Genomic DNA, 144,179 nt, shown 5'->3' on the forward strand with positions numbered 1-144,179 from the left:
ACCCTACAGTGTGTTTTCCCACAAAACTGGCTCCTTACATCTCAACTAAGGTGTGGACAAATTGTAAATTATATAGGAGAAGGACAATTATATACAGAGAGTGTTTAATAATCCCCACTATTTGTATATAATCAGATATTTGAGTCTTCCATTTTAAGGCCCATCAGTATCTTGGGGGTGGAGGGGGCTCAGTTTTGTTATTCTTCATGCACATTCAGACCAAATATATCCTGTTGTTTCAAAAGAAGGAAGATCTTGTGCACTAAGTAAAACATCAGACAAATGAAATCCATAAAAAGAAATTCTCAAAGAATATATTGAGTGTTCCACAACAAATTTACAAATAAAATGTATGGTACAAATCACACAAAGACTCTTAAAAAATGTTTTGTAGGTCTACAGATGAGCCTGAATCAGACCTAGATCCAAACTTTGCCATTCGTGCCAGTCTCTAAAATAAGGCAAACCCAAATACCAACTTCGCACATCATCCAGTGTAGTAGTTTAGATTCAGGTAAGATTCCAGAACTGAAATTCAGTACTCAACCCTATCTTTGTTTTCTTATTTATGCTTTTCTGTGCGTCTCAGTAAAAGAATGTGTTGTGTCCATGAGTGAAGTTCTTACTGATATACAGTTAAATTAAAGAAATGATTTTGCCAAATCCTATGACCCTGTGCTTGGATCTCAAGTTTCCCAAAGATATCCTCCCATTTCTGTCTCCCAAGCAACCAATTAATAATTCTTCTCCACAAGCAGCTGTGCAAGGGGAGAGAGAAGATCAGCTGAAGTTAACCTTTGTTTCCAGGGGAGCAGATAATACTCATGCACCCTGCCACAAAGGGTATTGCACATTGTACACTAACCGGTATTTAAGCTTGACCTGGAAATATGTGAACAAAAATCTGACGTGTAGTATGTATAGTTTTGAACATTAACTTTTTTAAAATAATTAAAAATAATACTACAACTCATATTTTTAATACAAATCTCACAATATTTTATGGTTTTCTTAAAGCTCCACCTCCAAGAGTTTTGGAATTACATGAGAATCACACCTTTTTTTTTTTTAAGTTTGCCTTCATGGTTGCAATGAAAAGCTTGAAAATGTGATCAATTGTAATCTAAAGGCTAAAAAGACAGAGAGTAAATTAAAAGAACCGCACATAATTTTTCTTTTAATCCCATGATTTTGGAAGAACCGACTCTTGATTTTCAAACACTTGAGGCTGGTCATACTATACCTAGTACTTATTAGTAGTGATTTTAAGATAAAAAGCGCTATGGTACGCACTATATATTAGCACAATAACCATCACATGAGATGGTAAAACTGAGTTAGAAGTTAAATTGCTTGCCCAAGGCCAAAAGTGAGTTAGAATTAAAGAGTTCCTAAATTTGAAAAATGGTTACTTACCTATATAGTAACTGTTGTTCTAGGTGGCCCATGAACCCTTGTTCTCCTCATGCTCCCAGATGGGGGAATACAAGGTCATGTGTTGGGGGGCGGGGGGGTTAGCTCAGGTACTGGCAGCACTGCCTGGCGGTATACTCTGGGTTATGCTGCCCAGTGGCAAGGGTCTTTGGCTGCCTCGCCCAGCATCGAGAGCCGACGGCTAAATCACCCATTGCTGTATTGCCCAATGACGAGAGTCAATGGCCGTCTTTCCCAGCGGCTAACATCAATGGCCAGAGGTAGGGGAACCCCTTCTCCGCTGGGTTCCAACCCATGGCCCAATGAAACAATAATTCAAAATGTGCAGCCTACGGAGGTGGGCGCCCCATGCCTGCTCCCTGCGCCACTTCCACCCCAGCTTCTGTTCCTCTGTTGGTGTCACAGTTTTACTTCTGGGCTGTCCTGGAGACCTCTCTGTTCGTGCAAAGGGTCTTCCTCTCACAGTCACATCTCACTGTCCTTGACTTGTGCAACTGAAAGGCCTGGGATGGTTTGACAGCGAGACCTGGGCCATGACACATGGTGCCTTAGCGGCTTCTCAGCAGGAGCCTGCTCCATCCACCCTGACTGACCTAAGCTGCTCCTTTTTGAGCTCAGCCTCCACTGTGAGCATGCCTAGTAGGGTTGGCTGGGCACACAGTTGCTCCTTAACCTTTCTTCACCAGTATGGGGTTTGTATACCCCATCACGGCATGTCTGCCACCTCCCTCTCTGTTCCTTCAGACTGCTGTATGTAATGTCTGAAGTAGCAGGGAAGGTGGGAGAGTCATGGAATGTATATGTGCACAAGACATCTGGAAGAAAAAACAGTAAAGGTACAGCTAAGTCCTGCTTTTTTCTCCTTTGTGATTGTGTACATATATATTCCACTGCAAGTGACTCATCAGCAGTTTCCTTATTGATAGAGGGACTTCAGATCATCTGAAGAGGCATTGTAAAGGCTCACCTGAAAACTCAAAAACAGCAGGGACGCATGCGCTGCCCCGTGGTACTGCTGGTAAAAGTCTTCAACTTGAGTGTGTTGGGAACACATAGACCTGCTGTGGAAAAGATACATACGCAATCACTCAAAGGAGAATATTTTTTTAAAAAATTCCTCACCTCTACACAACATTTAATAACAAAAGTTATCTCTAAATTTTTATGAATTCCTCTCTGTAATTGTGATCATTGTGATTTTGTATTGGTAATTTTTCTCCAGTCTATCACCTCTTCTTTCAGTGCAGCCACACCAACGGTCTTTCCTCTTTTATGCCTCTGTTTTTTGTATCTTAGTACTTAATAGTATCATTATTATTTTTCCTCACTTTGTCTGCTGTCCTGTGTCATCTATTGATGAATCAGGTCAGCAAGAGGGAAATGAATTTGCCATGGGCATTGATGGTGTGAATCCTTTTACGCCATCTTCCTTCTCTGCTTACAAATTGAAAAGCATTTTTTCCTTTGGAGTTCTGGGATTCAAGGATTTTACCCAAAAAAACAGCTTCTAAAAATCACACAGGAGTAATTCAGTGGTGGCTGCATTGTGTATAATTGTCTCACACTCAAAGATTTTTTTTAAATTATCTGGATAGCCCAAAGCCTGCTGAAATTACTGCAGGATAAACACCATTCAATCCTAAATGTGACTGCCCTTATAGTTATTATTTTGTAGTAACTCTATAGTACTCATCCCTATAGTATTTATATTAGTAGGTTAGATTTACTGAAAATAAGAGGAAGACATAAATAGGGGTCATCAGGCCAAGAATGGCAAAGCTTTAAGTTTTTAAGCTTATGGGCTGTTTTCATATAAATAAATGGCAGGTAGAACGCAACAATAGAGAAGTCCTATATCCCAGCCACTGCAAATGAGAAATCAAAGGGAATACATAAACAACTGTATGACTTTTTTTTAACTAGCTTATATCATTTCATTATTTACGTTTGTCTGTGGTAGATTTTCAAGTTCTTCAACTCTCCTCCATATTTAAGGATATTTTAAACCTTAGATCTATCCAAGTAACATTTAAATAATATTTCACCATATACTGTTTTGATTCATTCATAAACTCCTGCATATACTACTGGGAATTCTGCATGCAGTTTGAGGGTAGAAAATAACCTAGTCTAATTTATCTACTAGTTCATTTAAGCAAAAAAAAAAAAATTAGTTCACAAAATGTCTTAAGTTGTAAATACCTACAGGTATAATGTATGAGTAAACATAAATCTACATTATATATAGATCTGTTTATAGTATGTTTGTGAAAAGCTAATATAATTCCATAGAAAAGAATTATGAATGTATTTTAAACTGCATTTTTTGACCTGTTTCTCAGAGGAGCTTTGCTATGTACTAGGAGAGTGCTCACACAAGACATAGGGTCAAATGTACAATTATACTAAGTTTGGAAAACATTCTTAGTGTAAATGAAAATAAGACCCTCCAACTAGTATTTTAGTAGATTCATGATATCACCCGCTATAAGTGAAGTTACATCAGGATTTTCATTACAACACACAGCTTTCTGAAATTGTCAACCCATATTCTGCCAACCATTTTCAGCAGATTCCCTTTGGCCCCTTTGGCCTCTGCTTAAATATGGTTGAACAATATGGCTCTTCATCATTTGGACTGAAATTTTCCATGCTTGATTTCAGTCTAGAGGTGAGTTTTTTAAACATTCACTGATACCTATTCAGTTGGTTTTGAATTATGTAAAATGAAGAATGAATGCTTTCCCATTACAAAGTACATTTGTAAAATGTTTTCTGCTCATTCAACTTTACAATTTGAAACTTTAAAGCTGGCAAATTTTTACAAGGCCCTTTCCTTGTTGGCAAAGAATAAAAAATATCTATGTCAGAAGTATTTATTGTCTTATTTTTGTGAATGCATGAAAGTAACTTTTCCTGAGGTTGGGAGCTCTGAAACGTTAGTATCGTACCCAGTTAGCATGATTGCTAATGCCCACAAAGAACTTTTTCAATGCAGAAACATTTTTGTAGAGAAAAAAATTTTTGATTCAGAAACAAAATGTGTACTGAAGCTTTATCTTTGAGGTAGTCAGTTTCCTGCATAACTTTAAGAGTTCTGAATGGACTTACAATGAGCTTTGTACATCTGCTCACACAACCTTAATATCTCTGGATTTTCTCTGCTTGTTTCCCCCTTGAAAAAAAAGTTACATTAGCATACAAAAATTATTTTTACACAGTTGTAAATTTACAAATATAGGCCCCAATCCTGCAAACTACTCCTTGTGGGTGGACCTTTGTGACTGCATTGGGTGGCATTGGTCCAGTGGGGTTCTCTCATTGGGAAAAGCCTGCATGATCACAACTGTGAATGCTCAAAAGTCAGTAAAAAAAAATTAGACTGAACATGCAATTCTACAGTAACTTTTCCCCTTTGTGCTTATGCTTTATCACAGTCTTTAATTACATGATCACAGTACTATTTCTCAAATAATCCAATATAGTATCATGCAATTTTCGCTAGAACTAATTCAGAATCCAGCATGTACAAGTGATTTACATTTTCATTACCATGCACTTGTCTAAACTGAAGTTAATCTGACATTTTATTATCTAGTTCTATTACCCTCTCCTAGAGTTCCTCATAGTCGTTCCTAATTATGCCTAACCTAAATAATTTTGTGTCATGAAAAAATGTTGACATCCTGCTATTCACCCCCTTCCAGATAGTTAACATAATGACATATCAGTCACAGTACAGAACTCTGAGTCACCCGACTCTTGACCTCTTTCTAAACGGAGAATTAGTCCTCTCTACTTCCAAAATCTTAATCAACTGTGAATCCATGACAGAAGTCTCACACTGACTCAGTGGCTATCTAGTTTCCTAATAGCTTTATATGGGGGACTTTATCAAATGGTTTTTGAAAGTCTAAGTAAATTATACCAACCAGTTCCCCTTTATCCTCTAGTTTGTTAAACCTCTTAACAATTCTTAGAGGTTAAACAGACATGATTTACCTGTAGAGAAGCCATGCTGATTTGTCCGTCATTATTATACATATAGGTGCCTTTTTGTTATCTCTTATGGTTTTCTCAACTATTTTCCTGGTACTGAACTAAGGCTCACTGTTCTATAATTCCTGGGATCACATTATTATCTTTTTAAAAGATGACTACAAAGTTCTCCCCCCTTCAGCCCTTTGGTACAGTAGCAATTTTAATGATAAAATATATTTTTTGCTAGTTCAAGTACTTTGGTAGCTCATTTCTTTAAAACTCCCCAAAAACACCAACTGCTTTTGGGGATTTATTGCAATTTAATTTCTTCACTTAGTTTCTCACTTCTGTTGTCTCAATCTCACTACCTGAAGAGTAACCCTCCGTGTAACTATTATTCTCTCTAGAGAAAGCAGATTGGGAAAGGGGGCATTTAGCTCTTCTGCCATCGTTTTATCTTCTTTGATTGTGGACTTCCAACTCTCCTAAAGGTCTTCTGCTTCTTATGTGCATACAAAGATAATTTGTTAACAAATTGCTCCTAACTTCTTGTTAGCTCTCCTAATTTCCATTGGATATTTTATCAAAGTTTACAATCCATTCAGTTAGAAGTGCTTGGGCTGGATTTCCATTTTTTTAAAGGTACTTTTTGGTGTGAATAAGCTCTTCTACCATGCCATTTACCTTAATCTTTCCGACGTTTTGTTTCGGGGTGTTGGGGACACTGGGGCATGGCCACTAGGTAACTCGAGGGGATGGAAGACCATGAGTGTCGATGAAGCCCCCTCGCACTAGGCCCAGGTGTCCTTGCCCCCCCCGTCCTGCCTGGAGGCACACGCAGCAGCTCTGCGTACTAGGCCCAAGTGTCCTTGGCCCCCCCGCCTGGAGGCATTCACAGCAGTTATGCTAAGGATCTGCAACAATATGTTGCAGAGTCAGACTGCCTGAAACTAAGCAAGGCCGAACAGGGCAGATATGGAAGAAAAATGCTGAATAAAGCAGCTTTATGTATGGTTTAACAAATGATACAGAGAACAAGGGAACGAGCTGGGAACTGGATTGGCTGGCTATATGGATACTTAGGGCAGCTTGCTATTGGATAAGTATGCTGGGGGAAAGGATGTATAAAAGCCTGTGTAACTTCCTGCTCTGCATACAGGATTTGAGATTCTATTCTCCCTGTACCTTTTTGCAGCTGCAAATAAACTTTTCTGCTTCTCCACCCCGTTGTGATTATTGGGTGTAGCACACCGGGTAGCAAACCAACTGCAGCTGTTGTTTAGCCTCTCGGCACTGGGTGCCAGCAACAGCAGTATGTATGCTTTCCAGTAAGGTAATAATCTCCATGATGCTTCCATAGGCCCAGATTGTGCCCCTGAAATCTGTGTCTTTCCACACACTGGTCTGCCCTGCCCTACATGAAAAGGGAGATCAGCTACCTCTGTAGATTTTCTCCTGCTATGGACCCCACAGATGGCCCTCTACAGCTCTCAGATCAGTACCAGGAGATGGGGTGGATACTGGACAGGCTATGGGGAAAAAGTGTTTGGGCAGAGATCAGGATTAGACTGAAGGGAGTACACATTGGCCCCCTCTAGCCCTGTTGAGAGCTGATTCCCTGGAATGGATAAGTCAGCCTATAGCTATATATTATTATCTTTACCAGTGAGTCCTCTGTCCCCTCCATTGTCCCAGCCACTGAATCAGAACTGCCAGGGAACTGGGAGGGAAGAGTGAGTGCCAGAGGCAATATGGAGGCACACAACTTATGCACAGGTGGCTGTGGGGGTCTCATGAATCCCTGGTAATCTGCCAGGTTTTAGGGTGAGCCCTGTGGCCTTTTTCAGGAGGGAGAAGACCCCCTTAGTGCTCTATCCTCTTAGTGCAGAAGTCTCTGTGATAGGATCTTCATGAGGATTATTTCACCCCTCTTGATGGTTTAATGGGGGCAGGGAGTATGATCTAGGCCATTGTTTCTCAAATGTGGCCACTATGGCCTCATGCAGCCACCGGGGGGTTTCCTGCAACCACAACAGCCTCCTGAGCAGAGATGGGGGAGGGGCAAAGCAGCGGCTCCTCCCTGCAGAACCCAGGGGCTCTGGGGCAGGTTTAACCCCATTTCCCCACTTTGGCCTTGGGGCTCTTGTGGCAGACTCCGGGCTTCAGACCCCCACCCCCACCCCGGCTCCAGCCGTGGGGCTCTGGGCTTCAGCCCAGGGCAGCTGGGTTTCAACGATGCCAGCTTTACCCGGCGCTGTAGTCAAGAGGCAAGGAGCAGGGTAAGCCTGGGGTGTGAGGCTATGGAAGGGAGCTCAGGACAATGAGGGGGGAAGCAGCAGGGCTCAGGAGGCAGCGGGGACCAGGAGGACCAACATACAACTGTACATTATTTTTATAATTGAGTCTGCAAAAAAAACTTATATAAATAAATTACAGTGATTTGGATGTGCATATTTATTTGTTTTTCTTAAAGTTAATTAAGTATTTTAGGAAAATTTGTTAGAGCAGCCACCAGCAAGAGTTGGTGGCCGCACTCTGAGGCCACGAAAAATTTTGTTGTGAGAACCCCTAGGCCATGCATTTTAAGTTCTTACTTTTTTCCCTTCAAGTTGCCGCCAACTAAAATATCTATTTAAAATGTGTCTTTTAGTGCTTATTTAAGAAAATATGGACTGTCAACAATTCTGTTTCTTTAGTAAAATTAGAATTAATCAAAAAAAGGGAAACACTGTTCTGAAAATTTTCAACCATTTCATACCAGCTCTAAGTAAATAAAATTAGTAACTAAACTCTCCTTCTCTCTCTACCTGCAATAAGCCAAGAACCACAAATGTAATTCTGTACAAATTGTGATTCATGCTTGTCAAAACAAGTGCTACATGCAGTGTAGGAGAATGATATGTGTGTCTTAGGGTACCACACTGGCTAACGAGTAGAACCCACAAAGACCTACTCATGTGCTCAGCTTTACACATGGTGAGTAGCTCCAATGAAATAGAATGGATAAGTAGGGAATTAACTCCCTGCACATTGGTTGTGGGGAAGTCAGTAGGACTACTCACGGTGCAGAAAGTTAAGAACATGCATAGGTGTTGTCAGTGTCAGATCCTAAATGTGTTATGTCCCCCTCTAGTGGCTGATCTATATAATAGGTAATATCGCTCTCTGAATGGAGTAACTCCTTTAAGTTTCTGTTTTTGATGCTGAATGTTATAAATTCAATCTCTGATGACAACCCATGGTGGGGTTGTTATATAAGCAACCAAAAAACTATAAGGCAAAGACACATATTTCAATTAATCAATTCCCTGCCACTGCAGTCTTCGGTGACCCTAAGTCCTTCCTTTTATCTGTCTGTGGCACATAATAGTTTTGTCTCTCTCAAATAAATCATTCATTTAGATATTTCATCTGACATGGGACTAAATTCTTCTTTTAGCCTATGCATGAAGGTCAACAGAGCTACAGATTTTATTTTTTTTATTATTATTATTATTATTATTATTATTTTTTGGTACAGCTACCATCTACTGACTGCAGAGGAAACTCCTTTATAAAGCTTCCGGATTCAGATCATACCATTATCTAATAATTGTACACAGGTGGGGGCTCTTTCACTCAATCAGGAGGCCTAGAAAAGTATCCAAATAGGTCTTTATGTTCATGTGTGGGGAAAAGACTGGATTAGTAGTGAGTTAACTACCTACACGCTGGTTGTGGTGCAGAACCTTTGCATCTTATCAAAGGAAGAATATACATTTCAGAATTTATAAAAAATAATGAACCATTAAATCATCTCTTCTGTACATGGGTAGCACATTTTAAAACATGTTTACTGAAGCTTCCAATAGCTATGGTGATACAAAATACCATTTTCCTAGACAAAATATGCCCCACAGAATAGGTAATATTCTTTCATGATGTGGCACAGATGCCTACACTCTGGTCAACAACAATGAAAAGCATTAACCCAGCAAAAACCCATAAACATTACAGGAGCCTGTTTAGAAAGTGATTCATCCGGATATCAGGTTGACAGATGCTATATAAGCTATCTAGTATTATGTAATTAGAATATGTAAAAAAGAGAACTTGTATAGTTCTGCTCTGTGCTAAAGGTTATATTCTTAAATTCCTGATATCCAGTAACTGGAGCTGGATAAAATATTCACACTGAACTTCAGACCCACTTAAACTGAGTGTAGGGTTCTTCATGGTTGAGTAGATTTCTGAAGTTCAGCCCATTCTAGAGGAAGACTGGTAAAGCTGGCCTGAGGTTGTTCAGTTCAAAGCCAGCTTCCCTTGTGTCATCCAAGGTTGGAGGGGGTGCTTGGCCTTAATGTGAGGAAGGAGAGGTTTTCCATTGTCTTTCAAGCCTTTAAATCTCCAAGGGTGTGCTCATTTCCAATTCCACCCCACCAACTTGTAGGTTCAGTTTGTAAACCCCTTCCCAAATCTAGCCCTGCTTAATCTAGCCCTGCTTAATTCACACAACCAGAGTAATAATAATACATATTCACACAGGTTGCTGCTTATAGAATAAAAAAAGTGCAATGATGAGAGCAAGAAGAAGACCTGAAGAAGCAGAGCAAGAAAATAATCATACAAATAAACATTTACAGTGGAAATAAACATATTGTACATATTCTTGTTACTATCTACTGCACACTTCATTTATTCTTAGGGTGACCAGACAGCAAATGTGAAAAATCGGGACAGGGGGTGGTGGGTAATAGGAGCTTATATAAGAAAAAGACCCCAAAACTGGGACTGTCCCTATAAAATCGGGACATCTGGTCACCCTATTTATTCTTTATTTTTCTTGTGCTGCTTACACTTTGATTTGCTGCCTCTCATTGTTGGTCTGAACTTTGCATTTTGTCCCAAATCCTGCAAATGTATATGTATGTGCTTAAATTTACTACCTTAAATAGTCAGTAGTAAAGCGGAATGTGTATGTAAGTGTTTTCAGGATCTGAGCGTGACAGAACATACCCGTGTAGTCACACCCTGCACACTACTGTAATAATCTTTGTACAAAGTATGCCTTGTAAAGTATCTTTTGAAAACTCATAATTTGATGATCAGTATCTCCCTGATAAAGATTCCACTGTATGGTGTTATTAACACATGTTCGAAACTGAGGTTGGCAAACAGGTCTGTCCTAAACAAAGGAATATGTGCTCTGCTTAATTTGCATTTAAGCAGTAAACAGAGTCATCAAGCAGGAAGAGGAGACAAAGGAAGCTCAAAGAGGTGAGAAAACAGAAGCAGATAGATAACTTCCACATAGATAACAGATGTCATATAAACTTGTACTATCCAGGAAAGGGCTGGGCAATACAGGACATTTATTTCTGGGGAGAAAATCTAAGAGTGGGAGTATATTGGGATCAACCTACAGTATAACCAAAGCTGGTAAGAGCCAAGGTATGGCTGGCTGGCTGCTGCACACACACAGACATAGCTGGGAGTGAGTGACTTGCATGCTAGAAGTTGTTTGTGAGCAGTCTGGTTGGAGGCTATAGCAGCAAAGCATTGTAAAGGCTACCCTTTATAATTAGGGCAGAGGTGACACAGCTGATCATTAGTCTGGATTGTACCCTTTGCCCATACTTTAAGTAGCCATCTGTGTCCTTGTATTTGCGCTGACTTTATAGCTACCCTCAGCTGACTACTGCACAGAATTCACACTATGCTCCATCCGTCTAATCCTGGAATACAACCATAGCAATAAAAAGACTATGTCTGCAAGAATAAATAAGTAACTAAACAAAATATGTTAGTAGTCTTGGAATATTTTTTCCAGATTAAAGAAATACTTGTTTAAGAAATTTCAAAGATCTTATTACATTTTTCCCCTGTAAAAAAAGAGGAAACAAAAACTATACTTAAATAATGTGAAGAGTAGGAGATAATGTAGTCTAGAGCTTGACATTCTACCACTCTCTATCACTCTGCCTGATTTTGCATAAGTTCTGTGCAGGTATTCTCCTGAACACATCCTGAGGAGCATTACATTAAGTATGTGCATAAGTCAAAGCTCCTCACAGTTAGATGGAATGTAATCTGTCTATTGTTTTCATCTTGGGAAAGGGCTGGGAAATCATTCCTTTCGCCACTTTTTATTATTACAACACATCTTTAGTTATATGAAAATATTACCAACCTACAACAAGTATTGAAATACATTTTTCAATTTATGTTCAAATTATATCCATTGTTATTTCCTTTATTATACACTTAAAAATAAAGATTATCTTTTCTGGGTGCCAAAAGGTCCATTTATTTTACTTCTAGGTTAAATCAAAGGATTTCCTCTTTCTGAAGGAAAAGATATCCTTCATATAGGCCTTTATCTTTTATATTTTAGATCAATGTTGGCATATCAATTTTCTTCAGTACTAAAGTTACATTTGCACAATTCACCATGACCACAAATGTTAATTAACATTAGATTTCTCTAACCTAAAACCCATTGTTTGCGTCAAGGTGAGAAATTTTTTGGGTGGGAAATGGACAGAATGATGCAAAAGCTACTTTAAAGATGAAAAAAGCTTATTAGTTTCTCACACTTTGTGTGGATCTGCTAAACTGATTCTAGCTGTGAAACTGAAGGAGTGTAGAATCTGTTCAAAATCTCTATTATATAGAGAACTGGTATAAGAGGAAGTGTGAATCAACAATGTGCTGTAGCTTAATCTATTTATCATTTTCCTCTTTGAGACAAAGCATAAAAATCCAGCTTGTCAGAATAGATATAAACATTATGTTAACTCGGTCACATTTTTAAATTTTTCTCTGACTCCCACCACCACAGTATATGAATGCCTCCTAACAATTAGAAAGATATAACAATCTCTCTCCCTTCCTTCCCAGTTAGCAGTAGTAAGATACATGATTTGTGTGTATTTTATGTTTTGGTTGGTTGTGTTCATAAAGGAAAGTTAATTCAAAGAGATAAGTTTTGCATTTAGGTCCTGATCCAGCCCTCGGTCTCCCTGCTTTTGTGGACAGTGTTGCAATTCCAGTTGGACACAGCTGTCACCATAGATTTTCATCATAGTTGGTGATCTCTCAGTCATGGCCAGTTCCAGGGAGAACTTTGAATATTAGGACAATGAGGACCCCAGAATCCTTTGACTTATTCTATTATATATAGAAAAAATGTATTTATTTAAATAATATTAAGGTTGTGACAGATTCAAACTGATGCTTCAAAAACCATCTTCAGTACAAAGTTGTAGGCTTAAGAAAGGAGTCCCAGTTTTCTCTTTGAATTTCTTGGCATCAGAATAATCTTTTACTCTTATGTAGCACCTCTTATTAGAGGATATCAAAGCACTTCACATTTAATAATTAATGAACCTCGCAGCACCCAGCCAACTACGTAATAAATATTACTGTACCCATTTTTATATGGTTAAATTTAGGCACAGAGAGGTTAAGGAGCATATTTTCAAAATGTCACCATTAGGTTTTTGAGAAGTGGGAGGAAGGGACACAAAGAGGCATATGGGTCTGAAGAGGTGGGTACCACATAGGGTGACCAGATGTACCATTTTTATAGGGGCAGTCCTGTTTTTGGAGACTTTTTCTTATCTAGGCTCCTATTACCCCCCACCCCCTGTCCCGTTTTTTCACAGTTGCTATCTGGTCACCCCAGTACCACAATGCCATATGCCTCTGGGGCTTAGGTCTTTTGGCATCTTTTGGCATCTCATTCTCAAGCCGGTTCCTTCTGTTAGAGCAGGGGTTCTCAAACTTCATTGCATCGCGACCACCTTCTAACAATAAAAATTACTACATGACCCCAGGAGCGGGGACCGAAGCCTGAGCCTGCCAGAATCCTACCACCTGGGGGGGGGGGAGGGACAAAGCCAAAGCCCAAGCCCAAGAGATTCAGCTCCAGGCAGGGGGTCTGTAACCTGAGCCCTGTCAGCCTGGGCTGAAGCCCAAGGGCTTCGGCTTTGGTCCCCAGCAGTGGGGCTTTGGCCCAAGACCCCAGCAAGTCTAATGCCAGCCCTGACGACCCCATTAAAATGAAGCCATGTCCCACTTTGGGGTCCCAACCCACAGTTTGAGAATCACTGTGTTAGAGGAAAGAAAAACAGTTTTCAGTCCCACAATAGCTGTCATATTCATATAGAATAGGAAAAGTGTATGAATTGCTTCACAACTGCTTGTACTTGGCTATTAGCTCATCTCCTTCTTTGCCAACAAGTGTACTTATGCTGGGTTGTCATAGCTACATCTTTCAATAAGTTTTTGCTCTGATACCTGGTCAGCCAATAATTTAAAGATCCTATCCTACTGCAGATACCTTATAAAAAGGCAGTACAATTTCTACAGAAAGGTGTGCATGCCACAACAGTGCTACTTCACTGACCAGGGTAATTATTAGTAATTTTATAAGGATAACACCTTCTCTCAACTACAGGGGCATGTTCAGAAACCTAGTGGACATTGCAGCATCCCAGACAGTAGCATTAATACTGCATTGGTATCTTCTCTTCAGTGCAATTGCTCTTAATGGCAATGAAAATCAGAGCAGCCTGACTAAGAGGATTCTGAATCCTTATTTTGGGCTGATGAAAATTACGTTGTCATATATAGCTGCATCAAATGGAATATTTAAGCATTTTAACTTGGGCATTTTATGCTTTAGTGATTCATTTAATTATTTTCTCTAGAGTGCACGTATTTTATTCTCATGTTGATGCATGTGGAACTAGTTATATGAATAATCTGCAGGCATCAAAATGAGACTAGTACCATAAGAGCCTGACTTAAATAAATAAAAACAAGAGATAGTAGTGGGAAAGATGCCACCTCAGGCTTATTTCACCCCATTGTAAGTATCATAGGTGTGTTAAGCGTTGTGGAGACCTAACTGCCCTATTCTGCTGTTCATGCAGCTTGAAACGCACATTTTCACACAATTTAAGAAAAGTAAGAGCTACACAATGATGTGCTCTATTTTTGAATCTAGATTATCATGTATAATTGAATTTGAGTTATTCAGGTCATGTTACATTTCTGCAAGGTCACTGCAATCCCAGAAAAGAGGTGAAAATGATTTTGGAGGAGTCACAAGTTTTAGGAGGTGTTAATTTTGCAGGGGGAGGGTGCCCTCCAGTAGGTTGATCAAAAGAAACTCTGTACATTGGGGACATTACATTTTCACTCCCTCTGTTGGTCTTCTCACCAAGGGGAAGCCCTGGACCTTCATTTTTATATTCAGTGGATAAATATGGTAACACTTTGTTCCATTTACAGCATTCTCTGTTTTGAGTGTTGCTTTATTCTGTGAATGTTTTAGACAGAGTACCCACAATTTGTAGTTGGCTCTGTTAGTAAAATAATGTGAGAAGAGATGACTCTGAAACCAAAAATTTCACATCCAAACAACCCTGAACTCTGGGAAAATTCAGATCCAAATTCAAACCTGAATTTAGCAGCTCAGGCCCAACTCTTCCCTATAAGATGCTTTTTTACTTTTAGTTGCTAGGTAGCACTATAATAGTAAAGATGTGGGCAGGGAACAATTCCTATGACTTTATGTCAGGTTTCAGAGTAGCAGCCGTGTTAGTCTGTATTCACAAAAAGAACAGGAGTACTTGTGGCACCTTAGAGACTAACAAATTTATTTGAGCATAAGCTTTTGTGAGCTACAGCTCACTTCATCGGATGCGTGCCTGAATGCATCCTATGAAGTGAGCTGTAGCTCACAAAAGCTTATGCTCAAATAAATTTGTTAGTCTCTAAGGTGCCACAAGTACTCCTGTTCTTTTTAAGACTTTATGTATGATCTAAGCTGGAAAAATATGTACCTTGTTTGATGCTAATGGAAAATGACTTTACAAAAACATCCCATCTATCCACACAGTATACTCAACTGACTGATGTTCAGTAGGTAATGAAAATGTGGAATGTTCCATACCTGCCTGTTGACATTTCAGAATGAGTGGAGGCGAACATATATGTCAATTGATGTTCTCTGAATACTGTTCCATTAGTGTAGCAGAGAGTTCTGGATACTTGTTTTCCCTTAAAATAGCTTTTGATGTTATTGAAAGCTCAAGACAAATTAAAAGAATAAGGCACTCACTGAGTTTCCCTTGAATGTACAGAACAGCCCTGACTTTCATGTATAATGATATTTAAACGAAAATCCACCATTATGGATGCTATGTTCTACCCCAGTTGTGGTGGATGATATGAATCTTATACAGTACATGTAAAAGAGTTTCAGTATTTATAGTATCATCCAGAAGATCCACATATAGGGTCTATTCCAAAGCCCATTGCAGTCTTCCTATTCACTTCAGTGAGCTTTGGGGATCAGAGCCCTAGTAAATTGCATGGAAGTCAACATACCTCCGGCAGTTGGATCCAAAAGCTGGATTTGAACATAGAGTTCCAGGGTGTCTAGTTATTTTGAATAGCCCTCTAAGCCATCCCTTTAACTGAAATGGTAGTATAGATCATTGTCTCTATATGCATCCGATGAAGTGAGCTGTAGCTCACGAAAGCTTATGCTCAAATAAATTGGTTAGTCTCTAAGGTGCCACAAGTACTCCTTTTCTTTTTGCGAATACAGACTAACACGGCTGTTACTCTGAAACCTGTCTCTATATGGACAACACGGGAAAACAGTAAGTTGGGTCTCCTCAAAACACAGAGGGACAATTTCATCCACGATGTAACTCTCACGATTTCAGGTAAGTTATGCAAGGGAAGAATTCAGCTCCTAGGATTTACAGAATTAATCTTCATTCTCTTCTGATAGGCTTGACCACAGTATCCTTCAGAGAGCTGATCAGTTTCAAAGGGAAAAGCAAAAAACATGGTGCACTAGGCCCAAATTTTTTTAGTAATGCTCCTGTAAATCCAAGGGAACTCAAAGTGACTTGAGTGGAATTGTTCCTGATTAGCACTGATGTAACTGAGAGCAGAATTAGCCCTAACACTTTGTGTTTCTTACTCTCCAACATTTTGTGTTAAGAGAGAAATAACAGGAACAAAAGATAAATGTGGGACCTGGCTATCTGCTGTCCTCTGAAGACTGAAGCAAAACAAGTTTCAGTGTATTGTTTGTAGAAACCTGTTCCATTGCTTTCCACATGCAGAAGGAGATCATAACATTTTCAGTAAGTAGTTTCACTGGGTATTGTGTAATGCAACAAGAACCTGGCTAGTAGAGCTCAACAACAAAATATGTTCTCAGAAAAAGCCTTTTGGGGTGTTCTGTCTGGGGCTTACCAAGGGTCCATCTGCTGTTTCTAAAACATTTCTGAATAAATCAGAAGCAAGTGGTAGCATCTGATCAGGATTTAAGGAATACAAAAAGTAAAAATGTACAGATCGTGTGGGATCATTGTGTACTCCATAGTCAAATTTGAGCCAGTTCTTATTTAAGTAGCCTTATTGTTTGATTTAGTAGGTAAAAATCAGGTGAAGTTTTGACAGGGACTTCTCATAGACACTCAGAAAAGCCACGTTCATCTTGAGGGAGCACAGGATGGAAGTTATCCACCCGGATCCTGGTACCACTAAAACCCAGGGACAACCTTGCTCAGGAACACCTTTCCATGACTACAGTGTGCAGTCCTGGGGGCCTGTGGAGTGGGTCACGTAATTACAGACTGTATCATAATATACATGGCCAAGGGAGACAAAGTAAAGTTGTATGATTGACCTTCATTCTGGCATTTGCTAACTTTTGGGTGCTTGTCTTTCCAACTTAAATGGTCTTTTTAAAGTAATACTTATTCACATCACAGGAGGGGGTGTTGTGATGATTAATTAGTTCATGTTTGAAAAGTGATAGTTAATGGTTAATATACAGAATAAGTCCTATTAAAAAATTAAGGGTTAAATTCTGCCCTCGGTTATTGCCACTGACTTCAATGAGGTTGCAAGGATGTAGCAGTGGGCAGAGTGTAGCCTAAAAGTTCACCAAGAGCTAAAGCATTCACTTTTTTCACAGGGCCAAATCCTGTATCTTGATGAACATGTGTAGCCCCAGTTAAGGCAATGGGAACTGTTGCCTGAACATTGATGGCAAAATTTGGTCCAGAGTATTTTAACACTAAACACACTTGCAGAGTAGATGTTAAATCCATCTAGTCACTGGAATTCATACCTTGTACTGGTAGATATTTATCAGAACTCAATTTATATTTCCCTTTTGAAACACACATGTAACTCCCATAAACGTTAATGGGAGTAAGGTGAGTAAGTTAGGAGATTTATCAAAGTTGCTAAATGTACATTTAGGTTTAAAAATTTAGTGGGCACTGCCCAAACAAAATACCTATCATAATATAATATGTTCAGTCTATCCAGTGTTCATATATTATATTCTGTGTTATGAGATGTAATTTGTTTAGGCAGTGTCTGGGATAGTCTGGTGGGCTCCAGAGGGACCTGGATGCTCCACAGCATGCTCCACAGCCATTCCTGCTACTTTGTTCAGCCCCTTCTCTTGGCACAGAGGAGAGGTTCCTAGAAGAGCTGGAGCTGCAGCATCTCCCTGTAGGCTGTGGCCAAACCCTCTGGGTAACCACATCCTGTTGAGTTGGCCCCACTACCGAGGGGTTTGCATGCCCAAGGCACCTTGGGATCCCTCTTACTAAAGGCTGCAAAGCACTGGGCCCCAGTATTGGTCCTGAGCAGGCTTCACTTAGCTGTGCTGTCTGTGGAGCTGAAGCTCCCATGTCCCTACTCCAGGGTTCCTCTGGCTGGGGACACCGGTGCCAGTGTAGCTGTTTGAAGTGTGTGCACATCAGCATCCTATGTTGTGCCTGCATGTTTTCGGATGAGGGTAGTCCTTGCTTTTATCTTTTCACATGGCTTTTCTGAATGAACTTTAAAACTCAAACTTCTGTCCACCGAAGTACTTCGGATAGGGCTTATTTCAGACCCATTGATTGCAAAAAGTGACATTGAATGGTTCCTTGAGGCTTTGTTATTGAAGTGAAACTAAGGTGATACATTTACTGTGAAATGTATTTAATAACCCCCCCCCCCAAAAAAAAAAAGATTTTACAGGATTTGCTACTTTTATAAGTAGAAAATGCTAAAACAAATACCTTGATATTCATTGTTTCTTTGATACCACTTTAAAATAAGAGTTAAGATTAATACAGCCCAAATGTATGTGGAGTCCTTTGAAGATAACTACAAGGTACTGTCTTTTCAGTGAGTATGTGTACAGTGCTTAGAATAATAGGGGAATCAATCCCTAATTGGAGCCTATAACATACTACATTTCAAAACAATTAATAAATTAATAATAATATCTCTAATTTAATAGCCAAACAGTTAGAAGTAGTAAGAGCAGCATAATGTGTATCCTACCTTTATCTGTAATACTCTACATTTTCCTTCAGGCAACAACAGTTAATCCCTTTGAAACAAAGAACATGTTGTTGGATAGCTAATCCTCCATCTGATAGATTACAAAAGGGAAAAATGAATATATACTTACTCTAAATAGTATATTATTGGCATGGCCTATACGGCAGCATTCACAATGTCAATAGACTAGAAGTCTGGAAGGTCAAGTCCCTAACCAGAACTTGGACTTGCTTTCCAAGATTGACCTCCAGGGGAAAGTTAAAAATCCCAAGGCACTTTTTAGACACAAGTGATAACATCAGCATCCTAACAAGGTTTCCTCTCTCAAGGAAAAAAGTCCAAGGCTGTGTGTGAGCAACATAATGGCTGCTCCATTTGCTTACTACAAGTATCTACCTTCTTATTTTGTAAAGCACTTTGAACATTATATAAAAATCGTATTTGGTTCTGTTATGTATAGCATGCTTGCCATCTAGTGGTTACAGCTGATAAAATAAAAGAAGCAAAAATCTATCCATCTATTGATAAGAAATCAGTGCTTGTATAAGGTATTGGTTTAACACTTCTGGAAAAGTAAGACTTTCAGTTACCAGCAGATCTGCTCAGGATCTGCAGTGCTAGTGGCAGCAGCCACCAGTTTGGCCTGTCAACGTTCCTCAATCCTGGGCAAGTTAAATTACTTGAAGTGTCTTGTGCAAGTACAACAAATATCTCTTAGAGAAAAACTCACACTCAATGTTCAGGATAACACATTTCCAATCTGAAAAAAAAAGATGATATAATGGAGAAATCAGTAGGTTACCATTCCTCTTTATATTGCCATAGTAATTTGCTATGGAAGACCACTAAGATATCAACAACACAGGTATCCAAAAACTGACTAAAAATATACCAAAGAGTCTTACCTGAACAAAAATGTAGCTTTCTAGGCTACAAAGTCATGACAGCATGTCCCCATTTAAAGGGTATGTGGGAAGAAGAAGCACTATTACCTGTGATTATAAAAAGCATTCTGCAGCTGCTTGAAATTTTCCTTTTCCCAAGAAGCCAATGAAACTACCTATATGCTTGAAGTTAAGCCTGTGTTTAAATGCTTTACTGGATCAGGGCCATGTTGCTCAACACCTTGCAGGCTTGAGCTGTAGGATCACAGTTAGACTGCCCCATGTTCCACTCACCATGAAAATCCCACTCATGGGAATGACATCAGGGGACATATGGGGGCTAATTTTGCCCACATCTGTATCAGTTTAAAAATGGAGTAACTCCTCTGAACTAAGGTATAAAACTAATGTGAGAGTAGAATAAGACTCATTATGCTCAGTCAGTCCTACAAAAAGTGTATTTACTTTGTTCATTTAACAGCAGTTTGAACATAGTCAGTTTCATTGTTTCCCTGTACAGCCAGTAGAGGAGAAACTATCTGAAAAGATTCTTGTAAGCGTCAACAGAGGAGGAGAAAACCTTTTAAAGCTTTTTTTAAAATTCAAAATATAATGTTCAAAAGGGTGGAAAGAGAACTTTTTTTTTAAAGTAGTCAGTATTTAAAACAGAGGTTGACAGAGTCCCTTTACATTCTAGATTGGAAAATGTTATTCTGGTTGTAGACTTTGAATATCACTTCATATTACAAATTAAAGTGCTGTGTACATTTTTTCTTAATTAAGCTAAATGCCTGCTAATGACCATAGGGAATGAAATAAGCCACAGCTGGCTCTACCATGCATATGCCACTACTGCTTAACAGCAATTTGTGTAATCACTAACAGTTGTATTTATCTGTGTAAAACACATGTTGAAGATTTAATGATGAGTGGAAATGAATAGATCACAATATGCTTAAATAGTTTTTAAAGGTATATTTGTTTGTCAATGACGTAGGGCATTTTCAGAAAACATAAGTATTAAATTCAATTAATTTTTAGGAATTCCATTATACATTTTATTTTTTCCTTATTAGGATACATTTTATTTTTTTCAATAGACATGAATTCTAAGACTTCCCCCTTTCACTTAAAAACCGTGACAAGCTGACAAATTCACAACAAAGCTTTCACAATTGCTGCTCAAGCTATACCTGTTCTGTGGATACAGTATTTCAGTAGCAAGTCTGTTCAAATTTACAATTTCCATGGGAATTCTCTAAATGTATTTAAAATAATAAAAAGAGGGATTGGGCTTGTGAGCGGAGTGAATATCCCAGTTCATTTTGGTTCAGTCCTTTGGTCCCAATTCTACAGTTGGATCTGTGTGTGTGTCCTCTTTGCCCACACTGAACCAATCAGAGATTCTGGACCATACTTTGCATTCATCAAATATTAGGCACATTATGGAGGAGACTTCATTCAAACAAATAAAATAATGTCTCTGAGATATCTTTCAGATAATGTAATTTAAAAAGAGGCTGAAGGTACAAGATTGAAATGAAGTGTTCTTTTGGTTAGTGATGCCACCTGTCCTCATCTCTAGAGTAGACAGGCACCTGCATTAGACATTGTTAGATTTTTAAGACAGTGAGGTGTAGCTTCTTTCCTTCTAATACCTCTGATGTTATAACTGTATAGTAAAAACATATTGTAAGTATATTCATGACATAACACAAAGATTCTGAATACTGCATTTCAGCAAAACAATTTTTTCAAAAAGTCTTCTGATTTTGGATGTCATCTTTTTCTGTTTCTAGGTGACACCTTGGGCCTGAGTTTCAAAATGGCTTAATTCCCCTAACTCAAAGTCAATAGGAGTTATGTGTACTCCAAACATCTAAAAATTAGACCCAAGATGTGTGTGGAGTTGCTAGATCAAAAACGGTAGCACCCAAAATCAGAGACCACTTTTGAAAAATGTTCCCTAAATCAGTGGCTCTCAACCTTTCTAGACAACTGTACCCCTTTCAGGAGTCTGATTTGTCTTGCGTAACCTCACTTAAAAACTACTTCCTTACAAAATCAGACATAAAAATACAGAAGTGTCACAGCACACTCTTACTGAAAAATTGCTTACTTTCTCATTTTTACCACATGTAATTATAAAATAAATCAATTGGAATATAAATATTGTATTTACATTTCACTGTATAGTATATAGAGCAGTATAAACAAGTCATTGTGTGACATTTTAGTTTGTACTGACTTTCCTAGTGCTTTTTATATAGCCTCTTGTAAAACTAAGCAACTATCTACATGAGTTGGCATACCCCCCAGAAGACCTCTGCGTACTCCCAGGGGTATGTGTACTCCAGGTTGAGAACCACGACCCTAAATAAACAAAGATATGGGACAGAATGTTCAAAACAGTATGATGGATTTTGATATTTGTATATAGGCAACAGAGTACAAAGCAAAATGTAGACATTAAGAGCTTGAATCTGCAAGGCAATGAGCATTCTGCTTGATTTGGCAAAAACACTTAAGCACATGCCTAATTTTAAGTCCCATGGGACTACTCAGGTGCTTAAATTTAAGAGCATGCTTAAGTAACTTGCTGAAGGAGACTTATTTCACCAATTCTGATCTCACCCACTCAAGTTAAAATCAGGAGTAACTCAATTAGTCAATGGAGTTACAATGATGTAAAACCAGTATGAGATCAAAGACTCTATATCTCTATACAGAAGTTTGTACTATAATGAAACTTTGCTGTCAAGTTCAGCTGATACTGTTATTTCTATCAGGAGCCTTCCATGTGAATGTGGGACTTTCTGACCCAGCAATGTTCGGGAATTTGCAAATATCCAATTAGACCATACTTCCACATTTCAAGTACGGGTTTTTATGTTGTTTGCTAAAACACAATTATGGTAAACTAAATCTGAACAATACTACCATTTATTATGCAGGGCAGTAGATATTTAAAAATCTCAAATAACAGAACAAGAGGTATATTGTAACCTTTTCCAAATGCTGCACGTACAAATAATGTTAACTAGATTTGAAGTAGTAATATTCACCACCATGAAAAACAAAATTCCATAAAAGAAACAAAATATTTTTCCACATTTGCCATTTTTATTTGAATATCTGATGTCAAAATGTACACACCTTTTTTTCCCCAATAAAAGGTAACATTTCAACATATTGATTCTGTAAATTACTATGCCTTCGACAAAGGTTCCAAGACATTGGAGGAAACATTTTGTGTTTCTATCTTTGAAGTATAAGTCAGACTTGCAAAATTTAACTTTCAGTATATTTTATATTTTTATCTGTTTCAACTGTTTATTTTCATTCTTTCATTATGTTGTATAATTATTTGATGGATGAATACCAACATTGTTTTCCCCAATTAAAGGATTCTCCCTTGCCATCTACAATTCCCTTTGTGGCATTCCTTATCTCTAAAATGTTTTTGATCCTTTTTGACCTGTTCACCCTGCAATGTGATTTGCTAATACATTTAAGTCTTTAGTTACCTCCTTCTGTACATTTCTGAAATATTTAATAAAGAAAATACGTAAAATTTTGCACCTTCTCTTACTATAAATTCAAGTGCAAAAATATGTTATCTGAAGACTGGAGAAGCTAAAAATAGAGTACTGTCCATGTTGACAGAAGAAAATGAGAAAGATGGTCTTCAACAAAACCTTGAAAAAATTTACAACTTTTTAAAATGCAAAGGGATCTTTTAGAAGTACGCATATAAACATCTGAAGTTTGGGTGCAGCTCCCCAAAACTATCCCTTTAATCTCTGTGACATGCAGAGACATTTTTATCAGTGGACAACAATGCAACCTACTGATGAATGTTGAGGGTAAGCACAACAAGGACCACAAGAGAAGCCTTTCCAGAATTGATTGCTCTGGTCCTAGATAGCAATGCCTTCATCCTCCAGTGAATTTAATGAGGTCGTGCTGAGAATCATAAACTTTTAAAATCCCATACTGAATGTAAACATATATAAATAAATTAATGTTATTATTCTAATACTTCCCATCTAAATCCCTCCTACAGGGTTTTGTGGGGAGTGGGGGGTTGAACATAGTATTCTATACTTCATGCCTTAAGTTGTTGTGTAATGTGGCTGTATGTTATTGCTGTCTATCACCCTAAGGGTACATCTACACTGCAGCCCCAGCTGTGATTTGCAGCTAGATGTACTTTCGCTAGCTGTAATCTGCTACCTCGCTAAAAATAGACATTAGTTTGGGCTTCAACAAGGGCTTCAGAAGTCTGCTTGCTTGACCCCCCTGGTATTTGCTCACTTGTGCAACCAATGCTGAAGCCCACACCTGCCCATCCTCACTTCTATTTTTAGCAAGCTCGCTAGATTACAGCTAGTATGGGTATATCTATATGACCTGAAAATCATATCTGCTTCTGGAATGTAGATGTAACCTAAAAGTGGTTGCACTTGAGTGGTACGTGAAGTAAACCCTGCGAGCCAGATTCTCATTTGCACAAAAGGTTTCAAGTCCCCTTTACACTGCCAGAGTGGTATAAAGGGGCCTTAAGTGTAAATGAGAATCAGGACCTATGTGTACAGCTAATTTATATACCAGGGCTCTCTCCTGCTATGATGCTAATTAGGTACAGACTCACATTGACTGTAGAGAGCCTCCTGGAGCTCACCAATGTACCAGGATAGTGGAATCACTGGTACACACTTTTAGGGGATACAGCATATTTCCTCCCACGTACATACCAGTTCCAATGGCTGATGCAATATAAGGAAAGGGAACCATGACCTCTTCTCCATCTCCTTTGCAGTGACTTGCACCCCCTGGCTGCTGTGTCAGGATGCAAGATGAGGGGTTTCTCTGCACCCTTTCATCCGTGCACCTGCTTTGAACACCCCTGGAGCAGTTAGGCAGAATGTGGTTCTCCAGTTGCAAAGCATTTTGAAATCCAGCAGGCTGAAAGATGCTATAAAAAGGTATAGAAATAAATGGTCTGATTCTTCACCCTTATTCACACAGATTCACATAAATTAAAGGTTACTTTAATTGAACGTCTTGAATGTACTGCTTGTACCACTCAGTGTGAGTAAAGGTTGCAGAATTGGACCCAAAATTATTAAGAACAGTTAACAGGACAGTATTGTAAACTGTATGTTACAGAAATGCTATCAATACAATAAATTCCAGAGGCTTGAGAAGACTTTGCTTGGAAGGGTGGGAAATGCCCCATAAACCTTCCTCTGTTCCTGCTATGTTAGTTGTAGTCATGATAATGCTCTCACAGCTCACTCTTTCCCAGCAGGAAGAATTAAAGGCATAAACACCTTGAGAACAATTTGTTTTACAACTCCTGAAAGCTAACAGTCTCCTCCCACATCAGAGTCCATTTGTCTTTCTGTTCTAAGTCCAAGTCTTGTTGTTTGCCTCTTGTGATCTCACCACAGCAACAAGGTGGCATGAAAAAGTAGGAGACAATACCAGATGGGGAAGCCCAACATTTAAAGAGATAGAGGTGTGTGTGTTTGTGTGGGGGGGAATTAACAAGTTTTCCTTAATTAAAACAAGCTGTTAAGCTTGAAGACAAACTCTTTCTAATTGAGAATATCATTTTCAGAAAGTCATTTGTAGGAAGAGAGGCTCGTAATGGGACTGAGTCTGCAGTCTAGACTATAGAAGGGTCAGAGCAAGTTTCAGGGACATGAAAATCACTCTTGAGACCAATGAGCCCCACCACCCCCAATTCATATGACCTCTAATATACAAGAATCCTGAATACAAGTAGAACTGAGGAGTCTGCCATTGTGTTAATGTAATGATAAGAAGAAGGAAAAAGAGAACAATAGTGTCAGCTTTTCCACTGGTGTAAATTGGCATATCTTGTTTGACTTCAGTGGAGCTATGCTGATTGGAACCAGCTGACCAGAAATTCTAGAAATAGGAGTATTAAGTTATTCAGTCCAATGTCTTGCCAATGCTGCCTTGTTCCCTATTGTACATTTACTACAGTTTCATATAGTCTAGTTTTAAATGTCCAAGGTTATGGGGTTTATGTCACTTCTCTTTTGAGACAGTTTATATTGCTCTATCAGGAAGATTTTCCTGGTACTGCCCTAATCTTAATTTCATCTCAAACCTGCCAATTACTTTTTATGAGTCTAATATTCTTCTCCATCCTTGATGTTTACACACTGCAAATATTTGTAGACTGTTCTAAACCTTCCTCCCTCAAGTTAGCCCTCAAGAATAACCTCAGGGTGGAGAGTGAAGCTTAACCGTTTAAAGAAGAAATGTGCCTAAAGTGGATGCCAGTGTCTTAATCCCATTCACTCTGCAGAAAGCTTCCGCAATGAACCCCCAACCCTCTCACCCCTTTCTGTTTTGAAAAAGCTCCCTTTATTGCTGCCACTCCAGAGCCCTTTACCTTAGCTATGGGTGGAGGAGGGTATTATGTACCATTGCAGTCTTTGCACAGCCCTAAACTTAACTCCGGTCTCAGGGACGTGCGGGGCGTGGCCCTGCTGGACTGGGTAAGGTACTGGACAGGGACTCAGGAGATCTGGGTTTGATGCCCAGCCTGAGTGACTATGAGCCAGCAACTCACTCTCGTTGTGCCTCAGTACCACGGGCAGAACTGGCAGGGGCTATAACCCTTCCCTACCGCCCAAGTGCTGTGAGGATAAGCCCATTAACCTTCCTGAGGTGCTCAATTACTGCAGCGACGCGGGAGAGTGGCCCTGCCGTGTCGTGTCCCCCCGAGGGGAGCTCGCCTGGCAGAGTTGTTCGTAGCCCTTCGCTGGCGTGGTGCCCGTCGTGCCCTGGGGCGACTTTCCCTTTTTCTCACGGCACCACACAGCAGCTCAAAGCTCGCCCAGCACGAGGGGATGGGCTGCGGCTCAGGTGAGAGCGCGGAGCCGCCCACCCCACCCTACCCAACCCACCGCCGCTCCCGGAAGGCCCCGCCCCGCCAGCGGGCCCTGCCGCGTCAGACGGCCCCACCTCGCTGGCTCCGCCCCGGGAGCGCTGCCGGGCTGGGCTGGCTGGTTCTGCAAGTTTGACAGTTTGGGCGAAGGTGGCAGCGGAGCTGTCTCTGGCGGGACTTTTCTGGGGCGGCGGCCGGGCGGAGAGCGCTGCCCCCCCCCCGGCCCGAGTGAGGGGCAGCGGAGCAGCTCCCTGAGGAGAAAGTTTTTCCCGCCGGCCCCCTCGGCCTCTCTGCCGGATTCTCCGGGGCCGCAGCCGCCCCCTTCCCCTTCTCTGCTGCCTGAGGCGCTGCCGCCGCGTCCGGGGGCACGATGTCTCGGGATCCCGGTGAGGTGAACAAGCTGACAGAGAGCACCTACAAGGTGAGTAGGGCCGGGCCGGGCCGCGGCGAAAGGGGGCGCTCAGGGAGTCAGCGACATAACCCAGTCCAAGGGGCAGTCCCCTCCCAGGGCAGCTGGGGTATCCCTGCCTGGGCGCACACGTACTCCCCTCCCTCAGGGGAGAGAGCAGCTGGGGTATCCCTGCCTGGGCGCACACGTACTCCCCTCCCTCAGGGGAGAGGACAGCTGGGGTATCCCTGCCTGGGCGCACACGTACTCCCCTCCCTCAGGGGAGAGGACAGCTGGCACAGTAAAGGTCACCCTTCAGAAACACATCAGTATAAAACTGACTGGTTCTCAATCAGGGGTACACTTACCCCTGGGGGTACGTAGAAGTCTTCCAGGGGGTACATCCACTCATCTAGATATTTGCCTAGCTTTACAACAGGCTACATAAAAAGCACTAGCAGAGTCAGTACAAACTAAAATTGCATACAGACAATGATGGGTTTATAGTGCTCTATATACTATACACTGAAATGTGAGTACAATATTTATATTCCAATCAATGTATTTTATAATTCTATGATAAAAATGACAAAGTAAGCAATTTTTCAATAAGAGTGTGCTGTGACACTTTTGTATTTTTATGTCTGGTTTTGTAAGCAAGTAGTTTTTAAGTGAAGTGAAACTTAGGGATACACAAGACAAATCAGACTCCTGAAAGGGGTACAGTAGTCTGGAAAGGTTGAAAGCCACTGATGTACAGCATACTTGCATTATTCTTCCTTTCTAAACAATATAGGAGAACTCAGCATACCCAGGATAATGATTATAGTCCTTTCATATGCTACTCCCAAACTGTCAGGATCTTTTACCTTGATCAGGCTGCTACTAAGCAAGTTTTTTCCATGAGATGTTTACACATGCCACAAAAAGAAGAGTGTGGGGGGGGGGAGTTTAAATAAAACAAAAAATTTCAAAAAACTTTTATGGTAACACTAAGGATATTTGTTTGACTCCTTGTAGTTTCACGTGGAGAACAGTATAGCATTAATTAAAATATTTTGTGCCATAAGTGTTCACTTTTTTCAGCTAAGCTTATGACTCTTGCACTGTTTTGGGTTTTGCTTTTGTTATTAAATCTATGAAAACATTATGGTTGTGGGGTATACATACCCCAATATGACTACTGTTAACCCAGTTTATGGCAAGTGTGTTTATATGTATGCTTATACACATAACACTGGTTTCAGAGTAACAGCCGTGTTAGTCTGTATTCGCAAAAAGAAAAGGAGTACTTGTGGCACCTTAGAGACTAACCAATTTATTTGAGCATGAGCTTTCGTGAGCTACAGCTCACTTCATCAGATGCATGCCGTGGAAACTGCAGCAGACTTTATATATACACAGAGAATATGAAAAAATACCTCCTCCCACCCCACTGTCCTGCTGGTAATAGCTTATCTAAAGTGATCATCAGGTGGGCCATTTCCAGCACAAATCCAGGTTTTCTCACCCTCCACCCCCCCACACAAATTCACTCTCCTGCTGGTGATAGCCCATCCAAGGTGACAACTCTTTACACAATGTGCATGATAATAAAGTTGGGCCATTTCCTGCACAAATCCAGGTTCTCTCACCCCCTCACCCCCCTCCCAAAAACCACACACACAAACTCACTATCCTGCTGGTAATAGCTTATCCAAAGTGACCATTCTCCCTACAATGTGCATAATTAAGGTGGGCCATTTCCAGCACAAATCCAGGTTTTCTCACATCCCCCCCACCCCCATACACACACAAACTCACTCTCCTGCTGGTAATAGCTCATCCAAACTGACCACTCTCCAAGTTTAAATCCAAGTTAAACCAGAACATCGGAGGGGGGGGGGGGGTAGGAAAAAACAAGAGGAAATAGGCTACCTTGCATAATGACTTAGCCACTCCCAGTCTCTATTTAAGCCTAAATTAATAGTATCCAATTTGCAAATGAATTCCAATTCAGCAGTTTCTCGCTGGAGTCTGGATTTGAAGATTTTTTGTTTTAAGATAGCGACCTTCATGTCTGTGATTGCGTGACCAGAGAGATTGAAGTGTTCTCCGACTGGTTTATGAATGTTATAATTCTTGACATCTGATTTGTGTCCATTTATTCTTTTACGTAGAGACTGTCCAGTTTGACCAATGTACATGGCAGAGGGGCATTGCTGGCACATGATGGCATATATCACATTGGTGGATGTGCAGGTGAACGAGCCTCTGATAGTGTGGCTGATGTTATTAGGCCCTGTGATGGTGTCCCCTGAATAGATATGTGGGCACAGTTGGCAACGGGCTTTGTTGCAAGGATAAGTTCCTGGGTTAGTGGTTCTGTTGTGTGGTATGTGGTTGTTGGTGAGTATTTGCTTCAGGTTGCGGGGCTGTCTGTAGGCAAGGACTGGCCTGTCTCCCAAGATTTGTGAGAGTGTTGGGTCATCCTTTAGGATAGGTTGTAGATCCTTAATAATGCGTTGGAGGGGTTTTAGTTGGGGGCTGAAGGTGACGGCTAGTGGCGTTCTGTTATTTTCTTTGTTAGGCCTGTCCTGTAGTAGGTAACTTCTGGGAATTCTTCTGGCTCTATCAATCTGTTTCTTTACTTCTGCAGGTGGGTATTGTAGTTGTAAGAAAGCTTGACAGAGATCTTGTAGGTGTTTGTCTCTGTCTGAGGGGTTGGAGCAAATGCGGTTGTATCGCAGAGCTTGGCTGTAGACGATGGATCGTGTGGTGTGGTCAGGGTGAAAGCTGGAGGCATGCAGGTAGGAATAGCGGTCAGTAGGTTTCCGGTATAGGGTGGTGTTTATGTGACCATTGTTTATTAGCACTGTAGTGTCCAGGAAGTGGATCTCTTGTGTGGACTGGACCAGGCTGAGGTTGGTGGTGGGATGGAAATTGTTGAAATCATGGTGGAATTCCTCAAGGGCTTCTTTTCCATGGGTCCAGATGATGAAGAGGTCATCAATATAGCGCAAGTAGAGTAGGGGCTTTAGGGGACGAGAGCTGAGGAAGTGTTGTTCTAAATCAGCCATAAAAATGTTGGCATACTGTGGGGCCATGCGGGTACCCATAGCAGTGCCGCTGATCTGAAGGTATACATTGTCCCCAAATGTGAAGTAGTTATGGGTAAGGACAAAGTCACAAAGTTCAGCCACCAGGTTAGCCGTGACATTATCAGGGATAGTGTTCCTGACGGCTTGTAGTCCATCTTTGTGTGGAATGTTGGTGTAGAGGGCTTCTACATCCATAGTGGCCAGGATGGTGTTATCAGGAAGATCACCGATGGATTGAAGTTTCCTTAGGAAGTCAGTGGTGTCTCGAAGGTAGCTGGGAGTGCTGGTAGCGTAGGACCTGAGGAGGGAGTCTACGTAGCCAGACAATCCTGCTGTCAGGGTGCCAATGCCTGAGATGATGGGGTGCCCAGGATTTCCAGGTTTATGGATCTTGGGTAGTAGATAGAATATCCCAGGTCGGGGTTCCAGGGGTGTGTCTGTGCGGATTTGATCTTGTGCTTTTTCAGGAAGTTTCTTCAGCAAATGCTGTAGTTGCTTTTGGTAACTCTCAGTGGGATCATAGGGTAATGGCTTGTAGAAACTCGTGTTGGAGAGCTGCCGAGCAGCCTCTTGTTCATATTCCGACCTATTCATGATGACAACAGCACCTCCTTTGTCAGCCTTTTTGATTATGATGTCAGAGTTGTTTCTGAGGCTCTGGATGGCATTGTGTTCTGCATGGCTGAGGTTATGGGGCAAGTGATGCTGCTTTTCCACAATTTCAGCCCGTGCACGTCGGCTCAACTTTGTGACTTTGTCCTTACCCATAACTATTTCACATTTGGGGACAATGTATACCTTCAGATCAGCGGCACTGCTATGGGTACCCGCATGGCCCCACAGTATGCCAACATTTTTATGGCTGATTTAGAACAACGCTTCCTCAGCTCTCGTCCCCTAAAGCCCCTACTCTACTTGCGCTATATTGATGACCTCTTCATCATCTGGACCCATGGAAAAGAAGCCCTTGAGGAATTCCACCATGATTTCAACAATTTCCATCCCACCACCAACCTCAGCCTGGTCCAGTCCACACAAGAGATCCACTTCCTGGACACTACAGTGCTAATAAACAATGGTCACATAAACACCACCCTATACCGGAAACCTACTGACCGCTATTCCTACCTGCATGACTCCAGCTTTCACCCTGACCACACCACACGATCCATTGTCTACAGCCAAGCTGTGCGATACAACCGCATTTGCTCCAACCCCTCAGACAGAGACAAACACCTACAAGATCTCTGTCAAGCTTTCTTACAACTACAATACCCACCTGCAGAAGTAAAGAAACAGATTGATAGAGCCAGAAGAGTTCCCAGAAGTTACCTACTACAGGACAGGCCTAACAAAGAAAATAACAGAACGCCACTAGCCGTCACCTTCAGCCCCCAACTAAAACCCCTCCAACGCATTATTAAGGATCTACAACCTATCCTAAAGGATGACCCAACACTCTCACAAATCTTGGGAGATAGGCCAGTCCTTGCCTACAGACAGCCCCGCAACCTGAAGCAAATACTCACCAACAACCACATACCACACAACAGAACCACTAACCCAGGAACTTATCCTTGCAACAAAGCCCGTTGCCAATTGTGCCCACATATCTATTCAGGGGACACCATCACAGGGCCTAATAACATCAGCCACACTATCAGAGGCTCGTTCACCTGCACATCCACCAATGTGATATATGCCATCATGTGCCAGCAATGCCCCTCTGCCATGTACATTGGTCAAACTGGACAGTCTCTACGTAAAAGAATAAATGGACACAAATCAGATGTCAAGAATTATAACATTCATAAACCAGTCGGAGAACACTTCAATCTCTCTGGTCACGCAATCACAGACATGAAGGTCGCTATCTTAAAACAAAAAATCTTCAAATCCAGACTCCAGCGAGAAACTGCTGAATTGGAATTCATTTGCAAATTGGATACTATTAATTTAGGCTTAAATAGAGACTGGGAGTGGCTAAGTCATTATGCAAGGTAGCCTATTTCCTCTTGTTTTTTCCTACCCCCCCCCCTCCGATGTTCTGGTTTAACTTGGATTTAAACTTGGAGAGTGGTCAGTTTGGATGAGCTATTACCAGCAGGAGAGTGAGTTTGTGTGTGTATGGGGGTGGGGGGGATGTGAGAAAACCTGGATTTGTGCTGGAAATGGCCCACCTTAATTATGCACATTGTAGGGAGAATGGTCACTTTGGATAAGCTATTACCAGCAGGATAGTGAGTTTGTGTGTGTGGTTTTTGGGAGGGGGGTGAGAGAACCTGGATTTGTGCAGGAAATGGCCCAACTTTATTATCATGCACATTGTGTAAAGAGTTGTCACCTTGGATGGGCTATCACCAGCAGGAGAGTGAATTTGTGTGGGGGGGTGGAGGGTGAGAAAACCTGGATTTGTGCTGGAAATGGCCCACCTGATGATCACTTTAGATAAGCTATTACCAGCAGGACAGTGGGGTGGGAGGAGGTATTTTTTCATATTCTCTGTGTATATATAAAGTCTGCTGCAGTTTCCACGGCATGCATCTGATGAAGTGAGCTGTAGCTCACGAAAGCTCATGCTCAAATAAATTGGTTAGTCTCTAAGGTGCCACAAGTACTCCTTTTCTTTTTACACATAACACTGTATTGCAATATGATCCACAATGCCTTAAAGCTCTTTTGCCGTAAAGAGTTTAAGATTTATTTTTTCTTTAGCAGAATCAATAACTTTAAGTGACCAGTAATTCATATAGCTCATTTTGATAATAGGGTATTTTACTGCTGGTGTTTTATGAATAGTGATTCTCACTCTGGGCTGAAGCCAAAAATGTTTAAGCACTTGAGTAAAGTTATTGGCATGGGCCCCAGTCTGGCAATCGGATTCACACAGGTCCACACATGCGGTGATCCTGAGCCCCAGCTAGGCTACAAATCAGCAGAGGAGTCAGTCTTTGTGGATCTAATTTCATAAATGGGGCCATGCTTAATTGTAGGTCTGGATGCTGATTAGTTATGTATAAATTCATGTATGGGGTGTGAAATTTTTCTTCAAAAATTTTTTAAAATTTTACTTACATCATAAGTATATGCTAAAGCTTGTAATAAATCAACATCTATAAGATACAAAATCCATTTTGTGAAAATGTGTACACACAACCATAAATGAGCCTCATGCAGAAGTATATGAACTATGAGTGACAGTCCAACTCTTAATTTTTTAAAAAAAATCACACACACCTGTGTATTGCTAGTTGCAGAACGTTTTATTTCTCTACATTAGCTGTACATACTTATTTTGAAACTCTCTTCTCCAAACTCAGCAACTACCTATATTAAAAGTCTCTATACTTAGAATTTCTGCATGTGTCTTTATTTAAACACACTGAATTTAATCATACTGAGTCAAATCCTGTAATCCTTACTCAGGAAAAACTCTTTAAAATCAGAATTTTGGCTGAGAGATGAGTGCAGTATTTGGCCCATAATCTTAGTTTTGCATACTATATTTTACCAGACAAAGTGCTCAGACTTGCAAAAAACACTTGTTAATCAAGTTACATATGTGCATTTGCAGCTTTGAGCCCAAATGAAGGATTTCTAGGTTTCATACAAGATAATATATAATAATAATAATACATTGTCAAGGTATGTTTTCATAAAACAGTTTTAAAAATTGACTGTTTATAATCCCTCAAACTGTTTCTGTAAGGTTATTCCCCCGCCGCATTTGTTTTGTTACTCTCACACTTCAGGCTGATCCTACAACCTTTTTTTCTTGCAATTAGTCCAGTTGTGTTGGAATCATGTTGTGTTTTCTGTTTGATCACTAGGGGCAGGAGTGCTGGAACATTTGTATAGTGGGGGTGCTGGGAGCCACTGAACTAAACTGTAAACTCTTTTTATGAGGGAAACCGCTTCAAGTCAGACAGGGGGTACTACCGGACCCCCCAGCACCCCTAGTTCCAGCACCTGTGACTAGAGGGCTTAAAAATACCAAATTTGGGCAAAATTACCATTGACTTTATTGGAAGGAAGATCAGGTTCTTTGTGTATAAATAAAAGCTCTCTCCTCTACACTCTATCTTGTCCTGTCTCTTACATAATCTCTAATATTTGTGATATCACAGTTACCAATATGGGCCCTAAATCAGCAAACCCTTTACTCACACAAGTATGCCTATTGCTAATAGGATAATTTTCTTGAGTAAGTTTGCAGGAGGAAGCTCTGAAAGTTAATTATAATGTTACAAATGCTGGATTGTGACAGGATTACAGGAATTGAGGAATGGTAGGACATAGGGCTAGCAGGACCAGTTATCGGCTTTCATCCTTAAAAAAAAATCCTAGCTTGAAGGGGAACTGAAAGAGATTGGAAAAGAAAAGGAAAATTAAAGGTTCTCTTGCTTGTCTGTTTCCCACCTTGCCTCCCTTGTCGTGCATTAATAGTACTATCCATGCTATTGGATGCCCTTTAAATACATATTTATTCACTCTGTTTGAAGTTCTTACACATATTTACCCAAATAATCAGATTGGCTAAAAGAGGAGTTGACAAGGTAGACTGTAAATTCATGTTTCTTTGGGGTATTATTTGTGTGTTAATTTAGCAATATAAAAAGAAAAAGTGAACACCCCAAAACTAATCAATATTGTTATTACACCGCCACCCTAAAGCCACAAATCAACAAAAGCAAAGAATTTCAAAGTTAAGATTGACACTTAATCTTGCCCTCTTATTCTTTACATATTACATAGCTTTTGAGTATATGATACACTGGCACATGCAGGATGAAACTTGAGGGTGTGGAAGTTCGTGATTTAAAGGCAGTCACAACCTTCCTCAGAGCACACAACCCTAATAATTTACTGGAATGATGTTGTACCTATGAATCAAGAGGCTCTGCAGTGAGAGTAGATACTGTGTGACCCCAGGTAGACTGCTAGGCCATTCACTTGTTGGAAGGCCACTACAGTCAATGTGACTTCATGCTAGCAGCAATATAGAGAAAAACTGCCCGTGAATCATCTGATTGCATACTATGCAAAATGATAACGAAGAAAGCATTGAATTAGAAAGTTATAATTCCATTTCTATGTTCTTGTGACTGCACAAGACACTCACGATGTGCTCTTGTGGCTTACGAGGTTTCCAGAACTCTTGATGGGGTGATAGTTCCTATAGTTCAATGGTGTTTGTTATTAAGCCTTGATTTAAAACTGCATATAACTGTCCTGAACGCTATAGCAATAATTCTAAGTGCATATTAGGCAGTTTTTAAAATATCCTGTTTACTTAGGGAAGTGTTAGGTTCTTCTGGTAATGTATGGAATTACTAAATAATACTTTCTTGTAGACAGTCATGGTTTGTCATGTAAATATGTAATTATATATGCATAGTTAAGAATCTTGACAATAGTTACTTTAAATTCCTTTAAAAGAAAAAAGGACCAGTGACTAGATTATGGACTGCCTGCCATATTCATTTTAAAAACAAATTAAAATCAATTTAAGAACCTTAAATGTGTTTCATCAAACCAATTGTCTTGTACTACTGAAACCTAAAGTAAATTGGTTTTAAAAATGTGTTTAAAAAGGTAAAAGACACTCCCAGGTTGAGATCTGGAGTGCCAAGAGCCAAATTCCACCTAAATGTAAAATATGTATCTGTATTGACTACAATGGAGTTGTGCCTACTTAATGCTTCATTTGGACCTAGATTTCATCCTGGGTCACATGTTCATAACCTCCTGAAAAATAATTTATATTTGAAACATACTGATGGACAATCGCTTTAATGTGTTTCTCCTTTAAATGGTAAATGTTTGGCAAACTGACAATCAATCATAAGATCTTACCTGGTTTGAATAAACATTTGGATCTTAATTTTTTCACTTTGTTAATTTTGTTTTACACCACTGCAATTCTGTTCATTAGAGTGGAATTATACCAATATAAAATGGGTTTAGGACTTGATTCTGCACCCATTGACATCAGTGGTAAAGCTCCCATTGCCTTCAATGGAACAGGTTGAGACTCTTAATGAAGATGAGAACAGGCCTAATTTTATTTGTTTTAGAGATGTAGTATGATCACGAAAAAAAAAAAATGTTTTGAGCCCAGTACACTATGACTTGTTTTATGTATGTTTATATATGACTCCTATTTGAGTCAATTAAAGAAATCTCAAGGGGATTTCCAAACATAAAATTGTTATATTAAAGGATTCTTCTAAATGTAATTTGCAGTTATTTTAAATATGAAATAGCACATGTAATCAGCCCAATATAAATATTTAATAACTACTAAGGCATGGCTCAGTCTTGCTATGACTGAATATCTAACACTGTAATAATATGAATAGTAAGGTTTACTAAATATACAGCATGTGTGTTTGTGTATAATCTATTGATTTTTTTGTTGGTTAAAGTGTCAGCAGGATGTAAACCTGAAGCTACAGGGACTCTGAGTATTGTTTAGCTGTGTTGATACCTGCTGAGCTATTGTTTTGAATACGTGCATTACAAAATAAAAAGCAAAGCTGAGCATTTACAGGAAAGAACTCCCACAATGGGTCTCATTTGTTTTGAAGGTTAAAACTGTTTATAATAGTAGCAGGAATTGAGGAGTGAGTGAGTGAGTGTTTTATATTACAGAGAGAGAGAACACGTGTGGAAATGCAAGGTTAGTTCCCTTTTAATTCTGGAGAGTCCTAAGCACATTCAACTCCCATTAACTTCAATAGGAGTTGAAGGCGCCCAGCAGTGGACTCTATTACAACTCCATATAATTGTTTCATGAATGACCACAATATATTTCTCTCAAACTCTTTCATGGCAGGTCGTTTTGCCTTTTTGCTGTACTTTGCATAAAAAGATGTTTCCTGATGGCTGTTTTGAATAGGTGTTTCCTCTTAATTTCCATTCATCGTAAAGCTCAGAGAGCTGTATGAGATGGTTATATGCCTGTTGTTCTCTTCTATATGGTTATATGCCTGTTGTTCTCTTCTAGTTAAGTATTTTTATGAATAGATAAGAGGCATTGTGGTACCAGAGCATAGGGCACTAGACTAGCACGTAGGAGACTAGGGCCTGGTCTACACTGGGGGTGGGGATTGATCTAAGATACGCAACTTCAGCTATGAGAATAGCGTAGTTGAAGTAGATGTATCTTAGATAGACTTAGAATCACTTACTTTGCGTCCTTGCAGCACAGGATTGACGGCCACGGCTCCCCCGTCGACTCCGCTTCCGCCTCTTGTAGTGGTGGAGTTCCGGAGTCGACGGCAGAGCGATCGGGGATCGATTTATCGCGTCTACGCTAGATAAGATAAATCAGTCCCCAATAGATTGAGCACTACCCGCCGATCCAGCAGACGTGGCCTACATGGGTTTTTTCACTTCATTTGTTTCCTTTCCCATCCTTTGTGCATGTTGCACGCTAACTGGCCCATGGAGCAAGCACTAAAAGATCTATAGTGCACATTAAGGTAGTACTGTTTGCATGTTAAATGCAGTCCCATTTCATTGGGGGATTTTTAGTGCATGCCAGAGGGTCCACATAAGCCAGTTAGTGTGTGATGCGGTGGTGCACATTAGAATTTACACTCCCGCTGGTGCCAACAAAGGCCACATCGAGACTACAAACATATTGATATAACTACGTTGCTCAGGAGTGTGAAAAATCCACACCCCGAGCGATGTAGTTATACTGACCTAACTCCTGGTCTAGACAGCACTGTGTCAACAGGAGAGCTTCTCCCGTCGACATAGCTACTGCCTCTCACGGAGGTTGGTTAACTGTAGTAACAGGAGAAGTGCTCCTGTCAGCATAGTAGTGTCTTCACTAAAGCACTACAGTGGCACAGAATATCTTGGTCTGAAGGAAAATGCTGCTGTTCTCCTTCCACTTTTAGAAAAAGGAAAACAGAAGTGATGGTTGTACTTGAAACCAATTTTAACTCATTCTTCACTTTATAAATTAACTAGGTTTCATTGTTGATTGATGCTTTGTAAAAAAGGCTTCTTTTTTTTCTTTATGTTGTCTGAATAGCCTTAAGATGACAATCTGGGTTTTTTTCTTCCCACATTTTTTACATTTTAAAATGTTCTTATCACATTCTCTTGGTCCATGCATATACTAAACAGACATACGTTTGCTAGTATATTACCAGTACAGCACACAAAAGTTTAAGACTTTTTCATTGCCATCTGGTCTTTCTGTTAAACAGAAGGTGTTTATTTTGAACACCTTGATTTTCAAAGTAAATCTATTTGAATAACATCTAAAAAGATGCCAGTGCTTCAGGTCAAACTCCTTTATTCAATTACTATGCAAGTTCTCAAATATGTAATGATCCTTGTTTGTTTCTGGTGGTTTATAATGTAGCACTGTGGAATTTGTAGATTTACTTTGCAGATTTCAGAGTTTATTAGAAGGTCTTTTTTTCTAGGTTCTCTCAGAACCCGTAATACTTATTTTTGTAAAAGCCTCTATTATTTTTGTATTTGATGTACCATATACGGAAATATGTCAGAAAATGGAAAGGTTGATTATATACAGAAAAGAATGGACTTGCAGAACAGATTTCAGTAACATATGTATAAATTGAAGTTAAAACAATTAATAGAATTTGTTGCCAGTATAAGATCCCCCCTCCCCGCCCCCCGGCCCCTGCTTCCAGCTTCTGGGTTTCCTATACAAGCCATCACCGAACAAAAAATCTGAAAAAGATGGGAGATTTTACATTGAAACTGCTTACATTTTAAAACTGTTCAATTTAAATTTGATAGTGCAGAACTAATACAATATAATTTTATATTTCTCTCCATTTCATTTTCCTTCACCTTTGATATTTGAATTCTAGCATTGCTTTGGCATAATAAGTGCTTGTAGAGTGCTTGAGGTAATTTGAAATTATAAACATTGCAAAATCTCAGTGATTCACAAAATAATTTAGCACTATATATATATTCCAAATAAAAGTATATATTGTGAAGATTAATTGCTCAGTATTTGTGGATATCAAGAGATAAATCCTTTAAAAGGGGAATTGTATTTAACATACAAGGGGAAAACAGTCATAATATTGAAGCTACTTAGCTTAAAATGACCAGTAATATGATAAATGTAGCCAGTCCTGTGGTGTTTGCTCAGGCATAGTCCTGTTTACATCATTGGAAGTTTAGCAAGAGTAAGGAATGCAAGATCAACCCACTCCTCTTTTTGCTTCTTTACCTTTTCTTTTTAAACATAAATGGGGTAATTATCTGAATTACAGCTAAACCACAACCACATAAATCCATAAGACTATCGTTCAAGCAACCTACCAAGTAGCTAAACACCGTACCCAACTTTTTCAAAAGTAATTAGTAATATTGCATGCATTTTATTACCCAATTTGAGACACTTTTAAAAGGGCCAGATTTTCCAAGGATGGATGTTCTGAAAATCAGGCCTCTTCAAGGTGTCTCAGCTCTTGAAACTGAAAAATCAGTGGCCACTTTTGAATATCTTGGTCTGAAGGAAAATGCTGCTGTCTCCTTCCACTTTTCGACAGAGGGGAGGCATTTCTAAAATTTGGAGTGTTTAAAACTGGATCTCAATGGATGGTTACTTTTTCTAAATTGGACCAATGCAGCTATTTTCCTGAATTGTGAATGACAGTTTCACAATCTCTGCCACTTCACCTGTTATAGAATTTGGTGGTTATGAAGGCAGACATGTAATGTGATTTTTGGATTTCTAGTCTTAGTTGCTCCAGCCAAGATAATTGTAACAATATTCAAAAGCAGCTGTAGTGGGAGTTTTTTTGTTTCATTTTGCCTTGAAGGAAGCCAGTAATTCTCATTTTACTTTTTGGTGGAAGTACTAACGCTCAAATTGGGCTGACACCATACAGTATATTGAGCTTTCAAATTGAATGTGTCAACTGGTCTTTCAAAATACCATGCTGCAACACACGCACGCACGCACAAAAAACAACCTTTCAGCAGGCCCATCACTATATTGTTATTGATTGGAAGGTGTTAAGTCATCCAAGTCACTTGTCTAGTCAGAAAACTCAAAAGTATTTTTTGTTTTTGAAGGAATATCCAAATTCTGAATAGTAGCCAGTATTTTTTCCTTGTCTTAAAATATTTAGGTAGTAGTGGAGAAAAGGGATTTCCCTTCTCTCCTATTTCTCCCTCTCTCCCTCATTAAAGAAGGATCTGTGTAAACTTTAGTCTTGAATATATGAGCACTCTTACCAAGGTTAGAGAAAAGGTCAGATTCATCTCTGTTTTAAGTGAGCACAAATACATTGAAATTGGAAGTGTTACACTGCTTAGTCCAGAGGTTAATTTTGCACCGATATCCTAATCTAACATCCACAGTAGCAGATTTTCAATATCTGCCTTGCACCTGAAATTAAAATCTGGACCTGTATGTCTACACTGCAATTAAAAACCCACAACTGGCCTGCATCAGCTGTCTTGGGCTCACAGGGCCAGGGCGGTTGTTTCATTGCAGTGTAGCTGTTCAGGCTCTGGCTAACGCCCAAACTCTGCAACGCTCTTCTCTCTCAGGGTCCCAGAGTTTGGACTCCAGCCCAAGCCTGAATGTCTACACTGCAGTTGAATAGCCCCCTAGCCCAAGTCCCACAAGCTCAATTCAGCTGACACGGGCCAGCCACAGGTTTTTATTTGCAATGTAGACAAGTGCTGGCTTATGCTGTGGTGACTCAAATCAGCTTTTCTGTGTACTTATTGCCAGCACTGAGTTTTCTTTGTTATAATATGGCTTTTTTTCTGATCATCAGAATGTTATGGAACAGTTCAATCCTGGGCTACGGAATGTAATAAACCTGGGGAAAAATTATGAAAAAGCTGTTAATGGTAAGTCTTGCTCATTTTTAAATTCAATTATAAATTTAATAACTTTTTATTTAAATTTATATGATATTTCAAGATATTAGAAACTATATATAAGCCTAAATTCAATTTTGCATGTTAAAATCATAATTTCTATTAATTTTAGGTTTTGTATTTTTCTTTAAATCAATGAAAATAAGATTTAGGCTGCAGTGTTTGCATCCCAAACATTTTACCATAGTACTACTGCATGAAAAATAAAGTGAAACAGACTAATCAATTTTCATTATCCAGGCTTAGTGGAAATGTAAAAATAATATCAAGGTTAAAAAAATTAGATGTTTTTTGATATTTTAAGTATCTTTAGAAATACATGGAAAAACGACCTGTTCCTGCCAACTCTTATTCACATAAGTATTCATTTCCCATGCAAATAGCCCCATGAGTTCAGTGGAACTACTTGCATGAGTAAGGTTTGCAGGATTGGACTAGATTTTAAAAAATTAGACAGTGTCACTTTTAAAATCAGTTAAAATTGAAATAAGTGAATTAGTGTCCTCGGACCCTATCTCAAACTTTTTCTCAAGTGACATATATCCATTGACTTTAGTGGAACTATGTGTATAAGAATTGGTTTACAAGAGTGTTCTCTTGACCCTGCGAATTTGCTTAGAGGGACCCTTTGTGGTTTGCTCCACTTCTTTTACGTGGACCTATGGAACAATTTGATACCATATTAGAGAGCTGTGGACTCCCTCTATAATATGACCTGATTCAAGAGGCTGAAGGTGTCTGTTGCTTGTCCTTTTCATTTGTCACAGTGCTAGACTTCATGAACATGTCAACTAATGCTTTATGTCGGTTATGCAGTTTCTTGAATGGAGGCAGTACCATATATGACAACAATATTTAAACATTTTGAAAAGGTTTTCGTACTTGCTATTTTGATTCATTGTGTACTGCTCACTAACACTTTGAAAATGCAGCTCAAACTCTTACTGCTGCCAAATTCTACCAGTATCCATTTTAACAAAATATCTGTTTGTAACAGTGGTATAAAATGTACCTGGTTTGTACAGCAGAACTGGAGAAGTACATTGCTGTTATGTACTGTGTACCAGGAAATGTGTTCTTAAGAGCAGGTTGATGTACCAGGTCTTGTATGTATCCTCAATTTAATTTGAATGAATGTTTAATCACAACAGCTGATGAGCAACTAGCACATTATGGGAGCCAACAATAGAGATCTGATAATTGTTGTTTTATGTAAGCTGTAAATGGTTTAAATGGAGCTGTAACAAGGAGTAAATATTCTGTTCCTACGCAGTAAAATGTATCATGACTTCTCACATAAATCAGAATTAAACGGACAAAGAGTAAAACTTTAAATCGACACACAATGTTTCATTAACGTTTTTGTGGACACTGTGGGGTTACATAAGTCTCCCTTTCTTTTCTGAATTACAAGTTACCAGTCATTAAACAGGTGAAGAGATTATATAGTATGTTTTCCTCATTAAAAACAACCCAGCTGTACAAGCACAGAAAAACCTTACTTTTAAAAAGGAACATTAAATAATTTAGATTGCCTGTATTGCGATATAATTTAACAAAAGGCAAACTCCTGTTCACATGCTCAGTCTGCTCCAAATCATTCAATCATATCTGGAGAAAGTGGTGGAGAAATTTTAAGTTATTGCTCGAAAACAGAATTGTGGCTTCCAGTCTGAGAATATTGGATTTAGATCAAGCACCATACTGATCTCTTGGACTTCTGTATCCTGTAGTCCAGTCAGTGAGGCTAATTTGGCAGCATGTATTCAGAAAGTTTGAATACTAAACCCCTGTGAAAGATGGCCTAGAAAGGAGTGAGAGACTGCAGGGACCTGGACCACAGTGAGAAGTTTCTCATTTTCATGCAAGAAGCAGGAAGCTTTTGCCTCAGGGCTACTTCTGTAGCCCATGCCCTCAGGATGCTTGATGATCCAGTGCCTCACTAGTCCATGTGGTGAAAAGAAGTTGAATCTATAGCTGGTCAGAGCTTAGCACAGCTTGTAATGTGTCCAGTTGACTCAAATCTAGCCCTCAGGATAGTTTTGCTTTCATGGAAAGCCATAAATAAAGAGATTGGTAATGGGGCAAGAAAATTGGCTCAGACCCAGACTGTGAAAAGTACTGATCAACTCCATCAAGAGTTGGAAAGTAATGGGCATTACCTATCAAAAAATTAAGTTGTAGTGTAGGGGAGTGAGACCAGGAACTGAAGGGGATCCTGTAACCCCTTCAGGGCTTGGCTCAAGGACAACTAGCCAATGTAAGGACAACTTGATGTACTAGGGGATAGGCAATGACCTCACTTTTAGCTAGGGTTGCCACCCCTCCAGGATTGTCCTGGAGTATCCAGGAATTAAAGATTAATTAAATGTGATGTGATGAAACTTCCAGGAATACGTCCAACCAAAATTAGCAACCGTACCTTTTGGCAGTAAAATTATGATTGGCTGGCTGGCTCACTGCCCTGTGTCTTCTCCCTGGTGTCCCCAACAAGAGTATTCTGAGGTCAAAGGAGATGGCCTGCTTGGATCGTACTTGGGGGATGAAAAGCTTACTACAACAAAAAGATAAAAGGAAGACGACTTTCTGTCTCCTTCAAAAACAAACTGCTCCTCAAAGCACGTGCATCATTTCCACTTGTAAGAATATCTGACCAATTCTTGCCATTTCTTCTTAACCTCATGACATAAAAGTCTGATCCAGAAGCCCTGAAGGTGCAGCGAAATCAGATTTGTATGTTATAAACTACTTCTACATGTGTAAGCAGTTGTTCACTGCTAGCCCTTCTCCAGTCTGAATCTTGCTGCTTCAGTGTTCAATCCGTCAAAACTGGCCCTACCATTTAAATCAAATGCACATAGTAACATGGAAATCATTAACAGGAAATAATTGAAACCACTGTGACTTTATTATTATGCTTAATGTTTCCTGAAAAACCTGAACTCAGTTGTGTTGTTTCCAGCCAATATGCAATAAAAGTAATCAAAACATTGTCTTAAAATCAAGACAGTTAAAACTTTGTCACATCTTCTCAGAGAACAGGAGTTCTTTCTTGTACATTAGGTCAGTCCTTGTGTCTTACAGCAATGAAAGTTTTCCAGCTTCGCCTTTTAAATTTCTATAATGCCTGTTGCCTAACAAATGTGATCATGTCAAACATGCAGGATGCGGTTTGTTTTGGAGTTGTGAATTCACTGACCAAGAAAAGGTGAGAAATGTTAATTGACAGAATTTACTAAATATCAATAACAGCCCTCTAGCTGAATTGAAATGGTTTGAGTCCAGCTTTAGTGCACTGTAAGTACTGCAAACCTGGAAGAATTTATAGTATATGCTCACTTTCAGGTTGCTGTTGCATCCTGATATGCTTTGTCCTGGGAATCTACATTTTCCATAGCAAGTTGCAAAGGAGAGGAGTTTTCAAGGAGCTTGCCTTGTTTAGACTAGCAAATGAAGGGTCAGAGGGGATATGATTGCTCTTTATAAATACATAATAGGGGTAAAAATCAAGATAGGAGAAGACCTAATTAAGCTAAAGGACAATGACGGCACAAGAACACATGTAAAAACCAGCCATGAATAAATTTAGACCGGAAATTGGAAGAAAGATTTTAACTATCAGAGAAGTGAGGTTCTTGAACAGGCTTCTAATAGGACCGGTTTGGCAAACAAACTGATTAGTTTTAAAATGAAGCATGATAAGTTTGTGAACAGAATTATGTGATGGAGTTGCCTGCAATAGCAGGGGACTGGATTTGGGACTGGTAGGGACCTCCTGGCTCATCATATTCCTGTGTAGGAGAATTTACATATGAAGAAAGAAAGAGTCATTGTGGCATCTAGAGTCAATAATGGGACAGTATTGTAGTCACATAGATGTTCAAACAGGCCATCACTTGACACATTCTTCCATAGGATACCGTAGATTTGTAGAGTTTCCTGTTTTTAAAAAGGACCTAATTAGCAGCCAATAGCTGTTGGGTAACCTGTATGATATGAGTTGATAGTCTCAGTCTAGTTTCAAGTGAACCTTAGTTCCGACTAGTTTCTGTGTGTTCATGAGTAAAATAAGATCTAAACACATATAGATATAGGTATTTTTTTGGAGACTGAAACTAATTCTTTATTTGACAAAATCCTTGATTGACAAATTATACGCAGACAGTACTTCATACAAATCTTCCTCAGATCTGTCCAAGGAAGTGGAAATATTAACTTGAAATGTTGGTAGATATTATGCTGTATGGCTAATTCAGGCATCTTACTTATTGTCTCAGAAGTGTTAGTGTCACCAGTTGAAAATAAAGATGACAATGCCAAATCTGACTATCTAGCATTCCAACTCTAAGTAGCATAAATCTCCTTAACCTGAAAGATTAAGTTCTTGAAAGATTTTTCAAGTCCTATAATTTAAAGACTCCAGAATGCCTTACCAGTTAAAATGAAAAACATCAGTGGCATTATAGTTCTGGAACTATATTTGGTAACCTAATTATTATTCTGGCCATAGAGAATCCTTCAGACATTTTCTAAATGCTTAGTGACATTATATGAGCTGGAAGTATGTGATGATTGCAGGTTAATATTTGTAATATATTAATCTCTATGAGTACCAGTCCATGTGCTACAGAAAAATTAAGAGTAAAATATAAAGGTCTAGCAGATTGTTGTGACAGTCTGCACCCTTATGTTCATCCTTTCTACAAGAGGATGATAAATTTTGTACAAAGTATGCCTATGGGGTATCATTTGAAAACTCAGTCTGCTGAACACCATTGTCCTGGTAAAATGTGACAACATTGTACGTAAAGTTATAAGATTCTAATGTATGATATTGCTGAGATATGTTCCATGTCTAGAAAAGCAGGCACAAACCAGTTCCTTAGAGACAATAGGCAAACTGATGCCTTGGTATAATCAGCATAACCAAATGGAATGTTAGCATAATCAAATGGACCGGCACCTGGTTAAGTGGACACACTGGCAGGAAGAAGGATGTGAGCAAGAAATTTACAGCTTGGCAATGGAACAGCTGGAAGTTCCCATCTCCCCAGATCTGCTGAACCCCAGCTGGAGACGATTATCAAAGAGGAGAAAAAGATATAAAAAATGAGGAACAGGGGCCCCAAATCACCTCTCACCTTCCTTTCTCTCTGCCCACGACATCCACAATGCCTGAAGGACAAGGAAAGGAGCCCTGGACTGGGGGATGGGTTGTGGCTGGAAAGCATCCCACCAGGAAGTCTGCAAATGAACATGGGTTGAGAGAGACTTTTGCTTTGAATTCATTTAACTTGTCAAGTATTGGTTTGTGTTTTACCTTTATTTTTTTGTACCCAATTTGGACTTTTATGTTTCATTACTTGTAATCACTTAAAATCTTTCTGTAGTTAAACTTTTTATTTAAACTAGTGTGTGTTTGCATTGAAGTGTTTGGGAAACTTAATTTGAGATAAGATTTATGGATAACGTTTTCTGTAAACGAAATGACGGACTTTATATGAGCTTGTATTGTTCAGAAGGAAAAAGCTGGACAGTACAAGATACACATTTCTGGGGGAAGTCTGGGATTGGGAATTTGCTGGTGTCACTCTGCAGTATAATTCAAGGGTGGCTGGCTGGCTGAAGCACTCTTGCAGCATACCTGGGGGTAGTTCACATGTTGGAGGCTGTGTGAGCAGGCTAGGAGTGGTTGCTCTCGCAGCGAAACAGTGTAAAAGGCACCCCAGGTTGGAGAACTGAGGGGACACAGCTGTCCAACATTCCAGATTGTATCCTGGGGAATGGCACAACTACACTTGTCATTAATATTGGTAGTCAGTACTGTTGGAAGTTAAGGGTGCCATTGTATTGCCTGTTAATAGAACAATAACCTTGATGTAATTTCATAATAGTCCATATGTAAAACAATGGTTTTCCGTGAAAATCCTACTTAGAGAACTGGTTGAAGAAAGTCCTCTGAGCACAAATTACAAGAGATTATTTGATGGTGTTTCATTATTTGTGTATTAAAAATGTGCAGAATTGTATCTATGGAACCTCCCTTCAAATGAGTAAAATGTTTAGGATGGATGGTTTGGTTCATTCAGCTACTCTTGATAAACACATTATTAGTTGGATGCTTCAGACGTACTGAGTAGCAGTGAAATGGTAAACATTTTCCACTGGTAGTTTGTAATTCATGCTCACTTATCATAGGGCAATTACAGACCTCTCTTGGCACTGATTTAAATTATGTGGGATTAGTTCTTTTAAGAAGAGTGCCTTGCTTTTACTGTCATCTGTTTTTTGTGCTATTCTGTCACAGCAATTTAGGTGTCTGGAATAATTTACATAATAACTTTCTGTTTAAGGTAACTGCGTTTTATTCTCCATTCCTAAATAGCAACTCTGGGTAGCCAGGTTTAGTTATAGGGAGGTTCTGTGAGGGTAAGAGGAGAAGTAATCTTTCCATGTGCCTGGTCACGCTTGTGATGCCACTTCACAGGGCATCACTGGCTGTTGAAAACACACAGCAGCAGATCTATCAGCCTTTCCCCAACACTGGCACTCCGGGATTATAGCTTTCTTGTAGATTTCCCTAAAGCTTTCACAGCACATCTTCACTACATCTGGGAACTTCTGCAGCCATGGAGAGGGAGATGTGGGGGGGGGGCAGAATTTGTTCCTAGAAGACCAGTTGTGTCATCTTCAAAGTATTGCACCACATTGTGAGTTGTCAGTAAGAAAAGCTATTATTGGTCACCTTGTTTACTGATTTAATTCATGCTGATCTTTTGTTTCCCTATGAATTTTATGTATTTCCAGCTGATACAGTGTTTGATTTTTTTGATAGGTGATGGTTAAGCTTTTCTGTCGAATCTTAGGGTATGTCTACACTACGGAATAAGGTTGAATTTATAGAAGTCGGTTTTTTAGAAATCGGTTTTATATATTCGAGTGTGTGTGTCCCTACAGAAAATGCTCGAAGTGCATTAACTCGGCGGAGTGCTTCCACAGTACCAAGGCTAGAGTCGACTTCTGGAGCGTTGCACTGTGGATAGCTATCCCACAGTTCCCGCAGTCTCCGCTGCCCATTGGAATTCTGGGTTGAGATCCCAATGCCTGATGGGGCTAAAACATTGTCGCGGGTGGTTCTGAGTACATATCGTCAGGCCCCCCTTCCCTCCCTCCCTCCGTGAAAGCAAGGGCAGACAATCGTTTTGCACCTTTTTTCCTGAGTTACCTGTGCAGACACCATACCACGGCAAGCATGGAGCCCGCTCAGGTAACCGTCACCATATGTCTCCTGGGTGCTGGCAGACGCGGTACGGCATTGCTACACAGTAGCAGCAACCCATTGCCTTCTGGCAGCAGACAGTGCAGTACGACTGGTAGCCGTTCTCATCGTGTCCGAGGTGCTCCTGGCCACAGGGACTAAATTTGGAGTGACTTGACCAGGTCATTCTCTTTAGTCCTGCAGTCAGTCCTATTGAACCGTCTTATGGTGAGCAGGCAGGCGATACGGATTGCTAGCAGTCGTACTGTACCATCTTCTGCTGGACAGGCAAGAGATGAGGATGGCTAGCAGTCGTATTGTACCATCTTCTGCCGAGCAGACATGAGATGTGGATGGCATGCAGTCCTTCTGCACCGTCTGCTGCCAGCCAAAGATGTAAAAGATGGAGTGGATCAAAACAAGAAATAGACCAGATTTGTTTTGTACTCATTTGCTTCCCCCCCTCTCCTGTCTAGGGGACTCATTCCTCTAGGTCACACTGCAGTCACTCACAGAGAAGGTGCAGCGAGGTAAATCGAGTCATGTATCAATCAGAGGCCAGGCTAACCTCCTTGTTCCAATAAGAACAATAACTTAGGTGCACCATTTCTTATTGGAACCCTCCGTGAAGTCCTGCCTGAAATACTCCTTGATGTAAAGTCACCCCCTTTGTTGATTTTAGCTCCCTGAAGCCAACCCTGTAAGCCGTGTCATCAGTCGCCCCTCCCTCCGTCAGAGCAACGGCAGACAATCGTTCCGCACCTTTTTTCTGTGCGGATGCCATACCAAGGCAAGCATGGAGGCCGCTCAGCTCACTTTGCCAATTAGGAGCACATTAAACACCACATGCATTATCCAGCAGTATATGCAGCACCAGAACCTGGCAGAGCAATACCAGGCGAGGAGGTGACGTCAGCACGGTCACGTGAGTGATCAGGACATGGACACAGATTTCTCTGAAAGCATGGGCCCTGCCAATGCATGCATCATGGTGCTAATGGGGCAGGTTCATGCTGTGGAATGCTGATTCTGGGCTTGGAAACAAGCACAGACTGGTGGGACCACATAGTGTTGCGGGTCCGGGATGATTCCCGGTGGCTGTGAAACTTTTGCATGTGTAAGGTCACTTTCATGGAACTTTGACTTGCTTTCCCCTGCCCTGAGGCGCATGGATACCAAGATGAGAGCAGCCCTCACAGTTGAGAAGCGAGTGGCGATAGTCCTGTGGAAGCTTGCAACACCAGACAGCTACTGGTCAGTTGGGAATCAATTTGGAGTGGGCAAATCTACTGTTGGGGCTGCTGTGATGCAAGTAGCCCACGCAATCAAAGATCTGGTGATATCAAGGGTGGTGACCCTGGGAAATGTGCAGGTCATAGTGGATGGCTTTGCTGCAATGGGATTCCCCAACTGTGGTGGGGCTATAGACGGAACCCATATCCTTATCTTGGCACTGGAGCACCAAGCCACCAAGTACATAAACCGCAAGGGGTACTTTTCGATAGTGCTGCAAGCTCTGGTAGATCACAAGGGATGTTTCACCAACATCAACATGGGATGGCCGGGAAAGGTACATGACGCTCGCATCTTCAGGAACTCTGGTCTGTTTCAAAAGCTGCAGGAAGGGACTTTCTTCCCAGACCAGAAAATAACTGTTGGGGATGTTGAAATGCCTATATGTATCCTTGGGGACCCAGCCTACCCCTTAATGCCATAGCTCATGAAGCTGTACACAGGCAGCCTGGACAGTAGTCAGGAGCTGTTCAACTTCAGGTTGAGCAGAATAGTGGTAGAATGTGCATTTGGATGTTTAAAGGCACGCTGGCGCAGTTTACTGACTCGCTTAGACCTCAGTGAAACCAATATTCCCACTGTTATTACTGCTTGCTGTGTGCTCCACAATATCTGTGAGAGTAAGGGGGAAGACGTTTATGGCAGGGTGGGAGGTTGAGGCAAATCGCCTGGCTGCTGATTACGCGCAGCCAGACAACAGGGCGATTAGAAGAGCACGGTACGCATCAGAGAAGCTTTGAAAACCAGTTTCATGACTGGCCAGGCTACGGTGTGAAAGTTCTGTTTGTTTCTCCTTGATGAAACCCCCCGCCCTTTGGTTCACTCTACTTCCCTGTAACCTAACCACCTGCCCCTCCTCCCTTCGATCACCGCTTGCAGAGGCAGTAAAGTCATTGTTGCTTCACATTCATGCATTCTTTATTCATTCATCACACAAATAGGGGGATGACTACCAAGGTAGCCCAGGAGGGATGGTGGAGGAGGGAAGGAAAATGCCACACAGCACTTTAAGCACAGCACTTTAAAAGTTTACAACTTTAAAATTTATTGAATGCCAGCCTTCTGTTTTTTGGGCAATCCTCTGTGGCGGAGTGGCTGGTTGGCCAGAGGCCCCCCCCACAGTGTTCTTGGGCGTCTGGGTGTGGAGGCTATGGAACTTGGGGAGGAGGGTGGTTGGTTACACAGGGGCTGTAGTGGCAGTCTGTGCTCCAGCTGCCTTTGCTGCAGCTTAACCATACACTGGAGCATACTGGTTTGGTCCTCCAGCAGCCTCAGCATTGAATCCTGCCTCCTCTCATCACGCTGCCGCCACATTTGAGCTTCAGCCCTGTCTTCAGCCTGCCACTTACTCTCTTCAGCCCGCCACCTCTCCTCCCGGTCATTTTGTGCTTTCCTGCACTCTGACATTATTTGCCTCCACACATTTGTCTGTGCTCTGTCAGTGTGGGAGGACAGCATGAGCTCGGAGAACATTTCATCTCGAGTGCGTTTTTTTTTCTTTCTAAGCTTCACTAGCCTCTGGGAAGGAGACGATCCTGTGATCATTGAAACACATGCAGCTGGTGGAGAAAAAAAAAGGGACAGTGGTATTTAAAAAGACATTTTATAAAACAGTGGCTACACTCTTTCAGGGTAAACCTTGCTGTTAACATTACATACATAGCACATGTGCTTTTGTTACAAGGTCGCATTTTGCCTCCTCCCACTGCGTGGCTACCCCCTCAACCCTCCCTGTGGCTAACAGCAGGGAACATTTCTGTTTAGCCACAGGCAAACAGCCCAGCAGGAATGGGCTCCTCCGAGTGTCCCCTGAAGAAAAGCACTCTATTTCAACCAGGTGACCATGAATTATATCTCACTCTCCTGAGGATAACACAGAGATAAAGAACGGATGTTGTTTGAATGCCAGCAAACATACACTGCAATGCTTTGTTGTACAATGATTCCCGAGTACGTGTTACTGGCCTGGAGTGGTAAAGTGTCCTACCATGAAGGACGTAATAAGGCTGCCCTCCCCAGAAACCTTTTGCAAAGGCTTTGGGAGTACATCCAGGAGAGCCGCGAATGCCAGGGCAAAGTAATCCTTTCACATGCTTGCTTTTAAACCATGTATAGTATTTTAAAAGGTACACTCACCAGAGGTCCCTTCTCTGCCTGCTGGGTCCAGGAGGTACTGGCTCCAGGTCCAGGGTGAGAAACAGTTCCCGGCTGTCGGGAAAACCGGTTTCCCTGCTTGCTTGCTGTGAGCTATCTTCTTCATCCCCAAAACCTGCTTCTGTATTGCCTCCATCTCCACTGAAGGAGTCAAACAACATGGCAGGGGTAGTGGTGGCTGAACCCCCTAAAATGGCATGCAGCTCATCATAGAAGCAGCATGTTTGGGGCTCTGACCCAGAGCAGCCGTTCGCCTCTCTGGTTTTCTGGTAGGCTTGCCTCAGCTCCTTCAGTTTCACGTGGCACTGCTTCGGGTCCCTGTTATGGCCTTTGTCCTTCATGCCCTGGGAGATTTTGACAAAGGTTTTGGCATTTCGAAAACTGGAACGGAGTTCTGATAGCATGGATTCCTCTCCCCATACAGCGATCAGATCCCGTACCTCCTGTTCGGTCTATGCTGGAGCTCTTTTGTGATTCTGGGACTCCATCATGGTCACCTCTGCTGATGAGCTCTGCATGGTCACCTGCAGCTTGCCACATTGGCCAAACAGGAAATGAGATTTAAAAGTTCGCGGTTCTTTTCCTGTCTACCTGGCCAGTGCATCTGAGTTGAGATGCTGTCCAGAGCGGTCACAATGGAGCACTCTGGGATAGCTCCCAGAGGCCAATACCGTCGAATTGTGTCCACAGTACCCTAAATTTGAGCCAGCAAGGCCGATTTAAGCTCTAATCCACTTGTCAGGGGTGGAGTAAGGAAATCGATGTTAAGAGCCCTCTAAGTCAAAATAAAGGGCTTCATCATGTGGACGGGTGCAGGTGTACATCGATTTAATGCTGCTAAATTCGACCTAAAGTCCTAGTGTAGACCAGGGCTTAGAAGGGACAGGTATATCTGAATCTACGTAGCTGCTCTTCACTTAAGAAATGAAGAGAAGGCCTTTTTCTCCCTTTTGATACAATTTTTGGAAGTCTAAAAATTGAGAAGTTACAGAAAGATGTTTTCAAATTAGCTCATTCCATTCTCTCTCTCACTTGATAGGGTTGTCTAGTGAAGCTTTTTTTTTTTTTTTTAAATTTTACATAGAACTGGAAAGGCCAAATATAGTTATGTACTGGGAATTTGCCACACACTCACCTTTTAGCCAAACATATCCTATTAAAGTAAGATGGCACAACAAAGACAGTCTATGGCAATCTTTAGTATGTTGTAAACAATATCTAGTATAAAGTGTGGATATAGACTCTTTTCCTGCTTGATTCATAGAATGCCCATGACAAGAGATTTTCATTCTTGAACTTCTATCCTTTTAAAAACTACTTTGTGGCCAGTATGCCAGAATCAAAGACTTGAGAGGGGTTTACCATGATCTTAATATGCAAGAGTTTAATACAGAAATGGGGGGGGGGGAGGGAGAGAATATTTACTCTGTACTAAACTCACATCCACAAGAGTATTTCAAATTGTGGTCAGAGAACTTGCTGATCATGAGTTGCTGGTGGTTCTTATTTCTAGCTGTTAAAAATCACATTAAACATCTGAAAGTACTGTCTGAGGACTGGAGTTTGCTTCTATAGGATCTTTCACCCCACTCAATTTCATTTTGTGCTTCTTTAGAAGTACTTTACCTGAAATATCACAGGCCTTCTCCCATGTAGTTTCAAGTATTTTGTTATAGCTTTTGACCTCTAAAACTACTTCTTCATTAGGAGTTGCAAGGGAGTGGTTAAAAATTATCTTCACTCTTGATATTTGTCATATTTTCAAACCTTTATAATTCTTTCCTAGCCTGAAGTTCAAGAGCCCCATAACTGCTTTTAAATGCAGGTTTTCTGTGTGGTAACATGCTTTGCTATTTACTGAGTGATGAGGCCAGTCAGCTGCAATGCTCCATACTCATAAGACTTTAAAATCCATTTCAATTCAAGTTGAATAATCCAGTCAATGGAGTATAATTTTTCCATGTGTCCATTAATATTAATAAGAACTAAGAGGGCATATGAATCTAAAGAAAGACAGAAAGGACCTGTGTTTTTTGGTTGTACAGGTATGTTATGTCATTTAAAAACATGCTTTCTGGGAATTCTATATCCTATTAATAGATGTGAGTCATTTACTATTACTGGGGGCTGATCCCGCCCCTGTTGAAGTCAGAATTTTTCCATTGATGTCAACAGGCGCTGGACTGGACTCGGAGAATACCCTAGAATAATTCCCAAAAGTTAGAAAGCCAAGTTTGTGCAACCCGTTTGAACCCCAGGCAGGCACTGTGAAAATATCCACCCTTTCCTGGTGGATGGTAATTCATAATTTACTCAATTTTTTAAATGCCACACAAGCTGAGTACTCTTGTTTTCCCTATAGCTATGATACTGGCTGGAAGAGCATATTATGATGGTGTTGCAAAGATTGGAGAAATAGCAACTGCATCTCCAGTTTCTAAAGAATTGGGTAAGTAAAACTGTATATCACATTTCATTAAATTACAGCTTAGGATACTTTTCCTTCCCAACTGGGGGCTCACTGAACTAATTAGATTTTAACAGTTAGGCACTGGAAGGAGCTGCTGGGATGAGGGAGCTTGTAGAAGCCTCTTACTGAAGGGAGAGTTGGGGTGACTGCTCTGCCTAGAATCCTTCACCTTGATACTGCTAAATTACCCCTCTCAGAGACTTATCAGATGGGCTCACAAAAATACTTCTGAAGAGCAAAATGTATCTTTGGAATGCACTAGATCAGGGGTTCTCAAACTTCATTGCGCTGCAACCCCCTTCCGACAACAAAAATTACTACACAACTCCATGGGGGGGACACCAAAGCCTGAACTATCCTAAGCCCCACTGCTCGGGGTGGGGGTGCCAAAGCCTGAGCCCCACTGCTTCAGGTGGAGTCAAAGCTGAAGCCAAAGGGCTTCAGCCCCAGGCAGGGGGGCCTGTAACAGGAGCTTTATCCGTTGGCCCTGGACCCCAGCAAGTTAAGCCAGCCTTGGTGACCCTATTAAGATGGAGTCACGACCCACAGTTTGAAAACTGCTGCACTAGATTGTACCAGTGTCAGGTAGTTTCAGTCCTAGGAAAAATGCCCATCCACCTCAATGTCTTCACACAGTCCCATTTCAAATTTCACAAGCTGAACACTTTTCTGTGTTGCTAAATTCAGTATAACTCTTTGAAGGAAGTACACTTAAATTTTTTTGCCAACTCATGTTGCCTCCCTCCTTGGTAATGAGTTTAAATGGGAAAACAAAAAACTACCTTCTCTAGTTCTTCACTCTTGCTTTTTGCAGGCACATACACCTCTGAAAGAGTTGACATCAGGCTAACCAGGAAGCCTTTTGTAGGACCCTCTGATTTTTATTACAGAGGACTGAACAAATCCCAGAATTTTACTGTATTGTGATACATGAATTCCCTGTGAGTCACCTGATTATTCACCCAAACATTGTTGAAGATTTCAATGTTCCTCTCAAGTCTGTTTCTAGGCTAGGTCATGCTATTATCTGACTCTATATCTTATAGAGGAGCAACTTAAAAAAAGTTCAGAAGCAGGAGGAAATGAATTAGGGATGACGGACAAAGATTACCAGTAAGGAAAAATTAAATTTAAAAAAAAAAAAAGAGGAAATCCCCAAGAGTATTCACTTATTTTATAAGGGAAATCAAGACTAACTAAAGGGTTAGCCACAATACATTAATCTTATTGTATATGGTGGGTAGAAGGAAGGGTCTACATAAACTTGAGACTTGTATTTAAATTTTAGATGTACTATTTTTTTTTACTTCGTACCTTAGCAAAATGGTATTTGTTTAAAGAGGTGTTAAATTTTAAACTCCAAAGATAAGATGATGTTTTTATAAATGTCACAGTTCTTCCTGGTCTTGTGTACCTATAGTTGTGCATAAATGTATTTTTCAAAGTTTGTAGTACTCTGTTACATAGCAATGGGAAAAAAAATTTCATATTAGATATGAATGTTGGATTTTGGATAACAAGATTGGGGGTGTGTTAGCACATGATACATTAAGAACAAGATTTGATAGTCATCTGAGCAACATATATTTGAAAATCTAAACCCTACTTTAAGCTTTCTTCCATAATCTTATATAGGTATTAACAATATTCTTTTTGAAGTTCAGCCTTTGAAAGAGACCTAAAACTCCAGGAAATATTAAAATCTGTGGTAGTATTATTATAAGTTTCATAAGATTCCTGCCATTTGAGCTAAAATTCCAAACACCCTATCAGTGTTCTCCTTGTTCTGCTAGCAGTGAAGTCAATACTAATTCTACGAATACATCACCACAAATATTTCCATGACAACTGTTTGTTTTCAACAAAGGATTATGACTTCATTGCAGAATCAAGCCAGAGAAGGTGTGTGGTAAGAGAAGCACTATGATACCTCAATATCCTTTAAGCAATACAGAAAACTAGTGACAGAATTGGTCTGTTTTTTTAAACTATGCTGTAATAAGAGTCTCCTTCTCTAAAGTTCTATATATAGAAGACAAACAGGGAACTCATAGCTCTTTCTCCTGTGATTTTACTTGTTAGTACAAGGATCCAACTGGTGAGAGGAACTGAATTTTTTTTTGTAATATTTCTATGGTCTAAGATGGTAAGAGTTAAGCTGTTCTTGAGAAGTGAATGTTGGTTTCTTTGTGTTTGTTCATATTTTCTTGATTTGTTCTGAAGCCACCATTGTGTGACTCTTCACATTGTATGTTCAAACTGAGGGAGTGGCAGAACAGCAAACAGTAAAAAGCAAACAGTTCCTGATATAGTAGTTTTCTTTTATTTGCTTTGTAAGTAAGTCTAGTTGTTATAGTTTCTGTGCTATAGTACAAAACCACAAGAATTTAAAAATGCTATTAATTGTGTAAAAAAGCATATAAAAAGACAGTAGCTAATAAAAAAACTTAGTTATGCCTTTGCTAACTTTATTCCTTTTAAAGAACTGATTAGAAGGTACAGAAAGTGTGCCTCTACAGAACTTCAAATGGCTTTTCCTCCTTTTAAAAATATCATTGCTAGGTATTCTAGGGCTAACTACAAAATTTATTTGCAGTCCTTTCTTTAGTGGAGGAGAGTCTACAAAAGATCTGAGTTTTGAGCGCTCCTTATTGACACTGAAATTATGTTAATCGTTGGACTAATAGCCTATTCCAACCAAGTAATTATGAAACGTGTGTATTGGAAGTAGGGTTTAAGAAGTTCATTCTGACAGTCACCAGATTCAAACCCCGAACACTGCACACAAACACTTTATAGTTGGTATACAACATCATCTTTATTTTCATTGAGAAGATAGAAGTCAAACTGGAAAAAATTCAAGTCTGATAAAGTACATGTTGTAGAATACAAAAGGTCAGAACACTGGAAGAAGTACTGTAATACTTTTAGGAAGTCTGAAAAATAAGTTCTCACATTATTAAAAAGCCCTATAAACAACACTGAACCCTTTCAGAGACAAAGGAGTATACTTTTTTTAAGCTGGTCTCAGGTGATGTGGTTTCTTCAATAATTGCAAATATGAGAACATGTATAAAAAAGTGAGGTCAAATTCTGCTGTAATCTACCCTTTTGTAAAAAAATGTTGTGCAATTCCACAATTTTAGTAGCTACTCTGGGCTTACACTGATGTAATACAGAGAAGAACCAGGCCTCTTGTGAGCTTCCTCACAGATTTGCCAATACACTCTATTCTTGACCTGCAGGACCTCTACCATACAACTTTTGTTGTCTTCCACGGGCAAGGAAAGCCAATTGTGACTAATTGTGTTGTGGTTTGGTAACGTGCGTGTCTGTTTGTGAACTGGTTTCTCAGAATTTGTTTCACTTGATTAGAGGTGAACTGGCGTGGTTTATTAAACAAATAAAGCTGTTCTAAAGGTGACCTGCAAAGGTAAAGGAAAAAATTCCAGTAACTTTATCAGCATGTGCTGGCTACATCCAAATGTCAGCCTGAGAGGTATTCAGCACATTTTACTTTCAAGTGTTAAAGGAAATACTGTAGGGCCTTCTCTGTCTTAGAGAATGGCAAAATTCCCACTTATTTCTGTTTGAGCTGGTCTTCAACATAAACAACATTTATCAAAATATGCCTCATTCACCACCAATAGATAGGATAAAAATAACTTTAGTCACTTCTAAAATTTTGGTTTTAGGTGCCTCTGTACAGAAGCCCAACTTGGCACCTTAAAGGGGCCAGATTTTCAGAGGGTAGGTGCTCAGGGCTTTCTAAACAAAAATATCAGAAACTTATAAAAGTGTCTTCAGTAGGGCACCCAAATATTGAAACACCCAAAATTAGTCACTACTAAAAATCTTGGCCAAAACTACTGAAATTTTGTATTTGAATGTAAAAGGATGTTTTTACGATCCCATGTCATAAAGAAACAGCCCTGGTCCTACTACCAACTCTTAGTAAATGGAAGTTTGCTTCCAGAGGGGGAGGAGGTGGTTTTGCTTTTCTTCTGTGGTTATGGCATCACCTAGCATCTAAAGGGATAGTAATGTCATCAGATGATGTAGGAATAAAATAGAATTCTAAACTCAAGCACTGGCAGATAAAGCCTTTCAGATAATGTTTTAAATGGTTATAAAATGGGCTTTTCTAGTTCTGCTATATCCATTTTGATATGGGGCAACCAGAACTGGATACTCTATTTTAGGTGTGGGTGGACCATGGATTTACATAATGGTATTATGATATTTGCTGTCTTAGTATCTGTCCCTTTTCCAATAGTTCCTGTTAACCTTTTTGACCACTACTGCACATTGAGCTGAAAAATGTTAGGCTCCCTGGAATGGTGCAGAAGACTGGACTTACAGTAAAGGGTATACAGTAAAGAAATTTAGTGACAGAGTATAACCAAAACTACAGAAGATTTAGGGAGGACAAAATACACAGAGAAATGAGAACAAAAGACAGAATGTAAGTGAAATCAAACTTGGAGGTAGAAAACAGCTGTTTTCTTGAGATGAGAGAACAAAACGATACAGAATCTGGGGAAAAGCTGGACAGAAGGTATAGAGGCTTCATACTGAATATTTTAGCACTTCTCAAGTCAATATGAAGCTCTCAGATTCATTTGCTTCAGAACAGTTGAAGTGAAACACCACAATAGTATGCACTGCCTTCTTACTTTACAGTTTAATTACCAAGGCCTTAAAGGTGATCAGTACGGACCAGATCCTGCAGTTTTTGCAAATTTAACCTGAATTTGTACCTATATCCAGTATACCTCGAGGTATACTGTAAGACGAAGAAAGGAACCAACTCTTGAAAGCAATGTTGAATTAAAAAAAGAAGTCACATGAACTCTTCAAATTGTGACTTTACAAGTACTTAGAGAAGCTTTGAGAATTGAAACCTGTATTTAAAAAAAAAGACACAGCAGCATTTGTTCATTCTGTTCCTGAAACATAACAGCTGTTTCTCTGACAGGTCTCTTGTTCAGACCATGAAATTATCCTTTACACAACTGTGCTGCATTTTAGTTTTTTAAAACCAAATACTTCAGTATTAAGCTTGGTATAGTAAATATTTGGGCTGGTCAATAAAGAATATTGCCTGGAATTGACAGTTTTATATAGTAATTTGTATTAGTGTTAAGTGTGTGGATATACTGAGGGACACATTTAATATTTTACTAACAACAAACTCTTTGCATATCTTATATGTGCTAAAACTGTTTCCTGGGGGTAATTGTGCAAAGTACTATAAGAAGCAATGAATGATTCTGGAACTGTGTTATTAAATTACATACTTGTTTACACTTATGATTTAAATGAACATTCCTCAGACTCCTTGGCCTTCTACAATCTCCAAGTTGTAGTTCCCTCAGAGTTTGGCTGCTCGCACTAAGGGCCATAACCTTCCATTGTTACATGACTAGAACCCACATTGAGCCAATGAAAGTTTTGTATGAAGATTGATGAAAAGATATGGTGCTTTTATATTTAGAGTGAAGCTTAGTTTGATTCAAGTGAGTTTTTTAAAAAAATAGAACTATTTGATCCTCTGGCTTATTATAACTATTGCAATAATTTTCAGTTGAAATAGAAGCAATAATATTTTTAGTAAGATAGTTTAAAAAAGTGTGAGTTGGATACTTCTGTGAAATCCAGATTACAATCTTTTTTAAAAATCTCTTCTCAGATCTAACTAATCTGGGATGTTAAACAGCACAACAAGTGTTTATCATTAGCGAATGAAGATTGTGTGATTCTGATAGTTTCACTAATCTTTCAAAAGTGAATAGGATTGTATTTGCTAATATTGTAAATTCAAACTTTTATTGTAGTCTGTTGTGATGTCAGACATGAAAATGATACACTGAAAGGAAAGTTCTTGAAAATCCAAATACATGTCAGTTCTAATAGGCTTTGTTCTGCCTCATCGCTTGTAGCGATCAGGAACTTTACTTACAAGGAATCTTGAGCATGTAGAGAAGCAATTCCTATCCAACAATTTTAGAAATAGTACAAACTAGAAAATAAGTTGTCAGGTTTTTTTTGTTTGTAAAAAAAACACACACTAAAGGGGGTATCCTTAGTTAAAACAAAGGATGAAGTTTATCCTTGAAAAATTCCCATTTTACACCTTTAATGGAGGGCATTAGCTTCTTGAAACATTTACCCAAAATGTTATCTTGCCATTATTTCCATCATACAGATTACTACATTTTTCCTTTCCTGAGTAATAAGCAAGACAGTTACTTGAGCTCTAACCTAAAAAGCTGGAGAGTTAACTATCTCCACACCTACCAGAATACACTGCTTAGGTATCACTCATTAGTGAGAGAGCCAAGCAGAAAAAGAACAGTTTGCTTACACAATTTGGGCCAAATTCAGCCCTGGCTTAAGTAGGTGCTTCTTCATTGATTTTACTGGAGTTGTGCCTCATTAAGCCAGGGTATAATTAGACCCTTTGAACTGTAATCCTGTTTCACCTGCCTTAGAAAGCCAAGCACGGAGTGCCCTTTTCTTTATTAGCTCATTGACTCTAAAGAAAAGCCTATAGGTTATCTGGCCTCATCTCCCTGCTAGCACAGGACTTCTCTTCTGTTGTATAATGACAAGCATTTTACTATTTGAAATAAAATGAGTTGTGGACAGACAGGCAAATGAAGTGATGCCAACAAAAACTGAACCACTCCGGCACCTCAGTCAACTGAAATTTCTGGAAAAAAAAAAATCAAAAGTCTACCTGCTGCTGTAGCACGAGTTACTATATAGGACCAGCTCTTTTTAAAAAAGGATTAGTAAAACAGAGATTAAGGAACACTCCTAACTCAAGTTAAATTTAAACTAGCCACTAACATTTTTCTTAATTAAAAAAAAATTAAGGAAGCTATCTTGAAAACGAGATACAAAGTGGGTCTGAAAGAATAAGTTTTACTGTCAAAGTGTTTGAAATTGGAGTTTCAAAGTGGTTGTACAGCAAGTTTAAAATTTTTTTATTAAGTTAAACCAACTGTGTTTATACATTTGCACTCATCTTAAAGTCCAAAAATTGTGTCATTTTGTATTAAATTGTGACAAATAATTGTCAATAAATTCCCTATTGGTGACTCATTAATATGAGTCACCCAATATTTGTACTGTGTTCTCTGTTTTTTCAAAAAACAAACAGTGCTATGGATAATTATTTTCTTTAGAAAGAAAAATGTGTTGATGTAAGTGGCATATTATGGAGAATGAATTACTGGGTTTTCGAGAGACTTTTATTCCTCTATGGTTATTTGGCTCAAATGTTGTCAGATTTTTGGCCAAACAATAGTGTGCAGGTGTAGGGAGAGAGAGAAAATACTTCATCCAGACAAGTATGTGTCCATACACCACCTACCAGTTAGATATCCCATCATCATCGCATGGCTGACCTCTGTTTCTGTAAGGATAAGCTCTTCATTTTGTACTTAAAACACTCTTGTCATGACTGATCTGGTATCATACTGTATCCGCTTATAACTTCCAATCCACAGTAGATAATGCAAGGGGTGGGAGGGGAAGAGATGCAGGCTTCCTAGATCTTGTCTTCCAAACATGGAAGCACAGCTTGGTTTTTTCTCTTTTCCTTTTGAGGGTTCTACTTTACTTGGTCATTCAGAATGTAAAAACATTTTTTTTTTTTATAAATAGGGCTGTCAAGCAATTAAAAAATGAATCTTATGATTAATCGCACTGTTAAACAATAGAATACCATTATTTAAAATTTTGGGATGTTTTCTAAATTTTCAAATATATTGATTTCAATTACAACACAGAACACAAAGTGTACAGTGCTCACTTTATATTTATTTTTGATTACAAATATTTGCTATGAAAATAGTATTTTTCAATTCAGCTCATACAAGTACTGTAATACAATCTCTTTATCACTGAAAGTTGAATTTACAAATGTAGAATTTATGTACAAGTAGTAACTCCATTCAAAAACAAAATGATGTAAAACTTTAGAGCCTACAAGTCCACTCAGTCCTACTTCTTGTTCAGTCAGTCCCCGAGACAAACAAGTTTGTTTACATTTGCAGGAGATAATGCTGCCCACTTATTGTTTACAATGTCACCTGAAAGTGAGAACAGGTGTTCACATGGCACTGTTGTAGCCAATGTTGCAAGATATTTAGGTGCCAGATGTCTTAGATTCATATGTCCCTTCATGCTTCAACCACCATTCTAGAGGACATGCTTCCATGCAGATGATGCACGTTAAAAAATGTGTTAAATTTGTGACTGAATTCCTTGGAAGAGAAATAGCATGTCTCCTGCTGTTTTATCTGCATTCTGCTGTATATTTCATGTTATAGCAGTCTCAGATGATGACCCAGCACATGTTGTTCATTTTTAGAACACTTTCACTGCAGATTTGACAAAATGCAGAGAAGGTACCAATGTGAAATTTCTAAAGATAGCTACAGCACTCGACTGAAGGTTTAAGAATCTGAAGTGCCTTCCAAACTTAGAGGGATGAGGTGTGGAGCATGCTTTCAGAAGTCTTAAGACCAATACTCTGATGTGAAACCTACAGAACCTGAACCACCAAAAGAGAAAATCAACCTTTTGTTTTTGAGTGCAGTTATGTAACAAAAATCTACATTTGTAAGTTACACTTTCATGATAAAGAGATTGCATGAGGTGAATTGAAAAATACTATTTCTTTTGTTTCTCATTTTTATAGTGCAACTATTTGTAATAAAATATAAAGTGGGCATTGTACACTTTGTATTCTGTGTTGTAATTGAAATAAAAATATTTGAAAATGTAGAAAAACCTCCAAAAATATTCAATACATTTCAATTGGTATTCTGTTGAACAGTGTGATTAAAACTGATTATTTTTTTAAAATCACGATTAATTTGAGTTAATCATGTAAATTAACGGTGATTAATTGACAGCCCTAATAAATACACCAATTCTGGCAAAAAAGTAGTATAGGTATTTTTGCTTGGAGCCTTTCCCTTCCTCCTTTTTTATTTTGTATATAACAAATTGATGGAAGTTTGTGTAGCCGTAGGGGTTATGTGCAGAATTTTCAAACCTGCATCTTTAAATGTAAGCAAATAAGTCCATATTTAGTCACCTAATCATTGCCCTGAGTTTTAGAGATGCTGAGCACCTAGTGGGAGCTACACATATTCAGGAACTGTGGGAAAAAAAAAAAAATCAGACATTGTATTTCAGCAACTAACCAGATTTATGTACTTAAATTAAATTCATGAACAGGGTTGAGAGAAAGTTATTTAAGATTAGCTGTCTAGAGGAGCTGAAGCTTTGCATTGCTCACATGAGGCATGTGCTTTGTAAGAACCTTAACAGGTCCCTACATTATATGCCACCGCAGAACTGGAATGTTTCTCTTTAGATAGAGGTAGCTGTGTACATTTCTGTCAACTAAAGGTAGCACACCCAAAAGGAGCCTGCAGATGGTGCCCATGTATATCCTCCAATGATGGCCCAAGGAGCCTACTGTTCAAATCCTAGCAGCCAATTTCTCAGATTTCAGAAGTTTTCTCCAAAATTGCTGCATAGATAGACTAGGAACGTTTCAACCAAATAATGACCAGAAAGCAAGAGAAATGCATGATCCCTCATTGCATACAATCATTGCTAGCAGGATGAGATCACAAGTAATAGAATACAGCCAGTGAATAGTCAGCGAATCATACACTGCAGTTAGCACTGGAAGCTAGGAAATAGCGTCAGCCCTCATGTTCCAGGCTAACATCCGCAGCGAAGCAGGACAAACCACCACTAATTTAAGCCTAAAGTACCCCTCTTCTTCCTTCAGATTATGTAATCCTTCCCTTCCTAAAACACAGAGCACAAGAAGTTCTGCAATATGGGCACCACAAGTGATAGTGGGGAGGGCACTTCAAGGGGTGCACATGCTTAGAAGCTTCTGCTACTACAGCTGGTTCTTTTAAGGTTACAGGAGAATTATGTTTGTTCCATACACAGCTGCATTGTTTTAACTTCAGTTTTAAAACTTCCATTATGAAACTTGAATTTTATAATGTTGGTAACTCCTACAGCCATGAGAAAAAAAAACAAAAAGCCAAGGGATAGACTGTGTCCTTCAAGACAGCCCACTGAGACCAACTCCAGGGACACTGATGTTAGGGAAGAGAGTATTAATAGCAGAGAACACAAAAAGAAATTGGCACTGCTACTCAATATGAGAAGGCATGTAATGGACTGCTAAAGATTTTATTCTATAATGTTAAACAGATAACTGGAAAAATGTGCTAGCTTGAACAACTTCTTAAGAGCCCCTACAATCCACACTCTAAAGTGGGCTTTCCTGGCCCCAGTGAGAGTGCTGTGGGGTAACGAGTAGCCTCACCGTATACTGTCCTTTGTTTAGTGTCAGGGTGGTTAATTTAAAGATATGCAGATTTCTTAGGCTGTACTAGTTAGCATATTCACCCCTTTCTGACTCATTTCTATACACACCACATCCAAGCACTTACTGTACATGCACTCATGTATGAACCCTGACTGTACAGACCACAGTACAATGCATCTGTAACCATATGTGTGAAAAGAAAAGGAGTACTTGTGGCACCTTAGAGACTGACCAATTTATTTGAGCATAAGCTTTCGTGAGCTACGCTGTAGCTACGCTGTAGCTCACGAAAGCTTATGCTCAAATAAATTGGTCAGTCTCTAAGGTGCCACAAGTACTCCTTTTCTTTTTGCGAATACAGACTAACACGGCTGTTACTTTGAAACCTGTCATGTGTGACGACTCCTTGAAGGTAAAACAACAAAAAACCTTAACACACCTGCAATGGTGTATATTAATCTGATGCCTTGGGCATGATTTGTGGGTAACAGCAAAGACACTGAACGGGTGCTGTCTTGTAGTGTGTCTGGCTGTGCTGGATAATTGTGTTATATATGTTAGTCTTGTAGGCATCTTGTTTGCTTGGCATGTAAACCATAGGAGCCAAACAAACCTTTGGTGTGTTCCTTGCTTGCATATATGTACAACACACTGACTGGCCAGTGCCCAGGTCTAGTATATTTAGATGCAGGTTTTCACATTGTGGCTTCTGTTCCCTCTCGCAGCTCTTTGAACTGTGAGGCTTGTCCAAACGGGGTGTGGTCACATATTTAGATTGGGGTATTGAGTGTCATATGCAGCGGGCCACTCCCACAGATCTGTACATATGTCCATTGTTGGCCACATCTGATAGTATGCGTTTCCTTCCAACATTATTCTGCTAATGCATAAGGGAGTAAGTAACTAATTACATATACATATAGAATGACATTTGAGCTTTCATTATATTTGTGTGCTATTGAAGCTTCTCTTGCAGGGGAGAGTAATAGGGTAAAAATAGGAGACCTAGATGACACCAACTAGGGTGCCAATTTTGGCTGGATGTATTCCTGGAGGTTTCATCACATTACATAATCTTTAATTAAAGGGTAATCTTTAATTCCTGGAGACTCCAGGACAATCCTGAAGGGTGGGCAACCCTAACACCAGCCCTGGAGAAGGTCACTGAATATATGTATGTGATTGTCCATATGTTTTATTAATAAAGAGATGACAATATTTTAAGGCCTATACAAGACACAAAATATAGACTGTTCTTGCCTGAGGAATATATGATCTAATCAAGAAATTGTGGATGTCGGCCATTACTAATGGAAGGCAACTTCTTTAGGACTCTACCAGTTGAGATTTTACAATATCATTTGTGTTTCATTAATTTCTTCATTTTAGAGTTAAGAGGTTTCTGACAATGCTGGGACTGAGAAACTGATAAGATAGGCAGAGAGCTCCAATATTAAAAATTGGACCAGACCACCCAGAACAGAACCACATTATAGCTTATAGGTACCATTTCTGTTTTATTTTTTAAGCACCGGAAACCTTCAGTTCCAGCTATTAACTATGCTTTGCCTGTTCTAGTCTTCTTGCAAGAGTAAAGACCAACTCACATGTTTAGTATTCCTTTACTATCTGCCTAAAGAACAGCATGGCTTCATGCAGGCATGTTCAGACCTATAGTGGTGTTGTAACTTTATTTTCTATTTGTGCCTGATTTGTGTAATCATTACAGCCACAACAAGATTAGAACTCAGACATTGCTCAACAAAGCCATTACATATAATGTTTTCAGGGCCTTATAAAAGGTCAGTCTTTTATATACACATGTATTAATGTAAACTATTTCCTGTACACTTTAAAGACTGCTACAGGCATATTTTTGATCAAAGTTATTAGCAATGGTGTGACAGGTGGAAAACAAGTTTGCCATTTTTCATCCATTATTTATAGTGCACCTGCTTTGTTTGTTTTTTTTAAACATTAAAATTAATGCAAACTTACCAATTGTTTAAAACAAGTTTAATGTTCATTTACATCTGGTTGATTAACATTAGATAAAAAAAATATTAGTGTAAAACTGATTTTTTCTTTTAAAAGACATACTGTGGAAACTAACATAGGCCTGGTCTTGCTGCGTGGTTAGTCCATCAAGCAGTTTGTCTGAATAATGATTGAGAGATCAAACCATAGTGGCAAAAAGCTGAGTTAACAGAAAATTGACAGAAGGAAATAAAAACATTTCCTTTTCAGAATGTTGTACACATTGTTGTGTACACAATGTTGTACAGAATGTTGAATGTTAACAAGTATCTTTCACTGATATTTAAAAGTAGTAAGATTGGTTTGGGGACAGTGTTCTTAAATTGGATAAATGGAAAGTTTAGTAAAGTCTTCATTATAAATATTTTATTTCTCTTGCGAGTAGTTGTGTGGGAGTGACTATTTGTAAGCAGTTCATCATGATTATATTGTATGTAAAGCATATTAGTTAAGAACTTTCATTTTCTTTATTTAAACCACTTAGTAGGTCAGGCCTAATGAAGTTAGACAGAAAAATCCATAAAATGCACATTCAACCCTTTCTTCAGCATTGATTTTCATCTGTAACTTATGTAAAATATTCTGATTGATCTGTCATGTAGTACCAACTGAGTTTTATTAGTTACATGTAGCTGTATTAAGCCCCCTATAAGCTTCCCCAGGTGGTAAGTCATGAGCAACTCCTTGGGCCATTTAGAGTATGTCAACACAGCTGCTGGGAGTGAGTTTCGCAGCCCAGGTAGATGGACTTATGTTAGCAGATTTCAGGCTAGCGTGTTAGAAATAACTTTGCAGAGGTAGTTTCAATGTTCAGGCTCAGGCTGGAACTTGGACTCTGAACCCCACATTCCTCCCTATGCTTTACAGCCTGAGTCAGAACATCTACATTGTTATTTTTAGCATGCTAGTGTAACCCACACACTTCCTGGGTGTGGTGTTCTGTCACATCTAGTGGCACCGAGACCACATAAAGAAAGAGATTAATGAGTCTGCTCTACAACCTAAGGTAACAGCCAGTTGGCTTTTAGCTCATGCAGTAGAGGCTCATGTACTAAGCTCCGGAGGTCCCAGATTCAATCCTGCCCACTGATGACCAGGGTCTGTCCGTGTTACACAAGCATAAACCCTGCAAACAAAAGCTTGTCAACCCAGGCTGCAGGACTTGCTCCCAGCAGCTGTGTAGTCATACTCTTAAATGTTGAGAGCATTAAAGTTACAAAGTCAAAGCACGCAGAACTAAAGAAAAGCCAGAATTAAGGTTAGTTATGCAACTTTAATTCTGCCCTTTTAGGCAGATACATTAGGATACTCTGTCATTGTATACTGTTCCCCAGCCACCACCACATGGTCATCAGGGTTTGTACACAGGACCTTCAAATCTACAGCCACTTCCACTTGAACTATAGGAGTAACTGGTAGAAGAAGTAGGTTGTAGTCCCCTGTTGGGATCAGGCTTTAGAGTAGATGTATAGCCCACTGGTAAAGTGTGTGTCACAACAATTTGAGAGACAGCAGAAGAATTTGGGGTATCAGGAATCCTTGGCTGCATTCATAACTCTTAGAGCAATGTGTAATCTAATTCCTAGGAGTAGTGGTTAGAATCAGTATAGTCAATCAGACCTGTGTGGTATGAGTGAATTCACAGCAACTCCAGTGTTATTTGGCTGTGTGGCCACTCTTACTCAAGCTAGGCTACCTCAAGAGAAGTAACTAGAGTGTAGGTAAGTCAATTTTGCAGTGAAGACATTATCCTTAGTCTAGTCCCCTTCAGTCTTTTAAGGTAGGTCTACACTGCCATTAGACACTCCTGGCTGGCCTATGTCAGCTGCATCAGGCTTGCAGGGCTCAGGCTAAGGGGCTGTTTAATTGTGGTGTAGATGTTCAGGCTCTAGGACCCTGTGCAGTGGGAGGATCCCAGAGCTGAGGCTGGAGCTCAAGCCTGAATGTCTACATCTCAATTAAACAGCCTGTTAGCCCAAGCTTCATGAGCTTGACCCAAATGGCACAAGCCAGCTGTGGGTTGTTAATTGCAATGTAGACCTACTCTTAGAGGTGTAGAAATTCCTCAAGACAGCAAAAATAATAAAAATTAAGAATTGTAAAAACAGTTGTACTTCTGTTTTTTGTACAAGATATTGAGAGTTTGGTCAAATCGGGCATATGAAAAGGGGTGTATGTGTGCACAAAGAGATTACTACTCCCTTTTGCTAGAAGAATTTATTGGTGGGGGGAGGGGTTTAATGTGGAGGATCAGCCTTTTACTCATCTCAATCAAGAATGAAACTCTGTAGAAAGAAAAAAAGAATAGCAGCAGGAGCTTGTCACCTCCAAATAACACTGGAGCCCTACCCACAAAACTAGTAACAGTAGCTGTTACAATTCTGTTTGACTTGCTGTTGAATACTGTAGCTTTGTCTGGACATTGAGCCAATATGCTTAGTCCCAGGCAGCTTCCAGGGCCTTATGGATTTAAGAAGGTTGTGGATCTTGTCTTCTGAACCAAATTCAATGAGATTTCCAAATATTTTAAATGTTTTAGATTTTTTTGTAATAAAATAATTACCTTACTAAAGCAACCCACAGCTGATTAAAATAATTCAAAAATCAGAGAGTGTATATGAAATTAAAAATGTCTGAATTTATCCCTAGTTCAAAGGAGATGAATTGTCTGAGAGTTAATAACTTGTTAAACAATTCAATTTAGAAATACTTATTTGAAACATGGTGCCTAATGTAACTTGAGAGCAAATTTTGAGAAAATTATTTGTGAACCAGCTCAATACAAAGCTCTTCTACAGTTAAAGGGATGCTTTCAGGATTTTGAGATTTATATTTTAAACCAATAATTATTGCAGCATTCTTTAAAAAATGAAGGCCACCTACTTGTATTATGTGTTCAACTGCAAACAAACCAGACAACCTATGCTACAATACAATAGGATTTTTATACCAGTTTGCATTGAATGAAAAGGATAGTAAGGCTTGTGTATTTGACTCCATTTTAATTTACTGTAATTTTGCCAACATTGAAGAGACTTAAAGGGCAATTCCTGAAAGTGCTTCAGCACATTATTAAGTTTACTTTGATAAAAATCAAAACTTTGTTGATTATGAGAATGACACTGTAAGAGAGTCGGTCATTTCTAGAGTGCCCCCCTGCCTCAACCCCATGGCTCTGCAGAAACCTCCCTTCCTCTGCTCTCTTGGATTCATCAAGAGCTCACAAAAAGCTTTCATAAGTCTAGTAAGTACTTTCCTTCTTGGGGTCTGATTTATTAAAGTTGAAAACAATTCAGACCATTCTCAGAGTCTCAAAATAATTCAAGCAGCCATTCCTAGACACTCCTACCTGGAATTCTTCCACCAGCCTTTGCCTACCTTTCCAACTCTCTGTGGTTCAAAGAGGTCACGGGGCAAACCTTGTCTTCAGGCGCTCTCTTGGTTTTTCAGGGTCTCTGCAAGAGCCTTGCTGTTCCCTGGAGCTTTCTTTGTACCAGTTTCCAACTAGGGTTAGCCTGGACTAGCCCCTCCTTCATAAGGGGTCACTCCTCTGTTCTAGCTCTCTGCCTGTCTTGCTTTTGATCATCCACAGCCTCAGGCCTCTCTTTTTCTCACTCCTAGAGGCCTGGTTTTGTCACATGACCATATGTCACATGATTAATTCATTTCCTCCACCTGTGGAGGCAAATAGGTTGGGGGGAGGGGGATGACAAGGGCCCATTTCCCCTTAAGGAGCCATCTCCCTTGTGACAGGCACCATTATAAACTAAACTATGGCCCTCATTCTGCAGTAGAGTCTGTTAACATGTACTCTATTGCTTCAGTGGGTTTCCCCTTGGGCATATGGGATTTAGGGTTGCCAATTTTGGTTGGAAGTATTTCTGGAGATTTCATCACAAAATATAATCTTTAAATAAAGCGAAAAAAACAAGGAGTCCTTGTGGCACCTTAGAGACTTAACAAATTATTTGGGCATAAGCTTTCGTGGGCTAGAACCCACTTCATCAGATGTATGAAGTAAAAGATACAGGAGCAGGTATAAATACATGGAAGGATGTGGGTTGCTTTACCAAGTGTTAGGTCAGTCTAACGAGATAAATCAATTAACAGCAGGATACCAAGGGAGGAGAAATAACTTTTGAAGTGGTAAGAGAGTGGTCCATTATAGACAGTTGACAAGAAGATGTGAGTAACAGTAGGGAGAAATTAGTATGAGGAAATGAAGTTTAGATTTTGTAATGACCCAACCACTCCCGGTCTTTATTCAGGCCTAATCTGATGGTATCTAGTTTGCAAATTAATTATAGTTGAGTCTATTATACTATTATATACTATATACTCTATACTATACTAGTGTGTGTGCGTGTGGCTATACTAGTGTGTGGGATGTGAATACAGTGGTCCTTTTGGTCACACCATCTTCATGCAATAAATCTTTCCTTTGAAAGGGTGACAAACTTAACACAGTTAGTAATAACATTTGTTTGTTTAGTTATATTTCTTTGATGCACCCTTTATCCTATCCACATTTTGGGGGACTAATGGCTTCAAAGGACTTTACTTTCAACTTTCTTTCACAATAAAATTCTTCCTCTTGGACAAAGAGTAATTTATAGAAGGGACTGATCCTAATATAAATGGGACCTAAAAATACTTGTTAACTTTGTTGTCTCCCATTGTAGCCTATGACTTAGATACAGCCTCTTCTTCACATGTCTAATGAAATAAAAATGGTGAGGTGCTTCATATTTAAGGCACTAGAACTACCATGGATGAAACAACAGGAGATGGATGAATGAAATAATTTAGGTACTTGAAGACCACTCCCAACATATTGGAAAATATGTGTTTCCAGAATGGTGTTTCCAGAACAATCTGCCTTTAATAGAAATAATACTTAAGTGTTCTCCTCAGCAAGTAACATATATAATGTGTTTATTAATTCTGGTGTAGGCATTGGACATTTTCAAAGCGTGTTCAAGTGGCTTACATAGTTTGCATAATATGAGTATTTGTTTATAGGTAGGCTCTTTAGTATTAAAAATGTTCCATTTTTGTCTTTCAGTCAAACTAATTCTCATATTAAGAACAATTAACATAAGCTAATATCATATACAAACTTTTAAATCAATATGTGTGACCACACCAGGGGATTGCATTTTAACTAAATCAGCTTGTTTAATGGTACAAAAACAGTGTGTAGACCAGCCCTAAAGAGGAGTGTGTTTATCCATAGGCTCTTAAGGTGAGGCTCCATTTGTCTCTTCTAAGAAAGTTTCTTTAAAGTGCAGGTCTACTCTGAAAACGAAGTACAAATGATTCAGATTTTTTTTCTTTTTGTGCATAGAGTCATATCTGTTTGCTTTACTGAAATAAATAAGTGTTTTTCATGCTAGCTTTGCAGAACCAACACAGCTAAGATTAAGTTAATGGGATTCTATTCCATTTTGTGTTTCATCAAGAGAATTGTTTACTGAGTTCCGATTCACTGCACTTCTGTAAACCCATGTGATGGGAATGGGATTGCACAGGTGTTACTAAGGGAATGAGATGGAAAGAGGCCAGCTTGATTCTCAAAAGCCAAGATGAGTTATCAGAAGTAATTGTACATCAAGCACATACAATTCACAAATTAGCACGGTAGTGCCATTCTGACTTGTCAATTTTCAGAGTACAACTACATTTGGTGGCTCGGTTCCCCCACCTATAAAATGGGGAAAAGATTGTTTCCTTTTTGTGAAACAGTTTGAAATACTCTGGTAAAAGGTACTGTTGTACATTTTTTGAGGTAGGGATTATGTCTTCCTCTGTCTCCTGTAGAGCACTCGGCACATGCTCTGTAAATATAATGGCTTTTAACTTTACCAATTTTCATCTGCAATACTAAGAAAATGGGGCAACTACATGTGAGCAGTTTGAGTCCATATTTTTTCCCCATGTAAATATCCATAAATCCTAAATTTTTAAAGGTATTGAGGTGCTGCTTTGCTCAAAGTCATCAAAAGTTACTTAGGCACTTAGGAACCTAATTCCCATTGACTTTCAAATTATTTTAATCGATATTGTTTTTAATCTAAAAGTATGCCAAATTCTTTTTAAAGTACCCTTTAAAAACACAGGGCCAAGTTCTGAAGTTAGTGGAAGTACTCCAGATTTATATCTGAGGTAGATTTTGGCCTATAATTTGGCCACGCATCTTCTTAGATCACAGTGCACTTACTATGGGTTTTTGCTCCAAATGTTGACTCAAAACATGAAACAGGAAATGAAATGGGTGAGCCAATACATATGAGTGATGCTGGATTACTGGAAGCAATGAGGGGATTCTAGCATGAAAACTGGTTTTATATCTGGAGTGAAGAATACAAGGATTTGCTTTGGTTGAATTTGCTTAAAAGAGGAAAAAATGTTATACAACAGATGGTCACTAATCTTTAAAAATATTAATTTAAAAATGTACTCGTGTATTTTGTAACCAATACAAATATGAAGAAAATAAATTTGTAAACTAAACTAGTGCAAGCTTTTAAATTAACATGTAATTTTTAAAATATTTTTTATTTCAAGATAAATTTTGGCAAGATACATGTTGTAATAAGGGTGAAAAAATGTGTTTCTAACTAAGTATTCAGACCCTAAAACTGAGGGCTTACAGTCAGCCTGAGTGCTGTTTCAGACAAGAAAAACAACATTCACATGTCAGGTTTTCCATTCTTGACACACCAGGTGAAAGGGTTGTTTTACTAAGCATTTACACTGTGGTGGGAGGGGAAACCCAGAGGATGGGAGTGTAAAAGGGTGATGAGAGAGTGAGCCAGCACCTAGTGTTGTTGGATAGCTGTCAGTACTTGGAGCTCCAAGGTCTACTGCATTAATCTTTACAACGCCACCAGCCATTAGCTGTGGCAGCAAATTCACATGCTGTCCGAGAGAGTGGAAGTAAGTTCTTAAAAGAAGTTAGCACAGGCAAGTTTAAATGCCCTTTAAAGTAAATGTACTGTCAGTTCTTTTTTTCCCCCACCCCTTTCATTTATATGTTTTCAAACATTTAGTTTTAAGTGTAACCTTAAATTTGAATTTCTTGTTTTTAAGTTTCTTTTAGCAATATTCTTTTCCCTTTAAGTTATTGATAAATGTCTCCAGGCTTTCTCCAGTTTAATCTAGTTTTTTGTTTGGGATTACCAGTCTAACATGTACAATATCTTTGTGATGATGGAGTTCTGTTAACAGGAATACTACAGGAGAGTGCATCCACTCCTGAAGTCCTAAAATAACAGGCTCACTTGCTCATGCCATCTACTTACCAGACGTGCTTTTATGCAACTGCACTGTATTTACTTTTTCTATTGCATATAAATAACCAGTTACTATAGCAACTCTCACTTCACATGGTATTTACCCCTGCATGCTGTATTAACTACAAACAGAGAATACCCAGAGAAACAATCACAGCATTCTGTCAGGTGGATGTAATGACCCAGAAAAACAGATACATGAAAATCCCCTTAACGATAGCCCAGCTCTCCCACCCACAAGATCTGGGCACAAAGGGGATCCTCCAACTGGGGATCTCTTTCCTTCCAGGAGGATTGGAGCTCAGCTATCTCCATAGCATTCTTCTCTCTCCTTTTTCCAAATCCCATGAAGCAATCCGTGCAGCGGATGGAGACTGGGTGGGATGGGGCAGACATGGGCAGTCCAAGAAATAGGGGGAGATGCACATCTTTCCCCCTGAAAAGATTGTACACCCCATATTTTACATTATTTAGCACCGGTTCCATTGTGCTCCGTGTGCGAGGTGTTTTACAAACCCAAAAGACATGGTTTCTACTTCAGCCTGATTTAAGACAGACGTAAATTGAGCATGGCAAACAATAAGGAAGGGAGGATAGGGAGATAGGGATATGAACAATACATTCACACACTTACATAGGCTAGCTATGTCTGCAGCTTGATGGTTCCAGATCCCTTAAATGTAGTCTGGGGAGAAAGGTTTGTTTTGTTTTGGAGGTTGTTGTGGGAGGGGGTTGTTTGTATTTTTGTTCTCTTTTGAGAGGGATTGTTTTCTCTTGAATGCCTTTGTGGATTTTGCCCTGGTTGGCTGATTTCATGTAGTTACAGCAGTTATAGAAGTGGGTCTAAAGGAGGAAGGACGAAAGGACAGTGGCTTTGCTGACTAGTCCAAGGAGGGAGTTCCATGCATATAGGGCAGTAGGCAAGAAAACATGAAGACAGGTTCAGTGTTGCTTTCACATAGATAATTGATTGTTCAAGTCGTGTGTGTAAGCTGCTTGGTAAAACTGTGGCCAGATAAAATTATTTTGTTCAGGATAAGATTGCTATGATTAACAATTGCAAGAAGGTGCCCTGCTTAAATTCTTAGTTCACTTTATAATCTTAGTTATAAAAGTATCATCCCACGTCTACTGTGTGTTGACAACTTCAAACATCTGTAAAGAAACAAGAAAAAGGGGTGTTTGTTTATCCACAGGACATGTTCTTATAGAGATTTCAAGCACAAACAAGATACTTAATGACAGCCTAGAGGAAAGTGTAAGTATTTTTTTACTCTATCTAACCTTTTTGAAATAAAAAAACAGTTTTACTTTAATTTTAAATAACCCTATTATCACTTGCTTACTTTTAAAGTTCAAAAAATTTCATAAAGAGATTATATCTGAACTGGAGAAGAAAACAGAACTGGATGTAAAATATATGAATGTAAGTACACTGAATTAAATACCAGAAAAGATCATATATTTATTTGCATTGTGTGTAGCCATAGCAACTGTTTGTGTCTTTTTAAAATGATAATTTACAAAAGGAGCATACATAGAATTTGATCTTTAACTACTGAGGGACGTTTTCAACTTCTTTGGTTTATTTTATAAGTTATTTTGTAATGTACAACTATATATTAGAGAATATTATCTACATCCTAAATTTAAAAAAAAAATCTGTAACATTTTTCATTTATTTTAATTGTAAATGAAAAACCTGAGAGTGAATTAACAGTGGAATTTTGTTTTGAACTAGATTCTCCAACATGAAGAAAAATAGTTGTTACATTTGTAGCTTTAATGTTAATCATCATAACAATACAGTGGATTTCTTAGCTGCCCGCATAAGTGCTCTGATAGTTGTATTGTTGCATGCACTGCAAGATACTTCAATGCTTTGATTGCAGGCAACTTTAAAGCGATACCAAACAGAACACAGAAGCAAGTTAGATTCATTGGAAAAATCTCAGGCTGAGCTGAAAAAAATCAAAAGGAAAAGTCAAGGTGGAAGAAACGCAATGAAATATGAGAATAAAGAATTTGAGGTTAGTGTACTCACTTCTCTTACTTATTGGCTTTTCTCTTCTATCCAGTTTAGGGAAACTGGTCAACAATAGAAAACTTACAGCTGTTAGTTCAAGTTTTCCTGAATCCACTTTAGTGCAAACTGACCTCGATTGCTAAGCCTGCAATATATTTAGTTATCATATAGCAGGGGTGGGCAAGCATTTTGGCCTGAGGGCCACATTGGGTTTCCGAAACTGTATGGAGGGCCGGTTGGTGCCTCCCCAAACAGCCAGGCCCGACCCCCACCCCCTATCCAACCCCCCCTGCTTCTCGCCCCCTGACGGCCCCCCCCGGGACTCCTGCCCCATCCAACCCCCACTGTTCCCTGACCGCCCCCAGAACCCCCGCCCGTGACTGCCCCCTGTCGCCCCATCCAACAACTCCTCTCCTTCCTGACTGCCCCACCGGGACCCCTGCCCCCATTCAACCCCCCTGTTGCCCACTCTCTGACCGTCCCAACCCCTATCCACACCCCCACCCCCTGACCACCACCCCAAACTCCCCTGCCCTCTATTCAACCCCCCACCGCTCCCTGCCCCCTTACTGCACTTCCTGGAGCACCGGTGGCTGGCGGCGCTCCAGCCCGGCACTCCAGCCCGGCACTCCACCGCACAGCACAGAGCACCAGGTCAGGCCGAGGCTCTGCAGCTGCACTGCCCGGCAAGAGCTCGCCGCCCCGCCGCCCAGAGCTTTGCGCCGGCGGCACAGTGAACTGAGGCTGTGGGGGAGGGAGGAACAGCAGGGGAGGGACCGGCGACTAACCTCCCTGGCCAGGAGCTATGGGGCTAGGCAGGAGGGTCCCGTGGGCCGGATGTGGCCCATAGACCGTAGTTTGCCCACCTCTGTCATATAGAATAATTCCTATATTAGTTATTTGGCAGCAGTTAGACAGAAGAACTTCAAAGCAGTGATTGTTGCTTTTGATTTTTCCCAAGTTATTTTGGGTTAAGGAGATTACTAGCATATGTAATAAAAAAAAATGACATTGAGGTTTATGGTCCAATCCTATACTCCTTACATGGAGTCCCACTGATTGCATTACGCTTTTGTAGAATCAAGCCCCGGATTTTGTTTTTAACGTAGCAGCTTCTGTTTTTGTACTAGCAATTAATTATGGGTTGTAGTAATGGCATTTGGATTTCTGACTACTGGATTTATAATCAGCCTCAAATAGTAGGACATCTGAATACTATTACCTGTAGCCACAATTAATTGTGACTTATTATGTATTCCAGTACATACAAGGGTGAATTCTTCACTCTGCCAAAGCAAGTTCAGACACAGTGAGGGGCTGGGTGGGTGGGTGCGGGGAGGGTTGACAGAGGGCCAGTCACAGCTCCCTGATTCTGTTCCAGAAGCTGTGAAAGGCGACAGGATGGATCACTTGGTGATCACCTGTTCATTCCCTCTGGGGCATCTGGCATTGACCACTGTCGAAAGACAGGATACTGGGCTAAATGGACCGTTGATCTGATCCAGAATGGCCGTTCTTCTGTTTTGCCTGGCCTTGGCATAACATAAAGCTGCAGGGGGACAGCTTTAAGTGATGCTGTTGGCAGAAGACCATCTACCAGCAGAAAATCAGGACTAGTGGCGCCTCACTTCATCGCACACCCCTCCCCTTCCTTCCACTGACAAACTCCCTCTCTGCCATTCTATCTCCAACCCCCACCCCCTTTACACAAATTCCAATGGAGCAGGTGGTGTCAGCAAGTGGCAGAGTAGGTGCAGGAGGTTCCAGTATGCTACTGGGGGACATCGTGCTGCCATCTTCGAGGGGAGATGTAAAACTTAGGACTGACTATTTGTGTTCATTAAAGATCACCTGGTAATCTTTGTAAAAGATAAACTTTGTAACTCCTTTGTGTACCAAAACAGTTGCCTGTAGTAACAGTAGTGGGTGAAGTTAGACCTGTGTGTAGTTGGTCTATCAGTTGGAGTTTTTGAAGTGCTTTGGAAACCTTTATTCTGAAAGGTGTTACGCTAAACATAATATATTATCACTTAGTAGTACCTGTCCTAGGATCCTATAAAAAGCCTTGCCATTTTGATGCAAAATAAAAAATAGTAACATTGTTAAAGTAAACACGTAGATTGTGCTGTTGCTTCAAATAATGGTACAAATTTTAATGTAAATGTTTTGTATGTAAAAGATATACACAAATACTTGTTTATTTGCAGTTTTCTTTGCACTTACTTCAGTCTTCATTTCATGTTACTTATTCTTTTAATTTTTTTCTTTATCTCCTATTTTCAATGTTTTTTCTTTATAAAATAGTTGAAATTTTAGCCAAGTATATTGAACATAATGTTTAGCTACAGCTTCTAGTTATTTGTACAATAACCTACATTCAGTAGAGGAAGGATTGTCTTGTGGTTAAGGTACTAGACTGGGATTCAGAAGATCAAAGTTTAATTCCCGCCTCCAACATAGACTTCCTTGATTACCTTGGTGAGGTCTCAATCTGTCTGTGACTCAGTTCCCCAGCCATAAATTGAGGTAGTGATAGTTCCATACTTCACAGTGGTTTTATGAGGATAAGTTTGTTAATATTTGTGAATCACTGATGGACTATATTGATGGGAGCCCAAAGACAGGACCTGTGGGATTTAAAAAAAAAAAAAAAAAAGTCAGATAATAGATAACATCTGAAGTTTAAAAAAAAATACACAAATTGATTTGTTCTGCTCACTTTCTGCTACTCTGAAGTAATCTTATGACCTATTTCAGTTCTGTGTAGAGGCTAGAAGTTCTTTCCCTTTGCTACTGCACTGTATGGATTTTGGTTTTTTTGCCTTCTAATACGTGGAGGATTACTGGCAAACAGTCAATTTTGTCTACTTTGGTGGGCATACTAAGGATAAATAATTATCTGAAATGTAAAAGATGTTTAAAGCAAAAGTTTCATGTTCCTTTACATACAGGAATTTAGGTTACTAGATTTCTTAAAATAATTCCACAAAGGAACAAGATATGCTTAGATAAGTAGAGTTGTGTAAGAAAAGTCAAGCTCATGAGTAGCCTATGCATAATTCATTATTAATTTATTAATTATTATTATTTAGTATTTGAAAACTGTGAGTTCTCGACAGAGTGATATTCAAAGATTTATTGCTGAAGGTTGCAGAGAAGCTCTACTTGAAGAAAAAAGAAGATTCTGTTTTCTGGTTGACAAGCACTGCAGTTTAACTCAGCACATGCACTTCTATCATAAACAGGTCAGTGTGGCTGGAAATCTAGGTAGCATGAATGCAAACAGTCATAGGGCCTAATCAGATGAGGTAAAACTCATAGAGCATAATGAGGTGAGACAAAACTCATTTCCTTAGTGTATGATGAGGTCCATAAATGATAAAGATAATATAAAATACATTATGTAGCTCATGAAAATTTTATTTATTTAATAGAAAAATGTTTTCAATGTAGTATTTTCGGTTAGTAATCCATTACCTCTTGTTGTAATAAATTATGACCAGAAACCAAATATTATTGAAAGATCTATGGATTGACAGAATAAATATTCCAATATCTCAGTCTTGAAGTAGGGCAGTTATTTCTATCACATAGCATTACTTTAAATTTGTATCTAAAGACTCCCTAACAAGAGTATTTATATTAGGCTAAGAGGCTATTTATATTAGGCTGAGACACGTACAACCCCATATACTTCAAATGAGTTTGCACTAATGTAATTAAAGGCAGAATGTGCCCCTTTACAATTCAAACGTTTTAACCAAAAAAGACATACATATTATGTAACTTTTTTTATTGGTTACAGTGTGCAGATTTACTTAACTCCAAGTTGCCTGGATGGCAGGAAATGTGTAGTGATGCCACAAAAGTGCCAGAAAAAGTTATGAATATGATAGAAGATATGAAGACGCCTGGTTCCACTCCAATCTCAGGAACTCCACAACCTTCACCAGTGACGGAGAGAAATAGTATGGTATGCATTGGTTACAAGTTCTCAAGGTTGGATTGATTTCCCTGATCTCTTCATGTACAAAAATATTTGGACTCAAAAGCCATAACAAACAACCAGAATTATGATTCTGGAATGAGTTACAAATTGGAACCTCAGTCCAGTAAATAGATGCATCAGGTAGATTCTTGTATCTTCACAAAGCCCCATTGACTCCAGTGAATTCTGGGTTGCCAGGAAAAAGAAGCCATAGGCTCTCATGTTCAGACCCCTATTTGTGGGGAAAATAATTTTTGGAAACACTTGAGTTCTCAACTAAATTGGTAGCATACAACGGTCATAATATACTTGGAACAGAGGACACCTATGTGTACTATAATTTACTTTGAGAGTATTTTTTCTGAATTAAAAAGAAACCTAAGTTTCTATTTTCAAATGATTGAAAAGATAATGGTGATTATATATCTGATGAAATATATAGCAACCAGAATGTAACTGAATGGAATACTTACGTTAGAAACTAGGCCCCAGTCCTGCAACTGGTTCTGTGGGGGAAGGTCCTTGCACCCATGTGGGTCCAGTGGTAGAGGACTCTTTCAAATTTATTTTTTTCCAATCAAAGAAGTTGGGCAGCTAAGGACCTTCCAAAATTTGAAGCTTGTATAATTTAAGAATATTTGGCTATTACCTTTTAGAATTCAGTGCTGCAAGTAATCTAAGAGGTCCTTGTCATTTTGTTACTATGATAACATTATCTTAATAAAACTTTGTGTCTGTAGGTTGGAAGAGTGCCCCCTGCTCCTACAGTTAGAGCATTTACTAGTCCTTTAGTTGACATGTTTAACGATCCACCAGCAGTTCCAAAGGTTCCTTCGGAAAGATTAAGTAATTCAGCAGGTGAGTTTTTACTTGTTGAAATGTTATTTTAATATAGAAAATGGGCTTCACTTTTGTTTTGCTACTGATATACAATAAATACAAATGACATACTGTGCTATCTAGCAAAAATTAGTGTTGCTGTCTTGCTGTCCAAAGTAGTCACTATACGATATATCTTTGGAGTTCCAGCAGGAAAATCCTAGGGGAAGGAAAAATTGTCTTTCCAAAATTTTAGTGATATTCTTGGTAAAAAGATATTGCAGTAGGTAGCTGTCTAATAAGAAAAATTAAAATACTGAAGGGGGAAGAATGTTTTGTGGTAAAAGCACAAGTCAAGAGATCTAGATTCTGTTGTACTCTCTAGAGCCATGTACAGATACAAAATTTGTATCCACATCCGATCCATGATCCACAAACATGGTCTGGATACAGATATCTGCAGATATAAAGTGGATATCCGCAGATTTGTAGGGCTCTATCAATCTCTGCCAATTACTTCCTGATTTATTGTGATCAAGACTCAAAGTGGGATTTTCAAAAGCACTTAATGTTTCACTTCAGTGGGAGTAGATTTAGGCTAACAGAGTCTTTGGAAATCCCACCTTTAACCTTCCTTTGCCTTAACTTCCCCAACTATAAAATGGTGAAAAATAGTAGTGCAGTGCTGTAAAACTCTTGAGATTCTCTGATGAAAGTGTTTTAATATCATCCTCATGAACTACAGTATTTGGTCAGTCACATGACTGTCACTTTGCATTTTTGGCATATTGGTGTGCCATTTTGTAAAGCCAAATGAAAATTGCTAGCATTCTAATTTAGCTTGTTCTCTCTTAATCTGAGTGATTATTTCAGTGCATCCAAGTAGTAAAAATGAACAAATATTGCATTGTTTAAAAAGGGTTCCAAAAGTAGTTTTGAAAAACAAGTGTGAGGGGAAAATGGGTCTACTATTTCATTGTTTCTCACTGCTCAAATGGAAAGTCCCATTAAGATTTGGGAAATCCCATCAAGATTAGGGTATGTTGTAGTGGTGTTAAAACATTACCTCCAGATTATATTCTGCTTGTTAGAAAAAAACCTAGGGCAAGAGCTTAAGTTAAGGAATGCACAAAATTCTCCAAGATAATCAAAATAATGCTTGGCTCTTCTGCTTTGGTCAAACACACACAAACCATTTACTATGTATGGTAGTTATGTCATTGACAAAGATTTGAGACATCCCTGTCATCACATTAATGGCCTGATTTTTCAGTGGTGTCAAACACCTGCAACTTTCACTGACTTCAACTGAAGCTGAGTTCTTGTTACATCTGAAAAGTCAGATTTTATAGGCCTTTAATTTCTGAACACAGTTAAAATCTTCTGGAACCGGAAATGATAGCATGTAAGGTTTCTTATCAATGTATACTTTAGCTACATCCAGTCACTAGAGGAAACCAGTCATGGTCATTATATTCTGTACATGTTTTACATTTACTAATTTAGAGTTATTGCACTAGCCATAGTATTTCCTATACTTAGCAGAAGGAATATTGTGGTAATGTTAATTATTTGCAAATGGCAGTTGTGAAGATTTTACTGTAACAGGACAATAGACAGTTTGGAAGTGCTGTTTGGTGGAAATTTTGGTGCTGCTGCTTTTCTCTTTTTAGGTACCTGTTTCACTCGGTTACCCTGTGGTTATTGTTATATTGATTTTTTTAACAGATAATTCAGACGATGCCAGTTTATCACATTCAACTTCTGTTGCCACAGGACTGAACATAATGAAAAGGCAGAAAGTAAAAACTATCTTTCCGCATACTGCTGGAACTAACAAGACATTACTTAGCTTTGCACAGGGAGATGTCATCACACTTCTTATAGCTGAAGAAAAGGATGGATGGCTTTATGGGGAACATGACTTTACTAAAGTGTAAGTCAGTCAATGTATTACCTGATTCCAGCATTAGAGGGACACATGCATTTTATTCTATTTTGTCTATTTAAATTGTCAAGTCGTTTTTTGCTTCCCTGCTCACTGTCATTGATTGGGAATTCTGAGAGAAGTGTTCAGCAACCAGGAAAGTGTTACTGTGGAGGCAAATTTGTCATACAAAAAGTAGTATATATACAAAATCCCCTGAAAACAATATCACCAAAAGCCACACATAAAAGCTAAGTCTTCATCCAGCCTTGTTGAGCCTGCTCTTCCATACAGTGCTATCAATTTAAAAGTATAAATACTCAAGTAAATATATCAGGTTGTCCATTTTTTCCCTTTTTACAGGAAAGGATGGTTTCCATCATCATACACAAAGCTACTAGAAGAACCAAGTGATGAAACAGTACATGTTCCAGTGCGAAGGTAATATTATGGGGTTTGTTGAACTGCTTAAAGATCTTTAAACTTTACAGAAACTCTTTGTCCTAGTGATGCACACAGCCAGTTACCTAGTCCTGCTCTGTTCCCAGAGGTGGAAGGGTGGGTGCTGCTTGTCGGCGACTGATGAAAGAGAGAGAAATCCTTCCAGAATGCACTCGGTGTAAATCCTCCTGTCTTCCCCACTCTCTCCTCCCTGGTGCACATGATGGGTTGGTCTACTCTGGTCACTTCCTGTTCTCCCCCTGGGCTCCACTCAGTTAAATCCATCCCCCTTTCTCCTCTCTCATAATCCAAATGCAGTAGGAACCTGCTTTTTTCTGCTGGCTAGACAAAGACCCACCACATTCTGTTGAGGTGTTCAGTTTCTAATAAACTTTTTTTCTTCTTAAATTAATTTCTCCTAGAGTTTTATTGTTCAGTAATATGATCTATACTATACATATTTTCGAACATTATATGTTCTTTCTCATATGCCTTGATTACACACCATCTTCTTTCACCAAAGACCCATATCTATTAAAACACTTTAAGCGCAAGTAGTCCCACCGAAGTTAATGGAACGACTCGTGTATTAAAAACTAGGCACATGTTTTTATGTTCTTTGCTGGACTGGGGTCCAAACCAGTATCAGTTGTTGTTTTAATTAAGCTATTATGTGCTTTTTTTTTCCTTTTAGCGCTGCACCAATCAGAAGTATCAGTTCTATAAATATAGCAGAGAAAGGTGGTGTTGTACTCCCCCCACCAGATTATCTGGGATCATTGCAAACAGGCACAACTTCAGATATGAGAGTAGATTCTTCCAAAGGTACTACTGTGGCCAGACCAGAAAGCACAACTCCTGTGAGTAAAATGGCACTACATTTAATCAATTATATGGGTCCAACTGTTCTTTTCCATCCTTATCATTTGTCTGGCCATCTGACTGAACTCCTCAGAGGCTCAGTGTACTGTTTACTCTTGTTCACTCTTGAACACCATGTATACATGTGCCTCATCAGCCAGCAAACCTTTTTTGTCCGGGCATGGTGTAGCAAGCACTCCTCCTTTAGCACCCCCTGCTGACAGCCATTGCAGTCCCATGGTGGGGTACTTCTTGCAACTCAGCCCTCCAGCCAGATCACAGACATTTCCACGCCTTATGGGATAAACCAATAGTCCAACAAGTAATAGTCCATCAGCCTTACACTGGGCCTTCAGTCCAACTCTGGACTCACTAGCCCTGACCACTGGTATCCAGAAGTTTCAGTAGTCCTGACCTGTGCACCTTCTTCAGTAGGCTAGTAGTGGGGACAACAGTCCCACTCCCTCCCTCCCTCCTTCTCCCCTGGGTTCCAGTCCTGTGCCTTTTAATAAACAGTCACAGCCTGACTACACAGACCCCTTGCTCCATCCCTAGACCACTTCCTACCCTCTTCCCCTGTTGAGAGCCTTTGCCATAGCTTCTTCCCAGGATTAAAGTGTATCAGCTTCTCCCTCTCCAAATCTCTTCCACAGGCTCACTGCAGAGCTTGTTAGAACTGTCTGTCATCCAACTGGTTCTGTTGCAGGAGAGTTTGCTCTACCCCCCTGACAGGGCAATCCCTATCCCAGCAGGAGTCTTCCTGCTCCCCGCAGGCCTCTTCACCAGTACCAAGAATCCTGGGCAGACTTCCTTCCTTTCACTTTCCTTCCAAAGAGCCTTGGACTCCCAGCAGCAGCTCTACCTTCCTTCACGGAGGCTCTGTCTGTCAGCAGTCCCACTCACCTCCCTGACTCCAGCCAGGCTTCTCTTGTTGAGAAAGCCAGAGATCTGCCAGGTTCAGCTTTTTTAATTTCCCCCCACCCCACACGCACACTGCAGGTGTAGCCGGGTGAGGCTGATTGAGCCCACAGCTTACATTAACAACATCTGCCCCCATCACACACCCCTGGTGTCAAAGTCTCAGCAATTGCTCTCAACAAATATTTTTTTTTTTTTTTTTTTGCCAAACTGTCCCCACTGTAAGAATTATTTTTCCTGAAGTCTAATTTAAACCTTTTCCTTTGGAAGCTCAGGCTACTTCTTATTAAACTACCTTTAACCACCTGAAGTAATTTTTACTTTTCACTGTTGTTATACAATACATCCTCTAATCTACATTTACAAGTTCATCTACTTTTCTCTAAAACAGACATACCCAGTTTCTCTTTGTCATGCATCCCTGTCATTTTATCAAATTGGTTACTCTTTATTTAGATTCTTGCTAATACAAAATAAGCATTTAATGTAAACAATTCTGTGTTGTTATTTCAGTTCAGAAAGTGGAGATGCTTCTTAGCATGTGTAAAAAGGATAGATAGATTAGACAGACAGACAGACCCATTGTTTTTAATACATTCAAAAAATAACAATGTAATAAACGTTAAAAACTGACATCTTATTTTAATTGCTAATCAATAGCAGACAGGCCTAAAAATAACAATGCCAAAGTTAATGTGTGTCCTTGGAGGCCTGATCCAATGGCCACTGAAGTCAGTTGGAGGCTTTCTATTTAGTTCTGTTGACACTGGATCAAGCCTTTTTAGGAAACACCACTTTTTTTCCATTTCAGTCCTTGTCTTTCAGCTAACGTTAAGAAGGGAGAGGAATTGTTTAGGCGCATACCTAGGAATAATATGATGATTTTTTGGAAGTGAAATTGAGGCTGAATGTTGAAAAAACTTCCCAGCACTGGAAGATATTAAACACTTGAATAAAATCTCAAGGAAGGTGATGGAAAACTCATCACTTACGCCATTTTAAAATTATAATAGTCCAAGCAATTGAGAGTAATGAGCCACATTCTGCCTTCAGAAAGATCTGTGCAACCCCATATAAGTAAATGGTATTGGGTGGGTATAACTGACAGCAGAATATAGCTCATAGTCTATAAAATAATGCTACACTGGCCAGGGGGAGTATTTAGACACACACATTAAGTCCCATACCCTGCAAACACGCACGACTGAATGGACTGCATTTTTTACCTATTCATTTGTAAGCCTGGTAGTTTAGCCATTAAATCTGAATACAAACGATGCATGCTGATTGCTGTATACCTAACTCTGATAAATGATTTTGCGCAGATTGTTTCCAAAATTCCTGAAACAGAATACATGCTTTGGGGAGAAAAAATCTGCTTTAATATAACAGTCCATAAGGCAGTAGTTGAAACTCTGCTAAAACTGAGATGCTGTACCACAGTAAGATGCCAGACTTGATAAGTGTATAATTCCAGAGTGAGTTTCTTTAAATTCCATATTGCATACCATTCTGTCACAAATGACTAACTAAACAGAATTCACATGTAGTTACTGCACCAGAAATAAACAAAAAACTAGTAGGACTGAATTAAATATTTTATAACTATAGTAAATTTAATTAGCACTTTAGGTGTCATGTTTGTGCTTGCTAAGTGATCTGTTGGCATATATAGTAGTAATGAGAATGCCCTTGTAAATCTCATACTGTGGCAATGTGAAATATGGAAGTCTCAGAACATCCTGCTGGGAAAGTGAAAAGCAGAAACTGAAAGTTTGTTACATCTTTTTGATTAATATTAAAATATTCAGTTAGTGATCAATAATATGTACATGATAGTACTTGAGAGCGGTGACTTTCAGGTGGCATCAGAAAACTATAATCTTTATCAAAGAGGTCTCTCTCTCTCTCTCTCTCTCCTTTTTTAATTAATCTGTTAATATAATTAGATATGTGCAAGTCCTTAGATATAATGGTGGTAGGCACCTTTTTAGATTGGACAAAATAGATTAGCCTATATATTTGTGTCTGCATATATATATTTGTGGTTCTCTGTCCACGTGTATCTCAAAAAGTGGAGAATGAGCAATATTTCTGGAGATTTATGAACTAGTAAATGCTAGTTTTAATAATGATTTAATAAACACTAAGTAAATGTTATAGTGTTATTTTGAAGATATGAACTCAGGCAAAAAGATTTAAATAAAACACGTTAACCAGTTATAAATACAAGTTATGATGACGTATCTGAAAGTTGGGTTATTTCCTTTAAAAATAAAATAAAGGAGGGAGCATTTACATATGAAATAATGAAGTTTGACAAGCCCAGAAGGGGAAAAATTTATCTGAATTCTCCTTGAGGAAGAAACAATATTTCTTTGAAGAATTAATTGTCATAACATGCTAATCCAAATTTTGATAATTTTTTTTTTAAATAAAACACATGACCTACAGTATATGACTGATTCCTTTAAAGAATCTAAAGATTTGCCAGAAGTTCAGCTAGCTAGGTCTCCTGGAAATGTCCTCTCTTACTGCATATAGTTTCCAATGCAGTGAGCTTCCCTTTGATCCTCTGTTGTCTTGCTTTGGAGTTCCACAAGAATATCCATACATGCACAAGAAGAATTACTTGTAGTGACAAGCCAAAATATATATCACTTGCAGATGCAGAAACTCAAAGATTTACTACCAAATGAGAATGTTTGATAAATAATTCAATACTTCCCATGAAAAGTAAATGTCTGACTCTTGCAAAGGCTATGCTATGAGCTGGGGAGTGATTCCCCCGGTTGCGTATGCATTCTTGCGCTAGCTCTCAGCGAGATAGCAGTATAGTCACGGCAGCAACAGCGGAGTCTTTGGTCTAAAATAGTGCTTTTTTTGAGAGTATGGATTTTTTTTTTAATTGCTGTTAAAGGGCTAACTGATTATTGCCAGTACATGGTGGCATTTGCTGCTGGTTTTGTTTTTCTGATGTGGTTTGTGTTTTATGTATCAAAGATGCCTAGACCTTGGAATAAGCACCTTTATATGGTATTTATGGATTTATAAAGGGAAAAATTTAAAACAAATGGTGCCTCATTACAGTACACATACTGAAACTGATCTTGACATTAAAATACTGACCTATGATATGCAATTAATAAAAGGGAATTTTAAAGCCTATATATTTAAAATATTTTAAAATGTGATATATATCCACTTGTGCATGACTCTCCTACCTATGTATTTATTGATTTTCAAATGTTAATTTGTTATGTGGGTATAAAATAGGGGACAGATCCTAGTCTATCCACCAGAACTACAACCTTAAATAGAAAACAGTAATTGAACATATTATCTGTTTGCTTATATGTCACTTCTCACAAGGCATTTAAGTGTAATCTTAATGTTTACATTTCAAAAATATTTTCAGACTGGGAAACAGAATTAGTTATTTAAAAAAAAAAATCCAAATATTACTTCTCCTTTCTCCTGGCTTACATGTTCCTTTAGGGCTGAACATTGCTTTTTTGGGGGTGCATGACCATTCCTTCAATGCAGGAGTGATGGTGGTGCTACAGCACCCCCCAGGCTTGAAGTGGTTTCCATCATCTACAGGGTTTAGTTTTCTTCAGTGGCTTTCAGTACTCCCACTATCAATTGTTCCAATGCCACTGCTTCAATGAGCAAAACAACAATTTATACACTTAAGCATGGCTACAGCTCCGAACATTGTACATGTAAATGTTCTTCCAATAGCCATAGTGCATTTGTTGTTAAACTCTGTAGACAGTTATGCTATTTCTTTGTTTGCTTCTGGATTTATTATTAGATGTGGTAAACAGCTGTTGCCAGTGGTGCAAGTAAAATCCATTTCTTACTGGTATGGGGTGGGGTCACCAACTAAGGAGGGCGTGTGACCTCTGCACGTGACCCTCTGTGTGACTCACCGGCCCACCCCCAGCCCAGGGCCCCCATGCTTTCCCCGTCCCCTCCCCATGATCCATCCCATGTTACCTGTCCTCCTGCTGCACTGGGGCAGGGCTCTCCCAGGAACCACAGCGGGGAAAGGAGCAGAACCCCTAACCCCACCCCCTGCCCTTCCACGGAGCTGTCTCTCCATCTGTGTACTACAGGCTCAGCAGCAGCCCCGCCAGAGGATAGTGCTGGGGAGGCGAGGCTGGGGGCGGGCGGTATAGCCGCCGGAGCAGTGCCGGGCTGCCACTGCTGCCCCTCCCAGCGGGGAAAGGAGCAGAACTCCCAGCCCTGTCCCCCAGCCCTCTTCTCCAGCGGGGCTGCTGCTGTGTCTTTCCAATACTCCATACCAGCTATAAACAGCTTGCTGGTACGGTGTACCAGAGCATACCGGCATACTTGCACTGCTGGTTGTTGCTGACCTGCCAGATGTTTTCTTTATTTGGAACAGAAGATGTGACTAGCTGCTATATATTTCAAGGAGGAAAAGTCATTCATAAATTCTATGGCCCATACATACTTGACGCCTTCTTACTAAAAGAGTACATCCAGATTGTTCATTGAGTGCTCTGAGCAAACCATTTTCTAAGCTACGTTTGAAGCCAAACTTCAATAAGTGGTTTTACTTACTTACAATGATAAGTAATTAGTTCTATTGCATAGAACTGTATGACCTCACTACCATGCAGGGTTTCTAGGGTAACTTGCTCCCGTGAGAATAAAACTTCTTACACTCCATAAAATTAATTTCCAAAATAATAAGATTTATATTCTAGCTTTGGGTGAATTTGTAAATCAACTACAGTAGAACCTCAAAATTATGAATTGATCAATCAACACACACCTCATTTGGAACTGGAAATATGCAATCAGGAAGCACCAGAGACCCAAAAAAAAGCAAATATGGTACAGTACTGTGTTAAAAAAAATACTGGGAAAGTTTTGAAAAAAGATTTGACAAAGTATCTAGGAACTTCCAAAATGATGATGTGAACAAAGCATTGACATTATGAAACATTTGCAGTTTTCATTTTTGGATAAAGAATAAATGAGCCTTAACAATTATATAATGTCAGAATTATATATTGGTTCATTTATTCTGTGGCTAACTGGTGAGTCCTACTAGATCAACGTGTCCTTTGACGATAATCACGTTTGCAATAGTTTAAAAGATTTATTAGCCCAGGGGAAGTTGCTAAGCAAGCTGTACAGTGAGTTCTTTGCCATGACAGGGAAGGAGGTGACTTACTGTAGTTCTGTTAAATTATTGCATCAGTAAAGTTGTCTCAGCAGCATTGTGCTGTGTAGTTTTTCATATGGTTAATTTACCTCTGGTGACTTTTAGAGACCATTCATTTTAGGTGATTTTTTTTAAAAAATCACTAAACATAACGATAGTGTCCCCTGTGCTGTCATTGCATGGAAAAACCCAGAGGAAGAGCAAAATCACCTGTAAAATTCTGGTATGTTCCCCTTGGGTAGTTAGAGCTGCATGCTCCCCTCAGAGGAAAAGATGGGTTTATAGCCTCTTAGAAAGGAGAGAGGGGCACTACAAGCAAGCTCTGTAGATACTAAATGTACATAGGGAAAAGTGAGTTCCACAGTTCCTGAGGATGTGATCTTCATCACTTCTGTCTGGGGTGCCCCTAAGGCCTGGCAGCAACATTTCTGCAATGCCCACTTGCTGTCCCCAACCTTTTCTACTCCAGAAGGGATAGAGTTGTAGAGAGAAATCACCGCCACTTACATTAGAAGGGAAGCCAGCTGTGGAGAGTCATGCCTGCTCTATACCCCTTGCCTACTCCAACTCCTTCCCTTAAAAGAACCCACAAAACCTCAGACCAAGTGGAGCTCACACTGAGGAGCTTGCACATATTCAGGGAAAAGGAGAGCACTTACTGCCTGTCCCTCCCACTTCTGTGGCAGTTTTTTTTTTTAAACCCCTTTCCCTGTGAAGCCATAGAAACTGGCTCCATGTAACACCAGGCTGATCTAGAATGTTCCGCAATATTCAGTTAGTGTTCAAATGGAACAATATACAACGGTATGCAATTTATACTGAAGCACAGTTTAACTCATTGAAGTATTTTGACTTACAAAGAGTGGATAGCTTAGTGGCTTAAGTATTGGGGTTTTGCTTCTGTGTTCTTGGTTGAAAGCTGAGGCAATGAAAGTTACTTTCACTTCATGAAAACTCTCACAGACCTTGGGAGGCAAGCCAGTGCTCGCTTACAGACAGCCCCCCCAACCTGAAGCAACTACTCACCAGCAACTACACACCACACCACAGAAACACTAACCCAAGAACCAATCCCTGTAACAAACCTGTTGCCTACTCTGTCTCCAAATCTACTCTAGTGACACCATCAGAGGACCCAACCACAAGCCACACCATCAGGGGCTCATTCACCGAACATCTACTAATGTGATATATGCCATCATGTGCCAGCAATGCCCCTCTGCCATGTATATTGTCCAAAACGGACAGTCTCTATGTAAAAAAATAAATGGACACAAATCAGACATCAGGAATGGTAACATACAAAAGCCAGTAGGAGAACACTTCCATCTCCCTTGACATTCTATAACAGATTTAAAAGTAGCCATACTTCAACCAAAACAAAATTCAAAAACAGACTTCAAAGAGAAACTGCAGAGCTACAATTCATTTGCAAATTTAAGACCATTAATTTGGGCTTGAATAGGGACTGGGAGTGGCTAAGTGAGTGAGTAAAACTACACTACAAAACTACAAAAGCAATTTTCCCTCTCTTGGTATTGACACCTCCTATTCAGTTATTGGGAATGGACCACATCCACCCTGACTGAATTGGCCTTGTCAGCACTGGTTCTCCAGTTGTAAGGTAACTCCCTTCTCTTCATGTGTCAGTATATTTATGCCTGCATCTGTAATTTTCACTGCATGCATCTGAAGAAGTGGGTTTTTTACCCACGAAAGCTTATGCCCAAATAAATCTGTTAGTCTTTAAGGTGCCACCAGACTTCTCATTGTTTTTGTGGATGCAGACTAACACAGCTACCCCTCTGATATTTCACTTCATGGGGCAGAAAGATTCCTTACAGAACAATTACATTTAAAAGGATTAGTATAGCAGTTCAGGTTTTAAAAATACTTCATTTTGATGGGAGGGGAGGCATGGCGTGTTTGTTTCATAACAAGCAACCCATGATTCAGGCTATGATACACCAAGGTATTTAAACACTTCAAGGGTGTGAGCAATCGCATTGACTTCAATGGGACTGCTCATGCACAGAAAGTTAGTTATATGCCTAAGTACCTTGCTGAATTGGGGCCTAAATGAGTATGGATCCCTAAATACCTTTTCACCCATACTGGTGAAATCAGAATCCATACATCTAGATTTAACTATGTTGATACAACTGTTTAAGGTTTTATAGACCCTTGTTTACCAAACCAATTTTCTTTCTAACTGTTGTATACTTAAAAAATTAAACACCTAGAATAGCCATGCAAAGGAAATGCTTAGTGTAAACCAAATGAGGACTGGTTGACAATCCTGTATTCCTATAATTTTATTCAAGTGTGTGTGTATATTCAAATATAAAACAGTAATTTTTCATATTAGTAATGGCAATTTTTCATCATCTTTGAACTGCTTTCGTTCTTCTGTTGACAACTGTTAAAAGCAACATGATTGTTTATTCTACAGTATAAATTTATTGAACTGATTTATGCATTGACTTATACAGTTGATTTAGTATAATTTTTCTCCCTAATAGGCAGTATAAAGGGGAACAAGTTTAATGGCCTCAAGAAAACATTGCAGATTTGTGTCTGAAATGTCACCGCTATGATAGCTTTCCTTATCTCAGCTGTAAAACTGACTATTGTAGTAACATTATGGCAGTGCAACAGTGCCATCTTTTGGGTAATTATCTGAACTTCACAACTGAATATGGATTTCAGGAGGAAAAGTAATGTACAGTACCAGATAATTTTAGCCATACAGTAATATTTTTGTCTCATATTTAAATGTGACCACGAATAGTAATGAAATGGTAAAGATATGGCTATTCCTTTTTATTGTCTCACACTACTACAGATAGTAGAGAAAGCACAGATCCATGTAAAAATTATATTTTTTTCAGTGCAAAAGTGTAATGGAAGGGTCTGATTTTGAACTCAATCCATTGTAACTCTGCAGTAGCTACACTGAAGTAAATGCAGATAGACTAGCGTGCAACCACTATAAAACAGATCAGAATTGGTGCCCTACTGTTTTTAATTTCAAACCTGCAGTTAAATTGGGTGATGTCTTTATGTTTTACATGATTTCACAATGTATCAAGCAGATATATCGATTACATCCTGTTTATAGAAATAACATTTAAAATATGCATTTGTATTCTTACAACTGAGCAGGTCCAGACCAGCCAGTCATGCATTGGTGTCTTATTGAAATCACTAGCATTTTACAAATTGTGTGTTATGTTAATGACTGCTGCAAGTAATGAGGCTCATAAATTTAGAGGAATGAATTGTAATATGCTGCGATAGATAGATATAGCATCTTGGGATTCTTAACCTGTCAGATCAGTAGATTTCTCCCAACCTATTTTAGAATCTTCTTTTACTTGATTAATTGTTTTTGTTCCAATGTGTTTTTATAACTCCTGATTTGATCTATAATATGCAGGTAACCCGTGCAGACCTTACATTTGAAAACAATAGAAGGGTAATAGGGTGAAGATCTCTGCGGGTCTCCATCATGTATTTGACTTTTTTATTTAATGTTCTAAGTTTGATATTCAAGCATTGGTCTTACTGTTTTTTCTTCTCCGTACCCCTCTGCATTTGAACTGCTATTGTCCCTTCCTGTTAACTGAGTATTTCATTGTGCAGCCAGATAATGTGGAATGGTGAATGTTGGGAATACTTAATTTGTTTAAATATAAAATTATTCTTGACTATCAAACAACTGCAAGCAGATAGCATATCTTTCTAAACAATTTTCAGAATTGATGTGGTAAATTGTATAACACTGATAATAGCCTCTCTTTTCCTTTGCAGAAACCGGTTATAAATGGCATTATAAAACCACCTTTCCTAAGGTATGTTTTGTTCAGCTTATAATTTAATAAAACAAATGTTAAAATAACAGGCTAATGCAGTAATAGTTGGTCGTTATCTTAAAAGGAAAATAGATGTCCATTTTGCAGTTTCCCCTACTGGGCAGCAGTAAAATAGCATGGCACACATTACAAATCAGGCTTTCACTTAGGAGCAGGCTGATGATCCCTTCTGAGGGCAAGTCTACACTGCAATTAAAAACATTGTGGGGTCCTCCCACATAACAGGGTCCTCGAGCCCGGGCTCCAGCACAAGTCTGAACATCTGCACTGCAATTAAACAGCACCTTAGCACAAGCCTGCATCAGCTGGCACAGGCCAGCCACAGGTTTTTAATGGTAGTGTAGACATACCCTGAGAACCTTTGCAGTGTAGCCATATTACCCCCCCCTCCCCCGGCACAGGGGATTGGTCCTTCTGTGGGGAATTAGCCCCAGTGAAGCCAAGGGGATTTTTCCCCTTACATGAAAGGTAGCAGGGTCAAGCTCCTAGTTTGGGGTTAAACAGAGGAAACAAAAGATTGGAAAGAAAAAGCAATGAGAACATCACTCCTGCTTCAACCAGTTTTAAGAAAGTCCCAAATACAGAAAGTGAAAGCTTCTTGGGCTACACAGATGAAAAAGAGTTTGCTCTGTTAAGAGTCCTCAAATTGAACCCATAAAAATATTTTTCATTCTAGTTAAGTTAAAAATAATTGTAAAGTGTCTTGGAGTTGAAACACTCATTTCATTCTTCACGTAAGGGTCAGTGCAGAGAAGGAAATGTAAATTTTAGTCTTAAATTGTTGCACAATACCATTTTACTGCAGCATTTAATTCCTAGTGTGTTTTCTAAAAAATTCAACCTTGGGGAAAAAAATCCAAATAACTCCCTGAAACAAGTGCATGCATACGATAGCCTCCATTCAACCAAGTACTCAAGCATATACTTAAATCCATCCCTATTCAGTAAAACACATAAGCACAAGTACATACTTAAGTGTTTTACTGAATGGTAGCTTATGAGAGTTACTTTTTAGTCATGCTACCCATACACCTTGTCTTGCCCTCACACCTGTAGTAATTTCATATTTCTTTTCACAGCGGAGAAAATCCTTTTACCACTGTGAAACTCCGACCAACAGTAACAAATGACAGATCAGCACCAATAATTCGATGAATATATCATTCATGAAAATATTTTTACTCCCTGTAAACACTATGTTTAGCAATATGATTTACAAAGGCTGTTTATTTAAATGTAACTAGTGTACATTAGGAGAATATTGAAGTGGATTTCTGATTTTAAAACAATCCATCTGCATTCTCAATGAGATAATTGCTCTGGGTTAAAATGTTTGAGAACTTTGGCTTGATTTTACACTACATGCCTTTTTTAGGAAGAAAGTTGTGAAAGTCTGGGGGAAGTTTGAATACTGTAATTACCTGCATACTTAATATTTTATCAAAATGCTCTCTGTTATATGGAAAATACCACAGATAAGTTTGTGTTTAAGTCTGCATATATGATTTAGTAGATATATAAAAGAAAAAACTGCATTTTTTTAATAAAAGGAACAATGCAACTGTTGCCTTAATAATAAGAGTATAAGTTTGACTGTATAAAATGATTATGTATTCCATTGTTTTGTTTAAGATAGATGCCTTAGGTTATAAATAAATATTTATCCTCTAAGAGCTTAGACAAATGTAGTATGCTTTGCTTGATGTTAAAATGCAAATTATTTATCTGAAGTATCAGTATAAAGCTACTAAAATTATACAAAGTCTGACTTTTAGTTCAGTAATGTTCTACTCTGAAAAAGGAGTATTATTGTTCTCATGAAATAACTATTTAAAGTGTGAAAAACACACCCATTTGCAGTATGGTACTATCCTAGTAATATAAGTAAACATTTTGTTGCCTACACCTAAATAGACAGTACACCTTCAAGTCACAGAAATTCAAAATGGAAGAAATTTAGTTATCTTGTCCATTCCCCTGCAACTGCAGGATTGTTCTGAACATTGTATTTAAAGGGGTATTATTATATGGCTATATTTAATAATGTTACAGGCTTGGTGGTCTGACCACAGAAAACTGAGTTTTAATCATGGTGATACTGATACTTTGAACCCTTAAATCCTCATCTGTGCCTTTCACCCTACTGCTCCAAAGTCTAATCTCCTAAAAGAGGCAGAGTTGGGCCTTCTCATTTCTGGTAAATAATGACCAAGGAAAAACCCTAGTGCTGAAAAGTCAGTAGCCACCTACTGCGTGGTTTGTTTCACTCTAACTCTGTTGACCCAGTGATCCACCACAGTTCTAAGCAGCACCATACTGTCAAGGTGCCATTTCCCAGATAAGTAAAACAGATTTGACTATTTTTGGTCCTTAAAATCCCATTGTACGTTTTGCAAGAGTAGGGAAATCTGCATGAGAGTACTGGTCCAATTCAAACTTATTACATTTTGCTTTGTGTTCCTATGTTAGTCTTGTTGTATCACTTGGCTACCATGTTTAGTCACTCCCTTGGAGAAATTGGTATATATTGTTTCTGTATGCTGTAAATAGCCAAAATTTCAGAGTTAAGTAAAGTATTCTTGTATCTAGTTTGTAAAGTGCTTTGCAATCCTTAAGCATTAAAAGCCCTATAGAAATGTAAGATTGTGAATTTGTACTCATGGATATTGACTCATCAAGGTTCCCTCCCCACTCTGAACTCTAGGGTACAGATGTGGGGACTAGCATGAAAGACCCCCTAAGCTTATTCTTACCATCTTAGGTTAAAAACTTCCCCAAGGTACAAACTTTGCCTTGTCCTTGAACAGTATACTGCCACCACCAAGCGTTTTAAACAAAGAACAGGGACAGAGACCACTTGGAGATGTCTTTCCCCAAAATAGCCCCCCAAGCCCTACACCCCCTTTCCTGGAGAAGGCTTGATAATAATCCTCACCAATTTGTACAGGTGAAGACAGACCCAAACCCTTGGATCTTAAGAACAATGAAAAATCAATCAGGTTTTTAGAAGAACTGTAATTAAAGAAAAGGTAGAAGAATCACCTCTGTAAAATCAGGATAGAAAATACTTTACAGGGTATTCAGATTCAAAACACAGAGGATCCCCCTCTGGGCAAAACCTTAAAGTTACAGAAAACAGGAATAAACCTCCCTCTTAACATGGGGAAGATTCACATAAAATAAAAGATAAACTAATCCACCTTGCCTGGCTTACCTCTACTGGTTGCAATATTGGAGACTTGGATTAGGATGGGTTGGAGAAGATGGATTTCTCTCTTGCCTCTCTCAGTCCCAGAGAGAGCAAACACGTAAACAAAGAGCACAAACAAAAGCCTTCCCTCTTCCCCCCAAGTTTTGAAAGTATCTTGTTCCCTTATTGATCCTTTGGGTCAGGTGCCAGGCAGGTTAGCTGAGCTTCTTAACCCTTTACAGGTAACAGGATGTTGCCTCTGGCCAGGAAGGATTTTATAGCACTGTATACAGAAAGGTGGTTACCTTTCCCTTTATATTTATGGCAGCTCTACTTTGGAAAGGTCAGGTACAGTGATCTGGAAAGAGATTTGTATAAAAAGCCATCTAACTATGAAACAAATAGGTAATGATCATTTGAAAAGTCCGAGGGGAACAGGCAGAAAGGTAAAACGAAGAACACAAACTGCCATACTGAACTGGATCAGTGGTCAGTCTGTTCAGGTTACTTACTGTGTTGGATAGTAGCCAACTGGCAAATATTTCAGCAGATCTAAAGATGCTGTACTGCACCAAATTCTGCAATATTAGACCATAGAGTCTGACTTCCTAACCATATGGTAATCCACTTATGTCATCACACTTGAAAAACCATTGGCCCACATGAACCTTTTAAAGCTTTGTTAATAAGCAGCCTTATCCTTTTATCTGTGACACTCACCTGTGACCTAGAAGGTTGCTAGGTGATCTAGAAGGCAAGAATCAAGCTCTTGCCAAACACGGAATGTATTTTTGTACAAAGATGGCCCTGCGTCATCTCTGGTGGCTGTGAATGGGTAGTTATAGCTTCTGTAATTTTTCAAAAAGAAGGGACTAACGTGGATGTCCTGACCAATGCTCCCACTCTGCCTCTGAGTATTGGCAAAGGCCATCTCTGCTAGCATTAAACACACTGTTTGAGCTTGCATAATCACTGCCACCAGAATCTAGTTATTATGAAACGCTTTGGAATTCCTGGAGTACAGAGTACTTTTTATAAAGTATAGTTTTGTAAATAGTGAACATGTCTATTCCCAGAGTCAGTTTCTCAGAAATGGTTAAATTATATAAGAAAAGGAAAAAAACCAAACAATTTAATGGAAGTAATCTTCACTGATCTGTTTTAATACTCAATTGGTGGTCTTAAAAAGTTATGGATGCAACAGTATATTTCATGGGCCTGAACAATGACAGTATGTTAATAAGCAAGAGAATGTGCCTCCTGCAGAGCTTACTGATTTCAGACACCAAATAAAATACAATACTGATTAGCCACTTTTTAAAAGAGCTTACATATTTATCAAGTAGCAACACAATAGGGGTAGCTTTAGTTGCTCTATCATATATAGTCAGCTTGATGAAGTACACTCAGACATTAGCACCACTGCCTTGGAAAATACATCACTGTAGAAGACTTCTATTAATATCTGGTCCATTAACTCCTTTCCCACTAATGCGAGATTTTTCTGTAGTTACTTTCAAGAGTATTGTGAACTCTGGTGTTCAGTGTCTGACAGGAAGAAACAACCAGGAAAGGGTTATGGTGTGCCTGCCTGTCACATGATTCAGCAGAGGTTTAAAGCAAAGGGCGAATCCTCCTTTTTCCGTGGCAGAGAGGTGCAAGGGGAAAGCCCCAGAGACCCTGCAGCCGGTTTGGTCAGAGAAGTAGCTTTGTTGTACATTACTTTGAGTTGTGTTCAAATAAATTTGTGCCCTGAGACAAGGGTCTAGAAGATTTTGGTGTAGTCTTAGTTCTTTGCTGGGCTGAGAGAGCCCACTAGCTTAGCGTCCAGAGTTGCTGTGTCCTCTACCTGCGCCTGAAAGAGGTCTGTCTATTCTGTCAAACTGTTGAGGGATGTTTAATTTTAGCCCATTATTCTACATGAGACCTCATTGTATAAGTACCTCTATTAGAGATTCTTAATGTGTTTATTTTTTTATAGTTGTAATTCTTCCCCCATTTCTTAGCCAAAGTATATCTGACATTCAGGAAAGATTAAAATGAGTCTGGCTCTGATTTTATTGCTCATCCTCAACTTCTGGACCTGCATATTTAGCTATGAGGAACTCACACTTAATATTAAGATGCTGTCAGAGGGACTCCATGATGTGCCTCTGCAGCCCAAAAATTGCAATGCTACTTAAGATCATAGCAAAAAGCAGCATTTCTTTACAGGTTTTATCTTCCCCTTAATTGTTTGATTATTCTTCCATACCCTAAAAAGGAGATAAATACAAGTTTAAATTTAATCTGATCCATTACTTTCCACTCATGTTTCTAATCTGTCTTGTTTCCTTGGTATTATTTCTGTCTGTTTTTACTCCTCCCCACTGAACTTCAGATGACTACTGAAATTAGTTGGAGCATTTCCATTGGACTTCAAGGGACATTGGATCAAGCACTTTGAGAGTTTTTATTTTAAATCAGTCATATCAATGAGGTTATTAAATAACCTGATGCTTTTTCCACTTTACCTTACATTTACTACCCCAGCTATTTCAGTCCAGCTGCCAGTCTCACTTAGCAAGCCAATGAGATTTGCAAGATTGTAACTTGAAAGCATTTGATATTGGCTCAAACCACCATTTTTCAGAGATTAAAATAGATCAGATCATGCCAGACAAGTTTTTACATCTTCATGGCTGCATTGTCATGTCCAATTTTCTTTTGTGCATTCTGTTGCAATAAGGAAGAGGTAAGTTACCCCTTTTCCTATTTAGAAAATGTAAATTATATATATAGTCATTGCTACACTTGCTTCATGTCTTCTGGTACTGCACCTCATCCTGTGTATGTCGGGAGGGGGATTTCCGTAGTACAAGCAAGTTCATTAGCTTTAATGCTTTAGGGTATATTTCATCAACATGAGTCTCTATGGAAAAGTACCATACCAAACTTTGACAATGTCTTCTTAGTGATTTAGACAGGTTAGGTTATGTATTTCTAAAAAGTAGTGCCATTAGTTGCATACCATTCTTAATAGATCTATTTACTGCTGTATTATCTCCACCTCCATATTTGTGAATATCCGTTGTGTTACTCACATCTAACAGATTTTTTTTGTAGTCCTTCAGTTGCTATTTTGTGGTCTCATCTTTTTTCTACTTCTTGTAAAGTATTCCGAGAGACTTCAGGTCTTTGAAGTGAGAAAATACAACAGCATATTTTTAAATAGGGTCTTGAACTTCCCCAGAATTTTCCAACTTGTGCAGGTTAGTATCTCTCTACATACCTTCCCTTCCTGAAATAAGTTTCTAGTACTTCTGTATCCTGTGGAGCATATAGTCAGAGCTAGTCCAAACAAAAATCCAAAAACATGATTTGAGACTTCAAGAAGTTTGGACCAGCTTTATAGTTGGTCAAAAAATGCAAGAAGTTGACATGAGTATTAGTCTTTCCCTCCACCCTTTTCAAAAATTTGAAAAAAAAAACGTTGACCAGCACTGGTCCTCAGTCCCAAGCTGCCCCAATAGTCTCCAGAACAATAGATCACTTCTATGATTAGAATCGCTACTTTCTAGATTTCTCTTACTTTAAACCTCTGGAATTTCACAACACTGCAGCTAGTATGATGACTGTATGCATACAAAGTTTATGGTTTTTAATCTGCCTATTAACACCAAGGACATTAGTGATTAACCTTTTTTAAACAAAAAGGTACATGCTGAAAGTGTGCATACACAGAACCAGCTGACATGAAAGAATAGGTTGATACAAGATTCAGCCTTGCCACAAATTGTGAAGATTGCAAAAAGAGAAGCAGTTTTATTTAAGTTTAAAGATGCCATTCAACACGGAAACAAGGGGGGTTTTCATGTTTTGCAATGCACATGCTCATAAAACTGATTACGTTTATCACATGCAAGACTATAATTTCATCACACTTTACAAAACAGGTCTGTAGCATAATCAAATAAAGTGATTGTACATGACATTTACATTAGAAACAAGTACTACAATAGATGTGGCCTCCATAAGCCTGTTCAGGTTGATCCCTTAACCAAAAGTTGCCCCACAGTTAGGACATCTTCGTTGCCTCAGAGCAAGACAAAACAGAATTCCAATGGGAAAGAATACGATGGCACACAAGACACCAAGACAGGTGAAGGTGTCCTCCAATACACCAACTCTGTAGGAGGAAAGAAAAAGAGTTAAGTCACAAAATGCCTGCTGACACTGTAGGCACAGCTGGCAGCTCTTCCTGTTAAAGTTTTCCCGCAGTTTATAAGAAGTGTTTTCAGTTGCTTATAAATTGGCCAAATTAACTCTCTGGGCTGAAATTTTACATGTCAGGTGTCTGCTTGAGGTTGAATTGTTCTGGGAAATTTCAGCCAAAATGGTTCAGCTGTTCCTGTGAACAAGGAAAAATAAGTTTTCCCCTCATGTTAAATTCTGGAGGACCTTTTCTTTGAGAAGCTATAGCATTCTCATGTTTTGGAGCAGGAACCTGACATTTGACACTGGATTGCCTTTGTGCTAAGGATGTGCCTGTTGCCAGCCTTTTGAAAATCTGCCCAATTTTGACCAAGTTACCAACCTTTGGAGGGGGGGGGGGGGGGAGAAGGAAAAAACCTGCAGTTTTCATGTGGTTAGTAGAAACTTGCTAGACCTTTGCAGCGACAGTCCCCAAATATTCTGTCCACACTGGGCATGCTCCAGCCTAGGCCTAAGCAGCTGTTTCCTTGCCCTTCAGGATGCCTGCAATTGCCAGACCGGGGGAGGGAAGAAGTAGAAGACGACTGGGATAAGGAACCTGGGGAAGACGAGAACTGGAGGCTGACAGGGCTTGGAGCCAAGGAGGGAAATGGTAGACTGGGAACTGAAGGAGAGGAGAGAGTGGAATTGAGAGCCAAGGAGGAAAACAGGGTGGGGAAAGAATAGATAAAGAGCATGGATGCAGGGGGAAAACTGGACTGGATGGGTAAGGACACTGGGACAAGGAGCCAGAGGAGGGGAAAAGATGGGACAGGACAAAAGGGATCAAGCTTTGGAGAAATGGACAGAAGAGTCTATGCCCACTACAACACACTCCCCATGGAAGCCAAGATTTCCAAGTCTTACCATTCCTCTGCTGTTAGCGAATATCTGTAAAAGCCACCGGCAAGGTATCTTATCCCCCTCCAGTGCTGTTCCACAAAGCTACTACTGTTATCTGTTACTCCATTTGCTCAATTGGCAGAGGTCTGTGAGGTGAATCTAGAGCTTCAACCCTGATAATGAACCGTGCGTGTCAAAATGGTGCAATACAATGGAATTTGTTTTTTTTTCAGTTTGCTTCAGAGCTAGGGAGTTGAATGTAGTTGTGTATACAAAGAACTGTAAGGTTGAAAAAAAAATATCAAGCATTTAAAGTTAAGGTTAATGTTGGCATTTCCTGTTTGTGTAACTGTATTTTGGGCTTCCTATCAGTATGCCTTGTAATAGTCTAATTACAACACACTTTTTTCCACAGGACCCCAGCCTCCTTCAGTGCACAGGAAACATTGCTCTGGGGATGTATCAGTTGTATAAAGGAGGTGGTTGTCCATAGACTCCCTGCCTCATTTACTGAGGAAGTTGGAAGGTATGCAGTGAAGGAGGCAGGTGATCACAGAAGAAAAGAGAGAATATTCTGATGGTTAAAGTTGCATGCTGACCTGGATTCTCTCTCTACCATTGCATTCCTGTGTGATGCTGGGCAAGTCACTTAAGCCAAACTTTTTACAGTGCTGGCCTTCAGAGCCTACGGTCTGAATTGTAGAAACGCTGAGCACTCACAGCTGCAAGCCAATGAGAGCTGTGCCTGACTCTATAACAGTGGTTCTCAACCAGGGGTCTGGGCCCTCCTGAGGGACCACGAGCAGGTTTCAGGGCCAGTATTAGACTCACTGGGGCCCAGGTCAGAAAACCAAAGCCCTGCCACCTGGGGCTGAAGCCAAACCTTGATCAACTTAACTTTGCAGGGCCCCTGGGAAATTGCCCTGCTTGCTACCCCCCAATGCTAGCCCTGGCTTTTATATGCAGAAAAACAGTTTGGGCACAGGTGGGCCATGGAGTTTAAGAGCATGTTGGGATGGCCTCAGAAAGAAAGAGGTTGAGAACCCTGGCTCTATAATGTTAAGTACACTGGGAGGGGAGAGGGGAGGAGAGAACAAATTCTAGGTGTCTCACCCAAAATTACTCGAAATGTTTGACCGTAATCTATCTATAAAATGGGGATAAAACCCCCTCATCTAAGAGATTTGTGAAAAATAGTTCATGAAGTACTTGGATAACATAGGGGTGAGCACCATGGAAAAAAATTCATGAAGAAATTAATAATTCAGTCTTCCGAGCCAGGTTTGAGTAGAGTGCAGTAAACAAGGCATGGGGCCATCTACTGAATGAGGGGGAAAAAAATTGACTAGCTGCTCATTATTTCAACACTGTCCATCCTCTGCACTGAATAAAGCAGGGGTCCTGTGGAAAAAACAGTTGTCATCTAATTAACAAATCTATCATAATGCAGGAGCACAAAGAGACCAGATTAAGTTTGCACAGGCAGCCTCAGTTCTGGCATTTCCTAATTTATGAGCCCGTGACTTTGCAACCTTAATACTCTTTGAATATACTTTGCGTGTAATTAAATATATTTATATTGCAATAGAACCCATAAACCAACCACAGACTCCTGGACTCCAAGGCCAGGAGGGACCATTGTGATCATCTAGTCAGACCTGTATAACACAGGCCCTAAAACTCCCCCAGAATAATTCCTTTTAAAACTACTGGAGCATCTCTCAAACAGCCAACCTGATCAGGGCCCTACAGTGCTACGAACTATACAAAGGGGCAAGATTCCTCCTCTACAGAGCTTCGAGTAAGCGACAAACAGCATGGAGGCAATCAAATCCATACATTTGGATTTTGTTAGAGTCAAGTATTGTCATCTATCCCTCAACCTAACCATCACTAGCTGAAAAAAATTCTCATAGGCACTGCAGCACAGTTTCCAGGATAGGGTGTACTTATTACATGTTTTGCACTTACGCAACAGTATCTCAGAAGCAAGACTAGAACAGACCCGTGTGTTGGTCAGGAATGTCCTACGGGGGGGGCCTCATTGTGGCAGACCATGTACGCATAGAGAGTTCTGCCCAGAGGGCTCAATACACAGACAAGGGGTGGGAAGAGGCAGATCTCTATTTTACAGATCAGGAACTGAGGCAGAGATTAAGGGGGAGATTTCAGTCACAAAATGGTAGTTATGTTCTTAACCGCCATTTGTGTCTTTGAAAAAAATCTCCCCTTAAGTAACTTGCTCCAGGTCAAACAGTAAATTCATGGCAGATCCACAGAATTGAGCCTCCATCTCGCCAGTCCCAGTCCAATACCTTAGCCATACAACCTTCTTTCCTCCCCAAAGAAGGTTAGTGCAATTGATCCATGAGGGCTAATTCGAGGTAAGTGACATTAGTGGGGTAGAGTGGGGATGTGGGTGGGAAGCTTGCCTGCATGCCAGACTCTTAATCAAACTGAACTGATTTAAAGATATGGATTAGACATTGCCATAACAAAGCCAGAGAAAGTGTAAACAGTTATACTCGAGAAGAGGTCAAGTCGCTGCTCAGGAACAATCATAATCAATGCAGGGCAACTAAAATGAGAAACAAGTGTAGGCCCCAGGCTTGCAAAGACTTACATACACATGAGTAGTGGGGCCTAAAGTTATGCACATGCTTAAATCTTTGCATAATTAGGGGCATTATTAAAAAGCAGCATGTGACTAAGCGCATAATTCATTTAGAGCAGATACTATCAAAACAATTCTGCTGTAACATGTTGATTTTAAAGCAGCTTGTGCCAGGTGTTTATTTGTTCAGTGCAGAGTTTCATTACAGTTTGGCTTTAAACTGTTGCTTTGATAGCTAACAAGGCACCAGTGTCCACCACCCTATGTGACCAGCTATAAAAACCATCATCCAAGATGATAATTTATGCAAAAGTTTCAGGCCAGTGTGAGCAGTCCAGCTGTCATCCCTAAAAAGGTCTTCCCAAACAAAATGAAATTGCACAGTATCAGAAAGCTTAGGTCAGATGCTCTTTCCCTCTTTGTTTTAGGGAGGCTTATGGTTCACATATGTAAATAAAGCCTTAAACATATCACAGTTTAGCATATGTAACAGTGAAGTGATTTAAAATATATTTTTTTTAAATTTTAACTCAAGTTGAGGCTTTGTAAAGTTAATTTGAAAGCGTGCTAATCGCAACTTTAGTGCGTTATAAATTTTATTCTACATTATAATTTAAAAAAAAAAAACACCAGTACCATTAGTAGGACCTCATTTTAATTTACCAGACTATTCTACATAAAACAAAAATGTAGCTAGTTAAAAGTTCTGACACGATAAACACTTCTTGTATACATTCTTAACTTTACTACCGACTCATTGAGGCCTCAAATAGACATGTAACTTTACTCACAGGAATAGTTCCACTGATTTCAAATTGGACTATTTACCTGCTTAGTTAAACATATGTATATTTATAGCATCAGGGACAAATTGTATTTTTGTTAAAAAAATTTAGTGGCATAAAATCTGTCACCTCAAAAGCAAGTTGCTTCAGTGTTAATGAAATATTAACCATTCAATATTAGTTATTGTGAACTTTTCTCAATTCCAAATACACACAGGATAAAATATGCAAAAATAGTAGCACCAGAATTGGGCTCCTGAACCCCTGTTTAGGTACTGAAAGGTGGGATTATCAAGGAGGCTTAAGTGATTTAATTTAACTTTCATAGATGACACTGTGCAGATGTGCCCTTAGGAATGTCTACACTGCAATTAAAACCCCACAGCTGGCCTGTGGCAGTTGACTCAGGCTCAGGCCTGTTGAACTGCAGTGTAGATGTTTTGGCTTGGACTGCAGCCCAAACTCTGGGACCCTCCCACCTCACAGGAAACTAAAGAAATGAGTACTCAACATCCAATTTGGCAACATGCAATTCTAATTTAAAATGTTTTTCAAATTTTAAATCAAAGTTATTTTTAAATTGATCCTGCCACTGGACACAAGCACTTCGTTGAAATTTTTATTAAATATTTTTATACCTTGCCACTCTTCAAATCCTACAGTCCTGGCAATTCAGTCCTAGTGAAAATATTCTTAGTAAATTGCACATGACCACATGAGGTTTCAGTATTTAGTTCCTAAGTAGTCAGCTGATTGACAAGGATGTTTTTCAAGATTTGCTTTGGTTTTGCAAAAAAAATCAAATCTAAATTTGCTATTTAAGACATGTGATCTTCCTGCCTGGAAGAAAGTCAAATGACAAGGAGATATCACAGTTAGAAGCAGTACTGAAGTCATTTTTCTTAAATTAACAGTTGTTTTGTACATAATTCCTTTAGGGGAAGATTTTCCAATGGCACAAAGAGCAATTTGTGTCCAAGCTTCCTTCCAATGCATTTACACTTTTCTAAACTGCAGCAAAATTCCAAAGGGGAAAAACAGGGATTGGGTTGTTACTGGGTATCGTTAATCTTCCTTTGGCCCATCCTAGCACACTTCAAGCCTAAAAGTCAGCTACACCATGCCAGCATATTCCTCCAGCTTCCAATGCAAAAAGGAAAGACAATCAATTTAGAATCTTCAGACAAAGGTTAAGCATTAATCCACCATGTTGTACAGGCACCTAATGGCTCTTCCATCTTCCAATCATAGTTTAAAGTATTGCTGTTCAATCTAGAACTAGAACTTAAACGATCATCCTAGAAAACTGAATACTTGTTTGGTTAATTAACGATACAGGCTCAAGCCCTCATACCCACTCCACAAACCATAGGGTTAGTTCAAGTAGTCTCCAGCCCAGGGGTGGGCAAATTATGACCTGCCAGACATTTTAATCTGGCCCTCGAGCTCCTGCTGGGGAGCGGGCTCTGGGGTTTGCCCCACTCTGGCACTCCAGCCAGGGAGCGGGGTCTGAGGCTTACCCAGCTCTTTGTGTACCGTGGCTTCATGTGGTTCCTGGAAGCAGTGACACATCCCCCCCTCCAGTCCTGCGCGTAGCATGCTGCTCCCACCCCAAGCACCACCCCTGCAGCTCCCATTGGCCAGGAACCATGGCCAATGGGAGCTGCAGAGACGGTGCCTGCAGATGGGGCAGCACACAGAGCCACCTGGCCAACAGCACGCCTCCATGTAGGAGCCCGAGGAGGGACATGCCACTGTATCCAGGAGCTGTGGAGGCAGCACCTGCGGATGGGGCAGCTTGCAAAGGTTTCTGGTCATGCCTCCAGGTAGAAGGCAGAGGGGAGACATGCTGCTGCTTCCAAGTCCTGCTTGAGGTAAGTGCCGCCTGGAGCTTGTGCCTCCTCCCACACTCCAACCCCCGGCCCCAGGCAAGAGCACCCTCCTGCACCCCAAACCCCTCATCTGCAGCCCCACCCCAGAGCCTGCACCCCAAGCCACAGCCCTCACCCTCAATTTCATGAGCGTTCATGGCCTGCCATACCATTTCCATGCCCAGATGTGGCCCTCAGGCCAAAACGTTTGCCCATCCCCATTCACACAGCTGCAATTCATCTTCATCCTGGTCCTAAACTGCTTGGAGTGGGAGAAGGGCAAGTATCTGTCCCCGTCCCAAACAGAAATTAGTGTTCATTGCTCCCATTTGGAAACTAGACCAACCAGGATGGCACATCCCCAAAAGCTCAGAGACCAAGCGAGTTTGCAAGATGCTATGGAAAGTACCACACCACACTTGATAGTCTAAACACTACAACCACTAAAGCTTTGCAATCCAGTGGCGAGCAAACCCACTCCCAGATGCACGCCATAGATCAGACACAGAGATTAAGTATGAAGACTGGAAAGTAGAGCACAAGTCATACATAGACAGCTAGGCTGAAGGAGCTCTCACAAGCCTTTATTATCTCTGAAGGAAACCAAGAGACCATTCTAATCAACAATAGAATATACCAAGTCAAATTAGGAACCACTTAATTCAGCTTGCCTATGTCCAACCTCTAATCTCTGTATTATCGCACCATGAAAGCTCATCCTACTTCACAGAAGAGATATGGAATCTCCACTAGACAAAGCAGAGTTTAATAAAGGTGTCCTCATCACAGTTTGGAAGCTCTGAAAGCAATCAAGAATGCCCAGGCCACACCACACAAAAAACAAACGAACCAAAAAAAAAAACCCACCACATTTCCCCTCATGGCTGGTGACATTCAGATCTATACTGCCAGACACCAAAGCCTTCCGTTGCCCCGAAGGGCACTATGGAATAGGCTCTACTATAGCTCTTTAGTAGGAATCAACCTCATGAATGCTGTCCTGCCTCCAGGAAATCTGGTTTCCATTTCTAGATCTGCCACTCAATCAGTGTGACCTTGGACACAGGCTCTGTGCTTCAGTTTCTCTTTAAAATGGGAACAAATGATGTTTGGAAATTTTATCCAATCAATCCCAGAGCATTTTACTAAGGAACATAATTAGCATTATCTAGACAGGCCAGAAATAGCCAGGAAAGAGTGCAATGAAGATAGGCTGATTTCAAGCATCACTTCTTGAATGAAAAGTCTAGCTAGAAAAAGGTCCTGTCTCCCTGCAATACATAACACAGCTCAGTCTTTCACTGGGCCCTGAAAGAGAGCACGCAGGAGCACACAGCAATCTCCCCATCCCAACAGCAACATGATCCTGCAAGTACTCCATAGCTGCTAGTACAGTCAGCAGTGAAGCCAGCTACATTCAAATAAGCTACTGCTTCATGCTACTGTAAAGCTTTTGGTACGTCTGCTTCCTGTAACTGTCTGCACACTCCCTAAAATGGTCACAGATCTGCTCTGGGAAGAGGATGTGGAACACAACACACTCTACAAAAAGAAGAGGATTACAAGTCATATGCAAAAAATGACTATGGACATCGATCACATAGGGTTCTGACCACAAAAAAAAAAAAAAAAAAAAAAAAAAAAAAAAAGTGATAAAGCTACATGCCAGCATTCACACCACTGTGGGACGACAGAGACAGACTTATTACCACGGAAGAAAAGATTCATAGTTTTGCATGTGCGATCAATTAGGTTTTTCATCAGCAGCACTTCAGCTTGGGAAATGCTGATTAAAAAGCCCAAATACACACAGGGCTATTATCTTAGAGACCCACGTGCAGGCTTTACAAATTACAGGAATAAGTCTCAAAGATGCATGGATTAACAACAATGGTTTCTGCTACTGACCTATTAGAAAAATCCAGGTGCTCAGAACGGGCTTCCTGTTCCTATCCCCATTATCAACTTGCCATAGGAATGCCTGGGTGGGGACCTGTCTGTTGCCGTTTTCCACCCAGCCCAGATGCACGTCCCTTGGGTGGGCCACGTTGAAGTTGCACTTTCTCCCACACTGGATGTGCTTTTTTGGTTTATAGTCAGTCTTTGGTTTAGTGCTTTTCTTTCTATAGCTAGTTTTCTATTGAGGTCGGCAGCAGAGAGAATGAGAATAAGGATTTTCAGTTCTAGTGCTTGGCTTTAATACAGAGTGTTCTCTCCGAGCATCCAAAAAAAAAAAAATGACATCACTTCTGAAAATCTCAGCCAAAGCCTTGAACTTTCAGATTTAGGCAACAGTAAATTGGACAGTTTCACTAAATAGATTGAAATTATAACCTAGGTTTAGCAACTGCACTTACTTGATTTAACAAGGTGTGTCCTCTTGGACTCCCTTGCACAAAAGAAAGCCAAAAGGAGTGGCCTTGATGTAGTGTCAAAGCATTATTTGACAGGCAAGGAGCCAGTGTGCTGAACTGTGTGGTTTCACTAATGATGAAGAGCAATCACAAGCACCTATTGTATAAGTTAAACTAATGGAATGAAAGAGGAGGGGGAGCTAAAAAATGCAGAGTCCACAAGCAATTCTTCTGTTGCCTACAGGGTCTACTGAAGTTTAGTTTCTTGAATAGCTTAGGAAAAAGCCATCCCCCTCACCTCACAAACTGCATTACAACCCAGGGGCATTTAGACAGCACAATGTGCCTAACACCTAAAATGTCAAGAACATTTTAAAAAGGAGGACTTGTGGCACCTTAGAGACTAAAATTTATTTGAGCATAAGCTTTTGTGAGCTACAGCTCACTTCATTGGATGCCTTTAGTGTTTTTCCACTTGTAGCTCACGAAAGCTTATGCTCAAATAAATTTGTTAGTCTTTAAGGTGCCACAAGTCCTCCTTTTCTTTTTGCGGATACAGACTAACACGGCTGCTACGCTGAAAAAAGAACATTTAAGTTATTCAACATCAGCACCTGGAAAGCACTCATGACATAAGAGCTGACTGACCCAGTCACAGTAAAAAAGTTTCCACAGTAGAGGCAATGCTAGCAGTAATTATTTGGGGCATTCCTAGCATCACACCCCTAAGTGCACTTCCTCCCTGGGAACAGAGTGAGAAGGAAAGGTGGTCCCTCAAGTGGTAGCCCACAGATTCACCCTTGGGGCACATGTGCCACGCCAATCTTTTAGCCTGCAGCATCTGGTGGGGCTACACCTGCACCCGCAGTACCTGGTGCTTGGCTGCCCCAACCCAAGGGCACAAAGTGCAGTGCAGGTACAGCAAGGTCTATTTGCCAGGTCTGTACTGCAAACTTACATCTGTAGAGCTAAATCTCAGGGGTGTGAAAAAAATCCACACCGTAGTTACAGCGACCTCACCCCCTGCGTAGACAGCACTACATCAACAGGAGAGCTTCTCCCGTCCACATAGCTGCTGCCTCTCGTGGAGGTGGAATACCTATGCCAACAGGAGTCCTCCGGTCAGCACAGGTAACGGCTTCACTGAAGCGCTACAGCTGTGCTGCTGCGGCCTTTAAATTGCTGACCCTGAGGGCAGGTTTACACCTAGTTTTCCAGTTGGGTTTTAATTTTTCCTTTTTTTTATAATTTTCCATAGTTCGTTAGTAGGTTTAGAATCCTGCCCCGGCCCTTACCCCAGAGTAGCAGGACTCACACCTTTATGGCAGAAGCTAGATTTACAACATGCCCCTCAATGGGCATGATGTGTGCTTTTTTTTCAGATGAAGGGCAAATCCCTGACCACTGCTCCATCAGCCCCTCTTTTTCCAAGCAGACTCAGAAGCACTGCATGGAAGCTTGCTTTGGTGCAAAGACAGACAGACATAGCTAAGGCTCGATCCTCCCTCCAGTCCAGTAGCAAGCCTGGGCTACCAACCTCCGACTCCTTGGCAATCCCTGGGAGCCCTGGCTGCTAACCTCTCAACACAGCCCCCATCACTTTGCCTACTCTGTCCAACAACCTCAGAGAACAGTCAGATCCTAGACCCAGTCTCAGCATTGTTGCATCTGACAGCCTGGATGCTGGCTGGCTGCCGTCTACCAAAAGAAGCTGTTCAGCTGAAGTTCAGAACGTTCTGCTCTAAAGCAGGAAACCGACTTACAAAGCTAAAAGAAAACCGTTTTCTGTTTGGGCATCTCAGCACCATTTGTCTCTCGACACCAACCGCAGCAATATTGGTCTATGCAACGATCTAGGCTTTATTAGTTCCATAGGGTCCATCTAGCAGTGATATCTGCACATTACTCACCTACCCCAGGCCACACTGTTTTTTCACCCTACAGTGGCTAGATTCTTTAAGGGACTCAAGCATGTCCCTCGCTTCCCCACCCCCTCTCCAGTTTGGGAGCCCCTTCTTTCTTGGAACCTCAGTACAGTGTTAACAGGGTTGAAAGGCCCTTTGAGCCCTTAGCAACTTGTTCCCTATCCCACCTATTAACAAAGGCTGCCTTTTTAGTAGCCATTATAGCAGCTGGAAGGTTAAAAAAAGATTCAGACCCTTGGGGTGAGGGGGTGGAGAGCTCCCCTTTTACTGTGTTTCATAAGGAGTGGTTCACTGTCAGGCCTGATCTAAGTTATTGCCTCAAGTTCCATATTAACCAATTTTTTCGTCTCCCAGTTTTTCTTCCCCAAGCCTCATTCAACTCCAGAGGAAGCCAAACTTCATACAGTTAAAGGTAATAGGACAGTGCCCTTACTACACCAACAGCACAATCATTCAGGAGTAAACCGAGAGCCTCTGTTTGTGGTCTCTGCTGATAGAGTTAAAAGGTCAGGCAATATTCTCACAGAGATCATCAAAAGAATGTTATGAGCTAGCCAAGTTAGAGCTCAGGCAGCCTCTGTAGTCAATTTGAGAATATCCCTATTTCTGAAATTAGTAGGACAGCTTGTGGAGCTCAGTCTACATACTTACAAGACACTGTTCTTTGGTAGAGGCTTCTAGATCAGATGGCCATTTTGGTAAGGCTGTCCTGCAGCCGTTGTGTAAATCAGAACTCCTACTATCCACCTCCAAGCAAACAGACAACTGCTTGTTAAGTCAGCAAGGGTGGAATCCGCGTGAACAATCACTGGAAGAAGTAAATACAGTTGCTTCCCTTAGAGCAAGTGTGGCTCTTAGAGATAAGGTCACCCACATGGATTCCACTACCCAGCCTTCTTCCCCACTACTACTGAGTCCAATTCCTTCGCCAATACAGAATCCCAGAGGAACTGAGGAAAATGGTTGGGCCTGTTCTTTGCCCTTCATTCCACTGGGGAGCAGGGGGTGGGGAGAAGAGGGAGGATAAGATGATACCTAGGGCACAGGCACAACCCCAACAGATGCTGCTGGGCAAAAAATCATCCAGTGCACATCCACACCAAGAGTGCATTCCAGGTGGACAACAGACATCTCTAAAAAGAGTCCCTCTAAAGAACCCTTCAGACCTTGTGGTTTTGCCCAAGACGGGGGGGGAGGGGGGTAAAAGGGACAGACTGCCCTTTTATTGTAAGCAGGAAGTTTAAAATGGAGTAATTAACAAATGCAACTGCTGCACTTGCACAGTGCTACAGAACTGGCCTGCTGCAGCCTAATTGAAGTCACGGAAGGCGTTACTCAACAGCAGCAGAATGCAGCCTCCTGCACTTCACAGCAGGGTTGTTTTTGTTTATTTTAAAACATAAAGGGCCTTGTCTACACAAGACTTAAGATTTCCCACCATTGCAGTCCCAACAGCATTAGCAACAGCAAGACACTGACACATCTGAGCATTGGCCAGACTGGCTGTGAGTAGGTTGGAGTGCTGTAGTTAAGATGCCAATATCAGGACTACACTAGCACGGCCATTAGCAGTCAGCTTTAAGAAACAGTGTCTATGAGACAGGACACAGCTGAGAGAAACTGTATGACTAGGGATTAGGAACTCAACAGCATGTTTCTTGGAAGGAGGAGTGGAGTTTAACATCCATCTCCTGACACGTAACAGGAGGAAAGGTCTGTGTACAATGTTAGCCCTTTCACTGCGACATCTTTGCCATGGGTCCAGTGCCCTTTGACTCCCACTACTGTAATCCAATTCTGTTCCAGTTCCTTAATTACAACTAGTAAAGAGTGTTGTAATTGTCACATACACAAAGCTGGAAGGAACATCTTTTGGGAGGAGAGTCAGCTAATGTGTCAAATATTAAGACAGGCAACCCACAGCTATTTGGACAAAGCTTACAGGGAAGGGGAAAGAGGGAACACAGAAATAGAGGGCCAAAAACTGCAAGCCTAGGTGCTTGAAGTTAGAGATATTTGTGTACTTACACATGGATCTGACCAGATTTATAGAAGTACTAAGCACTCACCAACCCTGAAGTCAACAGCAGCTGGCTCAGGACTTCTGGAAGTCAGACAACTGTTCACTATTTCCCTCCTGGTTAACTGTGCAACTTATCACACACACTAACTTTATGGCCTATGATATGCCCCTACATTGTCTAGAAAGACTGTTGCATTGGGGTGCTTCAATTTTAGGGGACAAGCATGCATCCTCTGGAGAACAGAATGTTGAGCTCCATTATAGGAGTCAATAAATAAAATGACTTTTGAAAATTTATTACACACTATGTTTAAGGTTCTGACATTTCCTGACTGTGCATTCTTAGCATGACACTAATGCCATCTTTGGATTTCACACACATTCATTGTCCCCATCCCCTATATATGCATTTTCTGTTTCATTACAGGAAATGTCAGTTTCCTGGTTCCCTACACTTTGCTAATTATAAATGTATTCTCCCTCTCCCCCCCCCCCCACTCACTCATGCATCCACCCCCTCTGTGACCTGTGTGCCATTACCTTTAATTATAAAGGGAATAAGCAGCCTAATTCTGAGCTAGCCTTAAAAACCAGACACTACGATTAAACCAATACATAAGCAGGACTAATCAGGGTATTTCTGGTCAGCCCTAAACAGCTACAAACTTCAGAGTTGAAGGCTGCAGTCTAAGCTATTACAATTAATCTTCTTAAGAATCAGCTCCTATAGTCCAGTTCTGCTACTAAGCAGATGTCCTTGATGCAGTCAGTAAAGTTGTTTTAAGCTCCCTTCTCCCCTACATGAAAGTTATTTGGAGGCCATTTTTTGGCAGCGCAAAATGCCCAGTACAACCTTTTACCAATAAATGAAACATTCATTGATCCATGCCAGACATCAGACACAGGGACAAACCAATCAGTGAGAGAGCAAGACATAAGTGCCAGGGACAAAGAAGAAACATGGATTATAAATTAAGCCAGTTGCATGTGGCACTTTACCACTTGGGGAACATACTGGAGCACACCATGCTGCGAGGACTTCCTCATAACACAATTATTTCAGGATCAATTCCCACAACAGAAGCTTATCTGTAGTGATATTCTGACTACATGGACACTTGACATGGCATTTATTAGTTCAGGTCATCTCCTAATCAGAGATGGAACATGCCTAGGCAAACTGTCTTTTCTTAGCCTGTTACTACGTTTAGAAGGGGAAGCTACTTTTAAAAGGAGTTACAGAACACCACTATTTTAGTCCGTTCCTTAGTCAGTAAGTTATTCTTCATCTTAGATAATAAATTACAGAGAGTTACTGTACTCAATCTGAAGATTAATCCAGCCAAAAGTAATTTTTGTCCTACAGCATAATCAGCTTTAATGTGGTTTAAAAAACGACACCACTCCTAGGGTCTAAAAATAAAAAGGGAAGATTTATACTACAGCAGAGTCTCACATTTAAGCTACACTACACCTGCTCATTCGGTTCGGAAAAGTAATTTAGTTTCAAAGGCTCGTTGAGGAGAATGATTAACCTTTTGATAAATATGTTAGCTTGAAAGAAAAGTCTCTGAACATTAACATCTTAAACACATTGTAAGAGCCAGAGCTGCCCTGATCAAAGATACCAAGTACACAAAAGTTACTACAATTTAACACACACTTGGCACTTTTAGGCTGAATATTTTAATCAGTCAAAATATCTGAGTTTGTAACAGATAGTGCTACCTAGGCTTCCCCATACTTTAGGGAATATCCCGAGTACTGAAAACAAAAAATTGTGATTTTTGACACAGCTGAGCCCCCTTCTAGATAGGCCACCTCTAGAATGTCAATCCCCACCCCTGTAACTCCTTGGCCTCATAACAGAGACTGCCAATAAGTGGGCCAATTAGACAGCACAATCTTTGCAAGATGGATACCTGCCTGCTAGGAACAGGCCTGAGATTTAGCTATTCATTTCACCTAGCCTGTGTACAGCCAAACTTGGATGATCTTTGGTCACTTTTGTCCTGAGCAAGATTCATAGGCGTATCCAGTGGGTGAAAAGCTCTGTTCTTCCTTACCACAAGCTCCTATTACCACAGTGGTAAAGCCTGTGCACACTGCACCAATTAGACACCTGGATAAAATGTATTGCAGCAACTTCTCCATCAGCTCAGACTGAACAAAGGAAGAATTCATCCACACTACAGGCTGGGACCTAAATTTCTGAGGCATTTTATAAAATGCCTATTAAGTGATGCACTCATGCAATTAACAAGACAGATGTCTGAAAATCATTTTTATTAGCAAGAGATCTAATTGTTTAAATTTATTTCTCTCAAACCAGATAGTCCTAGGAGGATGAATATCCTAGCAGGAAATACAGAAATATCTGTGCTCAGCTGTCTTTTGTGAACCTACTGAGTGCTAGTATCCCCCTTGTATTCTTTTCTACACTCAGAAAGCAGGCTTGCTTCTACCAGTGGCATGTGTTTGGTGCAGTTTTCTTAGAGGATTGGGAAAGACTTTAAATATCCAGGTGGACAACTGCGTCATGAACAGCAACTCCAAATGACAGGTTTAAGGCAACTGCTAGATTTGCCATATCAAGGTTTTTTACTTGAGCTTACATAACGCTTTAGCGCGTTCCTTGTCCTAACCTCTCCAGCCATCAAACTACAGCAGAGCACCACTGCTAACCCTTAACAGGGATGAATTTGGTCTCTGCAATTTGTGTACACAACACAGCACATTTTTACTGCATGCTATGCAATACAGTTTAGTGAGCTACTTAGTTTTCAATCACATTTGGATCTTGTTTTTGCAGCAACTTCTGTCACCAGCTCCTATTCCTACTGGGTTCCTGGTTACAGCATCAATCTTAAATAGAATTCCAAAGGGACTTCACTTCCTACAAGGTGCAATAACATGATTATTGCCAATGTCAACATAGTCACTGCATACGTGAAATTCACATTTGCCACAAAATGTAGCAAAGGACTGATGTGAGAAAAAATTTACGCTCCTATTTTTCTACTTAATAGCTATTTTCACTTTTTTGAAAGTCTGTGTTAAATCTAAATAAATGCATTTTTGCTGAGGGGAAAAAGGGACGCATTTACAGTCTTCATTCATAGAGTTTCCTTAGATATGCCACAAAAGTGGGTCCTTTCTGATGTTAAACGTGCAGAAAAGCCTGGAATCTTGAGTTTATTCACAATCAGATGCCATTTTGTACAATTTCATTATTCTTTCTCTCAGGAAGGAGGCACTTGGGTGAAAGGGGCAACAAAACCTAAGGGAAAGGTTGGGTGAACCTAAGGGAAACCTTGGGTGAAAGGGGCCAAAACCTAAGGGACAATATCCTTCAGTCCAGACAAGCCTATACAGGCCAGGGAGTCGGGGAGCAAAGAAGAGGATTAATACAGTTTGAATACCACTTTACCTCATCCCCCAATCCTAAAGCAGCCCTCAAGGCTGCACAAATTTTTGCCCAATTGCAACAGCTCCCAAGTGGCCATTTCACTAAGTAGTGAGTGATTACAGCAGTACTCTAGCCACACATCTTTCACCGTCACTGTACCCAGGAATGCAAGGTGGCAGTTTACAGCTGGCAACCCCAGCTCTACGCCACCAAGAGAATCCCCTACTGGTCCAGATTTAAAAAACAAGCATTTGCAAACATTAGGCCAAGAAAAATTACTTGCATTGGTTTTCTTAAAATTTGTTTTAAAAAGAAATAAATTCCCTTCAGTTTGTCCCAACCAAACACTGCAGCACCAAGAAAGTAGAGAAACTGAAGAGTATTTAAGGCTATGTCTATACTGCAGCTGGGAAGGTACCTCTAACTTCAAGCAGACAGACACACACACTAGCTCTGCTTGAGCTAGTGCGCTAAAAATTGCGGTGTGATCGCAGGAGCATGGGTGGCAGCCCAGGCTAGCTGCTTGAGCGTACACCCAGGGGGATCAGGTGGGTTTGTGCTCTGGCAGCTAGCCCAAGCTGCCACAATGCTATTTTTTGTGCGCTAGTTCAAAACAGAGCTACTGCTTGTCTGCCTACCCATGCCGCGGAGCACACTGTCCAAGGAGCAACGTAGACAGGCATTTCTTAGTTAGGGCCAATGAGTGACTGCATGGCAAGAAGCTAGATTGGTGAAGTTTGCAGCTTTAAGGGTTCAAGCGGTTCTTGGGGATATAAAATGGTTTAAAGGCAGGACCAGATTGACAGTATCCCTTGAACATTATTTCAATTGCAAGCAGTAAATGATTTAATTGACAACAGATTCCCAAGAACGACACATGCTGCTCAGTATTCATTAATGTTCTAGATATTGGGGTTGTGGTGGGGAGGACAGGAGAAGAGAGACAGTTATGCCTACACAGTGCCTAACACAAGGGGAAGGTGGTCTCTAGGCACTACCATCATTGCATTAGGAAACGAGCATAATGCATTGCAGTGTCAGTGCTGAGCAACTAATGGTTCTGCATTGCTTCACAAGCACTGGATCCTGCTGAAGATCTAACTAAAGAATGACCTACCATGCCAAGGTGAGAGAAGAAATGCACAAGAGTTACCTCACTGTTTGGAAATAGCATCTGTATCCCCATCACAAGGTGGCAGTATTTCAGATTTTAAAAAGTATAACACACCACATTATGGCCAGTTGGGTACACTACTTATGTTGATCACCTCTAAAGTCTGGGCACTTTTATTGAGAGGTGCCTAGTTTTAGATACCCATGTTTCACAATTTCAGCCTTTAGTCCTTCCTTCCTGCAGCTAATGCATCATGCTATGATAATCACTCAGGATAGTAAGACTTGTGGCAATAAGTAGAATACGATCTCAAAATATATCCAGACGGCAGGCAAGTACTGTATGTATCTGATCTTGCTGAAGTCTGGCTTCTGACAGTGCAATGTTCTGGGTAGGAGCAACTTTTGTTTGGATAAGCAGCATTTACACATATACACCCACACCGTGATGAAAAAGTTATATCCCACAGCTATGCCTGAAGATGCTAGTTCATCTCATGATAGTGAGAACCCTCATCATAAATTATGTTCCCCTACCCACCAGCTGCAAGCAAGACAAATCCACAAACATTAATAATTTTGTCTCTCTCTTAACATGGCAGGACCTTTCCGGCAACACAACTTAGTGTCATGAAAGGAAAGCTAGCTTTGTGGAGTTTGGGTTTTATATTTACAATTTATGGTTTATTTTAAAAAAATTGCCTTAAACCATTTTATATTAGTTACCCACATCCTATACAGTGCAATATATGAACACACATGGGATACAACATCCCCTCCCATTCAGACAAGTTACAATCAGCTAAAATGCTTAAGTGTGGGTCTTAAATCTGCAAAATGAGGGCATTTAAAGCTAGTCTCTAGAGCCTCAATAACCCAATTTGTAGTGCTAGTACAAGCACAGAGTCAGCGTACCAAGTGTATCACAATACACACAGTTCAGTATCTGGGAAACCCCACAAAGATTAGTGTGCCCACTATGAGATTTCCTAAGAAAGTCACTATCAAAAATGGGTGAAATATCCAAAGCCACATCCTAACTAGATTACTGGATTAATCAGAGCACATTTACACTCCTCTAACACCAGTTTTACACTCAGATTCACAGCTATTGCAGGGAAAAATCTAAAAGTACTAAACATAACAAAATCAGTGGCAGTTTCTCCTGTCTAGAGTCTGAGTCAAACAATACAGCCAAGGGTATTAAAGCACAGTTCATCTTAGCATCATGATCTTGTGGTTCTTTCTCCAACCCATCATATGCTACAGTACTTGGTTGTTGCCGATTTATGCTATCTTTAGGATACCGAAAAGATGCAACTGGGCCAAACATCTTCAAGGACCAAGGAAAGACCAAGACATACCAACTTAGACCAGTGGTTCTCAAAAAGGGGTATGCATACCCCTGGGAGTACGCAGAGGTCTTCCAGGGGGTATGTCAACTCATCTAGGTATTTGCCTAGTTTTACAACAGGTTACATGAAAAGCACAAGTAAAGTCCGTACAAACTAAAATTTCATAAAGACCATTACTTGTTTATACTGCTCTATATGCTATCTCAGTGTTTCTCAACCGGTGTGGGGGGGGGGGTCACGATTTTGTACTTATATGGTAAAAATGAGAAAGCAAGCAATTTTTCAGTAAGTGTGCTGTGACACTTCTGTATTTTTAGGTCTTGTTTTGTAAGCTAGTAGTTTAAGGGAGGTGAAATTTGGGGTACACAAGACAAATCAGCCTCCTGAAAGGTGTACAGTAGTCTGGAAAAGTTGAGAACCACTGGCTTAGACAACATCTCTGTGAATACATTTTTCAGGCCTAGGAACTAGGAATAACATTGCTGCAGTCCTTGAAAAGTGAAGGATTAAAAACTCTTCTCCCAAATTAGCTAAAGGCAGAGAGGATTCAGACAAGAGAGCATCACTTATGTCTCATGGTGGAAGTTCCATGCTTCCCAGAATGGACTGAGCTTCCATTCCTTCTCCCTGCACACAACCATCCTCTTTTCTGAAGAGATCCCAATACAAGACTATCAATCCCACAGCTGGTCAAAGCAGGAGTAGTTAAGGTTTTGTATTCTACTGCCCTTTCAGGACACTTACACAGCTTTTACCACTTCTGATGCCAGGAACACTATAGCAGTTCAAGCACTTCATTAAAAAAAGGCCAAGAAGGTGCTGACATGGCATCAGCCTATCTGTGGCTACAGTTACTGGTCCCAACGGTTCACTTCCTACAATTGAGTATGCCTCTTACAGAAGCTAAAAAGGGCCCTGTAGAGTAATCATTGTATCTTGGAGTAAATATATTCTCCCTCTCAACCCAATCATTTTTGTGGGCTGAAACAGAGCCTGAGGAGTTGAGGGAAAGGGACTCTCAGGATCCTACCTCAGAGGAGACTAAGCTAAAATTTCTTGCTCCTATCCTCTGTAGAGAATAATCAGACAGTGGAAAAGCAGCATGCTGAACATTGGATGTGTCCATCAGAGAGGCAAGTAGGCACTTTAGAAGAGGGACTCTATTTAAGCAAAAACTTAACACTGATTTCTGCAAGGCTCAGACTGCTTCATTTTATCAAATCTGCACCAACCAGTATACCACACATCTGGACCAAACAGTGATCACCTCCAAAAGTCTGAGCAATGCTCAGCACAAGGATGGTGTTCAAGTAAGTTCCACTGCCTAGAGAGGGATTTTCCGCTAGAGGTTACATTTTCAGATCTGAAGCTTTCAAGGAATCCTCTATACCATGCTGAGCGAGTTACCAACAGAAAGAGAAACAAGAACTGTATAAAAATCTGTAAGAGGCCATTGATGTTTAATCTAGTGCAGAAGATTCACTATTTTCATGTGAAATTCCCTTTCAGATTTACAGGTTTTAAGGCATGAGGGGACCATTATGATCATTCTTGTCTGACTTCCTATACAGAAAAGGACAGAGGAATTACTAAGTGACATTCTATCAAGCTTTATTTTCTGGTTAAGTTACAACATTTTTTAAAAAGACCTCCCATCTTGATTTAAGAACTTGGAGTGACAGAGAATGCACCACGTACGTTCCCAACTAAGCAGTCCAATGGTTAGTTACCTTCACTGTTAAAGATGTGCATTTAATATCTAGCCTGACTTTATCTAGCTGTTACAATTTCACTCTAAACTGATGCAGTTCAACAGCATCAGCCCTTACACAGCATTCTAAGAGCCTCCATCTTTTGGACCCACCTTTCTAGGAAGAAGTCAGACTTAGAAGGCAGGCTCTGACTCCTCACAGTACAATTCCGTTCCACAAAGGCCAGAGGATGCTTCATTCATATCATCTCATTACTGTGTTGAGACTCATTAGAGCATTACTCTAGCACAACAGTGCTTGATACCACTTGTGCTATTCTGATGGGTCCATCTCCTAAGCATGGATCTCTGAATAAAGGCCCAATCCTGCAAGGTGCTGCTCCTGGGCAAGATCCTGTAAGTACAGCTCTCATGCACTTCAGTGGAAGTTGAAGGAGCTCAGCACCCCACAGCTGCAAGTGTTATAAAGATCATAAAGAAAGCCCAGGATTTACCTCAGAAATGATCTGATCTCATCACCTGTTGTGAATATGCCCCCTCTCATATTCTTTTGGAGCTGGGCTGACCAGAACAGAATGCGGAATTCCAGGAGAGGAAGCATAATGAATGTATATGGTGGCATATGTCCAGTATTCTCTATCCTTTTCTTTAGAGCATCCTAACTTCTCTTCAGTGAAGAACAGTGGTTTAATAATAAATAATAATAAAAAGGGCGTTTGGTCTTATTAATTAGTGGAGGAACTTGCAATTAATCTTTTCTGACTCCCAGGCTCTATCTTGGATTAACACCTTGCTGCAAGCCCCCTATGTTTTTAATCTGACAACTCTTCCGCAGCAAGCGGACTTCCACACTCCTAGAATCATCAATATTGTACCAATACAAACAAGAAACCACCCCTGCCAAGAGAGCACTGCCCATTACTTCAGCCATAGTTTAAGTAAGTAAAAGGGAAGGAAAAATCCCAGGTTTTCTTCATCAACCTAGAGAAGGAAAAATCAACAGAGCTGACTAGGATCCCACATGTGGATATCATGTAGGAGTCCTTTCTATGGCAAGGGTAGGTGACAAAAGGGACTATGGTCATCACCAAACACAGTAAGTTTCATTCCAGTGTTACGGCTGAATGGGATGACTGACAACATCCCACCACTACTTTATATATAAATATTCAACTAATTTCATTTTGATATTTAAAACCAAGATGTTTATGGTTTCAAGGCCAGAGATCTGTAATTTATTTTAAAACGCTGAAAAACAACTGGAGAGAACTGTACCTGCAGGCAGGGCAACCTCCAACCACTACAACGGAGGTGGTGGTAGCTGGCTGTTGAATGATGGTGTACATATTAGGATAGTTATGCTGTGGTGGTGGTGCAGCATATCCTAGAACAAACAGAAATGCAAGTGAACCTTTTGTCATAAAGTGTTTTTTTTTTTTTAAAAAAAAAACAGGTAAAGGACACAATGATTCCTTAGACAATGGTAACTTGGGAAGGTAGATTTCATTTTCCACAACAGAAAGACACTTGGTATCATAGGGTCAATTCTACAGTAGAAGCACTTTGCTGGTACAGTATAACTATAATGGCAAAGAGCTCTTGGTGTGTACATATCTTATACCAGCAAAACTGTGCTTTATAGCTTATTCCAGCCACTAACCCCCTCCCCAACAAAACAAACTATATAAGCAAAAGCACAATTTTGCTGGCTTTACCATGCATACACAAAGGCAGAGGTGGGCAAACTACAGCCCGCGGGACCGTCCTGCCTGGCCCCTGAGCTCCTGGCTGGAGAGGCTAGCCCCCGGCCCCTCCCTTGCTATCATTCCCCCCCGCCGCCTCAGCTTGCTATACTGCCTGTGGTCTGGCCTGCCATTCCTGCCAGGCAGCGCGGCATCATGGCTGGCTCCGGCCAGGCGGGGTGGCTGCAAGCTCCTGCTGCTCTGAGCAGCATGGTAAGGGGGCAGTTGGATAGGCGAGGGAGTCCCAGGGGGCCTGTTGGGGGGGGGGGGGTTGGGGCAGTCAGGGGACAGGGAGCAGGGTTGGATGGATCAGAGGTTTGAGGGAGGCAGTAAGAGGTCAGGAAGTGGGAGGGGGTGGATAGGGGTCAGGCTGTTTGGGGAGGCACAGCCTTCCCTACCTGGCCCTCCATACAGTTTCACAACCCTGATGTGGCCCTCGGGCCAAAAAGTTTGCCCACTCCTACACTAAGGGTTTATAACAGCACAGCATCTCTTCTTTCCTCTTCCTTCCCACCCCCGCCCCCGCATCCAGGGGCCAACATACTATGTCAACAGAAGTCTCTAGATATGGCCCAAGATCTGCTTAACATAAACAAAGCAACAGAACTGTAATCTGAATAAGACACTTAAAAAAATTCATTGTATGAGACAAGACTGTGGCCCCAAAGGTGTATTCCTCAGGACTTGGGAGGACACATACCAGAACTTGAATCAGAGATAGAGTTAAAACAAATCCTTCTGAAGAGGACATGCTAATTAGCACGTCTTTGCAAAATTGTTTCATAGGCCTGAATACCTAATACAATTTCACAGTCTAAAATGTACATAAGGCTAATAATTAACTTCAAAGATTTTGTTTTAATGTTACTGGAGAAGAGGATGAAAAAACAGTTAACTGAACAAAAAGGTCACAATTTTTAGTTTTAGGCATCCAAACTGGTGGAGACAGGATGCAGTGTTTCTCTGGCTGCCAGGCTGAAAACTTCCACATTAGTTAAACTGTGACTAATATACAATAGCAGGAGTGGAGAGAAAGAGGTAGAACTAAGGAAATGGATGAGAAATCTTGAAAACTGATAAATGAAATTGCTTGGAAGACCCAACCCAGCCAGCAAGCTTGTGCATGTTCTAAAAACTATATTTAGAAAGCATAAACTATTTTACAAATCATTACTACAGAAGCCTCAGAAATGCAACGACAACAATTACAAGCTTGTTGTTTAGCAAGAGACTATGCAATGACATATCCTGCCATATAGAGAAACTGGGCTATTATGACATCAGACGATGAGGTGCCTTACACCAGCCAAGTAGTGATGTTTTGGGGAGTTTCTTAATGAATAAGGGCAAAAAACATTTAATTTACGGAATCACAGGAAATCCATTAAGTGTACTAGCAAAGAAAAAGTCAAAAATAATTCTTGGGTTTTTTGGGGGTGAGCGTGCTGTGACTGAGTAAATGGTAATCAAATGTCTATGGTCCCAGGCCTGAAGGCACGTACTTAACTTTATGCACTGTGAATAGACCTATTGAAGTCACTTGGGACTACTCACAATGCATGAAGTATATGCTTGAGTCTTTACAGGACCTGGGGTTAAGTACCTACTTGACGCACTAGTTTTTCCTCAAATGTTGGGGGGGTGGGGATAGGGAGAATTTCCACTGAGAAATTGCCAATACTGTAGTCTAGTTTTGTTTCTTTAACTGGATCCAAGTCATGCTAAATTTCATAGTCAACAGAAAGGGTTACACTCAGTTCCAGGGACATTTACATTAGAAAACATCGCATTTAATCAGAGGAACAGAGGGAATGTGTGCATGGTAAATTGTAGCTTTGGGAAGAGGAAGTCAAATGCCAAGTGTTAATGTGTGCATCTTTGTATGAAGTCCTGATAATTCCATCCCTCTTCAAAATAATGGCAATACAGTATCTCAGCAGTTAATGACAGCAGAACACAAATACAGCTAGGTAAATAAAAAAGGACACACATTGTGCCCTACAATCAGTCTTAAGTGGGAAGAAGAGAGCAGCTTTTATAACATCTGGTACTCCTGACCAACCTGTTTTCTACTCCAGCTTGAGTATTAACCAAGTCACTGAGGGCAAACATACGGTTTTTACGGGGAAGTGGCACACAACCGTTTAGCAAAGCGACTGTGAATTTCTCCTGCTACAGCCCAATGCCATGGTTTCATACACAAGCAGCTAGGTTTTGGTATGACATGCCACAAAACTTTTTCCAAGAGAGGTAGTGTCTCCAGCAACCAGCCCTTCTATTGGCACGGCCAATGTAGGATATTTAACTCGATTTCAACAGAAGAGCTTGTTCGACTTGCAAGCCCAGCCAACGAGAGAGAGGCTTCTGCAGACTTGCCTTCTGCACGGCAATTCCCGGGCTTACCATGACTCGTTTCATTGGCGGGGAGAGGAAGGGAAGAGGGAGGATTTGCTTGCAAAGCTTTAGTAACCCATTTCCCCTTTCCACGTTAGTTTTTCACTCGCACACGGCAACAGCCGCCAGAAAGACCCCCCCACACACACACACACACACACACCCCCCCGCCGGAGTGGAGCGACACACCAAGCCCACCGCGGCGGGGCTTGCGCGCTGCGCCTCGCAGAGTTCCGCAAAGTTTGTTTTGCGTCTCACATCCCCACCCTGCCCGGGCCGGAGCCAGGGGCACGCCGCTTAACACTCAAAACAGGGCCCTTGGCACCACCGCCCAGCTCCGGGCCTCGCCCGGACAGCGACCCACCTGCAGGGGCGGCGGCGGCAGCAGCGCTGGGGTAGGGGTAGGGCGGAGGAGGCTGGAAGCCCGGCTGAGGAGGGGGGATGGCCCCGTAGTTGCTCTGTCCGAAGTCGCCCCCCTGCGAGGCCGGGGTGTAGGCGGGGGGCCGCTCCTGCAGAAGAGGCTTGTTGTCCATGCTGGGGCGCGGCGGGGGGGGGGAGCAGCGCAGAGACCCCGCGGGGGGGAGAGGAGGCAGCGCCCCGGCGCCCAACTTTCCCTGTGCCGCCCCCCGGCCGGAGGGGGGGGGGGAAGCGAGCCGCTAGCGAGGGTCTCTCCGCCAAGCCAGCCGCCCCCGCACCCAGCGCATCCGCGGGGGGAACGGAGCCCAGGCGCCCCCAGCCAGGCGGACCAGCAGCAACGTGCCCGCTGCCGCGGCGGCTCCCAGCGCTCGGGCCAGTCACAAGACTGAGCTCACGTGACGCGACTCTCTCTCTCTCTCTCTCTCTCCCTCCCTCTCTCCCCCCGCCCTCCTCCTTCGCCAGCGATCAGCGGTGACTCTCTGGCCGCCGCAGGAAACCCGCCCTTAAAGGAGCAGCCCGCGCGCCCGCGCGCGGCACCCACCTGTTCGGCCCCGAGCCGCTGCGCGCGTGCGGCCAGGCTGGGTCCGCAGCAGGGGGTGGGAGGCGGGGCTCAGCCTCCTGAGGGGAAGGAAGGCGGGCGCGTTGGCACGGAGACCTTTGGGGGTTAGCGTCGTGTCAGTCAGGGTGGGTCAGAGACAAAGCAGCTCGCGGATTTTGTAAGGGGAGGGGGGGGGGGTTCGTTCACTGGGCAGATATCAATATTATCCCTCCTATTGCAGGTGCTCAGTGCTGTAGGGACAAACTGGGGGACACTGTCCCTGTCCCCCAGAGCACGGCCAGGCTGAAGGGATTGGGTGGCCTTTGTTGCAGTCTCTCAGGCCCCTGGCGCCAGGTTTAAGAGCACACAGGCCATGACATAAAATAGCACATCCAGCAAATGAATCCTCACCCCCTAACAAAAACACACCAACCAAACCACTACAGACTGAAAAGCTAACCCCAGGACGAAGGGAGACTGTCCGGCTGTGGATTCTTTTTCAAAGCTAGGGGTTTTGGGTTGGGGGGAGGGGGTTGTTTTTATGGTGATGTAGGATTTTGTGTGTGTGTTTCGCTGAGACACCATTTAAAAAAATCTCAAACAAACCCCAACTGAGATCCTGCCCCTGTTGCAAACTGACAGCTTGCATCTGCCAAAACATAATGAAGAATGAAAACCATCACTTTATATTCCTTATCCAGTTGATCAGAGCCAAGGTTCTCATCTCACTCTGAGCTGGAGGGAGAGCAGGACCCAGGCTCAAGTCTCTTTAAATCAAGAATTGGAATGGAAGGGAGAGAGGACAAAGACCACCCACCCACCCCCATCCTGCAATTGGATCCACTTGGACAGACTCATGCAGAACCCTAATCACTTCAGCTGGACTCCAAGCAGGTGTAAGTGTCTGTACAGATCTCATGGCAGGATGGGGAGAAAGGCGGCAAGACCAAATCAGAAATAGGGTGACCAGACAGTAAATGTGAAAAATCGGGACGGGGGTGGGGGGTAATAGGAGCCTATGTAAGAAAAAGACCCAGAAATCAGGACTGTCCCTATAAAATCAGGACATCTGGTCACCCTAAATCAGAAATGAAATAAAGCCCTTATCCTCCAAAGACTTATGCACATACTTAAATCCGTGCATTGGGAGAAGTACCATAAGAGTCCAGAAAGAAAAAAAAAAGAGATTTGTAGGCGTAGGGAATGAATGGAAACATTTTCTAAAGATGAACAGTTATAGCAAATTTGTTCTAAGGAAATACTGTGAAGAAAAGACATAAGGTATAAAAGGAAATGAGTAGTGAGGTGTAGAAGATCATTTTACCTCTGTATTTGGGATTGCTGAGACCAGTACTGGAATACTGTGTCAAGTTCTGGTGTCCATAGTTTTAAAAGGATGTTGAAAAATCTAGAGGGTATAGAAAAGAGCCAAAAAATGACTGAAGACCAGAGATAAAGGCCTTACAGTGAGAGCTAAAGAGTTTGATCTGTTCAGTTTATCAAAAAGAAGACTGAGGTGCTTTGATTACCTTCACAGAGAGAAAATACTGGGTATGAAAGGGTTTTTTAATCTAACAGAGAAAAGCAAAACAAGAACAAATAGCTGGAAGCTGAAGCCAGACAAAAATCAAGTTAGACACAATTTTTTAAAAGTGAGAGTGATTAACCACTGGAACGAAGTACAAAGGGAAGTGATGGACTCTCTGTCTCTTGGTGTCTTCAGATCAAGAGTGGATGCCTTTTTTGGAAGATCTGCTTTAGACAAACACGCCTATACTGAGCCCGATTATTTGTAACTGAGTGAAATTTAATAGCCTGGGTAACATAGGAGGTCAGACTAGATGACCTTTGTTCTAAGGAAACAAAGCTTTCTGTCCTTAAAAGCTATGAAAATCTATGAGCTGCTGGAAGAGAATAAGGAAAGTAGGGGGGACGCAAATACCGAGTTGCTTGCTTTCCCCAGTACAGTAACCTGAATCAGTGATTTCTTGGTGCTTTGAGTACTAGTAGTTATTTTTGAAATCTTAAGTTCTTGACTGTTGTCCCTCCCCACCCCCTGAATGTATCAATCACCATCAATTTCTATTAGATACATGTCTGGGAATGTTTCCATCACTCCAGATACCTAGATGGGTCCCATCACAGCAGTAGCTAAGTTCTCCCAGACATTTAAGGACCTATCCTTACAACACTCCTGTGAGGTAGGGAAGGATTACCCCATTTTATAGCTGGAAAAACTAAAAAGCGAAGAGATTAAGTGACTTGTGCAAAATCAAACAGGAAGCCTTTGACACACCTGGGAATGGAGGCCAGATATCGTGAGTTCCAGTCTAAGACCAGGGGAGGGAGGGAGGGAGGCATGCGGGTGTGCCTGCCTTTTTTTCCCCTCTTCCTCCAGACTTGCAAGCCTCATTAGGAGGAATTCAGCAGTGATTCTGCAGCAACGTTTACAGGCTCCTTCCTGCTCTTGGTGATGAAGGATTTTGCTCATGTGTGTATGTGTACATGCTATGTGAAACCTTAAAAGCCTTGCTGAAACAAGAACACAGCATAATCCTTTCTCATCGGGAACAAGGGCACTTCCTTAAAATGAATGTCACGTGGCACGGAGAAGACTTCCTTCTAAAGAGTTGAAACTGAGGAGGGCTTGGAAAAGACACAAGAGGGAAGGGAAATTTACTAGATAGGGCTTGCCGGAATGTTGAGGGGATATTTTCATCCTCAGTGAAATCATTTTTCTTGGAGCTATTAAATTGCAACAGGGGCTCTGTCTCAACCTGGAAAATTTACATGAGAAAGATGCCCAGCACATGATGAAAAAGATTTTAAATGTCCTATTTGTGAAAAGCCCCTAGCAAAGTCCATCATGAGGGAGAGACTTTAAAAACTGCCTTAAAGTGAACCCCATGTGATTCAAGCCTTGGCAAGGCATTTCCCCCCAATTACAGCCATGAGTGTTCCTGCAACCCCTAGTGTAGATAGGCACCACCATTACTTCTACTGGGGTAAGCTTCTCCTGTGCAAATATTGGCCAGGCCTTCCTACACTAGGGGTTACTCTCAACTTTCCAAGATCCTCCCTCCACCTGCCCACAGAGGGAAAGATCAGTGCTGAGCGTGACATCCGGCCCTATGCTAGCTAAAAGCAGGGCAAATCTCCAGCCTAGACGAGGTCTGAGTCACCTTCCCAAGTGAGTGAGACTTGGTAGCGCTGAAGAGCAGGGGAAACAGCAAGATAGGTGTCAGGAAGGAAGACAGTTAAATAACAATCCCGCTCCATGAGCAAAGGCTAGGAAACTTCAGCTCCCTGAGTTCTAATCCTGGTGCAGATGCTCCTTCCCTCAGTGGCCTTGGACAAATCCTGTACATTCTCTGCCCCATTTCCCCCCATCTGTAAAATGGTGCTAATAATAAAGTACCTCACAGACTGCAAACACCATATAAATTATGAGTATTATTAATGCTACTTGATAAAATCATTTTCCTTATAGATTCTAGCTCTGTTAAAACCCCGTGATGATAGTTACTTCCTTCTGACCAGATGTGTACGGTATGCACCCATGAAATGGCACTTCGGTCTCTCCCTGCAGAGAATCTACAGACTCTGACTGAGGTTGAGAATCATGCCAATGCTCAGGGGATACACAGCATTGCCACAGCTGCCCTAGACACTGGTTATGTAGGCTCTTTAGAAGTGCTTATGTGATGCAAACAAGCCCTATACTAAAATGTAACCATGTAAAACCTTCCGATGGGTCTAGCATCTAGCTGTTTATTTCTACAGAATTTTCCTCTCCTTGCCTCCATGCAGGGCCGTCCTTACCCATACACAAAGTACGCAGCTGCGTCGGGCACCAGGAAATTTGGTGCCCCAAATTTCCTGGTGCCCAACGCAGCTGCGTGCTGCTCCAGCCCCTGCCGCATGGCCCCCACCCCTGCTCCGCCCCAGCCCCGTCCCCACTCCACCCCTTCCCCAAAGCCCCCATTCCTGCTCTGCCCCCACTCCAGCCAGCCCTTCTCCTGAGGACTGCAGCAGGGGTTGGGCTTCCTGCACTCACCAGAGGTAGTAAGTAGAGCGACCTGGCCCCAGCCCACTCTGCTCCCCTGGCTCCCAGCCATGCAGCCAGCAAGTGCTGCGGGGCGATTCCCCTCTGCCCCCCAAGGCTGTGAGCCAGGGGAGCAGAGCAGGCTGGGGCCAGGTCACTCCACTTCCTCCAGGAAGTGGCCAGCCCCCACCCCACGGAGGCCTGGGGCCCCACACAGCCCCTCCCACCCCCCGTGGGGGGACTGCGTAGGGCACCAAAATGGGTAGGGACGGGTAGGGATGCCTCCATGTTGAGTGAAAGCTGCCACACTGAAACAACAGCAATGGAGCAAGGCAGTGCTCTGCATTAGGCACCAGGCTGTAAATAAGGGTATGTACGTCTACACTGTAAAAACAAAACAAAACACACAGCTGGAGCCTGGCTCTGAGACCCACCCTCCTCACTGGGTTTCAGAGCCTGGGCTCCAGCTGCAGTGGGAACATCTTCACTGCTCTTTTTACCTCCATAGTATGAGTCCCACAAGCCCGAGTCAGTTGAGAGGCTCAGAAACTCGCTGCCATGTTTTGCGGGGGGAGGGAGGGTTGGCAGTGGAGACATACCCTAAGAGTCTTCATAGGGGATTCGCCTGCTCCTAACTTTAACATTATACTGTGTCTTGGAGGAGCAGGTGAAGGGTGAGCCAGTGCATGTGTTAGCTGGCTACAAACCAGAGATAAGTTACACAAAGGCACCACACTCAATATTGTTGATTTAGTTTCACCTCCAAACTTCTCATTTATAACAAGCAAGAGGAAACTCTGCCACTGGCTTATCATGTGAGCTTCTTGGGCAATACTGCACACTAGCATCATGTGGATGTGATCGTGTCTGGAGACATGGTTTCAAAATCCAGGACTGTAAAAAAAACAAAGAGAATGCTCTGTGAACTTTTACTCCACAAAGGCACCATCCTGTTCCCATCGAAGACAATGGGAGTCTCTCCACTGACTTTAATGAGAGTTGGACTGGTCTAGGAGTTAGGGGGACAGCATAATTCCCGAGTACTGTACAAGTGTAGCAGTTCCACACCCTCCAACGGACCTCAAGGAATGACACTCGGGATATAAATAATACTTCATCTTTATATAGCACTTTGCAATATGAATGAATCTCCACAAAACTCCGAAGGGATCGGTTTAGAACAGAGAACAGTTGTACTGTTCATATTTTTACCCAAGGGCAGGGAAGTTTGCCTGTAAAGCTTGTGTTCCTGAAGGATAATCAGTCCTGCAGGAAACAGTGGATATGGTCAGACGGTCTGACATGCGAAGCCTCACGCAGATGAAACAAACAAGAGGAGCTCTAAGCCTAGCAAGGCAAAAGTAAACTGCAAAAGGGGGAGGGAATGACTTTTCTGGGCCCATTTTTGGCAAACATTTTCTGCAGCACTGTTCCCTTTTTCATCTGCACTTTTTTTCACCAGGAGCTAAACGGACCCCCAAGGGACCAGAATTTAGTCCTAGGAGAGTCAGCCAGACACTCCTTGTGTCTGCTGAGTGATGATCCAAACTGGGAGGCTCTTCTATATGCAGACTTCTCCCTAAAGCATTTCATGCACACATAAGACCCTGACACCCCCCACCCTGACTAGAAGATGAGAGCAAGGCAGATGTATTCTGCCCAATTCAGGTTTACGGTGAGTATTCCAGTTCAGCTTGAAAGTGGCTTGCAATTAAAAATAATTGAATTTACACCTCTCTTTACTAAGTCATTAGCATGCATAGAGAAGGCTTGCAAATGTTTTTTGTTTGTAAGTCTCTTTCCTGCTTTTTTATCCTATTACACACGCCAGCTCTTGTCTATCCTATTTTATTGGACTCTGTGGGCAACTGGAGAACAAGTGGGATCATGACCTCACAAATGACAAGAGATGGAAATTTGAGCAAATACAAAGGGGAAGAAATTTTATTTGGACTACTTGAGGCAGATTGTGACCCTCTTGCTCACAGCAAACAGAACCGAACAGTATGAGTAATCTCATTGAAGTTGAAAAGACTCCTTGTGCAGTAAGGCATTACTCAGCCCTGGTCTACACTAGGACTTTAGGATGAATTTAGCAGCGTTAAATCGATGCAAACCTGCACCCGTCCACACGATGAAGCCCTTTATTTCGACTTAAAGGGCTCTTAAAATCGATTTCCTTACTCCACCCCTGACAAGTGGATTAGCGCTTAAATCGACGTTGCCGGCTCGAATTTGGGGTACTGTGGACACAATTCGATGGTACTGGCCTCCGGGAGCTATCCCAGAGTGCTTCATTGTGACCGCTCCGGACAGCACTCTCAACTCAGATGCACTGGCCAGGTAGACAGGAAAAGAACCGCGAACGTTTGAATCTCATTTCCTGTTTGGCCAGTGTGGCAAGCTGCAGGTGACCATGCAGAGTTCATCAGCAGAGGTGACCATGATGGAATCCCAGAATCGCAAAAGAGCTTCAGCATGGACTGAACAGGAGGTATGGGATCTGATCGCTGTATGGGGAGAGGAATCCGTGCTATCAGAACTCCGTTCCAGTTTTCGAAATGCCAAAACTTTTGTCAAAGTCTCCCAGGGCATGAAGGACAGAGGCCATAACAGGGACCCGAAGCAGTGCCGCGTGAAACTTAAGGAGCTGAGGCAAGCCTACCAGAAAACCAGACAGGTGAACGGCCGCTGTGGGTCAGAGCCCCAAACATGCCACTTCTATGATGAGCTGCATGCCATTTTACGGGGTTCAGCCACCACTACCCAGCCGTGTTGTTTGACTCCTTCAATGGAGATGGAGGCAACACGGAAGCAGGTTTTGGGGACGAAGATGATGATGATGATGATGAGGTTGTAGATAGTTCACAGCAAGCAAGCATAGAAACCAGTTTTCCTGACAGCCAGGAACTGTTTCTCACCCTGGACCTGAAGCCAGTACCCCTCGAACCCACCCAAGGCTGCCTCCTGGACCCGGCAGGTGGAGAAGGGACCTCCAGTGAGTGTACCTTTTAAGATACTATACATGGTTTAAAAGCAAGTATGTGAAAGGATTAATTTGCCCTGGCATTCGGGGCTCTCCTGGATGTACTCCCAAAGCCTTTGCAAAAGGTTTCTGGAGAGGGCAGCCTTATTGCGTCCTCCATGGTAGGACACTTTACCACTCCAGGCCAGTAACACGTACTCAGGAATCATTGTACAACAAAGCATTGCAGTGTATGTTTGCTGGCATTCAAACAACATCCATTCTTTATCTCTCTGTGTTATCCTCAGGAGAGTGAGATATCATTCATGGTCACCTGGTTGAAATAGGGTGCTTTTCTTCAGGGGACACTCAGAGGTGCCCGTTCCTGCTGGGCTGTTTGCCTGTGGCTGAACAGAAATGTTCCCTGCTGTTAGCCACGGGGAGGGGGGAGGGTTGAGGGGGTAGCCACGCGGTGGGGGGAGGCAAAATGCGACCTTGAAACGAAAGCACATGTGCTATGTATGTAATGTTAACAGCAAGGTTTACCCCGAAAGAGTGTAGCCACTGTTTTATAAAATGTGTCTTTTTAAATACTGCTGGCCCTTTTTTTTTTTTCTCACCAGCTGCATGTGTTTCAATGATCACAGGATCTTCTCCTTCCCAGAGGCTAGTGAAGATGAGAAAGAAAAGAAAACACACTCGTGATGAAATGTTCTCTGAGCTCATGCTGTCCTCCCACACTGACAGAGCACAGACGAATGCGTGGAGGCAAATAATGTCAGAGTGCAGGAAAGCACAATATGACCAGGAGGAGAGGTGGCGAGCTGAAGACAGGACTGAAGCTCAAATGTGGTGGCAGCGTGATGAGAGGAGGCAGGATTCAATGCTGAGGCTGCTGGAGGACCAAACCAGTATGCTCCAGTGTATGGTTGAGCTGCAGCAAAGGCAGCTGGAGCACAGACTACCACTACAGCCCCTGTGTAACCAACTGCCCTTCTCCCCAAGTTCCAGAGCCTCCACACCCAGACACCCAAGAACGCGGTGGGGGGGCCTCTGGCCAACCAGCCACTCCACCACAGAGGATTGCCCAAAAAACAGAAGGCTGGCATTCAATAAATTTTAAAGTTGTAAACTTTTAAAGTGCTGTGTGGCATTTTCCTTCCCTCCTCCACCACCCCTCCTGGGCTACCTTGGTAGTCATCCCCCTATTTGTGTGATGAATGAATAAAGAATGCATGAATGTGAAGCAACAATGACTTTATTGCCTCTGCAAGCGGTGATTGAAGGGAGGAGGGGAGGGTGGTTAGCTTACAGGGAAGTAGAGTGAACCAAGGGGCGGGGGGTTTCATCAAGGAGAAACAAAGAGAACTTTCACACTGTAGCCTAGCCAGTCATGAAACTGGTTTTCAAAGCTTCTCTGATGCGTACCGCGCCCTCCTGTGCTCTTCTAACCGCCCTGGTGTCTGGCTGCGCGTAACCAGCAGCCAGGCGATTTGCCTCAACCTCCCACCCCGCCATAAACGTCTCCCCCTTACTCTCACAGATATTGTGGAGCACACAGCAAGCAGTAATAACAGTGGGAATATTGGTTTTGCTGAGGTCTAAGCAATTCAGTAAACTGCACCAGCGCGCCTTTAAACGTCCAAATGCACATTCTACCACCATTCTGCACTTGCTCAGCCTGTAGTTGAACAGCTCCTGACTACTGTCCAGGCTGCCTGTGTACGGCTTCATGAGCCATGACATTAAGGGGTAGGCTGGGTCCCCAAGGATACATATAGGCATTTCAACATCCCCAACAGTTATTTTCTGGTCTGGGAATAAAGTCCCTTCCTGCAGCTTTTGAAACAGACCAGAGTTCCTGAAGATGCGAGCATCATGTACCTTTCCCGGCCATCCCACGCTGATGTTGGTGAAACGTCCCTTGTGATCCACCAGAGCTTGCAGCACTATTGAAAAGTACCCCTTGCGGTTTATGTACTCGCCGGCTTGGTGCTCCGGTGCCAAGATAGGGATATGGGTTCCGTCTATGGCCCCACCACAGTTAGGAAATCCCATTGCAGCAAAGCCATCCACTATGACCTGCACATTTCCCAGGGTCACTACCCTTGATATCAGCAGATCTTTGATTGTGTGGGCTACTTGCAACACAGTAGATTTGCCCACTTCAAATTGATTCCCAACTGACCGGTAGCTGTCTGGCGTTGCAAGCTTCCACAGGGCTATCGCCACTCGCTTCTCAACTGTGAAGGCTGCTCTCATCTTGGTATTCATGCGCTTCAGGGCAGGGGAAAGCAAGTCACAAAGTTCCATGAAAGTGCCCGTACGCATGCGAAAGTTTCGCAGCCACTAGGAATTGTCCCAGACCTGCAACACTATGCGGTCCCACCAGTCTGTGCTTGTTTCCGGAACCCAGAATCGGCGTTCCACAGCATGAACCTGCCCCATTAGCACCATGATGCATGCATTGGCAGGGCCCATGCTTTCAGAGAAATCTGTGTCCATGTCCTGATCACTCACGTGACCGCGCTGACGTCGCCTCCTCGCCTGGTATCGCTCTGTCAGGTTCTGGTGCTGCATATACTGCTGGATAATGCGTGTGGTGTTTAATGTGCTCCTAAGTGAGCTGAGTGGCCTCCATGCTTGCCTTGGTATGGCGTCCACACAGAAAAAAGGCGCGGAACGATTGTCTGCCGTTGCTCTGACGGAGGGAGGGGCGACTGATGACATGGCTTACAGGGTTGGCTTACAGGGAATTAAAATCAACAAAGGGGGTGGCTTTACATCAAGGAGTATTTCAGGGAGGACTTCACGGAGGGTTCCAATAAGAAATGGTGCACCTAAGTAACTGTTCTTATTGGAACAAGCAGGTTGGTCTGGCCTCTGACTGATACATGGCTAGATTTACCTCGCTGCACCTTCTCTGTGAGTGACTGCAGTGTGACCTAGAGGAATGAATTTCCTAGATGGGGGAGGGGGGGGAAGCAAATGAGTACAAAACAAATCTGGTCTATTTCTTGTTTTGATCCACTCCATCTATCTTTTACATCTTTGGCTGGCAACAGACGGTGCAGAAGGACTGCAAGCCATCCACCTCTCATGGCTGCTCGGCAGAAGATGGTACAGTAGGACTGCTAGCAGTCCGTATCGCTTGCCTGCTCACCATAAGATGGTTCAATAGGACTGACTGCAGGACTAAAGAGAATGACCTGGTCAAGTCACTCTAAATTTAGTCCCTGCACCCATGTCTGCCCCGGCGCTCCTGGCTGACGTGGCCAGGAGCACCTTGGACATGACAATGACGGCTACCAGTCGTATTGTACCGTCTGCTGCCACAAGGCAATGGGTTGATGCTGCTGTGTAGCAATGCAGTACCATGTCTGCCAGCACCCAGGAGACATACGGTGACGGTTACCTGAGCGGGCTCCATGCTTGCCGTGGTATGGCGTCTGCACAGGTAACTCAGGAAAAAAGGCGCGAAACAATTGTCTGCCCTTGCTTTCACGGAGGGAGGGAGGGAACAGGGGCCTGATGATATGTACCCAGAACCACCCGGAACAATGTTTTAGCCCCTTCAGGCATTGGGATCTCAACCCAGAATTCCAATGGGCAGCGGAGACTGCGGGAACTGTGGGATAGCTACCCACAGTGCAACACTCCGGAAGTCGACTCTAGCCTCGGTACTGTGGAAACACTCCGCCGAGTTAATGCACTTAGAGCATTTTCTGTGGGGACACACAAACTCGAATATATAAAACCGATTTCTAAAAAACCGACTTCTATAAATTCGACCTAATTTCGTAGTGTATACATACCCTCAGTGTGAGTAAAAAGAACACCGCCTCACCCTATGATTTACATGTTTGTTTTTGTACACACTGATGTATCTCAAATTCTTGACAAATACTTAGGAGACAAGTTCTCCCTTTTTTTAAAGATACAAACAGTTTCCACTGATCACTGAGAAAGCTCCCACCTCATTTCTCTTATCCTCCAAGGAGTCCTCTAGCAAAAAGTAGTAAGAAAAGACTTGACATTTCTGACATTTCTTTAGGAACAAAACAACCAAAACCACAATTCCTTTATAAACCCCTTTCAGGCCTTCTTTGTGTATCACAAAGAATGAAAATGTCCCAAACCCATTTTTTCCCCTACCGTTGGTAGACCTTTTCTAGAATCTAACTTTCCCTGAAGCCTGGAATGGTAGGAAAATAGAGATTTCAACAAAGACTTGAAGGTGAGTCATATCCTCTCAGCCTCCCTCTCTAATTGCTCTTGGACCTCTCTCTCTGTATTTTTCTTAATACCATAGAAGGCAGAAATTTCAGAGCCTTTGGATGAAATCACTTCCTGCCAGCCTGTGACTTGTTAGCTTTCAGTTTTGTTTTCAGTGCTGCGAACCAGTTTCTCAGGAGCTGTTGTGTTGCATTGCTAGACTGATCTTTTCCAGTTACCCATGGAAGAAAAGAGGTGATTCCCCACTTTTACAGGGGACAGTTATAAAGGAATTTATAATAATATGCCTCAGGGTTCATCCAGATACTGACCCCTTCTATGACCCTTTTCACCACTTTGGCAGTGCAAACAGACCGTAAAGCTGATTGATTCAGCTAGCTGAGGATTCCTTGGTTCAGGGGAGTCCTTAGATGGTGGAGAAATGACACCTAATGTTTTCCAATTGGAAAGAATTTGTACATCTAAACCAGGATTTTCAAAGACACCTAAGGTATTTGGATGCTCAAGCATGCGAATCACTTAAGAGTCTTCGAAAAATCTCATCCCTTATTTACTTGTCATTGTTCATGCCACTTACTTTTTGCATTTCTCTCCTGTTGGACAATGATACTAACTAGTCAGTTCCACCTCTGTTTATAGTAATTTTCACTTTCCTGCCCTAGCACATTGCTGCAAGTGTTTGGGTTGCCGGCCTGAAGGAGAATGTTTATTTATTTGTTTTCTCTTAAAAACTTGCCACTGGGATTGTTTTAGATTTTGTGCAGACATTTTTCTGTAATGGTCTTAGGTTTCATTAAAACTTCATTCTATAAAATCTACATTTGTGGGCAAAATTGCCCTCACAGTGTCCTTTCAATTCTGTAAGTGTGTCTAGTGACTATGATAGGTACATTAAAATTACAATAGAAATGACACTTAGCAAAGCTATTGGTATTTGAAAATCATATAGTGAGTATACGCAGCACATAAATAAGAAACAGTGTGAGCAAAGCAAAAAAGCCCTTCAAATAAATAGTTATCTCTACCCCCAGATCATCTTTACTGTCTTCGTAAACACTTCATTTCCTCTATTTTCCAGTTTTTATATTCACCAGACATTTAAGATTTTTCTTGTTCTATATTAAGCAGCAGATGTTGTTAGACACTGACCAAAACTGCTCTTTTTATGGCTAATTCTGATCTCTTTATACCAGTGTAACTCCATGGAGTTCTTTTACACCAGCATAAATGAGATCAGAATGGAGTTTACATATTTAAGCCCACAAAATACATAGTTAATTGAAGTACCAGGCACATGTGCAAGTATTTGAATTGATCTCTCAATGGGTCATACGTACCAATATTCAATTGTGGAGAAGCTCCTTTTGTACCCTTTTTGTAAACAATAATCCAAATAAATTTGAAACTTGATAATAAGTCATCTCAAAGACTGATGCACTGAAAATTCAGTAAAGTTACTTAGTCCTTCAAAATCTGATACAGAGAGAAATAATAAGAGTTGGGTTAAAATTGCTGGAAACATTGATAAATATCAACTAGATGTTGCAGGGGAAAGCAGTATGCAATGCAATAGAATATAACCAGAAAAATCAGGGTTTGGTCCACAATGTTGTACTAACAAGATGAAGAATTGTGAAGAATACAAAGCCACTCACAATTGTTCTGGAACCACAGAATAAACTTTATAAAACAGATGTTTAATCCTTTATACTGTCTGTGTGGAGAGATTCAGTGTCATAAAGACAACCTGATATATGGCTTTTGTTTTATAACTCCCAGTATGTCCATAAATCAGTCGTTGGTCTCAGTGGCTATCGATAGTGCCTTCATAATAATAACAATGAGGAGTCCTTGTGGCACCTTAGAGACTAACAAATTTATTTGGGCATAAGCTTTCGTGCGCTAAAACCCACTTCATCAGATGCATGGAGTGAAAAATACAGTAAGCAGGTATAAATATACAGCACATGAAAAGATGGGAGTTGCCTTACCAAGTGGGGAGGTCAGTGCTAACGAGCCCAATTCAATTAAGGTGGAAGTGGCCTATTCTCAAGGGGTGAATATCAAGAGAGGGAAAATTACTTTTGTAGTGCTAACGAGGCCAATGCAATCAAGGTGGACGTCGGCCATTTCCAACAGTTGATAAGAAGGTTTGAGCATCAGCAGAGGGAAAATTACTTTTGTAGTGACCCATCCACTCTTGATTCAGTCTTGATTCAGGCCGAATTTGATGGTGTCCAGTTTGTAAATTAATTCCAGTTCTGCAGTTTCTCGCTGAAGTCTGTTTCTGAAGTTTTTTTGTTGAAGAATTGACACTTTGAAGTCTGTTATTGAGTATCCAGGGAGACTGAAGTGCTCTCCTACTGGTTTTTGAATGTTACAATTCTTGATGTCTGATTTGTGTCCATTTATTCTTTTGCATAGAGACTGTCCAGTTTGGCCAATGTACATAGCAGAGGGGCATTGCTGGCACATGATGGCAAAAATCATATTGGTTGATGTGCAGGTGAATGAGCCCCTGATGGTGTGACTGATGTGGTTAGGTTCTGTGATGGTGTCCCTTGAATAGATATGCTGACAGAGTTGGCAATGGGGTTTGTTGCAGGGATTCGTCCCTGGATTAGTGTTTTGGTTGCGTGGTGTGTAGTTGCTGCTGAGTATTTGCTTCAGGTTGGGGGACTGTCTGTAACCGAGGACTGACCTGTCTCCCAAGGTCTGTGAGAGTGAGGGATCGTCCTTTAGGATAGTTTGTAGATCCTTGATGCGCTGGAGAGGTTTTAGTTTAGGGCTGTAGGTGACGGCTAGTGGCGTTCTGTTACTTTCTTTGTTGGGCCTGTCCTGTAGTAGGTGACTTCTGGGTACCCTTCTGGCTCTGTCAATCTGTTTCTTCAGTTCACTGTTTCTGTTTTCTTCATTTATAATAACAGCTGAACAGAAAACAGTTTCTATGAGAATGGCTTTCGGTCCCATCTGTAAATCAATTTTCAATCCTGGATATGATTTATATAAATGTTGCAGCTCAGATGCCTTTTTCAGCAGCTACATCTCACAGAGGTTAATAACAATTCATAGTAAGTACAATCCACACAATATGAGAAGAAGGTTTGCAAGGTTGTCAGTCAGAGAAGCTAGCTATAATTCTGTATATGACTATCTTGTTCCTGAAAGGCATAGTATTTTTAATTGAATTCTAGGCTCTCATGCCAGCATTTCAGCCTGCACTTGTCCTTTGGATCTTCTACAATCTGGAAAGAAAACCAGACACCTTTAGAAGTTAAAACTATTAAATTGCCTTGCCCTCCACAGAAATATTCCTAAAGCAATTTATAAAGTACTTTTAAACACTCTCTTTAAAATTAATAGTTTGAATTATATATTAAATGTACATACAACTCGTATAACCCATGACAAGTAGGGAGATATATAAATGGTGCATTAGGGCCCAGTCCTGCCACAGACAGAGCAGGATTGCGCCTTTAGTGAGAAAACAGTTTTACACAAGAGAGACCCCACTGACACTAACATGAAACAAATCAGGACTGTAGCGGGTCATAAGCAGATGTGAAAGATATGTTCAGTAGTGAGGACAGCATAAAATAAAGAAAGGAGAGGACAAACAACAACAAAACCATGTTGGGTGCTGTGTGTGGGTGTGTATTTATCGCTCATGAGAGGTGCCAGGAAACTGACTTGAGTGACATCCTGGCTCCACTGAAGTCAATGGGAGTTTTGCCATTGACTTCAGCAAGGCCAGGATTTCACCCTGGGACTGCACAGTTCTCTATTTTCCATAGGACAAGTAGAACATGAGTTAGTAGCCATCCAAACGTCTCTCTACCACTGTGGGCCAAAAGCTTTTCCAGGCCTATTCCATTCTTGGTCTCTTTGCTCTGACTGCCAGCAAGGATGACAGTTCATGATAATTGTGCTGGTGTTCAGTGACAGTTACCCCCTCAGAACTGGACTGAGACCAGGTGCTCTCTTAATGTGGGCCACTAGTTGGTAATATTGTAGCCATATACCATCCTTCCAGATTTGAACTTCTGCAGCATAGACAGGTGGCATCCTACATCATCCCCTCATGGCCTGGAATTGCCTTGAAGGCACATTGCCTCAGTTTCCCCCTGAATTTCCCCAGAATAATCTAGTCACAGCCAAGGTGTTTGAAACAATATTCCCCCTTTCCTGGTCTAATTTATTCAATACTATTCAGTCCTCTTTCTGCTCACCCCTCAGGTTTAGGGTTTCCCAATCCTTCTTGGGACTGTGGCTTTAAGTCCCAGCCTCCCTGCCTTGCAGACTCAGCCCCCTTAAATTAAGAGTTTCACAATCCTCCTTCCTGGAACTGCAGTTTTAAGTTCTGGCCTCCCTGGCCCACAGACCTCCCCTTAAGTTCAGGGGTTTCCCAGCCCTCCTTCTTAGGGTCTATGTTGCATTGCCCAGCCCTGCCTGAATTCCTTCCCCTTAAACAGCTGCCTCAGGCTCAGCAACAATCCCTGCCTGTGCTTGGAGCCTCTTTTTGATTCACCTGCCCAGGCCTCTAATCAGGATCTTAGTTCTTCCCAGGTTGGCCCAGTAACCACCTGTCTATGCTTGCAGGGAGAGAAGGGAGCCTTACCCTGCCCACTCTACCAGGCTCTTGGTCCTAGGCCCTTAAAGGAACAATGGTCTGGGAGGCCCTAGACCTTCCTTCAACACTAACTGCTCCCTGGAACCATCTTCCTTCCTCCCAATGACTGCTTCGGTCATACCAGACACTTGGGATGGGGTAACTGGCCTCTCACACTACCTTAAATGGACAGCACCCCATTACACCCAGGTTCAAGAGGTGAAAGGCTCCATATCCCAATTATCCATCTCCTGAGTCATCCAATGTCTCACACAATGTTAAGAATTTTTATAAACGATGGATGAGATTCCCCACCCTGCTCCAGTCCTTTTACACTGGGTAAAAGCTCCAGAGCCGCATAAAGAGACCCTAAAAGCCTTGTCTGTATCCAGCCAAGGGAGGATTCCCCCAATACATGCACTGCAGAGACAGCCATAAGGCTGTCTTCCAAGGACTCCACCGTGAGTCCTGGTGTAGGAACATGAGATGGGATGGGATTAGGAGCAGAAAGATTGTGTCGGGGTAGGTCAAGAGCACACAGCGCTGCAGAGATTCCAGGCAGTGTGGTAGCCAATGGGGCAGTCCAAAGAAACTGCTGTAACTTAGATAGGCCCTCAGGGCTGTCTAAGTTACATCAGGAGCCTCTCCATACCCTGAAACAGTGCAGGCTCAGGAAGGCACAAAGGCCACCTTAGTGCCCCCCATCCCCCACCAATCCCCAAAGCTGTCAGTTCTATGATGCAGCTCTTAGGGTATGTCACAGCTAAAAATAACAGAGTGGCCGCAGCAGCAGCATAGGTGGCAGCTCAGGCTAGCTGCCCAAGTATAACCCCACCACCACCTCCTGCTTCCATGGGTACCTGGCCACCACAGCCACAATGCTGTTTTTAGCATGCTAGCCTGAGCAGAGCTAGCACATGTATGTCTACTTACACAGGACATTACACCTCTCCACTGCTGTGGAGACATATCCTTAGGCTTATCCTCCATGACTCTCTTACAAGAAATAATTCCTCACTTTTACTTTCGATTAAAAACAATTTTCACACACGTAGTTAGATCATATTCATACACAATGCTGCTGCTAAAATCATTGGGCCTGATTCTGATCTCACACCACAATAAATCAGGAGTAACTCCATTGAAGACAGGTGTAAGTGAGAGAAAAATCAGACCATTATTCTGCTCTTACTGTTCTGACCATGTCCTTTTCTTGGATGGATTCCTCCACTGGTCTCCTCTCAAATACTACAGCTAGTTCAAAGTTCTCATCCTTCCTCTCAAGACTCTGTACCACTCCACCTTGCCTACAGATCTGATCTAATTTCCTTTAGTTCCACTCCACTGCCGGCACTCCTATCTAACCTCCTGCTAAACAATCGTTTGTATCCTGAATCTACTGTCGTCTTTGTGGCTTCCTTCTTGTTACCCCATGTTTGGAACTTCTGTATCAAGGCAGGAATTCACCACTGTGCCAATTCAAGGCCTATCCGCCACTTAAGAAAGACCATACTTATTTGTTTTCTCTCCTTTGCATTGCTCAGAGACATGGCCATTGTCGGGGCATGTGGTACATTACGTGACTGGACTCTACTGTCTGTCTCACTAAGTGAAATGTAGCAGCTGTCTGACAGCACAAAGCAACAGTACACTATAGTTTAGGACAGGAAGTGAAGCATCCTGTATCCAATTTAAACTTCAGGGCAAATGTATGAAAGAATGGAATTACCCAACATGGAATTTGTTCAGTACAACTTTCCCCAACTCTAATGAAAAGTGTTATGGGATTTTAAGGACCACAAGTGGTCAGAATAGTGGTTTTACATCTTGTCCAAAGGATGGCACCACCGCGCAGAGCTGTCCCTTGGGTACGGCGAATCGGGGCAACCACTCCAG

General features: G+C 41.0%; 2 protein-coding genes across 5 annotated transcripts; one reads left to right on the top strand and one right to left on the bottom strand.

Annotated features, from left to right (window-relative positions):
* Window positions 1-26,689: 26,689 nt before the first annotated feature.
* On the top strand, window positions 26,690-95,499 carry BAIAP2L1 (BAR/IMD domain containing adaptor protein 2 like 1). Of its 4 annotated transcripts, XM_084640863.1 has the most exons (14): window positions 26,690-27,016; window positions 40,863-40,938; window positions 54,036-54,122; window positions 75,053-75,114; window positions 75,211-75,282; window positions 75,749-75,886; window positions 78,975-79,127; window positions 79,688-79,855; window positions 80,611-80,728; window positions 82,418-82,625; window positions 82,980-83,057; window positions 83,752-83,917; window positions 93,850-93,890; window positions 94,991-95,499. In XM_084640863.1, the coding sequence occupies exons 1-14, from the start codon at window positions 26,966-26,968 to the stop codon at window positions 95,064-95,066; spliced, it is 1,494 nt and encodes a 497-aa protein (XP_084496989.1). In that variant the 5' UTR covers window positions 26,690-26,965; the 3' UTR covers window positions 95,067-95,499. The 4 variants fall into 4 exon arrangements, with proteins under 4 accessions (XP_084496989.1, XP_084496992.1, XP_084496990.1 ...); XM_084640866.1 differs by lacking the exon at window positions 83,752-83,917; XM_084640864.1 differs by lacking the exon at window positions 75,211-75,282.
* A 5,377-nt stretch (window positions 95,500-100,876) lies between these two features.
* Window positions 100,877-126,283, bottom strand: BRI3 (brain protein I3). The gene is made up of 3 exons (XM_084641657.1): window positions 125,838-126,283; window positions 122,613-122,721; window positions 100,877-101,269 (listed from the first exon to the last, which is right to left on the bottom strand). Exons 1-3 carry the CDS (start codon window positions 126,004-126,006, stop codon window positions 101,137-101,139), a joined length of 411 nt encoding a protein of 136 aa, XP_084497783.1. The 5' UTR covers window positions 126,007-126,283; the 3' UTR covers window positions 100,877-101,136.
* Between the last annotated feature and the right edge of the window lie 17,896 nt (window positions 126,284-144,179).

Source organism: Lepidochelys olivacea (assembly GCF_965140295.1).
Source record: "Lepidochelys olivacea isolate rLepOli2 genome assembly, chromosome: 10".
NCBI classification, from domain to species: domain Eukaryota; kingdom Metazoa; phylum Chordata; order Testudines; family Cheloniidae; genus Lepidochelys; species Lepidochelys olivacea.

What these genes read in the sequence shown, in the direction of transcription:
- BRI3 (XM_084641657.1), bottom strand. Translation starts at nt 126,006, where the DNA reads ATGGACAACAAGCCTCTTCTGCAGGAGCGGCCCCCCGCCTACACCCCG. An exon ending in TGCCGCCGCCGCCCCTGCAG is followed by an intron (nt 122,722 to 125,837) that starts GTGGGTCGCTGT and finishes TGTTTGTTCTAG; the next exon opens with GATATGCTGCACCACCACCA. An exon ending in GGAGGTTGCCCTGCCTGCAG is followed by an intron (nt 101,270 to 122,612) that starts GTACAGTTCTCT and finishes TTCCTCCTACAG; the next exon opens with AGTTGGTGTATTGGAGGACA.
- BAIAP2L1 (XM_084640863.1), top strand. Translation starts at nt 26,966, where the DNA reads ATGTCTCGGGATCCCGGTGAGGTGAACAAGCTGACAGAGAGCACCTAC. An exon ending in ATGAGAATAAAGAATTTGAG is followed by an intron (nt 75,887 to 78,974) that starts GTTAGTGTACTC and finishes ATTATTATTTAG; the next exon opens with TATTTGAAAACTGTGAGTTC. An exon ending in GACCAGAAAGCACAACTCCT is followed by an intron (nt 83,918 to 93,849) that starts GTGAGTAAAATG and finishes TTTCCTTTGCAG; the next exon opens with AAACCGGTTATAAATGGCAT.